This window comes from Spermophilus citellus (genome assembly GCF_964194105.1).
Source record: "Spermophilus citellus genome assembly, chromosome: 12".
Taxonomy (NCBI): domain Eukaryota; kingdom Metazoa; phylum Chordata; class Mammalia; order Rodentia; family Sciuridae; genus Spermophilus; species Spermophilus citellus.
In genome coordinates this window covers 107,243,191-107,387,369 of record NC_138198.1, presented here as the reverse complement: position 1 = coordinate 107,387,369, position 144,179 = coordinate 107,243,191, and the positions used below count along the sequence as shown (strand labels likewise).

The 144,179-nt window shown below is 45.6% G+C and overlaps 1 protein-coding gene across 1 annotated transcript; it reads right to left on the bottom strand.

Annotated features, from left to right (window-relative positions):
* Positions 1-47,026: 47,026 nt before the first annotated feature.
* On the bottom strand, positions 47,027-96,917 carry MAPK4 (mitogen-activated protein kinase 4). The gene is made up of 5 exons (XM_081263506.1): positions 96,308-96,917; positions 56,499-56,643; positions 54,249-54,410; positions 50,960-51,161; positions 47,027-47,820 (listed from the first exon to the last, which is right to left on the bottom strand). The coding sequence occupies exons 1-5, from the start codon at positions 96,851-96,853 to the stop codon at positions 47,124-47,126; spliced, it is 1,752 nt and encodes a 583-aa protein (XP_081119632.1). The 5' UTR covers positions 96,854-96,917; the 3' UTR covers positions 47,027-47,123.
* Positions 96,918-144,179: the final 47,262 nt, after the last annotated feature.

Here is a 144,179-nt window from a genome sequence, read left to right as displayed (position 1 = left end):
CATCTACTAGAAATAGATTTGAATCCTATTATATTTTGAGGAAACTTTATTGCCAGAGAAATTACAGAGCTAATAGACAACTCCTAGGCCAGTCCTTAAGTTGCTTACCCACAGGGGGCTATTAAACCTGCAGGATCCCTAGAAAAGCCCACTCTTCTCCATGTTCACCTGGGAAGTGGCTGTGGAAGTTGAAAGTAGTCTTAGTCATTTGTGCTGCTGTAACGAGGTGCCTGAGGCTACATGATTTATAAAGAACAGAAGCGATTTCTCACAGTTTCGGAGGCTAGGAAGTCAAGATCAATGTTCTAGCATCTGGTGTCTGGTAAGGGCCTTCTTGATGTCCTCACATGGCAATAGGTGGAAGGGCAAAAAGAACAGGCTTTGTGCCCTCAAATGGCAGAATAGCAGAAGAGAGTGAAACTGTTTCTGACAGCCCTTCTCACAGCAGCATTCATAAGGGCAGTCCCCGAACCCTCCCTGAAAGATGCCACCTCCCAACACTGTTGCACTGGGGAGGAAGTTTCCAACACATGAATTTGGGGAGACACTTTCAGACCATCCTCAGAAATAGTCCTTGCTATTTCTACCCCAGTGACCACCATGTGTGACTTCCCATTCTCCCTTTTTCCCAGTGGGGGTTTGTATTGTTATTCTCCTGTTTTCCCGCCACTGTATTTCAGGCTTGCTGGATGCATTCCTCATTCTTCAGTCTTCGATCACTGCCGACCTCTCTCAAGGCCCAGCAGGGTCTTGCTCATCTTGCGGAGATCCTGGATTTCATAATCGAATCAGCAACTGACTGAATGTTTAGGCACTCTTTTGGTGAGGGACAGATGAGCATACAGCATATGGCCAGAGTTTTTCTGCAAGGTGGACTTAAGGGAAGAAGGATACACGTGGATATCAAGTGGCCAATGGGTGGGCTATCTTAGATACTTCCTGGTTGTCTCCTCGGCCTCCATTTCCTCTTTTTCCATCTCCAATGGTGCTAACTTCCCCTGAGATCCAGGTGGGACTGTGCTGAGCTCTGGGCTTTCCTTCTCTCTGGTCAGAGGAGCTGGTTTTGAGTGGCCATGTGATCTAAGCCACTTTAATTAGAAGGCTCCACAGGACTTTCGTGGAGAATTGCTATAGAGTTTGGAGTTTGAATGTGGCCCTCAAAGCCACATGTTTAAGTATCAGTCCTCAGTGTGTGGTGCTATTGGGAGGGGGTAAAATCTTTAGGAGGTGAGGCCTAGAGGAAGGAAGTTAGGGAATCAAGGGTGTGTTCATGAAGGGGATGTTGGGACCCTAGCCTCTTTTTTTCTGTGTGTTCTTCCTGGCCACCCGGAGATGAGCATTTTTGTTCTGTGACACTCTCCCTCTTTGATGTATTGTCTTACTAGAGGCCAACAAACCATAGATGGAAACCTCTGAAACCATGAGCCATAATAAACCTTGCCTCCTTATATGTTAGCATCCAAGGTATTTGGTCACAATGATAGAAAGTGGAGTAACACAGGAACCCTAGACACAGGTTAACCTTATTACTTTAGAGAATGTGGTATACAACCATGAAGCCCAAAATAGTGGGCTTATTTCCAAGCGCCATCTTGTTTCCATGAAATAAGCCAGTCTCAGACCGAGACTGACACAGCAAGGGGAACACGGCTGAGAGAATCACAGATTACTGGAGGCTATCTGTGAAAACCATGTCTTAAATCCTTACACTTTGGCATTTTCCAGTTACATGAGCTTTTACATTTCCCCAGAGGCTAAGAGAGTTGGCATTGCATTTTCCATTATTCATAAAAGAAAATCTCTAAACTAATACAAGAAAAATAAAATCTAAGACAAGAAAACAAAACAAAACAAAAACTAAACTAATACAAGAGGCCTGACCAATACAACCAATCTGGAGGAAAGACCAAATTATAGAAGACCATAAGGCTGGAGGAGCAAGGCCTGTAGTTTTATTTTTTTAATTTAAAAAAATGTGTTTTTTTGGTACTAGGAATTGAACCAGAGTAGCTTTACCACTGAGACATATCCCCAGCTATTTTAATTTAATTTAATTTAATTTTTAAGACAGGGTCTTACTAAGTTACTTAGGGCCTGGTTGCTGAGGCTGGCCTTGAGGCTGATTCTTCTGCCTTAGCTTCCCGAGTTGCTGGGATTATAGACATGTGTCACCGAGCCTGGCTCAGGCATGTTTTATAAGAAAGCAGTCAAATTTGTGGGAGTCAGCTGAGGCAGGAAGGGCCTTGCAGGGGCCAAGAGGCCAGGGATTGGTCAGAACACCATTGGAGAGAATAAACTAAAGGTAGGATTTGCTACAGAGTGAGATAGCAGGTTCTACCTTCAATGGGAACAACCTGGAGGGGGTCTGAGTCCAGAATTGAGAGGTAATACCTTCCTCTTGGATTGTTGGAGATTGGTGACAAAAATGTGTCACTTGTCTCTACACCCCCCCCCCCCCCCCCCCAAATAGCATCACAGGCTTTAGGAGCACGGATTGTCAGTGTTTTTTTTTTTTTTTTTCCTTGCTGTATCTCAGAACCTTATCTTCACAGTGGGGCTTCAAGTTTCCTAAAACTTGAATCTTCATAAACTCGGGTCAAGGCCCTACCTTAAATCTCTCCTACTCTTCTGTCTCTCAGATCTGAGGTAATCTCTTTGGACTGACAGGTAGCTCAACAGATGTCACAAGAAAATATTTTGCACCATCACATTCATGATTATTGAGACTAGAACGGGATTCTTCACAGTGTCAGATAATTCCGAGTGGCTTTCCAGATGCTGGGCCTGTCGCGCTGCTTACAGACCCCCCATGTGCCTAGACTGCTTGCCACCCTCTGCCCCAGGCATTCTTTTCTTGCTGTCCTCTCAGCCTGGAATAATCTTCCCTCCCTATGCACAGGGCTTGCTTCTTTTCTTCCTCCAGAGACCTGGTCACACAGACCATCTTAAATGAAACATACTTCCCACCTCCAGGTGCCGGCACTGCTAGCCTAGCTGCCTTCTTTATTTTTGTCTAATATTCACTGCCTTCTGCCCGTGACACTCTGCACGTCTGACTCTCCTGACTGCAACAGAGAGCAGGGATCATCAGGATCTTTTTCCTTGCTGTGTCCTCAGTACCCCAAACTGGATTGGATGTCCAATAAACTCTTGTATGATTTAATTGAAAGTCAGGAACTTTGAATTTTTCCAACATAGGTGAGGAAAGAAAATGTGCATTTTAAAGAATTGTGTGGTTTTATTTTTGTCTTCTCACTTAGGCCGGTTTCCCCTTACGGTGATTATGGCTTTGGGCTTAGTGTGCCTCTTGTTCCAATTTTTTCTTGAATGTGGATCAGTCTGAAATACTGGGAAATGGAACACAGGAGATGTGAGAGATTTGGCTGCAACATCATCCTAATTGGGAAGAGCTGGGGTGGGGGTGTATAACAATTTAATATCCTGGTTTAACATCCAGGTGCTAAATCCTTAGGAACACAATGGAGAGACATGGCAAGATCACAAGTAGGCGTGCCCCTGGGAAGTGAGGTTCCAGACAGAAAAGAGTGGCCAAGGAAAGGTGCCCATGGGGAAAGGCACGGAGTGCAACAGGACAGGGAGAGTGACTTAGGAGAAAACTCCTGGAATTAAAAGTGAAACTACGTAAGCCATGTAAAATGATGGGATGATAAAATTTAAAAATGTCCCCCAAAGAACACTAAAAAAAAATAGTGGGAAGTAAAGATAAATGATTGTTCCAGGAGGCTGACATCTAAAAGCCACTCCAGAAAGAAGAGAGAAAACAGTAAGTAGGGGTTTATCAAGTAATACAAGAATGTTGAGCAGAATGGGAGTAAATAAGATTAAAAGCGCATTTTATAAGATGTATCAAAGTGCATTCTACTGTCATGTATAACTAACTAAAACAAATTGAAAAAATTTTTTAAAAAGTGCCCAGCACAATAAACAGGAAAAAATATCCATATCAAGGCTTGTCATTGCATAATATTATTACAGCAGGGATAAAAATATAATCCTGAGAGCTACAAGGGAGAGAAAGAGAAAATATGCATTGATAACAATGGAGGCAAAAAGTCAGTTGTGGAGCATCAGGAAATAGTGAGGTGTCTCAGCAACTCTGAAGCTAAAGGGCACAGGAGACTTTCTGCTCAAAATACTGGGAAAAAGTGGTTCCAATCTTGAATTTGATTCCCAGACTTCACTAAGTATGAGATGTGAGAAAGACATTCAAAGACATACAGATCGGTTTTTTTTTTTTTTTTAAGTTACCTACTTGCTATAGTTATTAATGCTACTCAACAAATACTTTCACTCTTCTTTTGGGAATTCTCTTTTCCTTTTGAGTTGGTGTAGCCAAATCAAACAAGGGGAAATGACAAATGTCACTTGGAAGCTTCAAATGGAAGCTTCACTGTGCAATTTCCTTCCATCGATCCCAGTGATCTACAATGCTTGTGATGGTGACTCTTCCAGTAGCTAGGATTCTGCAGTGAAGAGGTGTAAAACATTGGTGGTCCCCGATGATCATGTCATGGAGCAAGGAATACACCCATAGTGCTTAAGTCTCTAAGGTTTTTTTTTTTTTGTTTCTAAATCACTTTTTATTTCTAAGATATTAAAACCATTCAGCTGATTAATGAAAATTTTAGTAATAATTTTAGATAGCTGTATTAGTTCTCTACAGTGAAATGACTTTCAGAAACATTCAGTTTAAAATATCCTAAATAACTAATTTTATTTTCCTAGGTTTAGATTGCACTGATATTAAAGATACCTTTGGCTCTGTGACCAAAACACCAAGTAGTTTATATATAATCTACCCAGAAGGTTCTAGTTATCCATTTGAGGTAAAGTTTTTTTTTTTTTTAATTTTTATTGTTGGTTGTTCAAAACATTACATAGTTCTTGACATATCATATTTCACACTTTGATTCAAGTGGGTTATGAACTCCCATTTTTATCCCGTATACAGATTGCAGAATCACATCGGTTACACATCCACTGATTTACATATTGCCATACTAGTGTCTGTTGTATTCTGCTGCCTTTCCTATCCTCTACTATCCCCCCTTCCCTCCCCTTCCCTCCCAGCATAGCTCAGCCCATCCTGACTGATATACTTGCCCATGTTCTTTATCAGGAAACCACTGGAGAATGTGCTCAACAAAATGATCAAGTTAAACAAAGCACATGTAATCCAGTAAAACTGGGGTCCAACTCAAGAGACAAAGGCTGGAGCTGAGGGTATCAGCTGAGCAGCCAGTCTTGAGTGTCAGAAGCCTTGGCTCAGAGTGGAGCCAGAGAATAGGCAGCTCTGGGAGGAATCCCCCAGAGGAAAATGGAACTGACAGATTATCTGGCAGGGTGACAGTATACACATTTTGATGGAGAACTGTTTTATAGAGCTCTTAGAGGTTGTCAGAAGACTTAGAGCTATAAATTTAAGAAAATGATTGAATTTTAACAAGGGAATGATTAACTCCAGGAAAAACAAAATATAAGAAACGAGATGTAATGATAACACTACTTAGCTCATCAATAAACGTGGAGTAATGCATTCTAAATATGGACTTAATTCAAAATCATAATTTCCTTGGGCTAGAAGGAGCAGAAAGGGATTTGGTTTTATATAGTATAATATGTTAATAGGTGATGTCTAAAAATTGCTAAACCAGGCGAAAGTTTTGGAACTGTATTAACATCACAGATAACAAAATAAATGTGGTTATGTGAATTTATAGCTATTGTTAGGGTATTGTGAATGTATCAATCAAGTGGCTTATGATGCTACTATTGCACCTGGAAGCCTGTCTACCCCTTGTAGTCACCCTCGCAGCTGACTGGTGGTTAGGGTGTTGCTGATTTATTGGTTACTCTCCTGTTCACTAAATCTGCTGCACAAGAAGGGACCAGGGGCTCTGAGAGTCAGGAAAAGAACTGTGTGAGGTGCCCTCTACAGTGCAGCCCCACCACGAGTGGTTATGACTTTGTGGTATTTCCCAAGGTGAAAGAGATGAATATTTGGTCTCCTATTTCAAAAACTTGAGATGTTGTTTGAGCAGTGTAAAATTCCTTGGGGATGGTGTTTTGTGGGTAAAATTGAAACCGAAGGGTGAACTGAATGTCATCTTGTAGTGCCACATTCTGACTCTTGCAGCCCATAGGAATGTGTGTGAGTTATCCTAGACAGCAGAAGAGACGCCTCAGCAGTGAAAGAATTTGCAAAAATGTTCAACATCTCTAGCAATTAGAGAAATGCAAATCAAAACTACTCTAAAATTTCACCTCACTCCAGCCAGAACGGCAGCTATTATGAAGACAAACAACAATAAGAGTTGACAAGGATGTGGGGAAAAAGGTACACTCATACACTGCTGGTAGGACTGTAAATTGGTGCAGCCAATATGGAAAGCAGTATGGAGAGTCCTTGGAAAACCAGGAATGGAACCATCATTTGACCCAGCTATCCCTCTCCTCAGTCTATACCTAAAAAACTTAAAAACAGCATACTACAGGGACACAGCCACATCAGTGTTTATAGCAGCACAATTCACAATAGCTAAACTGTGGAACCAACCTAGATGCCCTTCAGTAGAGGAATGGATTAAAAAATGTGGCATATATACACAATGGAATATTACACAGCAATAAAAGAGAATAAAATCATGGCATTTACAGGTAAATGGATGGAGTTGGAGAAGATAATGCTAAGTTAGCCAATCCCCCCAAAACAAATGCCAAATGTTTTCTCTGATATAAGGTGACTGACTCATAGTGGGGTAAGGAGGGAGAGCATGGTAGGAGAACTCTAGATAGGGCAGAGGGGTGGGAGGGGAAGAGAGGGGGCAGAGGGCTAGCAATGATGGTGGAATAGACATCTTTATCCAAAGTACATGTGTAAAGACATGAATTGGTGTGAACATACTTTATATGCAACCAGAGATATGGAAAATTGTGCTGTATATGTGTAATAAGAATTGTAATGCATGCAGCTTTCATGCATTTTAAAAATAAAATCAATTAAAAAAAAAGAATTTGCAACAGCTCATAACCCCTGCAGAACCTAGTAAATACTGGGCTGAGTCCTACAAGCAGATAATGCTGTGTCTAGTGCATTTGGGATCCCAAACCAAATGAGCTTAGACGGGATAACTTCTAAGCAACAGGAATCAATCACTCTTAGTTCTAGAGTCTGAGAAGTCCAAGATCAAAGTGCAGGCATATTCAGTGTCTTCTGAGGATTGTGCTCCTCATAGGTGATGCCTTCTGGCTGTCTCCATCATATGGAAAGGGTGAACAAGCTCCCTTAGGCCTCTTTCATAAGAAGCATAAGTTCCACTTGTGACCTAATGATATCCCAAAGGACCCAGATCTTAATACACTGCTTTGGGGGCAGGTTCTAACATATGAATTTTGGGGGAACACCTTCAGACAACAGCAGCCTTGAGTCCATGTCCAGTTGTCAGCAGCGGCAGATCCAGGAGAGCAGGAGGAATGTGTAGTGCCAGTCTCAAGAATAGTGCTCCCACTTCCAACCCTGGAACCACACCACAGGGAGCTCCCAATGGAGACTCTGCCTCCCGTAGGACCTTTCCGGGAGGTGCTGTGGGCTCCATGCACTGGCAAAGCAAGTCAGAAAAAGATGAAGCAAGAGAATGAACCAGGGGGAAGAGAAACCCCCTAGAAAGAGGTGGAAGCTCCCCTCAACCTCACTGTTCTTTCCTTTATTTGTTTGTTCAACTATGTATTAATTTGTCCCTTCCATCCCAAATGCTTTATTGGCAAGTTTATTGCTCAGTTTCCACCCTCCTCCGCCTGGATATGGGCATCTCCATATGGTTGACCTGTCTGTGTCTTGGAAGTACCCACTTTTCCTCCACTTGATCTTTTGATCAGTTTGGATTCATATCAGAAAATAAGAGGCATTTTGCAGTTGAATAATAAAACAGAGGCTGAGGAGCTTCGTGGGTCAGCATAGAGTTCATACTAACTCAGCAAGCATTTGCACTGTTTCGTCAGACTGAGCTCACAGCCTGTCTCCTTCATTACTTCCCAGAGACCAGAGAGAGGAAGGAGCCTTTGGTGCAAAGTGTTCTGATGCATTTGTTAGCATTTATTTTGATATAATTTGTCTTCATTTTAATATAAATAAATCTGAAATGCACAATGTTTTCCAAAGAAATTCTGATTTTCTTTAAAGGGTTTTAACTGTTCATTGTAAGGATCAGTCTTCTGGTTCTTTACTTATTTTTCACCTAGAAGTTTCTTATGTCAACATAAGTGTAAGTGGGTGCTCATTAGATATTTCTTTGTGAAATTCCCCTCTCTCCTGTCATTTATATGACCTTGGATGTTATGACCATTAAGCTGGACAAAGTTAGGGATTTCCTGCCTCTGGTCTATGAAACAATCAAATGTCATTTTGGTGGATTCAAATGCATTCATAGATTGCAGGGAGAATATGGAAAAAAATTCATAGTAGAATCAAGTAAATAGCCCAATCCCACCAAGTGACTGGGGTTAGGCATGTGATCATTGGACTTAACAATGAGGTAGGGTTTAACTTGAATTCAAGCAACTTAATCAGCAGATCACCCTGTCAAATTGTGCTTAAGTTAATCTATTAGAACCACTTTACAAATCAATGAATATTTCAAGGAGAAATATTCCCTTTATCTATGTTCCTAATGTTTATAAAGCGGGTTCTATCCTTTTATAAGGGTGGAGTTAATTTGAGTCTGATAAGTGATGTCATAGCAAGTTAATTAGTCACTAAGATTGTTGAGAAAAATCAACTTCCTATGACAAATGTAGCATAGAACTTCAAGTGAACAAACACTATTTTCTACACTAAGCATTCTCTCCAATACAGTTACATAAAGCAAACATATTAGTCTTAAGATCACAAATCAAAATCCTTGGAACCATAAGAATAAATCTTTCAATATAACAGCAAAGCTCTTTTTACTTTTCTGCAAACTAGATAGGATTTCATCTCTGATGGCAAAAGAGATAGAAGATAGATAGAATGTGCTTATATTATTTGTTCATAGGTGCTGCAGTCTGGCTGGGCACAAATCATGAGCCACTGAAGCAGGAACAAACTTTATTTCTGAACTCCACCAGCACACTCCACACACACTCTTGGGAACTCCCCTGAACGCCACGTGGCTCCTTCAGGAACAGCAACCGGAAATATCCCTACTCCGGCACTTCCCCAACCAATGGGAACTCTCCGGGAATCCCCGCGAGAGCTCAAGCGGAACTCAACAGGAACTCCGCCAGAACTCAAAAGTCATCATCTTAATGACTCACTAGCGTCACCTCTCAACAATGGCAAAAATGCCATGCGTCAACCCGACTCGGCTGTGGCCCTCAACACATAGGTGTGTAAATATTCACCATTATTTTCCTTTTCTATCTCATAAGATTTAATGGCTCCCTCATGATTTATTATTTTTTTCCCAAAGCACCCTTATCAAAATTCTCATTTTTTTTTCAGTTTACCTCCTGAACAATTGCTAACTAGGACTTGGAGACTCTACATCCCGACATTTTCTAGCTAAAGTTGAATTCAAGAATATGCAGTTTGTGATCTGTTTCCACAATACCATCAAAAGGCAGGGACTTGGATTTCTTTTGGCATGATGACTGTGGAAGCCCAGAGATCCACAGTTTCTGATCTTATATACTGCCAGGATTTCTGGTCAATTTGCAAAGTTGGCCTGCCGACAGGAAACCCAAAAGTTTGCTTGGAAACCCTCTGTGTTAGTCAGCTTTGTGCTGCTGTGACCAAAATACCAGACAGGAACAAAGAAAAGTTTATTTTGTCTTAGGGTTTCAGAGAGATAGTTCACGGTCAGCAGACTTCATTGCTCTGGGCCTGTGGTGAGGCAGAGCATCATGGGGGAAGGGTGTGGCCAAAGGGAGTACTGTCACCTCATGGTAGTCAGGAAGCAGAGAGAGAAAGGGGAAGGGGCTGCAGAGAAGAGGAGCCCTTTTAGGAATTACCCCCAGTGACCCACCTCCTCTAGTCACACCCCATCTGCCTACAGTTACCATTGTTAGACTGGTCACAGCTCTCATAATCTAATAATCTCACCTCCGATTATTCCTGCCTCAACTCAGGAACTTTTGAAGGATACCTCTTATCCAAACTACAATGCCCTCGAATTGGTTAGAATTTTGTAATTATTTCTTAGGCTGGTGTTAGGGGTTGAATTATGTCCCACCAAAAGGGTAAATTGAAGTCCTAATTCCTATTACCTCAGCAAGTGACCTTAACTGGAAATAGGGTTTTTGAAGATAATCCAACCAGGAAGAGGTCATCAGGGCTCACCATAATCCAATATGAGTGATATTGGATTATGTAAACAGAAAGGAAATGTGGACACAGATGTCCAGAAGGAAGACGATGTGAAGATACATATGGGAAGAATGGCACATGACAATAGAGCAGACTGGAATGACACAGCTACAAGCCAAGGGACACTAAGGACCACCAGTCATCCAGAAGCCAGGAAGATGCAAGGAGCATCCACTGGGAATCCCACAGGGAGCATGACCATGCTGACACCTTGATTTCAGGCTCCTAAGCCTCTCAAACTGCAAGAGAATACATTTTAGTTGTTTTAAGCCACCCAGATGGTAGTGCTTTGTTATGGTAGCTCTGAAGGGTCTTTTAACCCTGGGAATATTTTAGAATTGAGAACAGATTATAAAGCAAATCAAACTGTGTAAAATCTGAGCATGAATTGTGCATATTTCTATTTGTCTTAGCCAAACAATTTGTGCAAATTAGAATTTGTCTGCATTCCCTCTAGAAAGCAGAGCTGGAACAAAATTTATAGGTAGGTAGTTTATTTTAATAAGGGATTGATGGGGAGAGAAGTGAAGCAATAGAACTGACAGCATAATTGAGTTGATCATGGGCAACTGAGGCTCCATCAGGCTGGACACCTGTTAGGAATCTTGTGGAATGTCTCAGATGTGTCTGTCCCAAGAACAGGATGGGGGGAGCCTTTATCCACTAGCTTCTATCTCTCACTGGATTTCTCTTCCAGGGTATATCAAGTCCCTTAACCTTCTGGGTCTGTGTGTGGATGAATGTAGTGTGGTTCCCAGGGGTCCTTTGTCATAGTGCCCCAAAAGAAAGACAGGTGAAAAGCAAAAAGACTGCTGACTGAAGCAAAAGGAGGGATGAGAGGATGGGCGGTGGGACATAAATGGGATACAGAAATACTTGGAGAATTAGGCTAATCAGAGTACAAAGCAATTAATTTAAAAATTTAAGCTGAACATTACAAAAGAATCTTACTCTGTAAACAGCACTGACACATTTAAAAGAACATCATCATTTTTATAAAATGAGTCTATTAGATTTGCAAAAATTATTTAAGTGCTTGGGAAAGTTGGTTAGCCAGGCCAATGAATTACTTTAAAAAGGATTTTGAATATATTGGACTGAAAATACATTTAAAATATTCAAAGGAATTTAGGTAAATTTAAAAAAATCTTTAAAATTATTGTGGAAATTGTGAAGATTTATAAGGGGAATATTATTTCTAAACTGAACTTAAAAACCTCAGGGAAGCCAGGTGTGGTGGCTCACACCTGTAATCCCAGCAGCTCAGGAGGCTGAGACAGGAGGATCGTGGGTTCAAAGCCAGCCTCAGCAATGGTGAGATGCTAAGCAACTCAGTGAGACTCTGTCTCTAAATAAAATACAAAATAGGGTTTGGGATGTGGCTCAGTGGCTGAGTGTCCCTGAGTTCAATCCCTGGAACCCCTTCACCCCTCCAAAACAAAACAAAACCTTAGGAGCTGGCACAGTGGCACACTCCTGCAATCCAGTGGCTAGGGAGGCGAAGGCAGGAGGATGGCAAGTTCAAAGCCACCCTCAGCAATTAAGTGAGGCATTAAGTAACTTAGCCAGATCCTGTCTCAAAATAAAAAATAAAAAAGGGCTGGGGATGTGTCTCAGTGATTAGTGTCCCTGGGTTCAATCTCTGATACCAAAAAACAAAACAAAACAAAACAAAAACAAACAAACAAACAAAAAACACAAACAAACACACAAAAAAACAAATACAAAACAAAAACCAAACATGACAACAAAAACACCTTAGGGAAAACTATCAATTTGTTTCTGTAATAAATACCAAAGTACCAAATACCAAATACCAAAGTGGTTCCTGAATATTATTATTATTTTTTCTTTGTGGTGCTAGGGATTGGCTCTCATGGAGCTGTAGCCCCAACTCAGCCCTCTTCTATTTTCTTTTTTATTTTGAGACAGGGTCTTACTAAATTACCCAGGTTGGCTTTGAATTTGGGATCCTCTTGCCTCAGCCTCCCGGGGACTGGGATTGCAGACGTGCACTAACATATTTGGTCTGAATATTATTTTCTGAACAAAAATCACCATTAAATTTTTTTTCAAGTCATAATTATATTTTCTGATCCAATGAAATCATCATTCTTTCCTATACTGTTTATCTGAAAAGTGGTTCTTCAAAAGGGAGCTAAATACAAGGTATCCATTTAGCTTGCAGTGGGACTTTTTTATCTGTTGGGATTCTTTGGTTACAATCAACACAATTCGTTTTGGCAGAGCAGAAAGTTTTACTGAAAGGATTCTGGGTAGCTCAGAGGAACGAGAAGGCTGAGATTTATACTCTGAAATGGTCAGGAATCAAGCGAGCTCCCGAAGTCTAAGCAGGGGTGTGGGCCTGGACCAGGCAGGTCAGGTGCATCCAGAAGCTGCTCTGGCTCTTGTCAGCAGAAAAGGATTTGATTGAGTAAATTGGCTGCTGAGAGAATGGGCTCCAGCCACCACCAGAGACTGCCCTGCCACTGTAGGAAATCCAAGGGTGAGGAAGCTGGTGCTCCACAAGCTATCCTTCACTCCCCTCACCTTTCCTAGCGTGGGGCATCTAATTCTGTCCCAGGTCTCTCCTGGAGCTGGAATGACGGGGTTCAAGCCACTTTCTCTGACATGCCTTGGAGGGTCTTCCTCACCCCTGGGGCCCTCACATCCTCAGCTAGACTCTGAATTTATTTGGATTATCGTATTGTTGAGCGACAGTCACCCCAATACTCAGTAACATAATGACGCACTCCTGTTATTATGTCACAGACTCTGAGGGCTAGGAAGTCAGACAAGGCACAATGGAAATGGCTTTCTCTGCTCTGAGGATCTGGGAAGACTTGTGTGGCTGGATGTCACTAGAAAGCTTCTTTGCTCATTTATCTGGCACATATGTATACACATTTTTTTTCTGGCACTGCCTGCAGGATGGGCTCAGGTGGGGCTATTGACATGCATACATGCAGGGGTCTCTCTGGGGTGGTGGTCTAGGGGTAGTGGAACTTCTCACACAGAGGCTCAGTTGTCCAAGTGCACAGGTTCCAGAGAACAAACGGGAAGTGGCCTGGTCTCTTACCACCCAGCCTCAGCAGTCACACAGAGTCATTTCTGTGGTGCTCAGTTGGTCAAAGCCATCACAAGCCCACTCAGATTCAGAAGGAGGGGACCCAGGCCCCATCTCTTCATTGAGGGAGTGTTAAGGATTTGCAGCCATGATTTAAAGCCACCACCATCTTGTTCTTCTGCGACCTCATACTGGTAGGTTACAGTGTCCTGATCATCCATCAACCTCAATTGCCCCAAGAGCTGGAAATCAGAAATCAACCTGTCACCCTGTAACTAGAGCTTCCTAGTCAGTGTGCTGCTGCAAATGGCTTACTATGCTGGTCCCCTCTCAGCCCTTGGGACCAGTGCAGTGGTTGGGGGAAAGTGGGGAGCCTGGGTCAGTCAGAAGATCTGGGCTGATTCCCTCTAGCCAGAATGCCCTCCTTCACCCTGATACTCGAGGGAAGCGCATATGTATACACATTTTTTTTTTCTGAGTATACCCTGAGACGAAAAATCTGGGATGCACTGCACCAGACAATAAGCTCCAGGTAGGAGCCTTCTTCGCCCTCTTCATCCCTGGATCCCCTAAGTAACTGACAAGGACCAGGTGCTTAACAAGGTAGCGAGTGAACGGCAAATGGAAGAACTTGCCTCTTGGAAGCGGCCGTAGTGGTCCTGCCCAGCCTCATCTGTCAGGGAAGGGACATTCATGGGAGATTACTGAGGGCCCTGAGGTGGTGGGGCTGCTCTTCCCCATCCTTGGTTCCAGGGAGAAGTTTCCCTTCACCCAAGGGCTCAGCATTCTCTTCGTCGTTTGGAATCCCACTAGCCCACTGGTGCCTCCTTAGTCTCCAACCAGCTGAGAAGCAGCTAAGTTTGAGACAGCAGAAGCCCAAGAGCAGAAAAATCATGGCCCACTTTCCCCCAAACCTCTTCCCTGGCTTCCCCGGAACCTCTAAGTCGTCTGGGCCTCAAGCTTGGGGTCTGGTTTACCATTTAGCCCAGCGATGGACCTGCTGTGAGGGTGTGGAGAGATATTGATCCACCTGCCCTCAGGGTTCTCATCTGGAACTTTCCTGCCTCCCTCATGTTTGTGGTCACCTGGGGGTGTCCACTCTGCCAATGCTAAAGTCCTTTTAACAGTAAAGGGCTGGGTTGCTCTAAGGCTGTTGAATTTCCCTCCTTTCCCCCAGGTCTCAGCCCAGTCTCTGGGGTAACATGGACTTTCCCTCCATATATGTTTATGGAGGAAATAATTGAAGAGATTTTTGATCCCTGGAGGCATAGGAGCTGAGTGATCTGACCTAAGCAGTTTCAGGCTGACACACTTGTTCAGTTGTCAGCTGTCTCCTGTCCTCATTTTTTTTTATCATCCATGGAACAGAGGCCTGAGGATCAAATTCATACTGGGGCCATAATGGCGGGAGACCTTTATGAACATGGCATCTCTTTCCTCCAAACTCAATCTGTTGTGGAGTCTCTTCTCTGATTGAGATGGAAGTTCTCTTCCACCATCCTGGTCTCCTGGAGGCAACATGGTCAAGGTGCTGGGGGCAAGGGTGGACATCTGTGACCTAAGGGCCCAGGGAAGAGCAGAGACCAAACTGCTGGAGAAAGTGCTGGGGAGGTGATGAGCACAGGCGTCTGCCTGGAGGTGGCTGATTCCAAGGTACAGAAGCTCACGTCTACCTTTCCTCTTCCTGAAACCTCTAGCTCTTCCATCTGATGGGTGTGTGGTCTGTTTTTGGTCTCCTGAAGGTCAGGCTGACCTTCAAAGGAGTGTACTGTTAGAGATACCTAAGACAATAGCTCGTGGGGTTAGCACACAAAACCGAATGGAGCCATGTTCCAAATAACAGGCCGAGGAGCCCCTGGGTGGCTTGTGCCAGACGAGGTCAGTGGGAAACGTGATACCATTGTTCGAGGGATATCTCCTTTCTGTGCCCCCTTCCCTCCTCTCTCCTCTACTCCTACTCTTCTGTCACCCTGCCTGCCTTCCTCTCCTCGCAGCTTTAACCTCTGCGTAAGCTCCCCTCCTCGCTCTCTCTCCATCCCTCTTGGGGACAGCTTCTCTCATTCCTCGGGGCCCTCCTTTAAGCTGAACTCATTAACACTGACTGCAACTAACAAGGCTGAACTCTGCTCGTTCCCAAGGGGACTCACTGTATTGTCCTTTGGCGCATCTCCAAGCCTCTCCAAGGGAGAGGTCCCCAGCAGCAGAGCTTCCTTCCCCCGCCCCGTGGGGGAGTGGGGTATTTTTACGTTTAAGCCCATTTTGTAACCCTCAGGTCATATCCTATAGACTCCACCTATAAGGCTGGGCATCTTCAAATTTGACTGGGTAGAAGTATTCAGGGAGGTGGGAAAGGAAGAGATGAGTTTAACTCATGCCAGAGGCAAGTCTGGCCTGTGCAGAGAGCCTGCAAGAGAGATGCTTCCATTTTCAGCAGGAACCAGGTGGTCAGCCACATGGGCAGGAGGCCGGCTGCTCTGCCTTGGCTCAGAGCAGTTGGATGTCATCCTGTGCTCCCGGCCTTGGCTGCTTTGCACCCAACTCTTACTCCCTCTCCACCAGCCCCTCCCCACCTACTACCCCTGGAATTCCTGCTGATTCCATCATCAGGCATTTGATACCCTGTGGGGTTCATGGCCTCCCAGAAGTGGCAGGTGGAAGGCATCAAAGTCCCCATGGGGAGACCTGGCATGGAAATTTGTCCACATCAGATTGGCGATGTTGGGAAGATGGGAGCCCCCACGTGGGTTAAGTTTCCACTCCCCTCACCTGGCCGCCTGTTCCTGGGGACAGGAGTGGGGCCACTTTGCCCACTGACATAGTCAATGGCGTCCTCAGCTCCAAGTGCTGGGCATAGCCCACAGGGGGTACTTCGTTTTCATTAGTGTTTGGCCCGCCTGGGGCTCTTCTTGCCATGGAGATGTGCCAAAGGAAAGCAATCCACCCAGTGCTTATCAACCTTAACTCCTCCTTCAGAAGGACTCCTTCGCACTGTGTAGTATGTTGTGCTTCTAGGTTCATCATCCAAAACAGTTTTTTTTTTGGGGGGGGGGGTAGTGCTGGGGATGGAACCCAGGGCCTTGTGGATGCTACGATGTGTGATCACTGAGCCACACTCCATCCCCATCTCATTAGATCATCTCAATTACAAGATGTAGACAAGGCAGGTTTCACTGCCTGTGATGCATGTGGGCAAGCGAAGGCTCTGAGAGATAAAAACCCCAGAACTCCTGTTGTTATCAAGGTTGAAAGTTCTGATGCTCACTGTTCAACCAAAGCTCAGGAGACAGAGGTTGGTGGAAAAAAACAGGTTTATCAAAGCCAGCCCTGAGGAAGATAGAGGAGACTTTTTCAGTCTCAAATGTCCCCATCTTTGGGGGGCTTAAGGGCTTAAGATTTAATGAGAGGGAAAGGGGTACAATTGGACAAGGGGCAGGAGAGATACATATATAGGTTTAGCTGCTGTGCGAGCCAGAGAATGTGTTAGAATTCCAGTTTTACAACCCTCCCTGGTGCTGCCCAGACTTTGGGGCCCGTTCCTCAGTTTCCATTCTCAGTATAAGAAATTTAGTTGCAGAAAAATAATTTATTAGGAAATAGGGATGATTGGAACTTTTCATTTCAAAGGGGCTTGCTATAATTTCCAGTCTTACTTGTCCCTCAGTCTTGGGGAGTTGGGGTGTCATATTGGGATGGATCAGTGTGTAAATGTCATTGAGGAGCTCTTGCTTATTTGTTGAAGGAGGCAAGATCCAAAATATTTAAAAACTCAGCCTAGGGCAGGACTATATAGAGCCCTTGTACCCCTTACCTAGTGCTCTGGGTTTGGGCATGGGCGAGAGCCCCCTTGGCCTCAGTTTGTAGGCTAGATGGTTTCAGAGTCTCCATGTGTGTCCCCTCCTGAGAATCAGCTGTCTCCTTTCCTCTCTCTCCCACCCTGACACTGGTTCAGTGGGTATTTCCAAGCATCCTCTTAGCTTCTCTAGGTACCCAATAATAAGATACCACCACCCACTATTGTGAACCATTGTCTCCTTGGCTCAGAGTGTTGACATTTGCATTTCAAATCTCTAATTAAAATGGCTTAACTTTTCTTCCTAGTTGACATTCCTTCCTCCCCTCCTCAAGGCTGGTTAGGAACAAACAACTGCCAAGGTAGAGGCTAGGGAATGGCACTCACTGTTCTTCTACTTTCCTCCCTGTTCCTGTCCCTGGGGTATAGGTGTGTGTGTGTGGGGGGGGGGGTAGAGAAAAGTCAGGGATGCCCTGGGCAGGTGATGGGTGGGAATCTAGAGTGACCTCTCTGGGGGTTGTTCTCCCTGGAGTGGCTTGCTGGAAACTTTCCTCTCTCAGTTGTATGTCACCATATGGAAAGTGACAGCAGCAGCCTGGACTCTGGTCCCAGTTGTCAGATGTTCTGTTCACAGCCAGAGTCCTCTCTCAGCCCCTCGCCTCCCTGTAGTGAACCCCTGCACCGCTATTGCTCAGCGTTCTACAGTTTTAACTTGAAGGAACACAATTTTCCTCTGTGCACTATCTCAACCCCTGAAGCAAATATGTTTCCCACTCCTCCCAGATGGTTCACAGAGGTGAATTTATAGGTAGCAAAGCTGTATAGTAAGTAAAGAACCTTTCTGCTTTGTAAGCTTCACATACAAAAAGCCATACTCAGTAACATATTATCAGAGGCCACCCCCTGCATCCTGAACCAGAAGGACAGCTATTAAAACCAAGGCCTCTGTCAAGTGAGGGTTTGTCACCAAAGCTCTTGCACTGAATGTTTTTGAATCCATCACATTTGGTTCTCATCACACCGCCTGTGCAGGAAGTCAGGAAACAGGCAGTTAAAGGTAGTGTCAGTCTTTCTGTAAGGTCAGAGGCTGGCTGCGCATGTGTAAAGCAGTGGCGGCCTTGGCCTTGGAGAGGGTAAGATGGGGGCAGTAGGCCATCTCTAGCTCCCAACTCTGTCCTCTGTCACCGACCCTCTTGCTTTGGTCCCGGGGCTGGTGTCCAGATTAGGCCCTTTGCAGTGTGACTCAGGGGTCAGGGAGGTGGAACAGCTTGGCCCTTGGCAGTGTGGTGCCCTCTTTACAGGATATTTCAGGGCACTCGAGGCACAACTGGTTACCTAAAAAATCCCCACACGTGGAAATTTCTGCAGTTCTGGATTCTGACCTTGATCTCCGCACACACAAACATATTGTTTGTGATCTTCCTTGGTCCTTTATCTTGTTAGTGACCTGTTACTAAATCAGTGGGAAGAAGCCTGGCCTTGGGCAAGTTGGCTGCATCTGGGCACTTCTCAGGACCGCGGGTGGCTAAGATCCATTTGATAGAAGGTGAGACAGAGCTGGCAACAAGAGTAGAGAATCCAGAGTTTGCTTCCGATGTCAGCCCAGCCTACATCCCCTCACCCAGGAGTCAATTCCTGGATCTCAGGCTCTGCATATTAATAGTTGATCTGTTATCCTCCTGGTTTGTGCAAGTGAAATGTCTCCCCTAGGCTGGGTTGAAGCAGGTGAGAGAACAAGTGTGTGTGTGTGTGTGTGTGTGTGTGTGTGTGTGTGTGTGTGAGAGAGAGAGAGAGAGAGAGAGAGAGAGAGAGAGAGAGAGAGAGAGAGAGATGTGATTGATTTTGGCCAGTGGCCTCCACAGAGAGGTGAAAAAAGAGAAGGGGGAACAAAAATTATACAAATCAACCTGGAAGTTTTCCCTACAAGCAACCAGAGGTGTTAACAGGAAGCATTCTCTGCTGGGACCCCTCTGGCCATGGAACCTCCTGCCTCTCCAAAACAGGGCAGCACCCAGGTTGGAAGGGGACAGCAGGTGGGCTGCAGGGTAATCACCCTCACATGTAAAGCTTTAACAGCAATTAATCCCATCACCCCAGCAAGCTTTCTCCCTCCTCTTAAGTCAATAGACTTTCTTTCTAGAGAAGCCAAGTGACCTGTGTCTCTCTTGCACAGCAGGGACTCAGGAAGACAGGTCTGAGCTTGCTTGGAGGCCTGGTAGGGAAGGCTCAGCAAGGAGTCCGTTTGCCTGAGAAGCTGGAGCACCCCTACCCCCTGCCCCATCTAGGGGAAGAGAGTCTTGAAGCATGAAATAGGAGAATGTGAGATGGCCGTATTTGTAAAATTCATGAGAGACCCTGTCAGCCATAGGAAGGGTCTCGGAGTATGGCCTGCAACCATCATGGCCACAGCAGCTGTCCCTTGGACACCAGGCCCCAGGGGCCTCCACAACAAACACGACCTTTCAGAGCTGAAGAGGGAGACACTCAGGTTGGTAAAATAGCTTCTTTGGCACAGTGAGGTGCCCTCCCAACCCCTGGTGACCTCAGGAATTATTGGAAAAACATTGGCTAATGCTGGAAGTCAGGTAGTGTGATAGAGTTTCCAGCAACAAATACCTGGGGTAATTAACTTATTAAGAGCAAAGGTTTATTTTGACTCACAGGTTTGGAGGTTTCAGTCCATGATTGGTTGGCCTCCTTGCCTTTGGGTCTGAGGTGAGGTGGTACATTATGGCAGAAGCACATGGTGGGGCTAAACTACTTACTTCATGGTGGAAGGGCAGATCCCCAAAGACCCCAAAGCCTCCCATGATGCTCTACCTCTTAAAGGCTCCTCCATATCTCAATAGCACCAAGCTGGAGAGTAAGCCTTCATCACATAAACCTTTGGGGGATGCTTAAGATTCAAACTGTAGCAGGTAATATCAGGTATTAAAAGAAGTATTATCAATAAATTAGCCTTAAGAAATTTATTTAGGCAAAGGACAATTTGTGAACCAGACAGCACTCAGAACAAAAGAGATTCAGAGAGCTTGGCTTCAGAGGATTCAGAGGATTCAGAGCCCAGGGATTTCATGGGCTGAATGTAGGAGCAAAACCAAGGAATTACTGGATTGGTTAGCCATATGTGGAAGCATCTGGTGGGAAATTTCTAGTTAGGGAGAGTTGGCAGATTCTGATTGTCATGTTGCAATTTTATTTCACCCTGTGGTTCCCTGGCTTGTGGGAAGCCATTCTGACACGTGATTGGGTGGCTCCCGTTAAGGGTCTGAGGCGCTCTGGCTGTGTCGGAGCTTTCCCGACCCTTTCCTGATGAGAGAGCCCATCCGTGTGGGGGTGTGCCTGACCACTGACCCCGGGGACCCAATCACTGACCCTGACCTTGGAATGCAGCCCCCCTCAACCTTCATTGGATGGAATTCTCCCCTGAATCTCTTGTTCCCCAATAAAAGGCTACTCCCCGGCGTGTTCGCTCTCTCTCCTGCTAGCCCTGAGTAATCCTTGCTGCCCTGCTGGGCGGTTAGAGGAGGGAACCAGAGAGGGGAGCCGTCTCGGACCTAGCAATAGAAATAAGGTAACTGAGTCTGTGTGTTTTATTTCCATCTCATCTAGCTAACTTTATGCCTAGAACCTCATTAATGAAACCACTGCGCAGGTTGCGTGGTAGACTGGCTGTCTTAGCCTAATGGCCTCACAATTAAAAATGGTTTGACCCAGGCTAAGAAGAACCAAAGACAGATATCCTCATTGCTCCTGGCACTCAAGGCTGGCCTCGCTCTCAGGCTAGTAGGCCTAGGAAATGTCACAAAATAGCTTTTTAAAAGAGAAATGATCAACTCGGCCTTACCCACCAGGGAAAGATCCACTAGAAGGCTTCTGTTGAGTAAGCAGGGAGGTAAGATCTGAGACTTCTGGAGGCAGTCATGGTCAAACACAGGGCCTCCTCCACCTCTGCAGCCATCCTTCTGCTCTGCCTCCTGCCCACTCTGGCCTCAGGGCAGGCTACCTCTGACCTGACCTGGGGGTGGGCTCTCCATTCTCTGTCCAGGGAAAACTTTTCCCAGAAGATCTTTTCCTGAAGAAATTTGCCCCTTCATTCCCAGTCAGGTTCGACCTCCAGCACCTTCCCCCAGTGTCCTTCACCTGGTCTTTATCTCTCATCCTGCAAGGAGAGACTGTCGCAGGCTTACATACGTCCTGTGTCTCATCAATCTGGGCTGATTGCTGTCACTTCTTCTCTGACCTGCTCTGAATCTGGCTGCACTGTTGAGAGATCTCATGCTAGCGAAGCATTGTCCCTTCCAGGAACACGGTTGCAATTTCAAGGAAAGGCTGTGGTGAGAAAAGATTGGTATCCAGGGACAGACCTGGGTGGAAGGGAGGGGTGGAGGTCTTTGAAGAGAGCTTTGATCACTCCATTTGGGGGTACATCTGTGTGGGGAGCAGGCTGTGTTCTGCTCCAGGCTGTAGTTATTCTATGATGTATGGAATAGTAGTTTTCAGACTATGCCTAAACCTATGTTGCTCCATTTTTATAAAGCAGTGGTTTGCGATGGGTTACTCTACTTTGAGTTTAAATGCTGAGACAGAATCACTCTACACCTTGTTTGTATAAGCACACAACCACCATTTGCCTAGCAAAACCATAAGGCACAAACTGATAAATAAATTAAATGCTAATAAAATGATAAACTGTGGACATATCAAATTCATTGGAAGCATATGGATGCCTGGGCATCTCAAACCCACAGTGGAAAAACCAGGCCCATGAGTTGTTTAAGCATCCCAGACCGTGAATGAATCAATCCCCATGTTCTAGCCCAGAAAAGGAGGTGCAGCAGCACACTGACCCTGTCACCTGGTCCCTTGGCAAAAAAAAAAAAAAAAAAGCCTTGCTCAGGAAAATCGTCACAGTGGGCTATCCTCGGGCCTCAGCAAACGGAGGTTTCTTCTGCCCGTGGTGACCTTTCAGTGGCCCACTCCAAACTGACATCTCAAATGGATGTCCAAGCCAACACTGCAAAACTGCTGTCCATCTGGGTCCTGGCCTAGAGAAGTTGCTGTGCTTTGACAGCTCTGGGCCCTGAATAAGTTCAGGGCTGGTCTTATCTGACCACCTACAGTGTCTCTTTGCATTCTGCTCCAGGCTTAACCCTTCTTAGCCTTTAGATTGGAATAAAAGAACTTGTGTTTGCCTGGCTTGTGACTATCAAGTGACCTACAAATATTTGGTGAACTGCCACCACTGAAAGTAGTTTCGCCTGTGAATTTATTATTATTTAATGAATTCTGACCTTGTGTGTTTGGTCTATGTTAATGACAGCTCACTCACAACAATCTGCCACTCTCCCAAAAAAATCTAGCCCTGTGTTCAACCCCAGGATTGCAAACACTCCAGTGTACTCTTTCCCAACTCCAAAGAAAGAACTTGGAGGACTCAGTGCAGAGGTTTTGGACATTTTATTGTTCACTCCTCTCTGGTGGCCGGCTGGGATGCAATAGAGGGCCGCACCACACCTATGAGCTGGGGGAATATGTCAGACAGGCTGCACACCTGCTGCACTGATCTCCTCAGGTGTTTTATGAGTACATTCCTTTACTTTTCCACCAAGGTCACTCTGTATAGACCCTCTTCTAAGCACTGGAGATAAGTGGCCTGCTCCCTCTCTGCATTTCCTCCTTTCCACATTCTTTTAAAGTCCGCCTTATCTCACTGAAAGCTGTCCTAGGCACTGACTAGGGTTCACCCCAACACCCTACCCTTCAGTGCCTCAGAAGCCCTTAACATCTCTCACAATCTCAAACCATCCCATGTTTTCCAAGGCCCTCAGGACAGGGCACTAGAGGCACATGGCATCCATATCTTGTAACAGCAACCCAAAGAGCAAGAACCTATCAGCTAGCAAGCTGAGATAATTAAGATAGCATTTGTTTGTTTAGACACTTGGGTTAAAGCATGAGAGATATTGTGTTTTAGTACAGTTCTGTTTTATCCAAGTCCATTTGGTCTCATTTGCCAGTTGGTATAACCAGAGATATCCTTGTGCTGCAGTCACAGTGAGTTCTGGGTAGATCCGATGGCTGGTCTGATTGGCAGGAATAGGTTACTTATTGCTAACCTATGGAGAGTATGATGAATGTTTCATAGGCACCAATAAGGGCAAATCAGCTCCATGAGGCAGTATACAGGGTATACAATCTGCATGGTAGGCTTGCCTAGGGAAGTGTACCAGACCATTTTATCAGTTTGTACTTCAGGTGTATAGAAAAAATAAGACACCTCTGTAATATATAACTGCCTTTAATTGGTACAAAATGCTCATCACCTGAGGGTACATCACCTATATTTGTGAGGTCCAGGTTCCCAACACAGCAGGCTTTATTTATTTATTTAAAACATTTTTGTAGATGTTGATGGACTTTTTTTTTAAATTAATTTTTAAATTTGTTTTAATTAGTTATACATGACAGTAGAATGCATTTATGCACTTTGATATATCATACATAGATGGGATAAAATTTCTCATTTTTCTGGGAGTACATGTTGCAGAATCATATTGGTCATGTAGTCCCATATATACATACAGTAATAATGTCTATTTCATTTTACTATCTTTCCTATCCCCACGTCCCCTCTCCTCCCCTCCCATCACTTCCCTCTACCTAATCTAAGGTAATGCTATTCTTCCTAAGTGTCCCCTGCCTTATTGTGAATTAGCATCCACATATTAGATAAAACATTCAGCCTTTGGTTTTGTGGGATTGGCTTATTTCGCTTAGCATGATATTCTCCAACTCCATGCATTTACTGGTGAATGTCATAATTTCACTCTTCTTTAAAGCTGAGTAATATTCCATTGAGTATATATATCACATTTTATTTATCCATTCATCTATTGAGGGACACCTAGGTTGGTTCCATAGTTTAGCTATTGTGATTTGAGCTGCTATAAACATTGATGTGGCTGCATTACTGTAGTATGCTGATTTTAAGTCCTTTGGGTATAAACCGAGGAATGGGATAGCTGGGTCAAATGGTCGTTTCACTCCCAGTTTTCTGAGGAATCCCCATACTGCTTTCCATGGTGGTTATACTAATTGCAGTCCCACCAGCAATGTATGAGTGTGCCTTTTCCCCCACATCCTCGCCAACATTTATTGTTTCCTGTAATCTTGATGATTGCCATTCTGATAGGAGTGAGATGAAATCTTAGTGTAGTTTTGATTCGTATTTCTTTAATTGCTAGAGATGTTGAATACTTTTTCATGTGTTTGTTGATCGATTGTATTTCTTCTTCTGTGAAGTGCCAGTTCAGTTCCTTAGCCCATTTATTGATGGGGTTATTTGTTTTTTTGGTGTTAAGTTTTTTGAGTTCTTTATATATCCTAGGGATTAATGCTTTAATAGAAGTGCATGTGGTAAAGATTTTATCCCAATCTGTAGGCTCTCTCCTCACAGTATTGTTTATTTTGCTGAGAAGAAGCTTTTTGATTTGAATCTATCCCATTTATTGATTCTTGATTTTATTTCTTATGCTTTAGAAGTCTTGTTAAGGAAGTCAGATCCCAGGCCAATGTGGTGATTTGGGCCTATTTTTCTTCTATTAGGTGCAGGGTCTCTGTTCTACTGCCTAAGTCTTTGATCTACTTTGAGTTGATTTTTTTTTTGTGCAGAGTGAGAGATAGAAGTTTAATTTCATTTGCTACATATGGGTTTCCAGTTTTTCCAGCACCATTTGTTGAGTAGGCTATCTTTTCTCCAGTGAGTGTTCTTGGCACCTTTGTCTAATATGACATAACCATATTTATGTGGATTTGTCTCTGTGTCCTCTATCCTGTACCATTGGTCTACCATTGATGCCTCTTTTATTACTATAGCTCTGTAGAATGGTTTAAGATCTGGTATTGTGATGCCTCCTACTTCACTTTTCTTGCTAAGGATTGCTTTAGCTATTCTGGGTCTCTTATTTTTCCAAATAAATTTTATGATTGCTTTTTATTTTTCTATGAAGAATGTCATTGGGATTTTAATAGGAATTGCATTAAATCTGTATAACATTTTTGGTAGTATGGCCATTTTGACAATATTAATTCTGCCTATCCAGGAGCATGGGAGATCTTTTCATCTTCTGAGGTTTTTTTTTCAATTTCTTTCTTCAGTGTTCTGTAGTTTTCATTGTTGAGGCTTTTCACCTCTTTTGATAGATTTATTCTCAGGGTTTTTTTTTTAGGCTATTGTGAATGAAGTAGTTTTCCTATTTTCTCTTTCAGTGGATTCATCACTGATGTATAGGAATGGATTTGATTTATGGGTGTTGATTTTATATGCTGCTACTTTGCTGAATTCATTTATTAGTTCTAGAAGTTTTCTGGTGGGATTTTTTGGATCTTCTAGATATAGAATCATGTCATCAGCAAATAGTGATAGTTTGAGTTCTTCTTTACCTATTTGTATCTCTTTAATTTCTTTCTTTTGCTAATTGCTCTGGCTAGAGTTTCAAGGATGATGTTGAATAGAAGTGGTGAAAGAGGACATCCTTGACTTGTTTCAGGTTTTAGAGGGATTGCTTTCAATTTTTCTCCATTTAAAATGATGCTGGCTTTGAGGTTAGCATATATAGCTTTTACAATTTTGAGGTATGTTCCTATTATCCCTAGTTTTTCTAGTGTTTTGAACATAAAGATGTGCTGTATTTTTGTCAAATTCTTTTTCTGAATCTATTGAGATGATCATATGATTCTTGTTTTTAAGTCTATTAATATGATGAATTATGTTTATTGATTTCCATATGTTAAACCAACCCTGCATCCCTGGGATGAATCCCACTTGATCATGGCACACTATCTTTTTAATATGTTTTTGTATGCCATTTGCCAGAATTTTGTTGAGAATTTTTGCATCTATGTTTATCAGGGTTATTAGTTTGAACTTTTCTTTCCTTAATGTGTCTTTGTCTGGTTTTGGTATTAGGGTGATATTAGCCTCATAGAATGAGTTTGGAATGGTTCCCTCCTTTTCTATTTCATAGAATACTTTGAGGAGTATTGGTGTTAATTCTTCTTTGAGAGTCTTGTAGAACTTTGGCTGGGAATTCATTCAGTTCTAGGCTTTTCTTTGTTGGTTGGCTTTTGATGGTGTTTTCTATTTCATTACTTGAAATTGATCTCCTTGAAATATTACCTCCTTATTCAGTTTAGGTAGGTCATATGTCTCAAGAAATTTGTTGATGTCTTCAATATTTTCTATTTTATTGCAGTATAAATTTTCAAAATAGTTTCTAATTATCTTCTGTATTTTAGATGTGTCCGTTATGTTATTTCCTTCTTCATCTTGTATTTAGTAATTTTTCTCTTCATTATCATAACCAGAGGGTTATCTATTTTATTTATTTTATCAAGAACCAACTTTCTGTTTTGTCAATTTTTTCAACTTTTTAATTTCAATTGTATTAATTTCAATTATTTCCTGTCTTCTACTGCTTTTGGTGTTGATTTGTTCTTCTTTTTATAGGGCTTTGAGATGTAGTGTTAGGTCATTTATTTGTTGACTTTTTATTCTTTCAATGAATGCACTGAATGCAATAAACTTTCCTCTTAGTACTGCCTTCATAGTGTCCCATTTTGATAAGCTGTATAAATGTTCTCATTTATCTCCAAGAATTTTTTATTTTCATCCTTGATTTCTTCTACTATCCATTCATCATTCAATAATATATTATTTAGTCTCCATTTGTTACCATAGCTTGAATTTTTTATTTTATCATTCATTTCTAATTTCAGTGCATTGTGTCTGATAGAATGTAAGGTATTATCTGTGTGTGTGTGTGTGTGTGTGTGTATGTGTGTGTGTGTGTGTGTTTTGTGTGTGTATTTACCAAGAGTTTCTTTGTGGCATAACATATGGTCTGTTTTAGAGAAGGAGCCATGTGCTGCTGAGAAGAAAGTATATTTGCTCATTGATAGATGAAATATTCTATATATGTTTGTTGAGTCTAAATTATTGATGGTATTATTTAGTTCTATAGTTTCCTTATTTAGTTTTTGTTTGGAAGATCTATCCAGTAATGAGAGAGGTGTGTTAAAGTCACCCAGTATTATTGTATTGTGGTCTATTTGACTCTTGAAATTGAGAAGGGTTTGTTTGATGTACATAGATGCTACATTGTTTGGAGCATAAATATTTATATTTGTTATGTCTTGTTTATATATACTTCCCTAAGAAGTATAAAATGTCCTTCTTTGTCTCTTCTGGTTAACTTTGGTTTGAAGTCTACTCTATCTGAGAATGAAAACCCATGCTTGTTTACGCAATCCATATGAGTGATAAGTTTTTTTCCATCCTTTTACCTTCAGCCTGTGATGTCTTTGTTCATGAAGTGAGTTTCTTGACGACAGCATATTGTTGGTCTTGCTTTTTAATCCAATCTGCCAATCTACTTTTGATTGATGAGTTTAAGCCATTAATATTCAAGGTTATGATTGAGATATGATTCCCTGTCATTTTGATTTATTTCTGGTTTTTGATTTGTCTTGGTTTCTCATTTGGTTGACTGTCCCTTTAGTGTAGATCTTCCCTTTGCTGGTTTTCATTTTTTTCCCCACTTCATCCTCATGGAGTATTTGTTGAGAATGCTCTGTAGTATAGGCTTTCTAGTTGCAAATTCTTTAAATCTTTGTTTATCATGGAAGGTTTTAATTTCATCTTTAAATCTGAAACTTAATTTTGCTGGATATAAAATTCTTGGTTAATGTCCATTTTCTTTCAAAGCTTGAAATATATTATTCCAGTTCCTCCTTGCTTTGAGGGTCTGGGTTGAAAAATCAGTTGAGATCTGAATTGGTTTCCCCCTATACATAATTTGATTTTTTTCTCTTATAGTCTTTAAGATTTTATCTTTATTCTGCGTGTTAGTCATTCTCATTATAATGTGTCTTGGTGTGGGTCTGCTGTAATTTTTGTACATTTGGGGTCCTATAAGCCACTTGTATTTGATTTTCCATTCCATTCTTTAGGTTTGGGAAATTTTCTGCTATTATATTATTGAGAAGATTGGGCATCCCTTTGGTTTGTATCCCTGCTCTTCATCTATTCTGACAATTCTTAAGTTTGGTCTTTTCATGTTATCCCATAATTCCACAGATAAGCCAGAGCCCTGTTCTGTTCATGGTTTCTTACCATCTTCTCTGCATGGTCAACTTTACTTTCAAGATTATATATTTTGTCTTCATTGTCTGAGGTTCCATCTTCCAAGTGGTCTAGTCTAGACACTTTCTATTGAATTTAAAATTTGGTTTACTGATTCCTTTATTTTGAGAATTTCTGCTTGTAATTTTTTCCCCACAATCTCTAACTCTTTTGTTCATTCATTCATTCATTCATTTATTTTTTCTAACTCTTTATTGAAGTGGTCTTTCACTTCCTGTATTTTTTTCTTTTATTTTACTCCTTATATTATACTTTACTTCACATATTAGCAATTTGAACTCTTTGTACAATTTGAACTCTTTCTTGGACATTTCTTCTACTGTCTTTTCAGTGGCTTCTGTTGTTGAAGCATCTTGGTTTGGGGTGCTCTATTCCCTTGTTTTTTTTTTCATGTTGTTAGTGTGTTTTCCTATCCAGAAGTATGGATCTAAGGCAGCATAAATGCTACCCTGTAGGTGCCTAGTGTCCCTGAAGATTTCTAGTGCTTCACCTTTAATAGTGAGACCAATATCAACAGCACCCAGTGTATACAATATATAGCCTTAAACCTAATAGCTCCCACTAAGGCAAATACTACTTTCTCGTATTAAACCAAAATGATGAGTTCAATAACTATCTATAAGTGCAAATAGAAAATTTGTTAAAATGGTTTACAATTCCAAATGCTGGAGGAATGAACAGAGTTAGTGTAGTATGTGATATTTGTGAGGGAGGTAAGAGAGAAGCTAAAAGTAAAAATTCACAGAAAGAGGGGTAGAGGAGCTGACAGAGATTGGCTGTTGGTTGGAGAAAAGCTGGAAAGAAAATCCAAGAAAATAGACAAGAGAGAGGAAGAATATGAACAGAGAAAAAATTAAAGACATAAGAATACAACAAAAATGCAAAACACCATTCATATATCATTGTCCTCCACACACTGATGCATAAAAAACATCCTGTTCCAAATATGGTAGAGAGATTACTGAATCAAAAAATAAAATAAAATCAATCTTGCTGGAAAATTGAACTGTCTCTGTCATTGTTCAACAGTTTCTCCGCCCTTTCTCTGACATATGTTGGGACGATCTCAGGTTTGGCCACACTGCAGTCCCAAGATCTCAGTGCCACTCCTACTTGCAGAGACACCATCAGGGATACACTCATGCAAAGGAGCAACCCCGAGGTTCAGCAGCAAGACAAGGGCCACCAGCACTCTCAGCAGGAAGACCCAGGCTCCTCTAAACCCGCAGTCACCCCCACACTGGACCTGCAGGTCCAGGCTGGAGTGTCCAGACAGAGGCTCTTGTGGTGGTAATCCTGCTGGCAATGAACCTTAATGCTGTAACCTTAATGCTGGTGGCCATGAGCAAGGTGACAAAGGAATGGCTGCAGGTCACTGATGTCTGTGTTTCTCACTTAGTGTCCTCAGTGCCTAAGGTAGATGAGTAGCCCACTCCTGCATGGGGTTACACTCAGTCCTTATGGCCTGTTTCAGCAGATCATTTGTTTTTTTAATGAAACAAGATTATGTTGCTTTGTATGGTGGGTAGAAAGTCCACAGTCTGTCCTGGTCTCTAGCCTGTTGCTGTAAGTCATGGCCTGTGCAATGGGTTCCTTGGTCACTTTCAATTACCGTGGAGCCACATATGGCACTCAACCAGATCAGTCCCTCAATAGCTGACTTCCGTGTGGCTTGCCTGCTGGGAAAGACTTGCGTCAAACCTGTAACTGTGTCCACACAAGTCAATGCCTATTTGGCCCCTTCTGATAGTGGAAGAGGGCCAAGGGGGTCTATCTGCCATCACTCAAGAGAGATGTAAACTCATCCAATATGCCCCTTGGTGGCATCCCGTCATCTTGGGTGGTGCTGAGAGCAGCAGGCAGTCTTTTCAAGCAGCAGCAGCACCGGACCTCTTTATGGGCATCCCTAGGCATCTCAGCTGCTCACGTAGCCTTTTGACCCACATGCTTTAATCTGTAGTGTAGCCAAATGGCAATTTTCTTTGCTGAGGATTTCTCCGGTCATCTTATCTTTGCAGCTTTCCAAACTTGACTGGTGCTTCTCTGATGATGGGCTCTGTGGCAAGAAGAATACCAGGGGTAGCTTACAAGTGTTTCCCAATAAACTATAACATTCCTCTGCCCCCTTCCATAACTATGACTGAAACCCGGGGAGGGGGTCTGATGTCCCCTAATCCATTGCCATAAACTCTATTGTCTGGAGTGACATGGACAGTAAGCTCAGCAGGATTTGATGTGCCTCATATCCCAGGGCCTGTGCTTGATTAATTGCCTCAGTATGTGCCCCAGTCCAGCCCCATACTGTGCCCCTCCAACACAAGTTGTATAGGGGTTTTAACAACTGAGCCAGACGATAGATGAAAGCCCTCCAACAACCCAGTAGATCCACAAATTTTGTATGTGTCTTTCTGTGCTGGGAAGTGAAACACCTGCACGGTCACAGCCTGAGGTACAACCTTTGTCTTACCCAACAGAGGACACCCAAGAATTTCACAGATAAGCCAGAGCCCTGACTGTCTTCCCGTCCTCCCCCTTGCAAAGGAGTCAAGAGCAGCGGGCAGCCTAGGTGAGAAAGGAAAGAGAATCTCATGTGATCATTATTGAACATTTTTACTAGCAGAGGTCAGCACCAGGATTTTTTTTTTTTAACCATAGCTGACCCAAGATGGGGCAAGGGAGATATCCTTGAGGTAACAACATAAACATCCACTCTTGGCCTCTCCCCATGGAGGCCAATGGGACTTGACTCTCAGAGACTTTAGGATAAGGAAGGCATTAGCAAGATCTAGTACACAAAGATGTGTTCCCAGTGGACAGCCAGGTTCTTCCAGCTTCGTGGCTATGTTAGGAATGGCTGCATAATGTGGAGGGTTCACCTTATTTAATTCTCTAAGATCCAATGTCACACATCAAGTTAAGTCTGGCTTTCTCACTGGCCACACAGGGGAGTTAAAAGGACTGAGTTGGGTGAAGTGTATACTTTAGCAGTTGACATATGGTCTCTGTTATCTCTTGATGGCCACTGGGGACTCAAAATTGTTTGGTGGCAATGATTTGACAGGGTGCAGGCAAAACAAGGGAGTGTTTTCCATACCTTCTTTAATTTTGGCTTCACATGGTTTAATTTTGGCACATGCTTAATCTCCCCAGAGTGAAAATGGAACTCCCCTATGATCATTTGTAGGCATTTACCCCACAAGAGAGCAACACTTATTATGTATTCAGGAATGGGGACTATGAACACCAGTAGGGGGTAGGTGGCAGGTGTCCAAGCCACAGTCAATGTTATGACTTGAGCTCTCACTGTCCTCCACCCCCACATCTATCAAAAGCAGCTAACCTGCCTGAGGATTTGACAGGATTAGCACACATCAGTGCATGCTCAGTTCCCATGTCCACCAAGGAATATTTTTTGAAGATCAATGTATCGTCACTTCTATATGTGGCCTGTAGTCCAGAGGCATGGCTCTGGTCCCTGGACCCTGGCTTCTCCCCTAGTCATCCCATATCCAAGGGCTCAAAGACCCTTGAGGGGAGCTGTGGTCCCTGCTTTCATTACATCTAATAAGAGACTTATCTCTCTTTCTGGAAGAGTCCATGCTTACCTTCCTGACAGTCTCCCCTTTTGCTTCTTTACTGAGAAGTAATGGCTGAAACCTCTTGTCCTGTGACCATCGCTTCCATAACTGTACCAGGGTGACCTTAGGTTGTTTATCTATTTCCTTTCGTCCATTCCTGCTGCTGTTAAGCTCACCCACATCTGTGTACAAGAGACTTGGCGAGGTTCTTCCAGTTTGGGCTGGGTTTTCTAGACTCCCATTTTCTGTCGAAATCTTTCGGTCTCCCCTAGATGTGCTATCAGCTGCATTGCTTGTTGGGGTGAGGGTGGGGGCTGGTCTACTAATGAGAATAGCATTGATATCTTGGTACCATAAATAAAAGAGGGACTGTGTGTTATACTGTACCCCTCATCCCAGAAGTAAAAGTCATACTATCCTGTCCCAGGAAAGGATGTACATACGCAGCATGTTTCATTCCCAGTTCCCGTGATTTGCTCTGTAATTTTTCCATGGGGTCCCAAGGGCCTCTGAGCATTGGAATGTCTCATGATTTGGCCACATACTGTGAGTAACAAGAAGCAACCAAGCTGGTAATGACCTTACACTTTGATCAGTGGCTCTGGTGTAAAGCTGCTGATGTAAAGCAGGGTGGGCAGTTACTGAAGCCACTTCAGAAAATTCCATATGGTTCATCTTATCCCATCTGCTCCAGTGTCTTACCAGAGGAGCCACCATGCTGCTACACTTTCTCTCTGTCTGAACTTGGACCTCAGTTCCACCGGCTTTGCAGGGTATATGGTCTCAGGGTGGTGTGTAAATATCTCTCTGGAGCAGGGAGCAGATCTGGATGTGTCCCTTCAGGGGGCTCCTGCTGGATCTTTAACTTTTGATCTATTACAGGCGTGGAGTCTAATTTCCATTATATCTTTATCCTCACCTTGACTGCTAATCACCAAAACTAGTGGACTCCCTGAGAGGATCTCACATCTGAGGGCCCCTGTCTGCACACCTTAATACAGGCTCTGATGATGTCCCCTCGGTTTAGCCTAATGGCATGCCATGACCTGCAGACACTCGGCTACAAGTTCAACAGCACATTAGTGCTGTCAGCCTGCGCTCAGCAGGCCTCTCTTTCTAGTTTTAACTCTTGCTGAACTCTATGGAGCTGATAGCAGGGGCCTCTCCACCACTGGTGACATTGGTGACATGGTGTGTTTCCTTTGGCTTCCCTGAGGCTCCCTTGATTCCTTTTGCTTCCAACACTTGCAGCCCCCCTCTTTGCATTTCAAGGTGGCCTCATGCTCATGTGGTGGTCCCTGCCCCTCCCCTCGGGAAACCATTTCCAACCATATGGCATGTGGCCAGCCTGGGATGTCCCTTGCATACTCTGTGACTCCAGAGTCCACCTGACAAGTTTCTCTCTGGGATCCACTGACTACACCAATTGTTCAACCCCAGGGCTAAGACCCCAAGCACATTATTTTCTAACCCCAAAGAAAGAACTTGGAGGACTCAGTGGAGATGCTCTGGACATTTTATTATTTGCTCCTTCTACTGAAGGGCCACATGGTGCCTACAAGCAGGGGGAGCACAGAGGATGGGTTGCATGCCCTCTGAGCAGGTGGCTTTCTTTAGATGTTTTATGAGTCCATTTCTTTACTTTGCAACCAGGGTCACTGTTTATACCCTCTCCTAAAGATTGGAGATAAGGGAAGTGGCCAGCTCCCCCCCCCACACCCCCAATCTCCCTCCTCACCACATTCTTTAGAGACTGCCTTACTCACTGCAAGCTTGCCTAGGAACTGATTAGTGTTTACCCCAACACCTTGGCTGCCTAACCAAGTCCCTAAGGTTTTTAAGGATTGGAGTTTTATATCCACAATCCTCTGTCTCTGCTGATCTTCATAATTATGAATCACTACAAGTTTGTTCCACGTCTTTTGACCTTTTTTGCAAGTCAGGAGAAGAGTTCTGTGAGCATGAACCGCGTCCCCCGCAACACACCCACCTATTGAATCAGGGACATCCTTGGCAGCTGCTCCTACCAGTTGAAGAATCAGGCTGAAATTTCCTCTGCATGCACAAGGCAGACTGATCTCATCGGCAAGTCTAATAAATAAATCACAGCCTCGAGCCAGAGAGTCAAATGTGAAATGCAACGTCTGGCGCACTGGAGATCAATTACCTGTAATCTGGTAAGCGGGTCATCTTGATTCTCCTCTCTGTTCTGGTGACTTCAGAGATTGATTTTGCTAAACTTGGATGAAGCAGAAAGAAGGACGCTCAGGTTCAGAAAGCAGTTGGATCCAGAGATGAGACGATAGGCCCCTCTGCCCAGGGACATGGAGAGGAGTTGTGGCTCCTGGCTTCCCAAAGGCATAAGGATGATGGCTTCTCAGGAGCCCCAGCTTCTTGCCCTCCAGTTGTGAGAGGCACAGCTGTATCTGTCTAATAAACACCACTCTTTAAATTTTTATTTATTTTTTATTTTTTTGTGGCACTGGGTATTGAATCCAGGGGTGCTTTACCACATTGCCAGGCCTTTTTATTTTACATTTTGAGACAAGGTCTCACTAAGTTGCCCAGGCTGGCCTTGAACTTGCAGTCCTTCTGCTGTAGCTTTCAGAATTGCCAGTGTGCACCACTGAGCTGGTCCTATCACTTTTTTTTAAGGCTATTTAAATGAGTTTGCAAATAATTTTTAAGACAAGGGGCCATACTCTTACGATTTATTTGAAAAGGATCTGCCCCACGAGGTTACCGGGGACCTGGTTCAACTATGAGAACCACAGTGTTAGTTCCAGAAGAGGAACTAGTTCATTACAGTAGAATGATCCAGGCTGCAGGCAGCCCGTAGCGTTCCAGAGCTGTGCTCTCCAACAGCACCGCGCTGCCAGCCGCAGGTGCAATTTGGAATTTTTGTTTTAGCCCACCATGTTAAAAAGAAACAGGTGACATTAGTGTTACTATGTTTTACTTAATACCGGATATCAAAAATATTATCATTCCAACCTGTAACCAGTATAAAACGTTACGAATGAGATAGCTTACCTTCCTGGTGGGGTGCTGAGTCTTGGAAATCAGATGTGTATTTTACATTTATAGAAGAAGGGGATCAGAATATGCCATGCCCAAGTATGCTGCTTTGGCATAGAGGCAATTTTGAGAAATGGCAGATGTTAGAGAAGAACATCTCTCTGCTGTCTCCCGAGAGAGAGTAGAGGAGAAGTTTTTCCCTTCCCTAATTAACACATCTCCATCCAGGCAGGCCACATTTCAAGCGCTCAGCAGACACAGGTGGCTTTGGAGGATGGTGCAGATCGGGAACTTTCACCAAGCAGCATTTCAGAGAGACAGGGCAGGCAGGCTGTGAGCAGGTGGAGGACGGCCTCCAAGTCGTCACCTTGTGCACCTTGTTCTCAGCCGTGACTGCCCTGCAGGGAGCTGGCTGGCTTAGAGCAGGAGGAACAGACAGCAGTGGTACCCTGGGTTCTCCTCTTCCACCTAAGCTATCCTGAGCCCTTATGTAAATGACTGGAAACCATGAGGATAAATATCTGGATCAATATTTATCATCTCCCTGCAAAAGTAAAGATGGGGGACCCAGTGGATGGTAAAGCCAAGGAGGAGGACTTGAAAATGGAGAAATTATTATTATTATTTTTCCCCCAGAGGGGATAAGTGGCCAATAAACATCTCACCAAACAGGCTGGAGAGATGGGATGGCTAGAGAATTCTAAGTTACAGACACAAGATGCAGAGCAAGGAGGTTACTCTGAGTGGCAGGAGGGGGTGAGAGGCACTGTATGGCTGTGGATAGAATCTACCAGAGCACAGACAGTGGTTTGAAACTTTTGCTCGTGTGTTTTAGAAAAGTTAGCTGCTTTGCACTGAAAGGAATAATGCTGGGCAGGAATATGCCCCTGGGGTCACAAGCAGGCAGCTAAGTTCATCAATAGCAGGTGTCAGAAAACAGGACAGCGAGATGCACCAGGAGCCTTCCAAGCTTCAGGGAGCCCAGGCTCCCACAATGGCAGGTATGAAGTACTGCGGGGAGGCCAGCACCCTGCCAGGGTAGTTTTCTGCTCAGAAGGTGTGAGCCACCGGAGAAAACGAAAGTCTGAAATAATTAGGAAGAAATAAGAGACAGAGCCAGAAAAAAGATTTAAAGGAGGTGGAGCGCCTGATAGGTTTTCTAGTCCTGTTAGGAGATGGAACTCAACAACTAAAAAATGGCTCAGTTCTTTATTTAAGGGATAAGGTTTCATCAGGAGGAGTCTTGCTTCTAGGTGTGGCAGGGGTCTTGCAGCAAACAGGTTGATTGGTATCTTGGCAAACCACATCCATTTCTAAGAGGCTGTGTGGTTCCAGTGGGTCACCCCATCTCTGGTGCTGTGCTGAACTTAGAGCTAGGTAGGAAGTCACATGTATTGGGCAGTGTTGAACCAGCAGGGTTGCCTCTGGGAGTTCCCAGATACCAGATTTTCCTACCCAATGGCTTCCATGTTAGCTTGGTTCACACACAGCTCACAGATGGCTCCCAGCAATGAAGCATCAAGACAGAAGAGGGATCAGGGACCTGAAAAAAAAAGCCCTCTATTCACTGGGCTGCTTTCAGCTACATGTGAAAGAAAACTGAAGACTGGCTTTATCATAAGGAAAGTTGTTGCTGTCTTAACTAAAATGTGAATGTAGGCAGTTCTAGGACTGGCTTAGCAGCTTAATGATGTCACCATGGACTCCTGCTGTTTCTTTTTTACTTCCTCAGTCTGTTTGTTTTTTCATTCTTTGGCTCCTTGCCTCATGATCTCAAAATGGTTGCTGCAGTTCCAACATTGCATTTGTCTAAAAGTTGGAGGGAGAGGGTAAAAAGTTTTCTTCTGATGAGGCTTTTTAAAAAAAAATTTTTTTAGGTGTAATTGGACGCAATACCTTTATTTAATTAATTTATTTTTCTGTGCTACTGAGGATCGCACTGAAGGCCAAGTGAATGCTCCACCACTGAGTCACAAAACCCCAGCCCCTTGATGAGGCTCTTTTAACTTGAGTGTTAAGTTTCTCAGAAAACATCCCTTTATATTTTACTGAACTAGGCTACCTGCTGTGAATTGCTCCCAGGAAAGCTGTGGAAGCGAATATTTCAGCTTCTAGGGAAGGAGAGAGAAGAAAGAAGGATACAGAAATGGTCTTTTGAATAGCCATCCACAGTGAATATCCCTATCCCCAGGATGAAGCATCATGCTACAGAAGGAAGAGCACAAGATTATGAGCCAGGAGTCACCATCTTGCTCTGTGACCTTGCCCTGGTCACTTAGCTTCCTGATGACCCTGTAACTTTATCTCTAGGGTGAAGGGTTGGACTTATTAGATGACCTTTTTTGCTTTCATATTCCTGTTTTATTAAAACTCTGTGACGGCACCGAAGGAGCTGTCCAGTGGCGATACAGTTAATTTAATGAGATCCAGTTGGTAAGAACAGCTGTGGCTCTTCTCCTCTCCATGGTCAGGGGACCTTTGCTGGCTGTTCAAGGACTCTGATGGAGGTTTCATTATATCAGCAGCCTCCTGTCTTTGGTCCCTGTGTGTTTCTTCCCAGGGAGACCATCGGGCTCCAGCGGTGTTGAAAAGCCGCTCTTTGTGCACTAAGCCAAAGGGACTGTCTGCCCTGCCCAGGGAGGGTCAGCTCCAGGCAGGACCTTGGCCCCAGGAGGCCCCACCACAGGCACCTGGCACTTGCTGCCCTCCCTGGGTGGGGCCAGGTGTAGCTCTTGTCTGAACACTTCCTAGGCCCTTGTCCTCCATTCAAGCTGCAGCAAAGCCCACCAGCCTGCATCTCTGCACCTCCAATCTGCATTCACAGGAGAGAGAAGGAGACTCCCCCCGACAGGCACCCTGGTCCTGTGACTCTGGTGGGGTGGAAGAGGAGTAAGAATGGTCACCATAGCACAGACCTGGGTGCGGGGCAGGGGGTACTGACCACTCAGGGAACGAGGCTGGGGCTGGGGCGGGGCAAATACTCCATAAACTGGTGTGTTGGTTGTTGATTTTTGTTTTTCACATTGTTTGATGTAACATGAAAAATATCAGAGAGTGTATAATAGTAAAGCATTATTAGGGTCAAATTCTGGACTCATCATTTATAATTGGTATACTCTTATATATTTTAATTATCTTTCAAACTCTCATATAATGTTTTCTCCAAACCAAATATTGTGCTGGTCTAAGTGCTTTTTAACCTATTTAATACTCATAATGGCACCAGTAGAGGCAAACTATCATCACCCTGTTTTACAGATGAGGAAACCGAGGCACAGAAAGGTCAAACAGCTTGTCCAGGTCACACAGGTAGTAGAAAGTCATGGAGCTGAATTTCAGGCCAGGCTGTCCTTGCCCTGAATTCTGTGTCTGCTGATGTTGGCTAAGTTATTTAACTTCTCTGTGCCTCAGTTTCCTCATCCATAAAATGAGCATAATAACACCAACCTCCCCAGTTGTTCTGGGGTTAAAATGGGATAGCACATGTAAAGCCCTGGCCCTCTGCCCTAGACAGGGTTCTCCAGAAAAGCACCATGAATAATTAATAAGGTAGGTGTAGGGGTGTGTGTGTGTGTGTAAGAAATTTGAGGAATTATGGAGGGGTGGGGCCAAGTCCAAAGACCAGCAGGCTGGGAATCCAGGGAAGAGTCAAGACTGCAGTTGAAGTAGGGAGACCACCTGCTGCCAAAATCCCTTTGTGCTTGGGGGGCCTACAACTGATTTGATATGGCCCACCTACATTACCGAGGGCAATCTGCTTGCCTAAAACCTCACCGATTGTAGCATTAATTACATCCAAACACTCTCACCAAAACATTCAGAATAAGGTTTGACCAAATGTCTGGGCACCGTGGTCCAGCCAAGTTACACATCCAGTTAGCCTCTAAACACACCTGGAACGGTATGTTGTGGGGAGTCTGACCTCCGTCTTTCTCCTCACTCCAGAGCCCCCAGGACTCTGGCTCCACAAGCCTGACATCTTCTGAGAGTTAGAGCTGGGATATGGCTCAGCCTGGCTGGTGACACCTTCATCCCTGACCTTGCCTCTTCTTCATGTGGCTGTCCTTCAGGCAGCTGTGCAGACAGGGCGACCCCTCAGCCTTGGAACTCCGAAGCCTTCAGCTCTGAGCCCCAGCAGCTCTGGGGCGGCTGGAACGCTCGTGTTCCAAAGCACTGCATCATGCACGTGGCGCAGTGGCCTTGGTGGAAATACCCAGGCTGACAGACGCAGCAGCAGCTGGCTTGCAAATTTGTTGACAGGCTCAACTTTCAAAAGCAGACCACTGTTTAATAAGAAAAGGAATCTCAGGTGCTCCACCTTCTCTGCCACTGCCTGCATGCTTTTTTATTATGATATTTTAATAATGCAACACATGTTTAAAAGTATATAGGCACATAGAACCAAATAGGATCTCCATTATAAATGACACCTTTGCTGTAATGTTCACATAAGATAAAACTCTCTCACGACTTTGGAATTGCAGGGGGCACAAATATATTTGGTGGCACTGTGCAGCAAAGGGTTAACTCAGCAGGCACTGGTTGTTAAAACCCTGCACTTCTTAACCTAGGTTTAGGAAGACTGCTCCTTCCTGGCTCCTGGGGGATAACCTCTGTCCACTGGGAATATCTGGCCTGGTCAGAGTGCTCTGGGAAGCCTGAGGCGCTGGGCCATGAAGCATCCATTTGAACTCCTAGGAGGGGGCAAATGAAGACCCATCATATGACAGTTCAGGCCTGTCCAGTTGGCACCGTGTGGTTATGTGACTGGTCAGCCCCCTAAAAATCCTGAGCTGCAGGATTTTTTTACTGCAAGTGAGATTCCCTGATACGCAATTCATGTGTCGTCCTGCAGTATTAACTGGAGAGTTAAGCAATCCTTGTGGGACTGCCCTGGGAAGGATCACCCAGAAGCTCAGGGTGAGCTGGTTTCTCCTGGACACCCCCATGTGCCCTTTCTCTGTGCAGATCCTGCATCTGGTCACTCTAATAAACTACAACCAGTTAATTCCAGCTCTTTTGAGTCCTGGGAATCCTTATAGCAAATCATTAAGCCCAAGGGTGGTTTCAGGGACCCCTACAAGGTCACTCAGCTGAAGTACTGTGCTGGGGAGCAGCAGCAGAGAGGTATCTTAGAGACTGTCAATGGCAGGAAATCAAGAATGACAGGCCTGGAAACAGACTTTGGACTAGGGTCATTGGAATCCCCACATCCGCATTTCAGGACAACATCAATGGAGGGAAGGCACCCACAGCATGGACCCCAGCATCCTTGTTTCTGAATTTCTCAGTCATTCAGAACTCTATTTAGAATTGAGCTTGTGAAGTAAAGCAGAGAAGACCTTGTTGTCTACCTGTTAGCTGCCCTGGGAGGCAGAGGATAGAAAATTGTTGAAAATGAGGTTTTACTCTTAGCCACAAACTCATATCATTCCTATGCTCCCTCTTTCCCACAACAGAGCTTCTTGCTTCATATCTGTCAATGAAGCCTGAGCTGGCCCAAGGGACAATATAAATAAACCTTCTGCAGGGACTTTGAGACCTTTCAGTGTCAAGATGTTTCTTCTTGGTTGTAGAGTGGAAACGGCTAATCTCTGCAAATGAAATGGCTTGGGGCCCAGAGTTTAGCTTTTTTATTATTATATTTTAATAATAAGCCAAACTTCAAGGAGACTTATGTCACAGGTTGAGACTTATGCCCTACCCTGGTGGGTTGTGTTTGGCTTCCTGACCACAGATTGTGTTCAGAATGCCCATGTATGCTAAAATACTTAGAGGTGCAGGAGTGTTCACACACCAGGTAGTTGGGAATGTGCAGAGCAAGAGAGACAACAGTGGACACTAAGTAACTTGAACTCCAAGATCTCGAGTGTCAAAATCTCGAGGGGTTTCTAGTGGTCCTAGTGAAGTTCTTGATGTAATTTCATGAGGCAAAACTCATATCTTAAGAATCAAAATGGCCCTAAAGTCCAGCAAGAACACACAGCTCTTTCACTTAAGCCAGAGGTCTGCTGGCAGGATTTGATACAAAGACCCCTTGGTTTGACACCAGCTCACATCAACAGGGGCCAGGCCAAGAGTGCTGATTCTAGAGTTGGATTATTGGGGCAGGCACTACCCCAGGGGAGCAGTTGTCCACCGAGGCCTGGCTGCATTAGGGAAACCCTGAGGCGGATGCCCCACTTTCTCCTGGTGTCTGTGGTCAGGAGGCAATGGCTGTTGGCCATGGCTTCTTCCCTTCATTGCTTCTCCACTGCCCTTTCATTGCCTCCTGCCCTCCAATCCTTATCTTATGGTTTGTTCCTGAAGGAAATCAAACTAACGCTTTCTTTTCTGACTACATAGCCAGGCCCCAAGCTAGGCACAAGATATCGGGAGGGGCAGAATACCATTTCTAAGGTCAGTCCTAGGGCTTCAGGCAGCCAGAGACCTCGGCTCCAGTTTCCAGGCAGATGCAATAAAGCATGTGGCCTCTGGTGGCTGGGCTGTGACCTTTGTGTTTTGCAGGTTCCCATGTTCTGGGCTGATCTCATTCCTCCAGTGTGAATCCCAGCATCTGTACCCCTGTTAGGATGAATAAGATGAGTTTGGTTCTGGAAAGATTATGTGGGTTCCAGTTCTGGTTCTGCCACTATGTGGCTTTAGGAAAATTACCATCCTCCCCTGGGTTTTAATCTACCCGTCTACCAAACAAGGGGATTGGGTTGGATGACCTGTCACTTCCCACCCACACTCCACATTTATATTTGTTGAATAAGTGAAGGCAGGACTAGTTCCTGGGGAGGTATTAGCTGGGTTAAATTCCTCTCAGTGATTTGGTCTCCATGGAGAAAGTACTGTCGGATACATGTTTCCTGGTCTCAACCACACAGGTAAGGACATCTGACATCCCCCTTCCATCTGGAGCTGTACCTGAGAGTTCACCTGAGAATCTCAACTTTCAAGTTGGCCTTTCCTTTTGCCTGTTTTAACCATCCTAGCTCAAAGCCTGGCTTCTGACCATGACCTCTGGTTAGCCTAAGCAGGAGGGTTCCCAGGCTGCCAGGGTAACTTCTCACCAGCAAATGAAGACATTTCCCTAAAGATGGAAAGTAAAGTAGGATGTGAAATAAGACAATCACCCATGAAAATCTGACATTTCTAAAGAGAAATGCTTGTGTCTGGAGAAGACCAGGCCAGCCACATGCTCATTCATAATGGTGTGGAGACCCTGTGGCCTCTTACACTGGGGATCAGCAAACCTTTTCTGCAAAAGGTCAGATGTTCAATATTTCAGCCTGGGAGCCATGAGGTCTCCATTGCAGCTAGTCAGCTTTGCCCCTCTGGGATGGAAGCTGCCACAGACCAGGGACGACAAGGGTCGAGGTGGGTGAGGCACCCATCTTGGATGCAGAATTTAAGGGTGCCCCATAATCTCAGTAATCAAGATAAAATTTTAATGCAGTATTTTTAAATTAAAAAAATTACTGCCAAAAATCCATGAACAACAAAATATCAAAATTTTAAATAAAGACAGGTTCACATAACATGTGAAAGAATGAATGTAGCTATGTTCCCGTTAAGCTCTTTGTCTTGGAGAATAGTTTGCTGAGTCCTCTGATGTGCACAGACTCTCCTGGGATCTTCTCAAGAGAAGTTTTAAGCCTAATATTGGTGGTGTATAGATGCAATTGTGACATATTTCCTTGGGGGACGGGGTTTCCACCCTCCTCATTCGTTTTCCTTCCTCTTTGGTGCTATTTGCTGTGTGGGTCTCTCAGTTCCCTTTGCCCCACCTCCCACTTCCTACATTCTGGTAGCCTAAGCCTAAAATTGAGCCTCAAGCTTTCTCCCATAGAAACTTCAACCAGGCCTCTGCCCTTGCTCTGAGCCTTTTTTTTTTTTTAACACTAGACATTTTAAAAATGCTTAATGTGTTAAATGTGTTAATAACAATAATTATCAGTTTCTGAGTGTCTGATTTATGGTAGGCACATACTTTATCCCTTATAAATAATTTCCTCAAAAGCCTTTTATCATATAGAGAAGATACCATCATTTCCCCGTATTTGAGAAGGACATCCTAATGCTTATGCAGGTAAAATAATTTGCCCAAATTCACTAGCTAATAAGTGACAGTCATGATTTGGACCCCAAACTATGTTCTTTCCATTATGCTGATTTAAACCTGGAATTCAAAATATCAAAAATACTTGCTATTTATCCTTCATATAGATGTTTTCTCACTGTAATTATATATTGAAGAAATGTTGCACTGTTATAATTCAACTGATTTCCACTAGATAGCCTAGATCCACTTTGCACCATCCTATGGATACAAGGTGAGATTTTATTCTTTTTAAGCATTACCTTCTGCTAGAGTAGATAACACTGCCTACACAGCATTTCTAAAGAATGAAATCCAGCCAAATCAATGCCATTGTTCCCACAGCTCCATTCATTCACACTGCAGCCATTTAAATTCAGCTCAGGGCTCACCTACTCCGATAAAACATTTTTACATCTTCCCCTCCACTGCACACCGTGTAATGGAACAGGTGTCCAGCGGAGTAGATTGTGTTTTCCAGCATTTGGTGACTATAGCCATCATCATGCTGGAAAATGTAGTTAGTTAGGTAGCAAGTGTTTGTTCTGTCTCTCTCTTCCGCATTAAAATAAGAATCCTTTAAAAGGAAGCATTGCATCTTATTCATCTTTATATCCCAGGCATCTGGAGTTAGGTGCAAAATGATTTCTTGGTTGAATAAATGAATAATGAAACAAATAAATGCAGGACCCAGGGCAAACATCATAATTTTACAGTTTGGCATTTCTATGTATGGCGGGAAATTTCATAATGTTACAAATGTATGACAGTAAATGCTTGGGTTTTATAGTGATATTGGGTTCAGTTTTTCTCTTTATGCTTCACTGGCTAAAAAAATATTTCCTCTTTTGAGTCCTCATTTTTTCTAATTGGCATATTCTTTTCTTTGATTCTCATCACAAGTTCAAAGTTCTCTAAATTTTCTTGCTTTGTTAAGGTGTTTAATGTAGAAATAGATTTTCAGAACTGTTTAAAGTGATATTACCATTTGTTTTGTTTTATCTGAAATGTCTGTACTTTTCTTCCTCTTATCAGGATGAGCTCAAGACTGAGGTCCTTCTTGTACTTTTGGAGACTTTTCCTGGAAGTTTCCATGTTTGAAAAATGAACATTCCAGAAGTAGATCCTGGGCCTCTATCTTTACTCTTCTCCCTTTATCCAAGGGGGGATGCCTTTCAAGATGCCCCAGTGGATACCTGAAACTATGGATAGTACCCAGCCCTGTTTATAAGCACTGGATACATTGACAGTTGATTTGATAACTGAGATGACAACTAAGTGACCAATGAGTGGGTAGTATATACAGAGTGGATACATGGGACAAAGGAACGATTCTTGTCCCAGGTAGGACAGAGTAGGACTTCATGAAATGTCATCATGGCGCAAAATGTTAAACTAGTGAATTATTTCTGGAATTTTTTATGTAATATTTTCAGACTGCAGTCGACTGTGGGTAACTCAGAAATTGAAATAGTGGACAAAGTGGGAATACTCTCAGTTGATGCTTTGAAGAGGATTTGAACAAACTGTTCCCTGGCCCAGATGCATTTCAATAGGAGTAAGTGTTTTAACCAAAAGGCCTTTCAGGAAAGTTACAAAGAACAAAAACAAAATTCTTAAACTCTATTGTCTATACATATTAATAATGAATGAAGGTAGAGCAAATGTTTTGACATAAGTATTATAGAGGGAGCAACTTCAGATGGGTGGTATCTTAGGCACCTGTGAGGTGTGGCTCAGGCAGGTGTTTCTGGGCAGCTGGGTTCCCTCACATTATGGTTTTTGCACCTTTTATGCCTAGAGGAAAGGACCAGCCCTCATCAGAAGGTTTGGCATTGACTCCAAGATGTGCCTAGAAACCCACAGCATGGATGCCATGAATCACCATAGGGTTCTGAAATCACTTCCTGGTTACCAGTTTGTGTAGATTCTCCTCTCCCAGATCCCGCATCTTCAACCCTTCAAAACACGGAGCTTCACGATGCAGGGAGAAGTTAGCTAGGCCCTAAGTGAATCAATCACTGTCAAAGACCGGGCAGATAAGACATAAATGAATGTAATCACACATGATGAATCTGTGTTCCAGTAAAACTTTATTTGGCCCATTCTGATCAAGTTCAATAATGTTTAACAGATTTTCTTAAAATATGAGTAGTTATAACAATTCCTCTGTAATAATAATTATATATGAACTCCTGGTCAAGGTCAGCAGCTTATTCCTTTTCCCAAAAAGTAAAGCTGCCCTCTGAGAACAAAATGGCACATGAGGAGAGGTGTACATTTCCTTTTCTTAAAAGAAAAAAAAAAAAGCAAAACCTAAATACTTCATATTTACATTTTTTCCATTTAAAAACTCATCAAACTCATCAGTGTGATTAATTTTATTTTTAAATATAATTTTCTAATGTGTTGCAAGTTTTAATTCACAAATCATAGTTTGCTGATTAGATTTAAGGTGCTGTGAAGGGAGGGGGAACACAGTCCAGGCCCAACACTGGGGGATCCTCTCCCTATAGACTGACTAGTCTTCCTGTAGGTTTCTTTGGGGTATTGTGGGGAAGGGAAGAGATGGACACCAGTGGTAGAAATGGTAGAGTATTCCAGGGACCGGACTGGAGTAACTGTCCCCACCACATGCTTCTGTAGAGGGCCTGTGTGGTCCATCTTAGGCTAAGAGGAGGTATGAGGGCATGGCAGTGTTGAGTCCCTTTCTTTATTGTGGAGTCTCCATCCATGCTGATACATACCCCTGAGGGCCCTTGAAGTTGGCACCCTTCCTTCTACATCTTCGTACCTTTCTGGGCTCCTTGCTCCAAGGTTGCTAGCCCTCCAGTGCACTTCTTCAGGGCTTGCTCTTAGCCAAAGCTAAATGGATGATCACAATCAAGACAGTATTAATGAAGGATGACAGGTCTCATGTGAACCTTCCATCCTAAACCCTCTGATCTATGGCAGGCACCTCACTGCTTTCCTCCAAAGGAGCAATTTGTGCCAAGAACATTTGGTCCCGAGGTAGGCTGGAGAGGGGCTGTGTGTATGTGGGCAGGGGTGGTGGGGGACTGTGGGGTGGATTAGAGGGATTCTTGGAATTGCTTTCTTCAAACTCACCCGTGTACGACATCCATTGGGGAATGAGGGCTGTGTCTTTGCGCATGTCAGGAAAGTGCATAGGGCTGCTGGAGGAGGCAGATGCACAGGCCTGGGAGAGTGACTGAGTCAGGCCTCAAACTGCTCTAATCTGAAACAAAGATTTCAGACCATGCAGGGAGGAGGCAAATGCAGCAGGGTGGCAGATGAGAACATTTAACTACTCGGAGAGCCAGAAAAAAAAATGCTTGGCGACTAGGAGAAAGAACTAGTTCCATTTCAAATTTCAGTATACAAGAAACAATGTTCTGAAAGAAAGAACATTGCATGGGTCAGATGGTGATGGACTGGGAAGAAACATCTTGGACTAAGTTTTCTTACCAAAAAGTCAGAGTGACCCCAGAAGAGGAAGACATGATATTGTGGACAGACACTGACCTGGGGGCCAGGAGACTGGGATTCAAGGCTCACCCTAAGACTGAGGAGGCCTGTGGTCCTAAGCAAGTAATTTTGCTTCTCTGGGCCTAAGTGTTGTCCTCAGTTATTGGTTGAGGCTAGGTGGACCAGATGGCTTCAAAACTAAGTCTGCAAGCTGCCTCTGCACCCTACCACCCATGTAGGGACTGCAGACTCCTGTCTAAGAGGTGCTTCTTCCCTGCCTCCACCACTTCTAAAACCAGGCCTCCCTCTCAGCCAGGCTCCTGATCAACCCTCTCCCAGAGGTTAAAGGCTAGTTATTAAGGCAGTTTAAGAAATAGACATTCCTCTCGCTCCTCGGATCCTTCATGTGTTCTGCTGACTCCAAGGCAGCAGAGAGGGGCGGAAAGGGTGGCAGAGGTGCCAGGGAGGTGGCCTCCTGCCATGCCGGCTTCTCTGGGGTGGCCTCCCTCTCCAGTGGCTGAGGCCTAGATCTTCCGCTCTGGCCTCACCACCTTTCTTTGGAGAAGGCCTCTGTCTGCACAAGGTCTCCTGGGTGCTCAGAGATGCATGCGCCGTTGAGATCGCCCAATTTATTGTCAGGCAGATCCTCGGGCTTGGTGCAGAGCTTCAGGGCGCGGGAGATAAACACGTCCAGGTCAAATTGAGGGCTGGCGCCCCGGTCTACCGGGGTCTGGCTCTCTGGGGGAGAGGAGGACAGGCGGCGCTCTGGCCCGTCTGGGGGAGGGCTGGCGCGATCCAGGCCGCCCTGCGTGCTCTTGACCCACTGCGCGATCTCCAGGAAGAGGCTGGCGGGCTCGTCCTCGTGTGCCACCGCGTCCGCTGCCACCCCGGCCATCGGGGGCGCGCCGGCTGCTTGCTTCCAGTGTGACAGGTCCAGGATGAGCTTGGGCTCCGAGTAGTGGTGCGGCTTGTTGTCGCGCCACAGCAGCTTGTCCAGGTAGGACGGCGACCCCACCTTGTAGTCGCAGGAACGCCCGTAGTCCGTCTCGAAGGCGCGCTCCATGGACGAGTGAGACTGCTCCAGGAAGCGCTCGGAACTGCTCTGGGAGTCCTTGCGCGGGTCCACCTGCACGTCCTCGGCCAGCGGCGCCGACCCAGCGCGCGGGTCGCGCTGCACCTCGCTGGAGTCCTGGCGTCGATCGGGCCGCCACTCCAGATCTGAGGACAGACTCACCGGGTACCTGCAAGGGTGCACACAAAGCGGTGATGGGACACCCAGGCGGGATGGCTTCCGGGAGGGAACCTAATCCCTGCCTGCCATTTGCAAGCCTGCTTTCCATCCGCTCAGCCCCCAGACCCTTCTGCTGGGCCCTTGCATCCCCCCTGGTGGGAAGGTGGTGGCGCAGGTACAGATGGGTCTAGAAGGGCTCAGCTAGGGGGAATGGTTGTTCAACTTAACCTTGAATTCATTCACAGCCCTACCAATATTCTTGAGCTCCCACTATAGATGCTGTTTCTGAGTATGGCTTATTTAATGATATTATCCATTTCTATCCACTTACTGGCTCCAGACATTACTGGATACTGCTGTAAACAAATCAAATCCCTGTCCTCATGGAACTTTCTAATGGATCCTTCTAAATAATGACCCTCACACTTTTTTTCTTTTTTATTAGAGCTTTATGGTTATGCATGCATGGAAATCAATTTCAGTTCATGATTCCCCCCCCCCCCCCCCCCCTTTTCTCTCCCCTCCTCCCCTCTCCCATTCTCCTTCCTCTACTTGACTCCCATTGGCTTGTTAATTTCTATTTGGTTGGTTCTTTATATTATCCTATCCTTCCCTCCCTGTTTCCCTTCTTTTACTCTAGCTTCTGCCTATGAGAGAAAACATTTGACCTTTGAGTTTCTGAGTATGGATTTCACTTAGAATGATGTTATCCATTTCCATCCACTTACTGGCTAATACCATAATTTTATTTTATTTTTTAATGGCAATCTTCAAACTTTAACATACATACAAATCACCTGGGGATCTTATTTAAATGTAGGCTTTGGTTCAACGGCTCCAAGGTGGGGCCTGGGATTCTGCATTTCTGACAGGCGCCCTCTTGTTGCTGCTGCTGCTGCTGCTTCTTAGATCACACTTTGAATAGCAAGGACTTAATGAGTCCTTGCTCACATCAGAATCAAACAGGGGAATTAATACGGTATCAGGCCTGCCTCATTGATCCAGTAGCTCTAGGGTGGGTCCTGCTTCAGCAAATTTGTAAAACTTTCTGAAATTTTACAGGGGTGTCTAAGCCATAGGGCTGAGAGCCCCTGGCATTGTGGATCTGGATGGGGGCCTTGCAGCTCGTGCATTGACTAGAGCAGATGTGACCTACAGAAAGATCACGACACTATCAGGAGAGGCCAAAATGATCCCTAGAATTCTGCCCTCTGCCAACTGCGCTGCAGCCATGGAATGGTCGAGAGCAAACCAAGGGCAGACGTGCAAGCAGACAGGTGTCAGCTCTCCCTCCTTTGGTCAGGTGCTCTGTACAGGGGTGAGGGGAGTCAGGAAGCACCCAGGAGGCAGCAGCCCCTGGCCAGCTGCTTCCTGAGCAGTTTATCTGGTACTCACACAGGACAATTAGATAAGCCAAGGACAAGAAGGGTGACTGTGTGAAGGGGCAGGCCAGGCAGCCGCAGTTCACAGAGAGTGGTTAGAGAGGCGTGGGAAGGACTTACTACTGCTCTCCTCCCCCTGACACACAGGGCAGTAATCACTCCTAGATCTTGGAACTGCCTCCTCCCTTGAGTGGTCTCGGAATTACAGAGATCTCTAGAAGGAAGAGCATACGAAGACCCGACCTTTGGCTGCTACACACCAAGTACCAAACATCCGTTATCTCTAGTCTTCACAGCAACCCTTCAGACTTAGTGTCACCGCTGCTTTATAGGAGAGGAAACTAGCAAGCCAAGAGGTGTAGCAGGGCCCACAGGAGCAGGCCTGGAGCAAGGCACTTGTCACAACCTTTGCCATCCTTTTCCTTCATGCAAGTGTGATGGGGAAGTTTGGGAGCATAGGTGTACCCAGTTTAGTGTTGGTCAGATGATGGACAGTGGCCTAGGATCCCTGCTACAGTTTTCTCTGACTTTGGCCCTGGCCATAGCCACCTTACAAGTAGCATGAGTCTTTACAAGCCACTGTTTATGCCCTCAAATTCTGTGGAGTGGAGGGGAGGGGCTGCAGGGAACATAGTCCAGGGCAGGCCCAGCTTGGGGGTGGCAGATGAGAGAACCTTCATTAATCTCTATTTTCTGGCAACACTTGAAAACAACAATTGACAACAACAACAAACCAGCAGACCTGTCCCAGAATAGCAGCATTGGCCTGGCCCTCCCTCTGTGCCTCCTTATTCTGAAACCCATCATCTGTCAAACGACTAAAAAGGAGGAATTGCTCATCTGTCACTTATATAACTAGCTGTCACATTCCCATGGCAGCGGGACTCCCAGTTAGGTCCCCTCGGAGCCCGAGCTGTTGAGCCTCCACTGCTGTTTCTAAACTGAGCAGCTATGGGCCCCGCCTCCTGGAGTTAGCAGATGGCAAAGCCCGAGCGTGTGGCTGTCTGATCTAAGAACGTCAGAACAGGGAAGGATCTATGAGATCATTATGTGCCCAGGCAGAAATTGTTTAGAAATGTTATCTTCTACCCAACACTGATTCATTGGTAGTGGCTTCAGGGGATACTTGTGAAGGATCCTGAGGCCAAGCCCAGTTTAGTAGGAAAGAGTTCTATGATTGCTTTGCAGTACACTGACAGGGAGGCAGACTGGGGAGGCCCCACACATATTACTTGTGTGACAGAACACCAGTCCCAACCTCTCTGAGCTGAGGCTTCCTTACGGGCAATGCAGCCTCCTTTAATGGCACTCTCAGGGGGTGTAGATGACAGAAAACATGAGCAAGCGTCTGCAGTTGTAAATTCTGAGTTGTCTTGTGTACTTCTTGTACTTCTTCGTGTACTTCTTTTACTGTTCCCTTTGGCTTCTCAAGGGTAAACTCCCAGCCTGCTAGGAGTGAGATCCTCCAGCGGGTACTCACTCAGGGCCCACTGTGCATACTGAACCCACGTTCAGTAGACTCAGGGTGCTGAGGAGCTCAGGGTGGCCGTGTTGCACAAAAGCATCCCCTGACCTACACAGGCAGCACACCTCTGGTCATTAACTAGGAGTGTCTGGGGACAAGAGAAAGGCAGGCTGTGGGCTGGGGGAAGCACACGATGGGCCAGAGACAGGGGAAAAGGTCATAGAGGATGAGAGACAAAATGGAAATGAGAGGACAGGGGAACATGGCTCTAGACAACAGGGCAAGAAGCCTCCGGAACCCACCTGTCCCAGTTGGAGAGCTGACTCTGATTGGCAGCCATCAGCACGATGTCATCAATCTCATCCTCAATGCGGAAGGGGTGTTGTGAGATGGGTTCGTCCTCAGGACAGGAGTACGGGCTCATGTAAGGGTGCTGCAGCCCCATCTCAGCCGTTAGGCGATCCATGGGGTTAAAGGTCAGGATCTTCTCTAGAAAGTCGATGGCTGTGGGGAGCAAAGAAGGACACAAAAGTCACACATTCCCCCTGCCAAGCTGAGAAGGAGACCCCTCAGCATGCGACTTTGCATATGAATGAAGAGAACCAGAGTGATGAGGTGGCTAGCCTGTCCTGCACTGGCTTCTCAGAGCCAGGGATGGGGGCCTGGCAGTTGCTCTGTGGGGGATTCCAGGAAGCACAGGTTGGGGCAGTGGGAGAGCATCCAGGATAAGGTATGCTGCTGAGCAGTCACTCCTGGGTCACCAGGGGCTCAGTGCCACTGGGATTCACCTGGAGAGAGTGTGGAACACACCTCACAAGTGGCCCTTGAGGGGCAGGGAAACTGGGGTAGTCACACGCACTCCTTCCGGGCTGAGGGCTGCTGGGGGAGGGCAGAGGTGCTGCAGGGGGTGGGGAGCCTTAGCAAGAAAGGGGAATGTGCCGGGCACAGTGGCACACGCCTGTAATCCCAGTGGCTCGGGAGGCTGATGCAGGAGGATCACAAGTTCAAAGCTGTCTTCAGCAAAGTGAGGTGCTAAGCAATTCAGTGAGGCCCTGTCTCTAAATAAAATACAAAATAAGGCTAGGGATGTGGCTCAGTGGTTGAGTGTCCCTGAGTGCAATCCCCAGCACCCCCCACCCCCTGGTCCCCCTAAAAAAGAAGAATGTGGAGGGGAAGGAGGGCCAGGGCCTCCTCTAAGGCCAGGGCTCTTTGCACCATATTTGGCCCCTGGAAGTTTGAGGAACAAAGGTAGGTAGGTGGCTTGATTGATGTTCAAAATATTGAACAACCAGGCTGCAGCTCCCCTCTGGGCCAGGCATTGACCTTTCAGTGGCTGATCAAGGGGAGTTCTAGGCTGTGGGAACCTGTCAACAGGACACTCAGAGGCCTTGGGCAGTGGTTGTTTGCCAACCGGTATGGCAGTGTGGCCAGAGTGCCCCAGCCCACGGGGTGTTAGGGTGCAGTCCTGCACATAGGCACAGCTGTCATGCTGAGAGGGGCAGTGGCCACTCTGTCCTGTGAGCTCTGCCCTGGTCATCTCAGGGCAAGGCCTGTTTTAGAGGTTTGTGGTCCTCCTCAGCGCTGGAGTCTCTGCAGGATCAGCTTAAACCATGACTTGGCCACTCCTGTTCTGAGGGGGAAATGGAGCTGAGCTCAAAGCCTGAGCTGTCAGTCCCTCCAAGGGATCCAGGGTGGGCTTCAGCCCGTTCCATTAACCTACCCTCATGCCCGCCCTGGATCTCTTTGCAGAAAAATTCATCAATGAATACATTCAGAAGGTGACTAGTCTCCCAGGAGGACAGAGAGTCACTGTGCACTCATTGGCAGAGAGATGAGGTAAGCAGCAGCAATTGATCGCTTCCTGGTACTCAGAGGGGGCTTCTGGGTCTGGGGCTGCAGACCTGGAATAGGATCCACCTAATACATTCTTAGGACTGGAAGGGTTAGGCAGGGCAGGGCCCAGCAGCAGGGCTGGGCAAGTCTTTCCCTCCTTGGGCCTCTGGCCCCTCTCTTGGGGCCCTGGACCTTTTGACAAGACAATAGAGAATTCAAGCTCTTAACACTGGTAGCAGCATTGCCATTGTCATCCTCACTGAGAAAGACAAGTGAACCCTGGAGCTGGAAAGTGCTGGCCCCCAAGGCTGCTCTACTCTCTGGGATGAAATTCTTCTCTTCCCTCTCCCTTCCAGTTGCTGCCCAGACACTTCTGGAAATCCTAAGATAGTAGAAAACTCTTCCTTCCATTGGACCTGGATCTGTCCCCTTTAACTTTCAGCCCTGGGCCCAGCTCTGCCTTCACTGGTTCCCCTGAACAAGCAAGTTCTGCCTGCCTTTCCCAGCTCCTCCTGCAGTGAGCGATGGCAGCAGGACCTGGGCCAAGGGGGTGTGGCAGCAGTGATGTACCCCACGTTAAGCCTGACCCTCCTGCAGAAGTCTTGGCTTTGGCTGCAGGTGGCCACCCAGGGAAACCTGGTATGCCATGTACTGACAGCTTGGTCCTTGGCAAAGCCAAGCTGAAATTAACCTCCCCCAGTGTTTTTAAGGCATTTCTTATATAATGAAGCTTGCGTACAATCTGTCACCTTCCTCTGGTCCAGTTATTCCAAGCTAGGTTCCTCAGACTATGTATTCTGGAAGGATTTCTAGGAGCACCTCTAGAGGTTGAGAGGCAAGATTGTAGGACCCTGAGCCTCTCCCCCTGCCTCATCCAGAGCACCCCTTTTACCTGTTCTGTATGCCAACTGTCTATATCAGTTTTGTCCCTTTTGGTATATTTACTTGTTTTAATTAGAGCTCAAAATTGGGCATCCTTGGTTTGGCCTTGGGCCTGTCTCTTTTGTCCAGCATCTGTCATTGATGGCCTTTTGGGCAGCTGAGGGATCCTGTCACCTAGACGGAGACCTGTGAGTCTCTGAGAGTACAGCCAGGCTGATCTTTGGCTTTGTCCCAGTTCTGTGGGGCCTCAGATGCGCAGCACAGGGAGCAATTTGCCCAAAGCCACACAGTCACTTGAGAACTGAGGACTGAACCTGGGTCTGGCCCTCCTGTTCTCTTCACCACAATCTGCCTTCCATGGGAAAAAGGTAAGGGGGACACAGGAAGAGAGGCAAGAAGGCAAACAAGAATGATGAGAGGGAACAGGAAGCAAAATCAGGGTGGAACACGGAGGCCACTAATAAGTGCCCCAATGCAGCTAGGGCTGAACTCCAGGGGTGGTAGCCCACGACCTGGAAGAACAGGACGCGCAGCTCTTGTCTGAAATGCTTGGAGCAGTAGAGCTTCAGATTGCAGATTTGTTCTGATTTTGGAATATCTGCATAGAAGTTACCAGTTGAAAATCCCTAATTTGAAGATCAGAAATCAGAAGTGCTCCACAGTCTGAAACTTTTGGGGCACCAACACGATGGATTTTGGGTTTTCAGACTAGGGATTCTCAACCCGTATTGAAGGCCAATGCCCACTGCCAAGGGAACCTTGACCCCATACCCAGGACTGTGCTTTGCTCTCTGGGAGACCCGTCTACACCCAGCCCCCAGGGTGAAGCCAGCACTCTGCCCCTTGGGGTGCCGGCCTGGGGTCAGGTGCAGGTACCTTCACTGTTCACTTCGGGGAGTAACTTGCGCAGGGGCCGCTTCACCTCCCAGGTGCTGTTGACAAAGGCGGGCATCACCCTGAGCAGCTCGTCCTTGTCTTCTTCCCGGATCACAGGGATGGTCTCCAGGATGAGCTGCATCTGCTCCAGCTCGTGAGCCCCTGGGGAGGCAAACACCAGATGGTTAGACGTGGCTGCATGTGTAGAAGCCCTGCAGCGGCTCCGGCTGGCCTGGGAGGGAGAACACAGGGCAGTGGGATGGCACTGGGCTGGGCGTTAGGGCACCTGGGTTCTTGTTTTCACTTTGCCACTAACTTCCTCTGTGACTGTTGCAGGTTGTTTGCCATCTTGGTTTTGTTAATATAGAAAGAATTGGTTGAATTTGGTAGTCCCCCAGGCCCCAGCCAGTCCCCTGTGATTCTGTGCCTGGAGCGGGCCAGTCTGATGTACACTGAGCTGGCCAGTGCTAATGATGACAGCAGCCTGGCCCTGGCTTCTCAAGTGTTCCTCCTCTTGCACACTTCCTATCAGGCTGGGGAAGGAAACAGTTTTAATGTAGTTTCTGATTAGGAGGATTCCACTCAGAAAATACTCAAGAGGAAGAACATCAGGAATAGTTTGGAATGCACCATGAGCACACCATCTCTGCTCCTTGGGCACAGGGAGGCCAACGAGTTACTCCGGTTCTGTGGGAGCAGTGAGGCAGGACAGGATGGAACCAAGTGTTCATTCTTAAGTGTGTGTTGAGTGCTTTGTCCTGTGGCCATGCTGGAATGAGCAAGAGAGTTCTGGTCCATCAGGAGCTTCAGTCTGTGTGTCTCAGCAACTCAGCTCATCTTCCAGGCGACCACTGAGTGCATCTGTGCTCCATTGCTGGTGCTGGTCAGGGCTGTCTCCCTGCTGTCCTTTTCTGACCCCAGACTGTTCTCACTTCCATTTTTTCTTTTTTAGCCCGAGTGGCCTTTCCACTCAGCTCTGCTGGATTCAGTCCTCAGTCTTGCCTCTCCTTTCTCAAGAAGCCTCGTTGACCAGCACCTATAGAGGGCCTCCCCTACCCACAGGTTACTATGGAAATCCCCATCTTCCGGAAGCTGGTGGTCTACAGTAGGGATTTTCTCATGTCCCTCAGGATGCCCTGTGTGGTACTAAGCATGTTCAAATACTGTGGCTGCATGCTGAGCAAGTGTCTGCAGCCTCAGGGTCCACCCCAAGCGGCCCTTTGGCCTCTCCCTGAAATGGGCTCATTCTTGGAAGGCCAGTTCAGGGACTCTGGGAGGCCTTTATGGGTCCCTTTTTCAAATGAACACTCCAGACTACTTGCCAAGGGACCACAAGGTCAAGGTGCTGACAGAGGATCCTGGTTCTTGCTCATAGAACCCAACCTGCTCCTCTGTGACACACAGACCAGGGATTGAAGCCTGGTGCTTGGGGTCACTTGTTCAACAACATGGTGAGAGGGCAGAGAACTAGTCCCTCAGTTGTCTCTTCCTGCCAGGGATCAATGGTGTCATGTTGGAGGCAGCCGGTGGAGTCCAGTAAGCTGCACGATGGGGCAGAAAGCAGGGGCTTTGGTGGCAGATGCCCAGAGGCAGACCCGGCCCTCACCTTCTCTGATTTCCTTCCTTTGTGGAATGAGGAGGAGTCCCCACACATGGACTGACCAATCTGACAGCATGGAGGCTCCCACTTATAGTGGGTGTTTAATCAATCTCGGCTTCCCTTGCCTTCTGGGAGCTGGGGGACAGGGACCCTCTCTGTGAGAAGCTGATGAAATAAGTCCATGTGGAGGTTTATGTCCTAATCATCCTGGGTGACCCTCTCTTGGATGGTGCCTTCTTGCTGCATCCTTATATGATAGAAGGCAGAGGGACATCTCTGGGGTCCCTTTTAGAAAGGCACTAATCCCATTCATGAGGGCTTTGCCTCCCTAAAGTCCCACCTCTTAATGCCACCACATCACGGCGGGAGATTAAGACAGGATTTTCACATAGGATGTTAGGGGGACTCACACATTCAGACCATAGTAAAATGGTTTCTTAACTGCCAAGGTTCTGTGCTCAAAAGGCTAATTTTAGTCTTTACAGTGTTGCCTGGAATTATAATAGGGTGCCTCCAAGAAGTGCCATAAAAGCCTAAGAAGTCGTTGCAGCAGAAAGGGAGCATGTTTGGGGATAAGCAAATGTTTGCACTCAGTTTCCCTTTTTAATGAAAGACATTAGAAGAGAAGCAGATGGCAGTTAGCAACTTACCAGCAAAGAGCATTCTCCCCGTGAGCATCTCGGCCAGGATGCAGCCGGCCGCCCACATGTCGATGGCTTTTGTGTAGTTGTTGGGGGACAGGAGCAGTCGTGGAGAGCGGTACCACTTCGTCACCAACCCCTCTGACAGATAACCCTGAAAGACAGAGTCCCCCTTCCATTGACCAGCTGTTTGCAGATGTCCTCCCATGCCCCTTCCATTTGCCCTCCCATGGAAACAGGGTCCTTTTGGGGATCCCCTTCATTCTTGCTCCTTTCCTATTGACCTTGAAGGAACATTAGTGAACAGAAGTCCAGTTAGAGTGGCTGGGCCTGCTTTGTGGGGCTCCAAGGCTTGAGTTTGGGAATCTTATGAGGCCATGTGGTTCTCCTGTGTGGAAAGGGATCCAGGTTATCACTATTTTGGAAGGAATGATTTCCCACCCTACTTGATGTAATTAAGCACAATACGTCTGCCCACATCTAGTAAGAAGATGGATGAATAGGAGTCATTCCCAAGTTCATTACTGCCATCAACAGAGTAATGATGAAACACTGAAATTTAATTTACCCAGAGGCTAAATCTCAGAAATTGTCACATATTTGAAATTGAGCAGTAGCTTTGGTGCTGATGTTTATAATTAATGCTGCCCAAAACCCAGACACCAGGCCCTCTGAGAATGGAACGGCCATCTTTGTAATGGATATAGGTAAATGGTATATGGAAACAGCCTGAGGGACGGAGTGGTCACAGCTCTGTTAGCCCAGGGGAATCTGGGGATCCTACATAGTATCTGTTAGGAACAGATTTCTTTGCTGGTATGGCCAATGCCTAGTGATTTGTGCATTGGGATGGAGTCTCTTCCTATTGCATATGGTGATGACATAGATGGATTGGCATAGATACAAAAATATGCCCAGACAATTTAGGAATTGTTTCCTATGCTGGTATGCTTGGTGCATTGGTGCATACCTGTCATCCCAGTGACTCAGAGGCTGAGGCAGGAGGATCTCAAGTTTGAGATCAGCTTCTGCAACTTAATGAGACCTTGACTCAAAATAAAAAATAAAAAGGGCTGAGGATATAGTTTAGTGGTAGAGTGTCCCTGGGTCAATTCCCAGTATTGTCTACCCCCCCCCCAAAAAAAAAAAAAGAAATTGTTTTCTATGTAATTTAGCAAGTTGACCCAACAGTGAAGTGTGAGAACATCCACTTGGATCCCCTGGAACAATCTCCCTGATGGAAGAACAGAGAACTCAGACCATATGGGAGCGAAAGTTAGGACTGACGGGATCTAACGGGAGACACTAGGGACAGTCACATCACTTGCTATTATAGTTCCCTGTTTGGCACCAGAATTTTCCTTTTCACTGATGTAAAAAGTATCAGAGACCCAGGTTAAAGCACCCAGGACCTTTTGTTCTTTTAATCAGAAATCTCTTCATTTGTTGATCAAAGGTTTATTAAATTCTAAAACCTTCTGAGGGCCCCAAATTATATCGGCTGTCCCCCCACTCTATGGCCTGTGTTTCTGCAGAGCAGGTCCTCAAACTGGCTGAAGGAAGGAAGCAAGCAGAAGAGTCTTGTGATATTAATACACACACACACACACACACACACACACACACACACATTTTGTTTGTTTGTTTGTTTTGTTTGGTCCATAGCTCCCTCCCAAGGCAGACTCAGAAACTTGAATTTCTCTCCCCCAAAGTGAGTCATAAAAAAACTAATCTACCCCACCTTTCTGCCTTTAGCTGGCCATGAGGAAATTCCTAGAGGGCACTGGAGGGCACCCAGAGAGGAACTCTTATGAGGCCATAGGGCATGGGAACTCTGTACCCTTTTCCATTCTGCCCTGTGAATCTCTTCATCTGTATTCTCTGTGATGTCCTTTATAATACACCTGTAAATAGATTTCCCTGAGTCCTGTAAGCCTCTTGAGCAGATTAATCAAACCCAAGGAAGTGTTCCTGGGAACCTGAATTGGTTGCTAGCTGGTCAGAAGGTCCAGAGCCCACAGCTTGCTACCGGTGTCTAAAGTGGGGACAGTCTGGTGGGACTAGCCTTCAAGCTGTGGGATCCAATACTCTCCAGGCAGAGAGTGTCAGAATTGAATTGAATTGGAGGCTGCCGAGCAGGTGGCCTCTACGGAATCCATTGCCTGTTCCTTCCCTCCCCACATCTTTTGGGGTCACAGAAGTGATGTGTGTTGGGAGCAGATAACAGGGGGGACTGGGTGGGAACTGGGTCTTATTCTCTACCCTCGGCGCCCCCCAGCCCTGGCCTCCATCACCCTACAGTCTTCCTCCTCCAGGAAGGTCCTCAGATTTCTCGCCCTCCCTGGTTGGCTGACACACTCAGGCCCGAGTCCTCTCCCTGCCCTGTTACTGTTTCTTTACATCTCTGCAGCAAGTCTGCCCCTTCCCAGGAGCACCAGAGGATGTGCCCTTCCTGGGCAGCAGCACCATCTTGCTCTACAGCAGCGTCCACCTGGCCCAGCTCGTGCCTGCCTCTGAGGAACAGCAAAGGAACACTGTTGAATCCCTGAAGGAAAGGCGGAGTGAGCCAGCTGCGGCTCCATGGTCGGACCCCCTTCCCCATGTGGCATCTTCTGCAAGAACCACTGGTCCTGTCTTTGACATATTTGCTTTATGGACATGGAGTTCCAATTGCCACCTTCAAAGGTTAGTGGAGAGTTCACGTAGGCTGATAGCTCCTCGAGGTTTGTCTTATTTATTTCAGAATAGGCTCGCTGATGTAATTATTATAGGAGTTTATTTTTTTTTAAAGCCAGGTTTAATCTGCGTGGAGGTAGAATTTGACCTATTAGGGCACAGTTCTGAGTATTGATGAAAGCAAAGAATCATGTCACTGGCATCATAAATGTGACATTTCATAAGTCCATCACCTCAAACAACTCCCTCATAGTCCCTCTGGACACCCCTGCCCCAGGCTCTAGCAACCACTGTTTCTGTCCCCCTACCCCACCCTACCCGGGTTTTACTTGGCATAGAATGTCATATAAATGGAACCACAGTAGGTAGCCTTTTGAGTATGAACCACTTCCCTTGCCTAATGCATTTGAGATTCACCCAGATTGGGTGTACAGTAGTTTGTTAGGAATTTAAGTGTGATTCTAAGAATTACAGAGACCAGCCAAACTGTCTGTACAATTTCTTCACTTTGGGATGGGTGAGTTGTAAATAAATAATGGCTTGATTTCATTTTACAGTCAGAGGGTGAGATTTTCAGGGGCACACTAAAGAAAAGAGGATCCAGAGGGGAAGTGGCTTAAAGGGGGTTTTCTCTGACAGGTCAATGAACAGTCTTTTATGGAATGGAATGTTCTGGAATTAATCTGTCTCTCTCTCTGCAGAGTCCAGGGCTGGAGAAAAGAGGGGACACAGGGCTTCCTTCTGAAATACCCTCCCTGAAAGATGTTCATATGACAAGCCTGCCCTTGGGCCAGAATCATGGACCAGGCTGTGGTACCAGCTAGGGACGTTCCTCCCTGGCTCTTCCTGACTTTTGAATGAAAGCCAAGCTTTCTGTTTCCCTAAGTCTACCTGTCCCTTAAGCTCTTCACCAAACACAAAGGGATCTTTCTTTTAAAATGAAGAAGCTGAATATTTTGTTTGGTTCTTATTTTACTGCAAAGCGGTTTCTTCATTGTGTAAAAATAGCACCAGCGAATGCAGCATATTGTACAATTAAGATAGTATTGTTCTTCATCTGACGCTGTACAACCAACATGTTTCTCCATTCATAAGTATTTCTAATCCGAAGATCATTAAGTATTTTGAACCAAATCCAGGGATGGATTTGAGCAAGTTGCAAAATTATATAAGGATAACAGGGTTATCTTTGAATCGCATGATTTTTAAAGGTAGTTTTGATTATGGATAATTTCATGAATTCTGAATACCAGAGCTTAGAGTTTGCTCTAAAAATCATAAGGTTTTTTTTTTAAAGGTATATATTTTGTTTATCTGAAATTATTAGGAAGGGAAGAATTTTCTTCCAGGAGCAGTGTTGAGAGTAGTTTCTTTCCCATTGATATTCCTGAAAACAGTTCCTATAACCCTTCTGTCCCCCACTAACTTAAGACAGCTATGCTGGAATAGGTGATTTCACTCCAGTTTATTTAGGCACCTGCTTACAGTAGGCTTACAGATTTTATGTATTTTTTTATGTATTTCTCATATTCTGCACTTACTAGGCATCTAGTTCTGAAAGGTTACTCAGTGTCATCGTTATCAGCTAGCAAGCTGATAAAGGGGTTTGTTGACAGCCCTGGATTTTCTGCAAGTGCTTCATTAATTTCTGTTATTTCTTGTGATGAAGGAACACAGAGTTCCCTGGCAGCTTGTACACTTTCCAAAGCACCAAACTCATCTTGCATTTTCAATTTTGTCCCAACTAATGGTGACCACAATAAATAACATCTCCCAAATCTTCCTGGGCAAAACTGCTGGTCCCTCTGTTCTGAGGCCATTTTCTGTTGCTGTTCGTTCACGTTTCTGTGTGAATGTGACCAAGGACAGAGCGGGTCTGGGGTGCAATGCTGGGACAGTGCCTGCCTTTGGCCACCAGGGCCACACTCCTTGAACTCCACGCCACTCTCCACAGGGGCATTGCCAAGGTGCTTTACTGAGGTGTTTCAGGAGCACAGGGCAGAGGAGAACTTGGGAAGTTGCAATGTCTTCTGCTGAGCTCTGAAACATGAGAAGCCTTGGAAAGGTGAGATGGGAGCCATAAGAGGCTCCATTCCTGGGTCTGAGGGGTGGTTACAGGGAGCAGGGAGTCCTGCCTGCAATTGAGATGATCAGAGGGGTCTCAGTGAGTGTTGTTTTGGGGCCCACGACACAAGACTGGTGATCAGAATTGAAAAAGGAGTTCCAGTTGAGTGAATGGGGTAAAAGAATTTTCTTTTTTTTTTTTTTGGTTATAATTGGACACAATACCTTCATTTTATTTATATGTGGTGCCGAGGACCCGAACCCAGGGCTTCACTCATTCAAGGCAAGCACTCTACCGCTAAGCCACAACCCCAGCCCAGTAAAAGAATTTTCTAGGGAGGAAAACAATACCCAGGTGATAAACTGAATTTTATCATCAGGGCTCATGAATCTGGAAGGGAGGGAAATGCCCCCATGGCCTCTCTGCCCTGCCTGCAGCTCCATCTGGGTGGTGAGGAATTCGTCCTCAGGGATCATAGGTGGTCCCCCCAGGCAGGGCATGCTCATGGCCCCTGGCCAGGGAGAGGTGGTGGGCACATGCAGGATGCACACGTGGGCACTGTCTAAATGTGGGTGTTGCAGGCCAGCTGGGGCGGGCCATGGAGTGAAGCTACAAGGATCACTGCTGTGCAAAGACAGAGCCCCCACTCCTGTCATTCATTCTCTCTCACGGCCACTTGGCGTGCAAGAGGCCAGGCTGGAGTGGCTCTTTCTAATGGTCTCTTTCCTTCTGCTACCTTGTCACTTTGTGTTCTTTGTTGAGAAGAACTCTGGAGGCACTACTGCAGTGGCGGCGGCGGGGGTGGTAGTGGTGGGCAGTTGTATATAGTTTCTTTTCTAGATCTTTCCATGGGGGCCTTTGGGCCTTCTGCAGCTGTTGTTCCTACCAGGCCATTTTGCTGTCCTTGTTGAATGGTGCAGAACCCACGGGATGCTTTGCCTTTGAAAGCTTCAAAGGTGTTTGGGAAATAACCTAGCAACAGCTGCTTGTGCAGAGCATAATTAGGGAGCCCCAACAGTTCTAGAAAGAAGGTATAATTTAAGCTCTGAGCACTCCCCTTGCAGAGGGTGCAGGGAACCAGCACTCAGTCCCAGTCGTCTGTGAGGGTGTTCGGAAGAGCCTGGATCCAAGTCACTCCAGCAGGATGGGCCCCAGTGCTGCCCCAGTGAGTCTGCATGGGCAGGTGGATACCACCCTTGCCTGCCCCTCCACGTCTCCTTCATCCCTGAGCCTGCTGTCTTATGTCTGGGAGCTGGAGCTGGGAGAGATGGCATGATTCAATAACTTTCTATTCCACCCTTTAGTGACATGTGCCTCCTAATCCCTTGCAGGTACAATGAATATAATAAATGGGACAACATTTTCCCCGAATAAAGCCTCAGTCAACTGTGGTTCAGTGTGGGGGTAGATGTGGGAGGGTTATTTCTCTCCTCCTTTTAAGTCAATATTTAGGGTGGCTCCTGTTTCCAGGCTAGGATGTGGAGGGTGGGAGGAATCTAACAGACTGACCTTCCCAACCAGAAGTCTCTAGAATGTGTCCTTAGAGTCTGACATATGTCAGTCCCTGTGTGGAGGATACAGAGATGGTTAACATCATCCCTGTCTTCAAAGAACATGTCATGTGATTAGAGAGAGGACACATTGATATGAAAAGTGATCTCAGGGCAGGAAGTAGCCATGCTCGGCATTTAGGTGGAACCTATTCTGTGCCCAGCCCTGTGTTAGCATTTTACAAGGAATTCATTCAGGAATTCTTCCATCCACCTTTGGATCTGGCTCTTTCCAGAGTGGGGAAACAACTTATCCCAGACCCAATAGCAGGGAAGTAGTGGAGGGTGCCCATGCACACTGTGGGACCTCCCCACTGTGACACGCCAGGACAGCCCTCCTCTTGTAGTGCAAATGTCCAGAGGAGATCCCTGGAGGAGGTCTGAGCTGGTCTTGAGGGATGGGGACCTCTGAGATGTGTGTGTGTGTGTGTGTGTGTGTGTGTGTGTGTGTGTATGTGGGGGGCAATGAGGTGGTGACAGGAGCCAGTGTGCATAAAGTGGGATAGGGGTGAGAAGACCTAGAATGTGCACAGAGGACAGAGAGACATCTAGATTCAGGGACAGATGGGCGATAGGGGGAGAAGGACCTTTGTTCTTAAAGTCAATGGTCCCCAAGGTTATCCTTGGTTTGAATCCAGGGAAGTGCTTGTGAACTTGTAATTTCTCAAAACTACTGACTTCTTGCCTTCTGATCTCGAATGAGCTCCCAGGAAAAGCTCCTACCTCTTCCCAGTTTGAGAACCCCAGCTGGAACAAAGGGTGCTGTGGAGGAGGAAGACAATGGGGGAGGAGGGATGGCAGTGGGGATGGGAGCCCTGTGCTGGGGTCCCTGCTGTTCTTCCTATAGGAAGGGCAGTGTTGGGGGGCGTAGGCTCTGTAGTCCTCCAGTACACCCAGCTGGGAGAGACGGCGAGGCCGGCTGGAAGCAGGGAAGTCGCTATCTGGAGAGAAGGGGATTGGTGGGTGCTGGAAGGCCTCGGGAAGCCCAGGGCACATGCTTCCTTGGAAGGGATTGAAGTGCATAGTGTCCCCCCACTGCCCCCCATCATCTAGGAGAAACTAGGTCAAGCCTCAAAGAAACCAGACCATGGAGAAGCAGAACTTTTGTCCTTGTAGGGGAAAGAGGCTGTCACATGGATACTGTGGTTCTTGCAGGGTTGGGGTCTCCAGAAGACCTCGTGGTGAACATGCAGCAGAAAGCATAGGTGAGACCTGAAGGAATGGGGGGACCCAGTATGTGTCGTCTGGAGAACATGGCAGCTGGTGAGAGAGCTTCATGACAAACCTTCAGACGTTTGTCATTGGGAAGAGCCAGTTAATCTTGTCTCTGAGGTTGTGGAAAGGGCAAGAGCCAAGGTGTATGACAGAAATCTATGATGTGATAATATCACTTATATCTAGGGCTGCTCCTGGGGGGACTGAGGGCAGAGGGTCCAATACAGAACTGACAGATTCATGGAGACACATGCCAATATTGTGCTCCTGATGGATGTCCTAAAGTTGGCTTCTCATACAAGATCACCCAGGGATCTTGATTGGTTAAACACAGATTCCATTTCTGTTGCACAAGGTGATGCTGATGCTGTCTTTTGGGGGGCCACTTAGCCAGTCCCTAGATGATCTTCCATATGCTGACCTGCCCAACAACTTATGACTCACCTTGCTTACAGATTTCTTTAAGCCCAGCACAGAAGGACATTCAATAGAGGTTAATTCTTTGTGTTCCAGATGCTCATCAAAAGATCATTTAGAAAAACAATACCCTGCCACAGGCAAATATGGCCTTCTTCTCCATAGTCTGTTCCCTGTGAAGGTATAAATCTTATTTGTGCCAATACATATATTAGGCATGTTACAAATCCTTTTAAAAAAAGATTTGCCAAATAGCCTTTATTATTGCTGACTTCAGACTCCTTCTATTTAACCCATTTCCATGAAAACACACAGCAGGAAATCTCTCCAACGGAAGGAGGAAACACACAATCTTTAAAGCTCAGTTCATAAACCATAATCATTGGTAAGTCATCTGGCACATTCTATTTATGAAGTTTATAGACATGGGAAAGAAACAGTTTCGTAAAATCAGCTGATTGGAGTTTGCATGAACTTCTAAGATGCCCTAAATGTTGATCTGCAGGCTCAGTAGTAAACCATTTGCCTGGCATGCCCGAGACCCCTGGATTTGATCCCCTGCATTGATAAATAAATAAACTAACTAACTAAATAAATAAACTAATACATGGTCTGAATATTGATCAGCTAACCCTCTTTCTCAGACTCCCTCTTCTGGACTCTGTGCTTCGGGGAATCCTGTCCATTGGAATTCATCATCTCTTCTCAGGTTTCCATGGAAATAAAATGAAAAACTTAGTGAAATTCCTTTAGGCTGGCAACCCTTGTTGGACAGACTTTTCAGACCATATGTGGTCACTTTACTTTTTAAAAAATTGCTTTTTAAAAAATTTATTTTTAATTGTGGTTAAAAAATGCATACCATAAATTCAACATCTTAATGATTTTTTAAATTTACTGTTCAGTGGTATTGAGTACATTCATAATGTACAATTATCACCACCATTCATCTCCAGAACTCTTTTCATCTTGCAAATTTGAAACTCTGTACCCATTAAACAATTCCCTATTTTCCTTTCCCTTTGTCCCTGTCAACCCCCATTCTATTTCCTGACTCTATGAGTTTGACGGGACTGGTCTTCCTAATAAGGGGAATCACATGGGATTGGTCCTGTTTCTGGCTTGTTTCACTTGGCGTAATGTTCTTCCCCTTACTCTTCAACAGCAGGACAGAGGGGCCAATGGAGATGGCCTTCTTTTAAAAAGCACTTTGTCACAATGCAGTTGTATTCTAATTCAACTAGAATTTCTTGTCACAGATATGAGCTGTGAACCTTATCATCATGGGGTCCAAACACGGACTCTGAATGCTATTTCAGTTCGAAGACATGATAAAAGGTTTTGTTTATCCAGAGAGGTACCAGGGACGGCATCCCTACCACCACCATCCTCACCAGTATCTGTGGCTGGGCTGATTAGAGACGTGGGTGGGGGGAATGCTTGGTCCAGCTGCTTCAGCCTCAGTGTCTGCACCTGTTGTGCTGCCGAGGCCTCTTCTCTGCGGGGTGTTAGCATCCTAGATGGCTGCATCATTATCAACAGCAATCTTTTTGTTTTGTTTTGTTGTTTTGTTTTAGACAGGGTATCTGTTGGCCAGGCTGGCCTCACACACAATCCTCCAGCCACACTCAGCCACTTGAGTAGTTGGAATCAAAGGCGTGTGCCATTGTACCAGTCTTCAGCAGCAATCTTTAAGTGAGGAGCCCTGCTGGGCCACAGTGATTAATTTTTAATGGATCTGTCTGTGAACAAATGGCTCCTTTTATTTAGGAAGATGCATTAACTGCCAGACCATAAAAAGACATTTGTCTTGCTGACTTTCAAGGGGAAATCTGGTGGCTCTCTGTGGCAGTGTGTCTCAGATCTGCTACAGGTTAAAAGCACCTGAGGAACTTAAAAAAATCCTGATATTTGGGCCACTCATCACACCAATTATATCAGAAGCTCAGGGTGGTATCCAGGCATCCATAATTATTAAAATTCCCAGGTGATTTCAAGGTGTAGACAAATTTGAGGACCAGAATCTTAAGAGTTCTACAGTTCACCTACTTTGAAAGGGTAAGTGGTATTTTCATGGTTTCCCAATTAATGCAATTCTCTACTATTTCTAGCTCCACCTAACACAAAATGACTCCGTGGATTGCTGCTGAGGTCTGATCTGGTGGAAGTAAGAATCTATTGGAAAAGGACTAATCAAACAATAACTAATATTTACTGAGAACTTGTGATGTGCTAGGCACTGTGCCAAGCGCTACTTTCTCATTAGTGCCTTCAATTATCAAAATGACCTGTGAAAAGGCATAGAGAGATGAGTCACTTGACCAAGGTTAAATTAGCTAATAATTGGCAGAGCTGAGATTTGATCCCAGCAGCGAAAAAAACAAAGTCCCTATAATCATGGAGCACACGACTTAGTGGGAAAGACAGCTGAACAAACAAATGTATGTGTCCAGTGGAGATAAATGTGAAGAATAAAAATAAAGCAGAGTAAGGATATAGGGAGAGATGGGGCGGGTGGTTCAGGAAGGCCTCTCTCATCAGAGGACATCTGAGTAGAAACAGAGCAAATCAAGGGAGGAAACCCGTGGCCTCCCAGGGAAGGGCACCCGAGAAAGTGAGCTCTGAGCTGCAAATCTACCCTTTCTGTCTTCCACCCCTGCACCCAAAGAAGAGCAGTACTCTCACTTCCCCTGCCACCTAGCAAACCTTTCTCTCCCATCTCTCATGAGCATGTAGGATACATCATTGAGAACATCCCAGAGGAGAGAGTGAAGCAGTACAGGTGGAGTGTCCATTATGCACAGGGATTTTGCCAACAGTAGATCAGCTCACCTCATGAGAACCCTGTTCGAGATTTGTATTTACTTTTAATTTCTATTTGGGGAAATTATTTCAGATTCATTCCATCTGACTGACAAAGCTGATAGAGTTGACAACTCTATGATAGGTGCTCATTTAAATGTTGAATGAATGGGATAAAAGACTTAATCTAAAGGATAATTGTTATGTCCACAATTGTGCACTTAAATTTATCATTTAATGATAAGTCTATGTTAGTAACTGAACATTAGTCAAGAGGAAAATTGTTTTTTATTTTTTTTAACATTTAACTGCCATGTTAAAAAACCATAGGGCAAAGTCAGTCTCTGTTCAAGACCAGCTCTCTGAAATCTAAGGGTTCCCCCAGGTGTGAGTATGGGCTTGGATTTCTATGTCACAGGATAGTGATGCTACAGGATAGTAACTGAGCCCTCTCATCTGCTAATTTTGTCCTTGAGGTCAGACTTAGGGCTGCCACTTCACCTCCCAAAAGGCAGGAAATATCAGTTCAAAAGCACTTCTGAGTAATGTGTGTAATGGTTGAGTATCTGGCAGGTGCTGGCCACGTGCTGGGTACTATCCTCAGCTCTGTCTTCTTTCAATTGATCATCAAGACAGTTGCACGAGGTGGGCAGTATTACATCCCTGCTCTGCAGAGGAGGAAGCTGAGGCAGGGAGCTTGATGGCACAGGAGGGACATCACAAAGTCCCTCATCAGACAGGTCCCTGCATGCCTCTCCTGCTGCAGCCTCCTGCTGTCTGTTCAGCTACTTACAGCTGCTCTTATGTCATCCCTCCCAGATGCTGGAATCTTCCTTCAGAGCATGTGCAGAAAAACATGAGGTTCAGGAACTTCCCTGAACTGCCCCTTGCCTGAGTTCTGGATTGAGACACAATCTTCCCTGAGGATAGCTCAGACGCAGTCAGTGGACTAAGAGAAGTACAAAGAGATATGTCATCATCTGGCTTTCTTTTATGGATGCAGGATCAGGGGAACTTAGGTCTGTGGAGTATGACAGATCTTAGAGCCCTGGGGTGGCTTAATTATACAGAGGCTGTGGGAGGGGACTGCCATGGGCCCCAGAGAATGTATCTGAAATGTGTGAGAGGTGCTTCTTTCATGGGCTGCAGAGGAAGGACAGGGTCTAGGGGAGGATGAGGCTCCCATTGCAGGGAGAGCCCTGAGCAGTGATCAGTATATTGGTAGTAAGTAGCTGCTTGAACCATGTGGTCCAAGGAGCCAGGGAGGCCCTGCCTGCCCAGGACTTGGCTACCTGGCGAATATCACTACAGATCACTGTTTTTAGGTAAGGCAGCATTTCCTGAATGGGTTCACATCCTAACAATACTAATAGGTATTAGGGGAGATAAGGGTGTATGTCCAAACACCCTTGGGACAAGCTGGCAACCACCAATATATTCATGAAATCTTAGGATCTCTTAGATGGGGCTTAGCATGTGACATTCATCAAACCTCTTTGACCACATATCCCATTTTTTGGAGGTGCATCTTAGGAACCAATTACTTTCAGGGGAGGCTATGGGAAACGCCAAGCAAGCCTGTTCACATGTCAATATGGTGGCTGGGAGAGGAACATTGACTATCTTCTATTAGCAAGACTTAACACTATGATGCCTGGTACCTGCTGAAGGTGGCTCTATGTGAATGGGAGACACACACTGCAAGTGAGTCAGGTAGTCACTGTATGAAGAAAGAGAAAGTGGGTCAGGATGGATCTGTGTTTGCGGGGGGATCTCTTAAAAAATAACGAATTATAAACATAAGGTTAGGTATGAAAGTGAATGATTATTTTGAATCAGAAAAGTAATGGAAGCAAATTACAACTTACAAAAAGCTGGCAAATACTATAACCATAATTCATAAAAATAATATTTTTGCTAATTATCTGCTTGGTAGCAAATATGAACATTATGCATAATTTTTAATCTTCTCTTCTATGACAATTTTGCAATATAATATTCTACAGAGAGAATTTTTAAGATAACAGGGCTTGAGAGATAATTGAAAAGATAACAGTGTTCTCTCTAATATAGTTGATATTTTAGGTGGTTGATAGTTTAGAAATTTCTCTCATGTTCAAAACTAGTTATGGTAATATCTTATGCATTTGCAGGATTATGATCACATTTGGGAAGAATCCTATTACATATTCTTTTGTAGATGAGCCGTAAGATTCGGGGGCCTTTCCAGTTTTCATATGTGGTGACTAAACTTCTGAGTTGATGACACAACCAGGTTTTTGATGATGTCCTAACATGCTCTGAGTTGTAGGATGGACCCTGTTGCTCTGAGCCATGACCCCTCTAAGGTGACTCAATGGGCCAGAGGAGGACTCCTAGAAGTTAATCTTACCCCAGGACTGCTGGCAAGAGAGGTAATTGCAAATCATGAAAACACATCCCACTAATGTCGAACTAAATGCTCAACCTCCCCTTGGTCAGATTCTCCCCCAAAATGCCTGGCCATGTGATCATCACCAAACATAAGGAAGCATGGTGGAGGGAAGGTCAGACTGTCAACAGACCACTTTATAACATATTGTGCTCAAAATAACTTTTTTTGTGAATATTATAAAAATACATGATCATGTGTTATAGTTTGGATCTGGAATGCTCCACTCATATGTTGAAGGCTTGGTTCCCAAAGCAGTGATGTTCACAGGTGAGATTCCTGGGAAATAATTGGATCATGAGGGCTCTGATTTCATCAATTGGTTAATCCATTGATGAGTTCATAACAGATGACATTACTGGGGAGTGGTGGAAATATTAGGAAGTTGGTCACTGGGGGTATGACCTAGAAGGATGAATCTTATCCCTGGCCCCTCCTCTCTCTCTCTCTGCTTCCTGCCATGAGGTAAGAAGCTTTCCTCTACCACACTCTTCCACCATGATGTTTCTGCCTCACCACCGGCCTAAAAGCAATGGAGCCAGCTGACCAGGGACTGAAACCGTGAGCCAGAATAAATCTTTCTTTCTTCAATTTGTTTTTCCCAGCAAAAAATCTGACTAACACATCGTATGCTTTGGGCAGAGTTGTGTAAGTGAGAGGCTTGAGGTTAAGCTTCATGAGATCTGTGATAAATCTAGCCCTGAATAGGAACAAAAAGGGTGAGAGAAGAGGATAATGATCAAGGAGAACAGGAAAGCCTCTTGTTAGAACTTCCAAACTAGGAAGCAAAGCAGGGAACCTTTCTTGAAGTCTCTGATGGGAGATCCCTTGTCCTCACAGGCTGAGGCCAATTATACAGAGCGGTCATCCTGGAGAACTGTGGGAAGGCCCTGGGTACTCTCCAGGAGAGGGATTGTGGACAGAAATGAAATTGATTTTTGTATATTGCTCTTATATTCAGCAACATTGCTAAATAAAGTCTTTAATTAAATCACTAATTTCTCTGTAGATTGAGGTTTCTCTAGACACTGCTATCATCTGTGGACAATAATAGCTTTGCCTCGTTTCCCTTGCCTGGCCCACTAATGCAGTATTCATGGGCAGACAAACTCCCGTCCTATGGCATCCACATGCTACCCTGGCAGATCAGGTATTCTGATTCCTATTTTACAGATTAATAAAGTAAGGTTTTGAAAAGACCTAGCTAAGTGTTAAATCTGGGTCCTGGGTCCTGTTTTGAACAGTGATGTGTACTCCACACTCTCAATTCTCAAACTCGAGCATGTGTCAGAACTACCTGGAGGATGTATTAAACCTCAGAGGGCTGGCTCCCTCCCAGAGCTTCTGACTCAGCAAGGCTCAGATGGGGCCAGAGAAATGCATGTCTTGCAAGTTCCCAGGTGCTCCTGCTGCTGGTTTGGGATCACACTTTGAGAGCCCCTCTGCTCTACAGAACGAAATGTCTGAGCCTTCCTGCTTTCATTCAGCCCACCTTCCTTCTCTGTTCAGGGCTCAAGTGCTACACCTCTCCTCCACGCATAAGCAAGGAGCCCCAGCCCAGGAAGACTTCTTTGTATCCTTGAGACCTTGACCCTACAGCCTTCAGCTAGCATTGGTGTTGGTTGCTGTCACCATCTGTCTATGTATATAATTGCCTTCATTAAACAGGCTCTTGCTTACAATCCAAGTAAACAAGCTATGCTGCTAAAAAGGGGCTGTCTCTGCACCTGACTTCTCAGGTTGTGTTATGGGCATCACACCAGCTGATGCTTTGGCCCTCACCCAGACCAGAGGAGGTTCTCTGGATTCCCTGCTGGATGAATGCTGCCCAGGCTCGTCCTCTCAGATCTGTGGGTTCTGCTGCCTTGTCACTTCCATGTTTCCAAGGAAGCCCATGTGGTTTGCTCCAACACCTATGATTTGAACCACAGGATTCAAGTTCACAGCTTGTTTCATACTGTTTTCTGTGCCTTAGGTGTCGGAGCCTTAGCCCACTCAGCTCAGTGGGTCCATAGGGCAGATGAAGCTCTTTAGGGGCTCTTAGGATTGATACTGGAATGGTGTACCTTTCTGTATGCAACTCAAATAGATAAATAAAAATAAAACCAACACAAATCATAAGTGTTTGGAAGTTCAATGTAGATCCAATTCCCCCCCCCACACACACAATTACTACTTTGATTTTTCTTTTATAGCAAAAAAATCAAAATTCTTTACAAATCTGTCTTGGGTGTTCCTGCTCTGCTGGGGCTCTGACTCTTGGGTGCTCTAGCACAGGGTTGCCCTCATATACTGTATGGTAAACATTTTGGGGTTTGTTTTCTTTGGCAGGACAACATGGCTCTCCTCTTACCTAGTGCATCCTGCATTCCTCTGTCAGAGATTCTTCAGAGGCTGTACATCTGTATTGAGAACATCAACTTTAGACCTGGTTCAAATCCTGCACCAGTAACTGACTTATGGGTGGCTTAAAGAAACTTCCTTAACTTCTCTGAACCTAAGGCGGTTCATGTGCATAATGGAGATAATACCTGTGGCATAGGATTGCTGTCAGGATGAAACAGAAAACATACAGAAAGCCCTCAGCTCTGCATGGCTGCCACCCTGTCTTCCCTTTCTTAGTCTCCCTTCTGTTACAGTGCTAAGTGCTAAAGAGATCTCATGGTTCCACTTTGCTTGCTATATTATGTCCAACTTCTCATTTCTCAGGTTCTTTCTGACCTGCCCCTCCATTCTATGCAGCCTCTTCTTCCCAGGTATCGTCTCCATGCCTGGGATGTCACCACCTTTGTCCTTGGCTCTTGCACTTGCCCTCATCTAGAATACCCTTCCTCTTTCCCCATTCCCTTCTTATCTAGATCTTGAAGGCTCCCTTCAAAGCCAAAAAGGTCCTCAGGGTGTCCTCCAGCTCCAAATGACTTCTTACTTAGAGGAAAAATGGGGCTAGAAAGGTTGGAAGGAAAAGACCCGTCTGTGTCATTCATTCCACACTAGCTAAGCCACCTCGTCTGACTCGCTAAGATTTTAATCTAGGCTTGTTTTTCTAGTTAACTTACCTGCTCCCGTCAGGCTTGGAGCAACAGAAATAATAATAAGCACTGCTGCTTAGCGAATGCTTACTATTTGGTATATTGGATTCTCAGAGTGGCCAGGTGAAGAAATAAAAGTATAATTTTCCCCTTACGATGCTCAGCACAGATGTTTCATCTTGGGTTAAGCTGGGTGATGACAGTAGCGGCATGTTATTGCCTAGCATTAGGATGCCACTTTATTTTTTCATTGGCTCCTGACAAGGGTGGCACAGATGCAGATATAAGGAGCCAGCAGAGCAAGAGGCTGGCCAAGAGTGAGCAGGGCCAGATCTTCCTGGATGAATTAGTGGCCACCTAGATGAACATCACCAAAGGCCTCTCTGTCCAAGTCCCTCTTCCTAGGGTCCTGATAGTCCCACATTAAGAATATATTACAGGGCTGGGGTTACAGCTCAGTAGTAGAGCACTTGCCTAGCATGTGTGAAGCACTGGGTTCGATTCTCAGCACCACATATAAATAAAACCCAAATTATAGGTCTATCAACAACTAAAAATAAAATTAAAAAAGTGACACCTGTCATTCATTTGATAAGTATTGATTGTTCAGAGTCGGAGAGGTTCCTCCATGAGCCTCTCAAAGAGCTGAACATGGGGCTGTGTTGGATGGAGAATTACAAACGTGAAATAAGTGTGCTCTGTGGTGGAGTGTCCTTTGGGAGTTTGCCCATTGTCCCTCAGCAGGACTTTGAGGAAATAGTGCTCCAGCTGGGGGACTTTTGAGGTGAGGAGGAGGGACATATTTGTCCCATTAGACAGGGGTTATAAAGGGTTCCAGTGGCTCTGGGTGGCCTGAGGACCCTGTTTGCATGGTAGAAAATGGAGGCCAAGGGCCTGCCTGGGGTGGTCCTCAGAGAACTAACTCCAGCAAGGCACAGTTAGGGAAGTCGTTTGAATGATGGAATTTTCCAGACAGCAGGTTTGTCCCCATCTGCTCACAGCCCACAACTTTCTTTGGGTTTAATCCTGTTAGAAAGAAATGCTCCCAAAATAGTAAGGGCAGCAGGACCTTCCTGATTTCCTCCATCCAGGTCTCTTGTGGATGAACACTGACCACTTCTCAATGAATCAGAGGTGGGAAGCCACAGCCTTGCTCACAGGCCACCTCTGCATCCTGTGCAGCTCCTGCCCCTGGGCAGAGACACCTGTGTTCCTCTTGAAACATCTGTGGGGGGAGGAGACAAGCTCAAATCCATCACTCCTAGTTTTAGAAGCTCAAATCCATCACTCCTAGTTTTATAAGCCTGGGCAGGCCTTGTAAGAGGATCTAGGCCTTGGTCTCCTCATCTTCAAGATGGGAGACAATAATACACTCCCTTCCTGTATCAAAGACTTGTTATGGGTCTGATGATACTCAAACACGTGAAAATCAAAGGCAAGGCAAGTTTGGAAAGTTCTACCCGCCCAGGGGTCCAGCATTCACACATCCACTCAATTGACTTCTTGAAATACAGCAAATGTAGCTGACCGTCCTTCCACGGGGTAAAGATTTGGAACATCAGCTCTCAGAAGCTGCTCTAAAAAGCCTGAGAGCCGTGACTGTGAATTCTTTCATCTGCTTTTATATTTTTCTGTCTCCTTACTTGTCAGACAATTAGCTGTCACTTCTCTCTGCTTGAAGTGTGCCTGTCTGGTCCCTAGTTTGTTGTCTCCACTCCACTGTGGATTTGACAACCAGATAATGAAGTTTGTTACAAGCATGTGTAAAGCAAAGATACATGGGCTCGGGGACAATGCATTCCCTTCGTGCGTGCGGTGTGTGCCATCCATGTAGCTGCCTCTTGCCTGTGGTTCAGATGGATGAGGCTGCCAAACAGGGGAGCTGCTGTCCCCACCCGTGAGTTCAAAACTCAACAGCACTTGGGAGTGATCAGCTGTCCTTACCCAGTACTCTCCCATGGGGACACTGGATCAAAGAAGAGGCCAGTGCAAGGGGAAAGGAAAGATGGTAGAATGAGATGGACATCATTACCCTAGGTACATGTCTGACTGCCCAAATGGTGTGACTCTACTTCATGTACAACCAGAGAAATGACAAGTTGGGCTCCATTTGTGTACAATGAATCGAAATGCATTCTGCTGTCATGTACGACTAGTTAGAACAAATTAAAAAATAAAGAAGAGGTCAATAGAAACAGATGTCTTGTCCCAAGTCCTCCAAGCCCAGCTTCTAGCCTACTTTGGTCCTTCAGTTTTCTTTCCTCCAAATAAGAATTGGAAAAAACTCCTGTTTGCTGAGGGTCCCCTCCCTGCTGGGCTCTGTGCTGAGCACTCTGCATTCTCTATCTCATTCAGTCTTTAGAATAACCCTAAAAAAATGATGCTGTCATATCCCTTTTATTGATAAGAAAACTGTTTAGAGAGGGTGCACAATGTGCCCAAGGTCCCACAATTCTTTAGGAACAGAACCAGGGCTGGTAGAAAGAGGGCTGGTACCCTTCCTTGTAAGGGGATAAATCAATGAGGATGGCGGGAGCTCAAGGTTAAGAGGATAATTCTATACTATAATGAGCCCACTGTACTGACTCCCCACATGTTTTCTTTGCCAAAAAGCAATGGCCTGCAGCCCGGCCTACCCTGAGGGACGGGAAATGTCACGTTGCTCAACACACTGAGGCAGGGGGCGGATGATGGGGGATGAGAAGATGAGGGCTGGTTATCAAAGAAAAGGAAAAGGGTTGCTAACAGCTAACACCTCCAGGATCCAGATGGCACTTTCGGACACAAGGAACCCAAGGGACATTCCTGTGCTCCTGTTCCTTCCTGCCCTTAGGCAAGAAATTTTTTAAAAGAGAAGAAAAGAGGAGATGGGGGGTTCTGAGGCCTATAAAAGAGCAAAACACACCCACTCCTTCTCTCTGGAGAAGTCTGCTGCTCTGTCTCTCTTAAATAAAACTTGCTCTCTCTCTCTGCTTGCCTGCCTTGGCGTTTTGGGATGTTTAATCTTCCACACCAGGGGAACAGGGACCCGTTCCTGATCTCCAACACCGGTATCATCCTCTCTGCTACTCTCTAGCGTGATTTCTCCTGGGCTTTCAACGGTGAATCCTACTCAATCCTGGCAGTCAAAATTCTCTGCTACAAAGGATGCAATGGCTTGCAATGGAGGTGACAAGTGTGTCATCTTGTTCATGGAGAAGAAGGGCAGATTTCTTCCAGAGGAGTGGAGGGGGCCCACTAGAAGTGGATGAACCTCAGCAAGGAGGCTCAGGGTGAGAATGCCTCACCTCAGCTTCAGGCAAGGACAGTCAGGTGGTGCGATTCCTGGAGAAATAACCAAAAGGTTGCTTGAAAAATATGACCTCCACCTGCTGGCTGACATCTGAAGAGTCCTTTCTTTGAGATCTAACGTTCCCTTTCCCAATCAAAAGTAAAACCTAGATGTTAACATGTCTGTGAGGCTCTGGGATCAAATTCATACTAAAGTGCAAATGGCTGACACTTGTTTCCTTTTAATGGTCTCTAGAGGGTTTTGAGAGAAGATGTCTTGAGGTAAAGCATGAAAATGATTGATTCCTATTTTGCAAAGGAATTATCTGGGCCAAGGGTGTTTTCTATATATGCCCTGGCTGGAGGGTGGTTGGTTCTTGAAAGCAGCCTCTACTTGAATGCCACGTGGGTACTTCAGTGACCGTGTGTGTGTAAAGAGCTCTGTATGTACGCAGCCAGGTGCTTATGCAGAATATGCCTGTGATTGAAGATGGCTGGCTTGGGCCCACATGATCTTCTTCCCATCAATAAATGCCAACTTTCAACTGACCTCAGCTCTTTTCTTTCTACATCTGGTGAGGTCAGACCCTTGCTCCCTCCCATGCCACTTTGTCCCAGGAGATTCATTTTACTGTCTTGCAGGGCAGGTTTCTATTTAAATTTGAGTTTTTAAATGACAAAGTGGTTTAAGCTCATTTTTAAAGATTCCATCATTAAAGAAGGAAGTTTTAGAGTGAATGCCATTCCTCAATTCTCAAGATTCCAACTCCATTCCTTAAGGGGCATCAAAACTGAGCGATTCCTGGGTTTTCTTCCTTCTCTCCACGTGTACTCTCTCTCTCTCTCTCTCTCTCTCTCTCTCTCTCTCAAAAGGAAATAATCTTACTTCATTTTACCTTACCCTAATTTTACACTTCGTTCATTACAGGTGACTTTTCATATAAGAAGAGCTTTTGTAACGGTTGCACATGGTATAGAATCCTTTTGTTGTTTAAAATCTCTGTCCGAAGGAAGCTCTTTACGTTTTTGTTCTATGTGGGTTGTTCTCAATAGGAGTCTGGCTCTTCTCAGACATTTCCACCTATGTTAACTCACTGTGTTGAACTGTTAGTAGCAAGATGCTTTTCTGAGAAGATTATCAGTAGAGTTTGCATATAAACTCACACCTGGACCTAAAAGAGTAGGTGTGGGAGGGGGTTAGAGGGGTTTAGAAATGCAAAAGTTCAACTTGAAAGTGTCACTGTAGAAAAGGGGGTACCGCTGCCACTTTCCTTATCTGTAGAGTCAAGGTCAGAGATCTGGCCAGGAGGGTCACATCCCTGACCTCATATAGACAAGGCAGTAGAGGCGAGCCCTCTGGGGATCTAGGTTAGGTGAAGGAGAAAAGACCAGGTGTCCTCCCCTTTTCCCGTCCTGCACACCTGTACTATCCAGATGGGAATCTGGAGCCCTAATTAGGGGCCTCAAGGATCCCATTCTGATAAGGAGGACCAGATTCCAGGGTCCGTGGTATTAATTCCTAAAACACCTTTTACAATAAGAACTTGGACTAACTTAGTCTTCCTAAGGTGTTATAAATTACTGTGAGATGTTATTTGCTGAGTAGTTTTATGTCAAATAAATTTGGATAACTCTAAAGTAAGCAAGTTCATTCATCATAGGACTTATCAGAGCCTTTATTCAGACTCTCATGTATTGAGAGTCTACAAAAATGAGAACCTCCTTTTAAACATAGAGACCCTTGAGAGAAAACTCAGGAAATTTGTGCAGTTCCAACAACCACTAGGTACATATCCAAGAGAAACGAAAACACAGGTCACAAAAATACTAGCCTATAGATGTGCACAGCAGAATTATTCACAATAGTCAAAAAGTGGACATAACCCACATATCCATCAACTGATGAGGGGATTGAGCAAAGCATGCATTCACACTTAGCCATAGAAACAAATGAAGTACTGACACGAGCTACAACATGGATGGTTCTTAAAACCATGATGCTAAATCAAAGAAGCCAGTCCCCAAAGGGCTAATATTACATGATTCAAGCTATATGAAATGTCCCAAATGGGTACATCCAGAGAGAAAGAAGACCAGTGGTTACTTAGGGCTGGGCTGGGGGAGGGTAGAGGTAAATAGGGGTGATTGTTAGTAGGTATGGAATTTTGGGGTGAAGAAAATGTCCTAAATTGATTGTGGTAATGGTACATGACTGTTAATACACTAGAAGCCATGGAACTGTACAGTTTTAGCGAGTGAACAGTCAGGCATGTGGTCGATATCTCACTTAAGTTGTTTTACATGTACATATGTGCTTAGCCATCCTCATCTGGGTTTTGGGGAAAGACCAGTGGCAGAGTTTAAGGTAGAGCATTGGTGAGGGAACTCAGGTCCCCCTGATCTTGTTCCTTGGTATCACTGCTCAGAATCGTTGGCCTCTGACCAATTTGTTCCCCTCTCCTCCGATCAGTCCAAGTAAAGCTGAAGGAACCAACACACTTTCTTGGATGGCCTTGGGTGCAAATAGGTAACTGACAGGTTTCAGGAATCTCACTTCATGCAGCAGACAAGACAGTCGGGCCACACTGGGTAGAGGAAAACTAAGATCCCTTCAAGGGTACAAGCTTAAGGGGAACTGCAGGAAGTCTATTTGCAAACTGAGTGGCAGTTTAATAAAGCGAACAAACATCCCTTATTGAGGGATCCCATAAGTACAAAGTCGGGTAGATTTGGTTTGCTTAATTGAGAGCCACATCTGAGAAGAAAATCCACTGTTCAAAAAGGAAGCAGAGTATCACAAGAATATAATGTAGACAAAGTTTCAGGGAGTAATGTGTGCTGTTCTGGCTGAGGGTTAAGCAGAACAGACTTTTCGTTTCAAACCCTGTTCCAGAAACATCTGTAAAATGTCCTGTTCAATGTCCTGACTTGGTGCATAGCACCCGGGGAACAGAATTTAATTTTCAATGATTGAATGACTTCCTTAGCTTCCAGGTCTTTCCGAATTTGAGTTTATTATGGTGCAAGACCACAGGTGGAAGTGTGGAAACACAGAATTACATTTTGCAGCTTGGTCTACAGAATGTTCTGACTAGAAACTAATTTGGAGTTAAAACCCCAAGAGCAACAGAATTCCTGAGGAGACTTGTTTCTGTTTTGCTATCCTCTGCTCTTCTCTGCAAAGTCAGATCCAGGCTGTGCCACCACGTCACCTGCCTCTCCTCTGCCTCCTGCTCTTGTCTTCTCTTCCCACTTGTGTCTTCCTGTTTCCTCTTCTGAGCCTCCTTTTCTGGAGGCTTCCCTGGTACGGGATGATTTCTGAGTTCTCATCTGGCTGTCACAGGTGAAGGTCTGAAAACCATGCTGCTCTACTTAGAGTCCCCATTCATTGCTATTTTGCTTTCTGCTGATGCCACTATCTTATTGAGAAACCTGACCTGCTGGCATCCTCAGGGGAATCACATGAAGGTGGCAGACCAATTCACTGAGACCCCAGCGTGCTCCAGGAGAGCTGAGTGTCATTTTCTGGAACCCCTCTGAGGAAGATGGCAGGCTTCACACCTGGCATAACCCTCCAAACACAATCTGAAGGTGTGAAGTAAACAGAACCGCCTCCCTTGAGAAGGTGGGGGAGGCAGGGAGACTCTCGCAGGGCCTGTCATATGCAGTTTGAAGTCTTGGCCCCCAGGTGGATGGCTGGGCAGGGAGTCCTTGCCTGGCCTGGAAGGCACCATCTGGCCAGCTTCCTGAGGTCACAGCGTCTCCTGAGCATGCCCACAGCTTCAAAATCTCTAAGGGGGCTCTTTTCTGTTGGCTGATGTTCCCATGGGTACGTGAGGGATGAAGACCTCTATTCTCTTTCATCCAAGCGTGAGTGAGGAAGCTAAGCCTCACAGAGCTGGGTGGCTTGCTCAAAGTCACATGGGTAACTAGGGTAACTAGGGCACAGGCCTGGAACCCAGGTCACTGACACCAGCCTGCTGGTCCTTCTGGCCAGTGGTATTAAGTCCTAACACTGCTTCTGGGCCCTCAGAGGGCAGATGGGGAAACCAAGGCATAGAGTGGGGGTATGTGCTCTTAGCTGCTTGCTGAGTTGGAAACAGAAAAGACTAGAAATCAGACTGTCTGAACCTCAGGCCAGGGTTTGTTCCCAAACGAGTACTGTGTGTTTCTGGTCCTCCATGAGTGCTTCAAGCAAAGAGACTCAGACAAGGAAACAAGAAGATGAGAAGAGAGGCAGGTGAGAAAATCCTGCTCCCGGCTGCTGCCCCACCGGCTCCCACACACTGCCGCCCACCTGGCTCCTCCAGGGCTGCCTGGAACCGCCTCCTCATCCCCTGAGCATCCATCCCACTCAGGTTCCTCCCAGGGCCTTCCCACTCCTGGCTTCCAGGAGCCCTGTGGTGTCACCAGGGCCGGCCTTCATTTGTCTTCAGTACGGGAGCTACCCAACCTCCTCCTCTCCCTCAGGGGACATTGTCTCTGCCCTCCGAGGGCCCTGGCCACTGCTCTGAAGACCTAAGTATGAGGCCAAAGATAATGAAGAGACTTCTGAAGACAGAGTCCTCCCAAGGGAGTGAAGGGGAGTCAAAACTCTCCTTGGTTGCAAGAATAGAGGCCACTCAAAGAAACTTAAGCCCCCAAAGGACACCACCTGGGGTATTTAATGGAGATTAGGGGCAGGGCTACAGTCAAGCCCCAAAGCACTGAAAACATCAACTGGACAGCTCTCCAGCAGCAGGGCTCCGAGTCTCCTCACCCTTGGCTTCCCCTCTCTCCTCAGCCCCTTCCATTTGTTCAACACAGTGTGGCCTTCTCTGCTCAACAGGTCTCTGTGGTGTCACTGTTCTGTTCACAGACAAGAGGGAACACTAGGTGTGGCCTCTCCCTGCTGGGCAGGGAGCTTGGATGGTGATAAGATGTCTAAAGGGGACATCCAGGGAGAAAGAGCCGATCCCTCCTGTGGTGGGCTCCTGCTCCGGGCAGCCCCGAGTCCAGCTGCATTGCCAGTTCTCCTGCACTTGGATGGGAGAAAACTCAGGGAGCTGCGTGCGCAAACCCTGGCGCTGTTAACCACCTGCCATCTACGCAAGCTCCCACCTAGATACTAACTCCACCACGGCAGGATCTTGCCGAGGGTCTTGTATTTCAACCTGTATTTCCAGTAGCCACCCTTAGCTGGCACTCAAGCATTTGGTGATTGAATATCTTTATTTTAAAACAACTTTATTGGGGTATAACTAAAAAAAAATCTGCACATATTTAATGCATATAATTTTGAAAAGTTTTGAGACATATACACATCTATGAAAACATCACCTATTAAAATAATGAATCTATCCATCACTCCCAAAGTTGCCTCATGTCTCTCTGTAATCCTGCCTCACCCCTAGGCAAACACTAATTTGTTTTCTGTTACTATAAATCAGTTTGTATACTTCTAGAATTTTATATAAATGGAAATTTACTGTATTTACTCTATTTATTTATTTCTGTCTGTCTTCTTTCACTCAGCATCATTATCTTGAGATTCAATCACATTGCTGAGTGGTTCACTCCCTCGTATTGTAGTAATTCTGTTGTCTGGATGCACTAGTTTGTTCATGTGAATGTTGATGGACATTTAGATAGCTTATAGGTTTGAGAAAGAAAGCTTCTGTGAGCATTTGTGTACAAATATTTGTATGGATATCTGCTTCCCTACATAGAAATAAAATGTTTGGATCATAGAGCAGAGGTAAGTTTAACTTCCAAAGAAGTTGTTGCTAGACCATTTTCCAAAACGGTAATAACATTGATCTTCAAATATTAGAACCAACTTGCATTCCAAACTTGCATATTGGTTAGTATGTATTATCTTTTTTGTATATTGTTGAATTTAATTTGCTAAAATTTTGTTCAGCATTTTTGCATCTATGTTAATGAGAGATATTGATTGATTTCTTTCTTATATAGTTTTTTTTTGTGCATGTGGGTTTTGTTATTCCAGGGATGGTTAGAATGAGTTAAGAATTACTCCCTTTAATTTTTGGAAAGAACTTGTAGAACTGGTTTTATTTCTCTTTAAATATGTGATAGAATTTACCTATAAAATAGGTCTGGAGTATTTTTTTTCTTTTGAGAAAGAGCTTGTACTATATACATTATTTCTTTATTAGATATAAGTATATTCAGATAACCTGTTTCTTAAAAAATTTTTTTAGATTCAATTTGTATGAAATAAAATTTGCTACTTTAGAGTATTTTGTTTAGTGGTTTTGGTACATTCTCAAGAATGTGCAACTATTATTACTAATTCCAGAACATTTTCATCAACCCCAAAAGGAATCTTATTCACATTAGTAGGCATGCCCCATTTTCTTCTGTTCCCCAGCCCTGGGCACCACTACTTTATTTTCTGTCTCCATGAATTTTCTTATTCTGAACATTTTAGATAAACAGGATAACACAATACATGACCTTTTGTGTCTGCCTTCTTTCACTTTGTATAATGGTTTCAAGATTCATCAATGTTATATCATGCATAAGTGCTTCTTCATTGCTTTTTATGTACTGACTCTCTAAAACAATCTTGAAAAAGAACAAAGTTGGAGGATTCATACACTCTGATTCCAAAACCTGCTTCAAAACTGCAGTGATGGAGATTGTGTAATACGGACGTAAGAGGGACACACAGGCCAACGGAATACAATGGAGAATCCAGAAATAATCCTGACCTTTATAGTTAATTGGTATGTTTAAAGATTCCAAGAAATTGAAAAGAGGAAAAAGAAAGTGTTTCCAATAAATGAGGCTGGGACAATTAGATATCCACCTGCAAGAGAATAAAGTTGGGGGCTGGGGTTGTGGCTCAGTGGTAGAGCACTGACCTAGTGTGTGTGAGGCACTGGGTTTGATTCTCAGTACCACATATAAATAAAATAAATAAGTAAAGGTCCAGCAACAACTAAAAAAATAAAAAGAGAATGAAGCTGGACCCTAATCTCACACTATAGACAAAGGTCAACTAAAAGTGGATCAAAGACCTAAATGAAGAACTAAGACTATAAAACTAAGAAATCATAGGCATAAATCTTTATTACTTTGGATTAGACAATGGTTTCTCAGATATGACGTCACAAACTAAAGCGACAAAAGAAAAAAATAAGCAAACTAGGTATCACGGAAATGAAAAAATTTGTGTTTCAAAGGACATGAGCCAGAAAGTGAAAAGCCAACCAACAGGATTTGAGCTGATTTGTTTTTTTTTTTTTTTTTTTGCAAATCATTCATCTGATAAGAAGCCTGTATTTAGGATGCATTTCTTTCTTTTTTTTTTTTTTTGGTACTGGTGATTGAACCAAGGGGCGCATAACTGCATTCCCAGCCCTTTTTTATATTTTATTTAGAGACAGGGACTTTGCTAAGTTGCTGAGGCTGGCTTTGAATTCGCAATCCTCCTACCTCAGTCTCCAGAGCCACTGGGATTATAGGTATGTGCCACTGCATCCGGCAGGAGCCTGCATTTAGAATACATAAAGAACCTTTCCAATTCAATAATAAAAAAATTAAAACGGGCAGGGTTCAGGTTGTGGCTCAGTGGTAGAGCGCTGGCCTAGCATGTGCAAGGCGCTGGGTTCGATCCTCAGCACCACATAAAAATAAACAAATAAAATAAAGGTATTTGTGCAACTACAACTAAAAAAAAATATTAAAAACAAATTAAAATGGGCAAAGGATCTGAAGATATACAATGAAGATATGCAAATGGCTATGATAAGATGCTCAACAGTATTTGCCATCAGGTGAACACAAACCAAAATCACAGTGAGCCAGGTATGGTGGCACACGACTGTAATCCCAGCAATTTGGGAGGCCAAGGTAGGAGGATCACAAGGTCCAGGCCAGCCTGGGCTACTTGGAGAGACCCTGTCTCAAAATTAAAAAAAATAAAAAGGGCTGGGGATGTAGCTCAGTGGTAGAGCATTCCTGGCTTCAATCCCCAATAAAAACATACACATGCACTCATGCGTACACACACACAGACACACAGCAAAACCAAAAAAACACCCATAATGAAATGCCACTCCACATTCACTATAATAAGTAGAATTTGAAACAAAAGAAATAGAAAAACAACAAGTGTTAGAATATAAAGAAAATGAACCTTCATACATTGTTGATGGGAACGCAAAATGGTGCAGCCACTTTGGAAAACAGTCAGGTAGCTCCTCAGACAGTACCTTAAGACCCAGTAATTCCACTTGTAGGCATATCCCAAGAGAAAGGAAAACATATGTCCACATAAAAGCTGTACAGGAATATTCATGGCAGCATTAGCCAAAGGGTAGAAACAATACCACATCCATAAGCAAAATGGAATGTGCATGCTGTGGAATATTATTTGGTAATAAAGGGGAACGAAGTACTTGCACCTGCTTCTGCCACGTGGATAATCTTGAGAACATCATGCAGAATGGAAGAAGCCAGCTAGAAAGGACTCTATGGTATATGAGTCTGTTTATAAAAACTACCCTGAACAGGAAAATCCATAAGAAAGATCAACGGTTACCAAGGGTTGGAGGGACAAGAGACTTTGGGAGGGAGGTGACAGGGGAGCCAGGTTACATTTGGGGGTGAGGAAATGTTCTACAATTAATTCTGCGGATGGATACACAACTCTAAATATAGTAAAAATCACTGAATTATACTCTCAATGCATGAGTTGTGGGGTATACTAATTATAGCTCAGTAGAGTTATTTTAAAAATAGAGTTTAAAAGAAAATATGAAGCATTGTTCTACTAAAGGGAATACTCTTCCTGGTGGCCTCTGCCATCTGGCTGCCTGCTGGGGCAAGGAGCTCTGGGCCCCATGGTGGGAACCTACACCTACGTTGCTAACAGAGACAGCAGTGCAGGAGCCCACAGGAGTCTGTGCAGGGAACTACAGAGAGAAGGACAGCCCAGGACACAGGCATGGCGATTTTCTGTCCTAGCTCCATCTCCGCTGAGTGAGGGCCAGGAGGGTCAGGGAACTGCTCTGTGCTCCAAGTTCCTTCACGGGAAAGGCAGAGGCCAATATTCCCAGTCTGTGACTCTGCTCTCCTTTCCTCACAGAGGGCACTAGGAGAGCTCCCAAGTTCTGCAGCCCAGGGGGTCCGTCGGCTGTTCTTCCTGGTCCCTGGAGCCCAGGTTCAGTCCCAGCTTAGCAGTGGGACCTTAGGTGTGCTCCCCAACATCAGGCTCAGGGGCCCCCTAGTCTTCATCTACGCAGGGAAGACAATCATTAACTTGACCTGCCTCCCAGAGGGTTGGTATGAGGATTTGCAGTTATCACCGGTGGGAAAGAACCCCCAGGGTGTAGTACTGTGAGTTCCAGAGTTCCAGGAACTAGTTCAGGGTCAAATGAAGATGCCCAACCCCAGCTACAGAAGCCAAGCTGCCCACACCCATACCAGCTTCAGACTCATGCAGTGATTGCAAGTTGGTCGGGGTCAGGGTTGGGAGGGCAGCTGGTTCCCATGGACGATTGCTCCTGCTTAGGGAGGCAGTCTGATCATGGATGAGTTTCTGGAAGGCATAGGACAGTGACCTAGGACACAGCTAGACAACAGGACATGCAGAAACAGATCTGTGACTCTGTTTTGGCTTTGGGCTCCTCTTAGCTCAGCTCAGGGGCTACTGAAAACCACCTTTGTACCACAGGTTTCTTAGGACTGTGAAGCCAGGTGAAGCAGGAGACCTCAGTTCGCAGCTTCCTTACTGGGGATGTACTGTCACAGGTGGTAGGAGTGGAAGAGAAGCTGCCTTTGCTCTAAGCACTGACTCTTCACTTAGGCCTGCAAATGCCCAGGGAGTAACTAAAAGCAGGATAAAGTTTGGCATCTCCACCTTTCTTCTGTATCTGTCTTCAGATTCCTTCTCAGCTCTGCATGTGTGTTAATCATGTATGGAAGGTTCATCTAAAAACTAGTAGCATAAGGCCTATTTTCCTGACTGCTCCTAAACAAGACAAGACTTGTAGAGATGTTGGATGATCAAGATTGGGAGCATCCTGTTTCAGATCCACAGAGTGGTGCCTAGAAGTCTTTGGTCGCTGTCCTGCATCTTCCAGGAACTCATCCATGATGAGACTGCCTCCCTAAGTAGGAGCAATCATCCATGGGAACGGAATTGCTTCCTCCCACCATCACAGGTCTGATAGATAAACATCCTGAGCAATGCATGGAAATTACCCCTCAAGTGATAAAGACTTCTCCGGAGTCACCACACAGGATCAGAACTGGACTAATGATCAAACACACCACAGTTTGATCAGGACTACTAATGGATACAGACCTCTCTCCCTGCTCCCATTCTTCCTCTCTTTAAACCTAAAGCTCCTGTTAGTAGCTGTACCTGGAAGACAGGGCTAAGATGGTGGATCTCACTCTGCCTTCCCAATATGGCCATTTTGATTAAAGTTAAGATTTTCACTTTACCTTTTGTTTGTTGTTTTTGACATGGGTAGGCCTCTGGCCTACAACTCTGATAACATTAATTGTGTATAGAAGATATATATTGTGTATAGAAGGTATATATTGCAAAAAAAAAAAAAAATCTTCACACATACCCTAGAGTGCCCCAGGTGCCAGCAAATCTACTGGCTGCGTCTTCTGAGAACCAGAGGAGGGGACGGCAAGGTGCAGGAGGGAGAGCAGGGAGTGGCTTGCTCTCTCTTGATGCCAAAACAAGGGGATCTGGTTAGGTGTGATGGAGAGGGCAAACATAATATCCTGGAAGAGGAGGAGGCAAGGATAAGAGTGTTGGGGCAGCTGTGGGACTAGTAGCTCTCTCCTCAGCAGCGGACTGTGAGGGCAGGCCTCTGGGCTGCTGTTCCATGTGCCTGGTGTGGACGTCACTGGTGGACCTCTGCAGGCTCACCCCTAGGAAGGCGGGCCCTACTTTCTAGTCTTTGAAGGGGTGACGGGTACTCACAGCTGTTATCTATTCTGACTGGTAACTGCCAATGTCTATTCTGTGGTCCCCAAACTTTCCAAATATTAGAAATATATATTTTTGGCACCAGGGATTGAACCCAGGGGTGCTTAATCACTGAGCCACATCCCCAGCCCTTTTTATATTTTATTTAGAGACAGCATCTTGCTTAGAGCCTTACTAAGTTGCTGAGGCTGGCTTTGAACTCATGATCCTCCTGCCTCAGTCTCCTGATCCACTGGAATTACAGGAGTGTGCCACTGTACCCAGCTAACTACTAGATATTTTGAATATCACACCTCGTGTATAACCTCAGCACTTGAAACAGCCTTTGGCCAAATTGAAAAAAGTGTCAACATTTAAAGGGGTTCCCTATGCTTTTGAGTTAGCCACCCGCCCCCACCCCATTCGAACTCAGAGCCTTCTCATCAACTTATTCTGACAAGTTGGTTCAAATAATGGTTTTCCCACTGGCTCCCACTCTTCTTCACTCCTTTAACTTGTATCTTAAAATATAAATTGAAGCATAGCTGACCATCCCAATTTACTGTTTGTGGTGGAACTTCAGTTATGTGAGAACCTATTAAGAATCAAGGTAAAAAATGGCTACTGTTTACTGAGGCCTCTCCAGATGCATGAAGCAGGCTGAGCATTGCACACATCATTTGATTTGTTCCACACAGACCCATGAAGAAGAGCCAGTTATTACGAGGGGACAGAGCCAGCCTGAGGCAGGTTGAGTGGCTTACTTGGGGCCACAGGGCATCTGCCCACTCAACCTTGAGGTAGGGTTGTCACAGTGCACCCAGACCAGCCCACTCGTAAGTTCCCTTGGAGGCAGCTGCAGAGGCAGGGCTGCCACTCTGGTGTGGAGGTGAGCCTTGCATACATGACACGGAGGGCACCAAACACAGGATGCATGTGAGGCTGCGTACCTGTGTTTTGGGGCCAGATGCCAGCATGCCTGACTCTCCTCTCTTGGTAACCAAATAACTCAGGTTCACTATTCTTTGTGCAAAGAACATGTGCTTGGTAAACTTGCTCTTGGGGCAAACTTCCTCACACTCTTGCCTGAAAAGTTTACTGTGATGACACCATGCACAATTTGGAGAATTATAGAGAAACAAGAGAATGAAAAACTCCATTCACTGTCCAACACTATTAATGTTTTAGAGTTTTTACTTCTAGTTTATTTCTTGTGTGTAGTTCTTTTCTTCTTATTTGAAGCTGTTATGATCATATCATTTATACAATTCTGCATCTTGCTTTTTAAATCCATCATTATTACATAAAACTTTTCCCTGTTATTGCAAACTCTTCAAAAATACCACTGAAGATAGTTGTATAACATTCTATTCAATGGGCAAACTACAGCTTATTGAACCATGCCCTAACCTTCAACATGATTCTGTAAGTTTAGATTTTCATGTATCAGGTTTTCTCTAAGTAAGGGGGTAGTGTTTGACAACCTCTGTGCTCTGCGTAACTAGGAATTAAGGTGTTACAGCTGGTCATGTGATTTGAATTTGGCTGTTTGAATCTTTAGGCTGAGTTTTAAAGTGTTTGAAGGTAGACTGAGAGGGTTCTGTAGACAGTGTCTCTGAATCTCCATAATGCATTTAGCTAAATCTCTTAGGACATCTTTGTGGACAATTAAAAAAACATGTAGACAACTACACAATTATGTAAATCCATAACTGGCTGGAGAAAGAAACCCAGAGAATGCTGCTTTTGGGTCAGTGTCACCCCGGGGGAAGTGTCTAGTGGTTTTGAGGCTAGGCCTTTGGCCTAATCTCTTCACACATATTTTAATTAAGATAAGAGTAAAGTTCTGGAAGGCAGGCTTGTAAATTATGAAGCTGTAAAGGGCAAGATTATGTGATGGAACAAAGATCCAAAAAGATCTCCTCTGGTTGGAAAATTTGTCTGATGCCAAGAAGATGAAATCTACCAGGGATAAGAGTGAAGAAAATCCTGTAAGTTGGGCTCAAAACCCAACTATATAAATGTAAAACAGAGAATATGGAATTAACAGAATTTAGTTGGCAACCAGCTTAACGTGAGCCCATCCACCGTGTGACCTGTTGCCCCAAAATGATGGGAATGTCTGTGAGAGGGAGAGATCACATTCAGGGACAGGAAGCCAGAGCGAAAGGACCAGCAAGGCTTACTTTTTTATAATGACCTCACAAAAACTGACCAGAGTCTTATGAGAACTACATCAATGTCTTGCAAAATCAGGGACTAAGGACCTCCCACGAGGCCTCTCATCTTAAAGGTCCCACCACCTCTTAACTTCACACCAGGGCCAAATCTCCAGTACATGAACCCTTGGGGGACACACCACATCTAAGCCATAGCCCTAGCAGACCTCAGGTGCAAAGGGAAGAGGAGCACATTATTCAACATTAAATCCCCCAGGCTTTCCCATTTAATCCCACTGAATAATATTCACTAAGCACACCACAGGAGATGCAGAGATGAGTGAGCCATCAATTCCTCCAAGGTGCTCGTAATCTGCTATCCAAAAATAATCCATTCCACAGAACATCACCATCATTAAATGTTAGGACTGAGTACCCCTGGTCACAACGGAGTACCTGGTACTGGATTTGTCCTCCAGTTGTAAGCAACTACAAGCCTGGACAAAACATATATAGCAGGTTTTTTCAGGACTGGACAACAGGCTCTGCAAATCCCCCAAAGAAAGGATGGAAACATGGGAGATGAGCTTCGTGAACCCTAGAGAGGAAGAGCGTCACAGGGTAGGGGTCCAGAAGTTTGTGCATGAGGGGTCCCCACAGATCTCTAACTGAAGACTGTGCTGCACACACACTTAACTCTGTCAAGGTCTAGCAAACAGCATCTACTTTGGAACTCAACAGAACAGGATAGGAGAGGCAGCAGAGTGTTGGGAAAGTGTTAGTGGAGTCCCTGCCCAGCCAGAGGGGCGACCTTGATAACACTGCAAGTGCCGAGATGAAACAGGAGCGAGACCAAGCCATTAGATTAAGGACCATGATCTTAGGTAAGGATTACGTAGACCTGGCCTATAAAAGCCCTGATAGGACCAGGGAAAGTTACTAATAAATTAACTGCCTACCAGAACAAAAATTGATATTCTTCAAAGAAAGAATATAATTTGGACTCCTTTCAGAGTATCAACTGCAGTGGCTGCAAACAATCAAAAACACTAAAAATGTGGAGGAGTAGAGAAACATGAACCAAATTTAAGGAAAAAAAAAAACCCAGTCAATAGAAAACAGATCCTGATGCATTCCAGAGGTTGGAATTAACAGAGTTTAGGCATTATCAGTATGTTTAAGAACTTAAAGAAAAATATGGTCTTAATGAATAAAAAGATAGGGAATCTAAGCACACAAATGAGAAATAAATATATATATAAACGAAAACTCTAGAACAGAAAAGCATAATATCCAAAATAAAAAATTCACCAAATGGGTTTAGCAGCAAATTAGAGATGTCAGAAGAAAAGGTCAGTAGAGTTGAAGACAGAAACATAAAAATTGTCCATTCTGAATAAAGAAGAGAAAAAAGACTAGGAAATCTTTGTGTCAACACTATGCTTACTAATATACAAATAACCAGAATCCAGAAGGTAAAGAGAGAAGTGGAGCGAAAAATCAATTTATAGATTCAAGAAGTTCACTAAACCTCATACAGGATAAATAAAACTATATCTGGGCACATCACAGTCAAGCTGCTGAAAGTTAAAGATTAAGAGAAAATCCTGAAAGTGGCCAGAGGGGGTGGGGATATTTCATAGAGGGAAATAATGATATGAATAAAAACCAACTTCTCTTTTAAAACAATAGGGATAGAAAATAAAACAATGATTTTTTTAATACTGAAAGAATAAAAAGTCATACATTCATAATATTATATACAGTTTGGAAATAAACTTCAAAAATAAAAGTAAAATAAAGATAATTTCTAAATGACAAAGAATTTGTCACCAACAAGCCTACGTGAAATACCAGCTCCACTTTAGCCTCCCTGGCCAGTTGAATGCTTCTTGAAGTCTAGAGCTTCGTCGCTTGCCATTGGAAGTGGCACCTCTGATTGACAGGTGAGTTCCAGGTGGGTGAGTAGGCTGGTTTTGAGAGTAAGAAGTTGTCAGGAGGAACATTTAATCAGCTGCTCACCCCCAGGGGAAAACCAGACCTACAGGCACATTTGAAAGAGTGAGTTTTGATTTAAGGGGCAGCCATAAGGCAGGCTAGAAAGCACAGGCACAGGTACACTAGATCTGTTGTCAAAGTGAGGCCCGTGAACAGGCCATCAAGGGCCAGTTTCTGGGAAGCAGAGAACCTCCAGGACCCTCCTCAGGACTCTGGCTGGTGCATCATGATTGTTTGGTGCCTGGGTCGTGCCAGTTGTGAAAGGTGTATAACATCATTCCTGGGGTTCAGTGGGTAGCTTTCCGTGGTAGGGCCTGTGTGGGGTGTTCTCCTGCTCCTGGGGCCTCTTCTTCAGGGGAAAGGGGGCTTTGAAAGCCAACAAAATGAGCTTTCTAACTCTTCCTGGGTGTTCAGGGACACTTGACTCTCCAGAACAACCTCTGTTCTAATCCTCTAGGCCATATTTTTCCCCTTCAAAAAGGGATATTTTATAGTCTTCTACATAAATCTTTACAGCTCCACTGATTTGGAATAACATGTTTAGCGGCTTAAGAAGAAAGTGACCTTCTAGCTAGCTGGTCCCTTGGCCAGGTGTCCTTCCATGAGCCTGTTTTCTCAGGGCCTCTGTGGGTGGCTGGGCCCCCCATGGTGCCAGCACTATGGACTCTGATCCTATTCTAGGGTCTGGACAAATCCTTCCCCTCCCTGAACCTTGGGGTTTGCCATCTGTCATGCGGAAGCCATCCAAGATATGAGCACATGGACAAGAGGGCGCTGGCACAGACCAGGGGGATGAGTTCTCCTCCTCTGAGGCTCAGTGTCAAGGGAATGTGTGCTTAAAAGGCCCTTTCTGTGCGTCTTCTCAGGAAAATGGGGAGGTGATCCTGGCCTCAGAAGTCTCCAAAGGCAGGTGAGTGGCCAGAGAGGGGGAAGTGAGGCCCATGAACAGAAGAGACCCACGTGGGAACTCTGCACCGTCCTTCTTTGCCTCCTGTGGGCCCTTGAATTGAACCATGGCCTCAATAAACTACAGTGATTTACTGAGCCCTCAAGCATTCAATCTTCCTGAGCTGTGAAACCAGTGTTTTTGTTTTAAAATAACATCTTTGTGAAGTAATTGACACCAGGATGAAAAGTATGTTTTCCAAAATCACTGCTCATACCACCTGACTAGTCGTTAAAACCAAACCTGTGCAGAACCCATACTCCTCTTGGTTTAGGTGCCTGGTTTGTTTAGCTCCCTGCCAAATCTGTGCCCCGGTGGAACAGGCTGTTTCCAAGGCGATGTGACAGGACCTGCAAAGCCATCCTGTGCTCTGAGCTGCTTCCTGGTGAAGGTGCCTGCCTCAACTTCCTCTCGCTAGCTGGGAGGAGCTGGTGTTGCCCACAGTGCCCTGGAAGCAACGAGCTCACGGGCAGCCTCTGCTGTCTGTCCACAGGCAGGCGGCCTGCTGCTTCAGAACACTGGGATCACTGGGAGGCCTGGGGACACAGATGGCCTGTTCCACCTCCTCTCGGATTCAGTGGGTCTGAGAAGGGACTCAGAATCTGCACCTCTAAGGAGTTCCCAAGAGAGCTGAGTCCGCAGCTCTGGGACCACAATTTGAGAAGCCCTGAGCTAGATGAGCTTTAAGGAATCCTAATGAGAAATGGAGGTGACTGTGAATGAGGTAAGAAGACAGGGTTTGGGGCTCAAAGGCAGGCCAGCCCAGCAGCAAGCTCAGACTTACTCGAATGATTCACTGAAAATACAAGCCTCCGGCTGACCAGATTCTGATGGACCCCTTTCCTCTTCTTTTCCTCCCTGGGTATTTTCCCCCTGCACCCCTGAGAGCAGGTCTGTTGGCAGCACAGCGAGGCTCTATGGCAGGATAAACAGTGGGCTTTCTCCAGGCCACAGGGATGAGTTCACACAGTCTGGGCCCTCTAACTGCTCTCTAAGGGTTTCCTGACATTTCTTAATTTGCATAGGGCTTAGTGAACTTTTAATTTTTTTTTTTTCTTTTGAGATCACCTACTTTCTAATAGGACCAATTTAAAGAAAAACATGCTTTGATCATTCAGCTGTCTCTTCTTGATAGAAATGACAAGAACTCATCAGTAGGCCTGCTGAGGGGGGCAGAAAGGGTCACAAACCAGGGCCTCATGACTTATCCCTGGGCCATGATGTCAAGAGTTGGGTCCACATCTCAGTGGAGGGTAAGCTGACCTGCGTGTGTCTGCCTGGTGTCACCAGGCCAATAGTTCTGTTAGGGATTCTATCCTTTGAACATCTGAAAGCAATCTGACCTCCACACTTTCATTGGACTCTAACAAGAATTCTAGGAGAGAAGAGGAATGGGAATGACTATCCACATTTGGCAACTAGAACAACTGAGAAGTGAGGCTCCGTGTGCACGGCGTGACCTTGAGCAGGGCTACATCCCCCGTCATCTTCTTATCTGCAAAGCTCTGGAAGAAGGCAATTCTTCCATCTTTTTAACACAATCCACAAGATCACAGGGAGCCATGCCACAGGCCCAGTGGTCAGACTCCATGGGGGAAACCAAGATGAACAAGAGACAGCCCTCAAGAATCAAGTGACTCTCCACCTGGGAGAGAACAAATACAGTCACAAATACCTGTAAGATGGACTCAAGAACCATTAGTGTAGAAGATAGAGGCTTCAGCATGGGGAAAAGATATAGGGCAGTTCAGAGGAAGGCGAGATTACTTCCAACTCAGAACCAGGAAGACTTCATTAAGAAGAGTATGCAGGGACAGTCCCCACAACAGGACCCGAGAAGACTCAGTTCTAGGGTCCCTCTGCCATAGCCAGCCGTGTAAACGCGAGAAAGTCATTTCTGTCCATTTTCCAACGGGCCCTTTGCCCTAAGTGCCTCACAGCATTATGAGGATTAAATGAGAACTGATTTAAATGAACATTGGATAAATAAAATCACCAACTACAAAGCCCTTTCATCATCCCTGGGGAAGAAGAGGGCAGGAAGTTAAAAGCAGAAAGCTTTTGAAGGAGAAGGGGTGGGGGCGGGTGGCACCTGCCAAACCCAGGGCGTGGGGAAGATCTGAGCTCCTCCTGGGTTAGTAACTGGTTCCAATTATTTTTTCTAACCTCCTACAGCTAATTTTCTTGAAGAGAGCCTGACAAGAGTTAAGTCAGAATATCTACATTCCTCTGCATTGGGAAAATGAAAGTCCCTGGGGGAAGTGGCAGTGAGAGGCAACAGTGCCAAGCATAACTCTTGTGGACAGTCACTGGAGCCTCGTCTGTCCCTGGCCCCAGCACTGGGCTTGCTGGGTGCTCAGCAAACAGCCATGACATGAATGGATGTGCTCCTTTACTGCTTCCCAAGGACTTCTACACTCTGGTCCATTCTGATTCTCAACCACAGCCCCAGAGGGGTAGACAGGGTGTGGACTGCTGTCTCTGTCAAAGATGGGGCAACTTCAGTTCCAGAGGATTCAATGGCCATCCATGTTCAACCTCTCAGGGTCAGAAGGGAGCCCAGAGTCCTGACTCTCATACAGTGGTTCTTTCTCACACTGGGCCAACTCCTAAGAATTATTACTACAGCAATCTTCACCACGACAAAACATCTTTCCTGACTTTACTGAAAGCCTACTATGTGCCATTGAAAGCTCTTTCCCTATAACACTACTAAATCAGCCTCTTGCATCATACTGTGATTCCCATATATACCGCTTGTTCCAATGTAGAAGTGATTTCTGTGCGTCCCAGATACAAATGTTGAGGATTCTGTTGTTGTTGTTGTTGTTTTTTAATCAAATAAAAACTGATTTGGTTGAACCTTTGGTTTGATAGTTTGGAAGGACCATGGAGAAGTGTTCAGACATTAGGAAGACAAGAGAGGATACGTTTTTGTTATTGTCTTATGTTTGTTTTTACCGTGGACGTTCCTACCTACAAAGTAGGTCTCAGCTGCCCAAGTTGGGGCAGGGGACACACTCAAGGTTAAGGTGACAAAATTATTTGTGGCACCACTGACCCAGAGGCATCTAGGTTGCTTTGGGTTCTGAAATCTGCGGGTAGCACAGGAAACCTGCCTGACTTGCTGGTGATGCCCTTCCTCTGTGGCTGCTGCAGGCAGATCGGAGCCTTTCTATGTAGGGAACAGAGCTCAGGGGTGGGCCTCAGAGGGACAGCTGCATGTTCAAGGTCAGAGCCACCTTCACTGCTCATGACCCACCCCCATCCTTTGGCTGTTAACAGATTATGGAGCAAGTGCTTCGTAAGGGGTGTTTTCAAGGTACAGGGCTGGGGGTGCAGCTCAGTATTAGGGTGCTCACCCAGCAAATGCAAGGCCCTGGATTCCATCTCCAGGACTGCAAATTTTTCTAAAAATGACAAATTTCAAGGTATAAAGGTTTCAGTCGGAGGCTGAAAACCAGCCTGTTCCTCCATGCTCTGTAGAGAGGTCCCTGGTGATATGCTAACCCCAAGGGGCTCAGAGGTGCCCCAGAGTGGCAGGAATCGGGGGTGGGGAAACAGATAAAATGTCAGAGAACCAGCAGCACCTGAAGAAAGAGCGGGTCAGGGAGGCTCAGAAGGTTTGGGCCATGGGAACAAAGGTCAGTGTGACATGTGTTCCCACCCGTGTGGCCAGGCCAACTCCACTCCCTGCAGCTGGGGACCATTTAGTTATCCAATGTAGGGGATATTAATAGAACCATCCTGACCCTCATGGCTTTCCTTTCACACTGAGGGATGAGGGTGTCACAGAACTTGGGAGGCCTGGAATTAGCTGGCTGATAATGTCTAATGAGCATTAGTTTATCACATTAGCTATATGGGCCCCTGATCCACAGACGGAGAGAAAGTGGCACAGAATTGGTCTGCTCTGATGAGACAAGTATAAGGCTCATAGGGTGGGAAGCCTCAGGGGGTGTCCTGAGCAGACACCAGGGAGATGAAGTGGTTATGGGGACAGAAGAGCTAAGGGGATGCTACAGACAAATTCACCAACCATATGATTTCAAAGCCATAGAATTTGGAGCTAGAAGAAACTTTAGAAATTGTCTAGTCCAACCTTCTACTGGTACAGCCCAGAGTTACTGGTCATGGCCACTTGGCAGAGTTAAGATGGGGAGCAACATCTCCACCAACAACTTTGCAGGCCTGGGAATCTTTCTAGAACCTTCCAGCCTCCCCTCCATACTGACCACAGTCAAGAATCTAAGGACACTCTATGGAACAATGTGTGCGTTCGAAGGGCCACAGGGAGCAGCCATTCAGCCAGACATACCTTGTGCGAATAATGCTGATCCACGATCCTCGCCAACCCGAAATCGCCTATCTTCAGCACGAGGTCCTCTGTGCTGATGAAGATGTTGGCGGGCTTCAGGTCCCTGTGCAGCACATTGGCGGAGTGGATGTACTTGAGCCCGCGGAGGAGCTGGTACATGAACAGCTTGGCGTGCTCCTCGGTCAGCGTGCCCTGCTCCAGCAGGCGCGCCAGGTCAGTCTCCATGTACTCCTGGACAATGTAGGCCATGCTGAACTTGAACAGCTCGCCCTGAAGGTCAGTGCCCTTGGGTCCCAACACCTCGTACACCTTCACGATGTTGTCGTGGTCCAGGCGCCGGATGATCTTGATCTCCCGGAGAGCGTGCTTCATGCTGCGGGCATCGCTCAGGGCGATCTTCTTCACAGCCACCTTCCGGCAGGTGTGGCTGTCTGTGGCTGACAGCACGAGCCCGTTGACCCCAAAACCCAGGGGTTGGAAGTCAACAAAGCGCCCGCCCAGGTCATACCCGTAGACGCTGGCAATGCAGTCTCCTCTCTCGGCCATTGTTGGCTCAGTGGTCTGGAGCTGCCCGTGTGAGGAAGGGGCAGTCAGGTAAAGGCCAAGTCCCAGCTGGTGGCCTCCCCAGCACTCCTCATTCTGCCAAGTCCCACAGCTGAGGGACGCTTTTGCTCCTGGTGAGGTCACTGCCACCAGCCGTCTGGAGGCAAGTGCCGTGCAGGTCCTTGCTCACAGAGATGGACAGCAACGGGCTCAGGCTGCTTTCCTTGCTGGCTCTGGGAGGACTGTCCACCAACTGTTATGCTTCCCAAACCCTCCTTGATGCTTAGAGTGGTTCATGCTTCTTTCAAATCTAGCATCTTCGAAGGAAAATCTAGTATGATTATCTGGAGGGAGGTGATGTTTTTCTGTCACCATGGATCTCAGTAAAATGTGCAGCAACTCTCCTCTTTGAATCCTTCTCTGTTACGAGCAGCTCTTTCTGGCTGACGTAGGAGAGTCATGAGCTGAGCTGCGTTCCTTCACCTGAGGGTCCCAAGCTCAGCCTCCTTCTGTGTTCTGAGCAGTAGGAAGGGATCCCGTCAATGGGTTCTGGAGGCTTCTAGGGGCTTCCTTCTACTTCTGCCAGCTCCCCTTAGATTCCCAAACCCAAAGTAGCCTAAGGAGTCCTGAGAAAAAAAAAAGCTAGAGAAAGCCAAATGCCTCTGGTGAGCTCTACGCCAGTTTATACCGACGTCCCAAGTTCAAGGAGAGCTCAGCTGCCAGGCTGGATCCTCCGAAGACTTGGGTGGGCTGCATCCTCTTTCACCCACTCAGCCATGCCACCTTGACCAAGACGATTGTCCTGCATACAGAGGGGCTGCAGGAACGGGGCATCTTTCAGAGCGAGTCGCCTTCCCTGTCAAAGAAACAAGGTTGGGTAAATTTCCACACTCCAGCTTCCAACACCTTCCCACTTGCGTCTTTTGTTAAGCAGCCCAAGTGTTATTTGATCTGTCCAGCCAGCTGAAACACTGCTTGCTCAGGGGATTCCGGCCTTGCACAGCTCAGCCGCTCCTCCTGCTGCGTGTACTGTGCTTCCCGACAGAGAGGGAAGACGGGCTGATTTGATAAGACCATCAGATGGCATGCCTTTTATGTCAACACCTGCTCCCCCAAGGTTAGCACACGCAGACCGTGGGCGGCAGTCATCCCTCCTGACCTTTGCGAAATTAATTTGTGACGCTCTCCAAACATATTCCTCAGTGCTAGTTAGGAAGTGGGAGAGTCAAAAGGAACCAGTTGCAGACCGCAAATAAAGGATTGAATCAATAATCTTGTTTTTCTACATGGGTCCCTTTTCTTCCTTCTTTTGCAAATATCTGAATACTTTTAAGAGCGAATTGGGTGTGGACTGAGATATAATGACATTTGTATTGCTTGCTTTCCATGTAGGTGGCAGAAGCACGTATACCAAATTACAAGAAAACTATATTCCCACCCACAAAAAGGAACTCAGCCCAGAAACTAGGGCACAGATTTTCCTGTGTTGTATCAGGTTGACACCGTGAGCTATATATTCTTTTAGATGATGGGAACCTAGCTCTTCAGTGATGGGTTAAATCCAAGCTTGACTGCCCCCCTCTGGTGGTCACTGACTCAAATTACAGGCATAGGAACTAAGTGGGGAGAAAAAAACAAAAAACAAAAACCCTGCAAACCTAGCAATGTCAATTCAGGACTCTGAACAAAGGCAACATGGTAGGATTCCAAGAGAGTGGCAGGTTTTCTAAGTTCATAAAGTCAATGGACACAGAAAGAACACTGTGTCCAGCTCCAAGGACTGAACGTGGCTGGACTGTTTCTTCTTCATTCTCACGACACTGCAGTCCCGGCTCCCTATCCCCACTATGGGGATACTTCTCCATCTGAACTCTGGGTAACTCTGCAAATGATAAACGAAGCAAAACAACTGTGCACTCAATTGAGGGGCCAAACTCAGGGACACAGATTACTAGAAAAAGTAAATAATCAGAGCCTTCCCCCACCCAGGAGTTCTAATGAAGGGAATTTGCCAAGAGTCTAGAACTTGGTGAGCACTCAACAGATGCCACCTGTGACTGCTGTTGTCAAACATTCCCTTACATCTAATAAAGCGTCCTGACTCTTCTGATGACTCAACTGTTCAGTTTTTGTTGGGCAAAGCAGCAAAATAATCACAGACTTATAGAATTCGACTGGGAAGCAATCCTGGTGAACAAGTCCCATATCCTTCACAGGGAATGGTATTCCCTTCCTTGGCTTATTTGAGTAGGAGTCACTACTGGCTTTTAGTGGGTAGTATTTGTTGACCATCCTACTGAGCAACCCCATTAATGAAAAACTGACATCTCCAAGTGCTAAGAACATCTCTTCCCAGAAACATCAATTCTGGTCCAACTTCTTACTTTGCAGGTGAGGACACTGAGACTCAGTGTGCCTCAGCCTGTGTTTCCAGCTTAGAGACAGCCAATAAACATGTGATGCATAGATTGATGTTCTCTCTTTTGAGGGTACCTAGCCATTGTGGGCTAGGACCGCCCACTGGGCCACAGTCTCCGACAATGCTGGTGAAGTCCTCCTGGCTGCCTAACTCAGGGGAACCAGAGAGCACCCCCATCCCCTGTTCTACCCCTTTGATTCCTGCAGCCCAAGCCAGGGAAGTAAGACTCAATTGCAGCTTCTACCATGTGCCTGGTCTCGTTCCCAAGGGCACAGCAAGGAGAGACAATTCCACATTTTGTTTTATGAGGAGAGACGCCTGAGCCCTCTTGCCTCCCGGCTCCCACTGGGTTGTAAACAGAGAAGGGACCGGGCACCCATGACATCACAAGCCAGCTGGAAGGAGGATTTGTTGGAGATTCGCTGCAATGCAGATAATCTGTGAATAATGAAGAGAGGCTCTGTGTATTTTTAAACTCTCCTTTTCCTCCCCTGTGTGGGAGGAACTGTCCTTCTGTGTGTATGTGTCTCTGCATGACCATGAGAATATGCTCTCCCAATATGCTGTCAGCTTGAGTGGGCAGAGAGCATGTCACCTTGGGCTCCATACAGCCCGCCACCCTCCTCCTTAGACTCCTGCCTGGCTTCATTGCCTGTGCCTTCCCAGCTCCTGAAATGCTCTCCTGCTTTGCCCCCACTTGTTGAAATCCTACCCATGACTCAGAATCCAAATGAAGTCTCCCTTCCTCTCTGAAGTGTCCATCCCACTTCTCAGTGACATCTCCTCCTTTTCTCAGCCCTGGTAATGCTCATGTCAATCCCGTATTTGACATTTACTGTATACTAACCTGGGCTGTTATTTAGCTTTTTATACCTGTTCATAAACTAAACTTTCAGCTTCACAAATCTAGTGCACAGAGTTGTGCACAGAGAACAACTGTGGATTAGAAAGGCCTGCGTACCACGTTTATTGTTATCTCTTCTCAAACCTCTTCATTTTCTCTTTCCTTCTCCAATTCTTCCGTAATGCCTACTGTACTGTAAACCCTTTGCTTTGCTCCACAGGAGAGACGATAGACAAAATATCTTGTCTCTAAGTCCCGTATTAGTGATTCACTTCTGGCATGGTATACCTAGAGTCAGGGGCCATCAATACCCACAGGAGCAGGCTTGCATCTGGATGTGCCCCCGGGGCAGGGGAGCCGGCTCAGCAGCTCTTGGGGCAATGCAGCTGCTCAGAGCAAGACCCAGTCATTCTCCTTTTAGAGGTGGTGGCTCAGAGCTGCCTTGAGTCACAGGTGTGATTTCAAACCCAAGCAGCTGGCATTCACTGTGGAGAAAGAAAGGTCACCTGTTCAGCTATGATTGAAAGACACCAAGCAAGAAGAATGCAAGTGTCTATTGCAAGGGATCCCAGGACTCCACGGCAAGCATCCGTATAAAACACAGGAATAGAAATTTCTACCCCCAGACTCCTAACGATGGAGCTTCAGCCCTCAACTGATTTCTCACTGATTTAGCAACAGCTTATTTGATTAATTATTCTCTCACTCATCCAGCCTTTTAACATGTGGAGGCAAATCAGAGACAAGATGATGTGTGCCAACTGTCCCTTTCTGGAATTCCTGGGGTTCTGGTTTACAAATCAGCTTTGGAAAGTCTAAATTTAGACTCACCTCTCTGCCTGCTCAGATCCTCCCAAAGCTCATGCTGTCAACTTTCAGTAGGAAATACGGTCCCCTGTGAGGTGCTGACATTTCACAGACTCTGCTTTCTTTCCTCTCCTGAACACCCAAAAACCAGCAGTAAATTCTCAGGCAGGGCTGATGTTTACAGTTGAATGTGCTGTGCACTGCATAATTCTAGGTGGCGCCATTCACATCACAGTTGGGTCTGACTGACTCCAAGGCTCATGATGCAAATCACTGTAGTCTATGTGAATGAAGTCCTCTGGACTAGGGATTGGTAAACTTTTTTATAAAGGGATTTTTTTCCTATAAACTAAATATTTTAATCTTTGTAGGACAGGTAGCCTTTGTTACAACTACTCAAAATTGCCTTTGTAACACAAAAGCAGTCATAGAGAATTCCTAAATTAATAGGCACAGATGTGTTTCAATAAAACTTTATTTACAAATATAGGTGATGGGCCGGATTTGGCATGGGGGCCTAGTTTGTCAATTCCTGCCCTAAGTTCTATGGGAATATCCTCTATTCTACAGGAACGAGGAGGAGCTGATGGCTCATGGGGAGAAAGATCTCCTATAAGTTCACAAATGTGATCACACAATGATTCTTGCCTCGGAATCAGCAGTTCTCCCTTTGTTTTGTGGGTCCATACTGTGCTGTGTTGCCAAAAGTTGAACAGGAGAGGTCTTGACCTACTAAATACCAGTAGCACTCCCTAGTCCCTGCATCACACATTTTCAAAAGTCCTAGAGGGCACTGGCGCCTCTCAAACCCATCTCCATAGAAGAATCTAAACCAGTTGAAATAATGCAATTCCCCTTTGGTAGGGACCGGCTCAGGGGTGGCCATGTGATCCAGTTCTTGATAATATGCCTTAAGGGAAAGTCTGTTGGGCAGGAAGGGTTCAGGGAAAACCTTCCTTCTCTGAAGAACAGAAAACCCTCCTTTCTGTCTGTGGATGCAGTTGTAAAGGAAGTGATGTTGGTGCCACAGCAGCCATGTTGAGACCATGTAGGGAAAGGCCTGGGGACCAAAGCCGGGACACCAGAGTTGACAGATGAGTAAGCAACCTGTTGACAACCCTGGGGAGCTGGTCCATGCCTGCAACTACCTACCTCCAGCTTTCTTGCCAAGAGAAATAGTCAGGTCTCTGTGAGTCAGCAGTGAGTGCAAATGCTCAATGAAATTAGTGATGCCACCCACCCTGGGCTGCATTTCCCTTACACCAGTTTCCTTGAGAACATGCCTGCAGGGAAGTCACCAAGAGAGAAACAGGAGGACCCTGTTGTCTTTATCTCCCTGGGTGAAGGCTAAAGGAGAGCAGAAGGAAGAGCAGATCCTGGGGGTGGGGTGGGGGGTTCTTCTTGCAGAAGACTCGACTCTCTCAGGCTTTGTGCTGATTTTTCTTTCCAACATTACGTAACCAGCCAGGGAGAACAAAGACTTCCCAGGGCTCCCAACACTAAAATAGCAGGGAGAGAAATTCTGGCTGTTTCATCGGAGCTCCAGCCCCTACATGGGCAAAGCTGGGGAAGGGGAGCAGTCTGGTCCCCGCATGTGAAGTCTGGGAGCTGGTCATCACAGGGACAACACCAGCTGCCCAGGGGGACCTGCAGAGCCCACAGGCTGGGAATCCAGCTTCTGGCCCATGTGTTGAGAAGGCACGGGGAGGTGGGGTGCATGAGAGGGCTTCAGTCCTGCTAATCTGAAATGACATCTACCTTTGACCTTTGCAGATTCAAGGTGAAACTTCTCATTCCCTCTCTTGAAAGGCAGGAAACTTGGGATAGCCGAAGATGGCCGTTTCTTTTAAAATCTAATTCAGAGCAATTCTGACTTCAGCAGCTAATCAGGCTGGGCCCCTTGTGGGGCTGGCTTTGTTGGGCTGCTCTGAAGAGAGGCTTCCCAGAGGTCCAGCCTGCATCTTTAATCCTTAGCACTTGCTTCAGCACCTGCAGAGCAGAGCCCACAGGCCACTGTGAGCCCACGTTGACATGCCACTGTGGGAAAGCAAAGGGTCCCTGCCCTGGAGGAGCTCAGCATTCGGACCTGATCTTTCCCGCCAAACTTTGGAGCCCCTCAGTAGGACCCCTGACTCCCTACCTGGAGGGTGAGCCCATGGCAGGGACACTAAAGAGTCTTGTCTGTGGCCACAGGAGTCAGTATTATGTCCTATTTATTTATTAATTTATTTAAGGTGCTGAGTATTTAACTCAGTGAACTACATATCTTGCCCTTTTTATTTTAACACAGGGCCTTGCTAAGTTGTTGAGACTGGCCTCCAACTTTCGATCCTCTTGTCTCAGCCTCCCTAGCTGCTGGGGTTATAGGCATGCATCCTCACATCCAGTCCAGCACTGTGTTACTTTTAGACCAAAAATGGCAAATGTGTGTCATATGTACTACTGCCAGCCCATCTGTGCCTATGGCAGACATTGAGAACCATCACTCTCTCTATCCTGATGAGCCAGGAAAATCAGAATCCTTCTCAAACTGCACTCCCTAGAGAAGGCCGATGCTGGTCACCGGGGCTGGCTGCATTCCTACCTTGACTCTGACCTCTGCTCTGTTGCTGCTGCTCTTTCCTTTTTTTCTGGCACTGTGCCACCCTTGCTCCCCCTGCACACGGTCCGAGTCAGACAGCACCAACCAGGGCCTACTAGGTACCCGCGTAGTCACATGCATTTAAGGATGGCTGACCTGGCCCTTCACAGAAGCACGGTAAGGAGGTCACTGTTCCCACCCCATGAACACACGCAGCACAGAGCCTGGTCACAGAGCTGCTCCAATCCCCTCCTCCTCTTCCTCTGCAAACAGTCAGAGTGACCGTTCAAGGTCACACACTGTGAAGAGGCGGAGCCCGGTCCTGATCCAGGCTCGGTTCCAGCACCAGTGCACCCTCTCAGGGAGGTGCCTCTTACCCCCAGCCTGGCCACCTGTGAGAGCTGACATTTGTTTCCTAGTTTCCCCAGTTCCTTGGAGAAGGAACTTAGTTCACTTCAGGGAGTGACTTCCTTCCCGGGTGGCCCCAGCCTCTGGACCCAGAGTCACACAAGATGCATTTCAGTCCATTGCAAATGACCTGCCCTCCCCCGCCTCTGCACCTTCACATATCTGTTCCTTTTGTCAAAAGCTTCCCCTCCTCTTTACCTGGCTGCTTCTTACCCACCCCTTAGGTCTTAGCTTAATGTCCCTTCCTCTTGGAAGCCTCCCCAGACTAGCTTACTGGTTTGGGCTGAGTTCCCCTGTCCCTCTCTATTATAGCCTCCGTTGCTAGTGTTCAATGTTCCCAGAAACTTGGGACTCCTTCATCTTGTGCCTCATCTATTCCCAGTGCCTAATCCCTAATGGACTCACTAATAAATAAAAACACCATGCACAAGGCCCTGGGTTCAATCGCCAGCACCACTAATAAATAAATAATCATAATAATAACAACAACTGAGCAGAGAAAACGCATCCTGAGCAGCCCCACGCTGCAGGCAACCATCCATTCAAATATGGAATACTTTTTTCCTCCCTACAAGGGAAGCCAAGAAACATGAGAATTTCACAAATCTTATCTGATTCAAATCCTGGATTCTTCAATCCTTTAAGGTTCATACAGTTCTCGACTTCCCACTGGGCACGCCAGACCATTATCCAGTGAATGTGTGCACCGAGTGATCTCCTGCTATTCCCAGGGAGGCTGATCACGTACACAGGTTGTGCTCACAGACCAAAGCATCATTCCTAGAGCAGAAAAAAGCTTTCCCTCTCCTGGCGATGGCATCTCCCTGTTCACAAGCTGCAGAAGAGGTGCTTTGACAGCTTGAGTGACAGCAGCAATCCCTGGCCCACATGGGGCTGTCACAGCAGAGGAGAGCTGGAGCCAGGAGGCCTGGGTTTGCCCTGCTGCTGCTGTGAGCTCTCCAGCCAAGAGCTCATCTCTGTGAAGTGGGAATAGCCCCTTCCTCACCAGGACAAGGAAATGGGCTGCTGGTATGAATGCACCACCCAAAGTAGACACATAAGTTGGAGGTGACAGGACTACAGCTCAACTTTATCAACATTGACAACTTGCCTAGCAACAGCCACTGACCCTGGAGATCAGAAGGGTTCCCCTTTCTCGAGGGCATGGCTTGACACTCCAACAGGAAGTAGGCTTCTCACAGTGAGCAGTATTGACCCCCCAATCACTGTGTGTGTGTGTGTGTTGAGCCTCATTTGGAGGGAAGTGACCAGGTTTTAGATGAGGCAGTCCCCAGGGGCAGAAGGACAAGAGGCAGGCACAGGCGGCTCTGCTGCCTGGGAGGGGAGTGGAGGCAGGAGCCTGGAGGGAACTTTGGGTTAATTACCTCGACCTTCTCTTCCAGAACATGCTGAGACATGTGACCTAGAACGTTGTGTCTAGGAAGAAATCCACCAAGAATCACCACCTGGCTAAGCAAGTCCATTCTGGCAATGCCACTTGCTCTGTTCTAACTCACGAACTCTGTCGCCACGTGTCCGGTGCCCCGGGCCTGCTGTCCTCTGGGAGCATCTCCTGCACTGGTAGGTTATTACCCAGAGTCAGAACCATGTGCCAGAGAAGCACATCCTGGGGCATGACCTACTGGAAGGAGACCTGGGGCTCTGTGCTTGCATTAACCTTGGCTCCTTTGCTGGAGCAGGAGGGCTACCAGGGAACACCACTAGCCTCTTGGGAACAGTGCGTCCCCTGAAAGCCTGGGAGGCATTCTACACACACACACACACACACACACACACACACACACACAGGCCTCTCCATCTGGATGGTCAAGGCCCCATGGGAAGTCATCAGACTCTACTGCATACGGAATAGGAGGAGGAAGTGACCAGCTGTCAGATAAGGTCCTCGGTGGGAGGAAAACACAAGGCAGGCACAGGAGGCTCTGCTGCCTGGGAGGGGGTGGAGGGGGGGCGGAAGAGAAAGCAAGAGAGCAAGCAGACCAGGGAGGTGGGCTGAGGCCTCAACCTATTGCAGGTTCTTAGGTAAAGGAAACCGAAAATCAGCTTAATGTGACACTGGGTTTCCTGCCCTGGGCATGTGCATTCTTAGCTGGTTTTGGAGAAAGGTGACTGTCCTGGTCCTCAGGTGTCTGATCAGTGCAGGTGAGTGCCCCGTAATCACACAGGAGCGGAGGCCCCCTCCACTGCCAAGTGAGGAAAGGGAGGCCGTCAGAAGGAAAGGACTCCTCCCCGGTCACTAGAATAGAGGGGGCCAGGTTCGGCAGAGGTACCTCTTTTTGGAGCAGGCTCATCAAGGCATTTTCTGGATCTCAGGATGACCTCCTGGATCCGTAAGTGAGGAAGGGAACCCTGAGTCCGTGGGCTAAGAGCTATGAATGGCAAGAACTGGCCAGTATAAAAGGGCCAGGGCAGTGAGTCTCCTGAAATCATTGCATAATTCTTTGTTATCATGGAAAAGTCACTATGGACAATAAGGCATCAACTGCCACCATTCCAGACTGGAGAGCCGAGCTGGACCCCAGGACTGCTCCAGGAGGGGGTGGCAAACAGGACCTGCCCCAGTGGAGGAGGTGCAGGGCTGGTGGGTAAGGCCAGGGTCTGCTGGGTAAGGCAAGTTCTGCTTCATTTTAGTCTGAGCAGAGCCAGGTGCAAAAGATGCCTCTGTCTGTTCAGGGGTAACCAAGGCAGTAAGGGGCTCACGGCACGTGCACAGTCATGCTTACTCGTATCTACAGGAAACCAGACGCTCGAAATCCCACAGATACGAGCCAGGGTGTGGACCCAGGATGGAATAGAGAGCAAGGAGATCAGGGAGGGGGACTGAGGAGAGAAAAGGAGAGCGGGGAGGGGATGGCAGAGTAATGGGAAGAAAACAAGCAGGAGAGGGGACCATGGGAAGCTTTACTCCATCCCAGAGGCAGCAGCCTACCTCTGTCACCAGCACTAGGCACACGCTGACTATCCTCACTGTTTGGAAACCTCAGACATTGATAGTCTTCACTGCAGAAAATGCTGGAACCTCGACACAGCAGCAGCAGGACACACACACACACAGCACGCTAGCCCAACAAATGCGATTCTCTGGGCAGCTGCAAACTGCACAGCTCCCCCAGGACAGGGAGTCCTGGGGTAGGAACCGGATTTCCCCTGCATGGTGTAGGCATTCAGCTGGGAGTCCAAGGCAGCAGCAGGCAGGTTGGAAATGCAGTAAACCATGGCTTTGTCTCTCCCTCTGTCTACACTCGCCAGATAAATGATGCTCAGGATTAAAGGAGTTCTCAAAAACCAGCACTGGCTAGGCTCCCTCTCCTTGTTATAACCTGGAGTTCTCTAGTGCCAGGAACAATAGAGGAGTCAGCCAGCAGGGCCACCCCCAGAAAGGCGTGCAGACCCTGCCTCCAAGCCCTCCTCATCCCATCCTCATCTTTTCTGTTACCAATGCTATGGGGACAGGGCACCATGATGCTCACAGGAGAAGGCAAAACCCTGTGCTTCCTGTGCTTCAGGGCCAGAGCTTTCCTAATGAGCAGGGAGCAGGGAGGCAAAGGCAGGAGAGGGGCAGGGGGCTAAGACCAGGTCAAGGCAACCTGCGGGGACCTGCCTCTCCCAGCACCTGTCACTTCTCACCTGAGTAAGATGAGTGACATGACTGCTCACCAGGTAAGGTTAGAGGGGACAGAACCCCCACCATCTAGGGGGAATCTTCTGGGTGGGAAGAGGGTTGCTTTTAGAACTAGGTCTTTTCTGTTACCAATGACAAAACAGTTTTCTTTCTGTAAGAACTGATGGAAATTGTTCTTAGTTCTGAGTCTGTTTTTTTACACTTAAATTGCAAATTAGAATCCTCAGTGGGGGCAGACATAGAGTCTGGGGGCAACTCTAGAGCCTAGCTGGGAAAGGCAGAGAGGAAATCCAGCGCAGCCGGGTGTTCCTGGAAGAGTCGAGCCAGCCGGAACCTCAACAGGAGATGGGGACCCCGCGCCTGCCCCCTCCCTCTGTTCAGTTATGTAAGTTGAGCACTTCTTTGAAATAAAACAAAAGGCCAAATGGAACACAGATTTGAGTGAGCTCTCTTCACCCTGGGCATCATTCTGTTCTGACTTTGACATAAGGGATGGAAGAAAGGGATGGAGTACTGGCTTCACCTCATGTCCCCCCAGGCTCCTGGGGCCAAAACGCCCCTGCTCTGCTTTTTTTCCCCACTGAGTTGTCAAAAAAAGGTGAATGAGTGTAAGTCTGTAAAATGTCTATTGACTTTCCAAGCTCTGGGCCAGTGCCCAGGACATCCACTTAAGTTGGACTTTCTCTTCCTACCTCCTTCCAAGGACTGGCCAGTACAAAGGGGCTGGGGCACATTCCTCAATAGGACACCCATAGCGCAAGAGTTAATAACAAGAATCAACAAATGGGACTTACTTAAACTAAAAAGTTTTTTTCTCAGCAAGAGAAACAATAAGAGAGGTAAATAGGGAGCCTACGTCCTGGGAACAGATTTTTACTCCTCACACTTCAGATAGAGCCCTAATATCCAGAGTATACAAAGAACTCAAAAAATTAGACAATAAGATAACAAATAACCCAATCAACAAATGGGCCAAGGACCTGAACAGACACTTCTCAGAGGAGGATATACAATCAATCACAAGTACATGAAAAAATGCTCTCCATCTCTAGCAGTCAGAGAAATGCAAATCAAAACCACCCTAAGATACCATCTCACTCCAGTAAGATTGGCAGCCACTATGAAGTCAAACAACAATAAGTGCTGGTGAGGATGTGGAGAAAAGGGTACACTTGTACCTTACTGGTGGGACTGCAAATTGGTGCGGCCAATTTGGAAAGCAGTTTGGAGATTCCTGGGAAAGCTGGGAATGGAATCACCATTTGACCCTGCTATTGCCCTTCTCGGACTATTCCCTGAAGACCTTAAAAGAGCATGCTACAGGGATACTGCCACATCAATGTTCATAGCAGCACAATTCACAATAGCTAGACTGTGGAACCAACCCAGATGCCCTTCAATAGATGAATGGATAAAAAAAATGTGGCATTTATACACCATGGAATATTACGCAGCACTAAAAAATGACAAAATCATGGAATTTGCAGGGAAATGGATGGCACTAGAGCAGATTATGCTTAGTGAAGCTAGCCAATCCCTAAAAAACAAATACCAAATGTCTTCTTTGATATAATGAGAGCAACTATGAACAGAGTAGGGAGGAAGAGCAGGAAGAAAAGATTAACTTTAAACAGAGACATGAGATGGGAGGGAAAGGGAGAGAAAAGGGAAATTGCATGGAAATGAAGGGAGACCCTCATTGCTATACAAAATTACATATAAGAGGTTGTGAGGGGAATGGGAAAATAAACAAGGAGAGAAATGAATTACAGTAGATGGGGTAGAGAGAGAAGATGTGAGGGAAGGGGAGGGGGGATAGTAGGGGATAGGAAAGGTAGCAGAATACAACAGTTACTAATATGGCATTATGTAAAATTGTGGATGTGTAACCGACGTGATTCTGCAATCTGCATTTGGGGTAAAATTGGGAGTTCATAACCCACTTCAATCTAATGTATGAATATGATATGTCAAGAGCTTTGTAATGTTGTGAACAACCAATAAAAAAAAGAAAAAAAGAAAACAAAGGGGCTGGGGCAGTGAAACTCCTGAAATCATTGCATAATTCTTTGGTATCATGGAAAAGTCGCTATGGACAATATGGCATCAACTGCCACCATTCCATACTGCAGAGCTGAGCTGGAGGCCAGGACTGCCCCAGGAAGGGGTTGCAAATAGGACCTGTCCCAATGGAGGACGTGCAGGGCGTGTGTCCTGAACTGCTGTGACCCAAGAGAAAGGGTTAAGGGGAGGTAAAATGCTCTCCTGGAGGGATCACGCTGCTGCCCTTCCTTCATCCACACTACGCAGATTAAGTGGCAAACACTTCAACGTCTACCTCTTGCCCCAAGTGCCAGCAGGTACAAGAACCGTTCACCTTTGCTTCCCTGTGGCAAGAACACTGTAGGATCGGTGGCATCCCTTAGAATGAGCCCCCAAAGTCTCCCTCTGCTGCCACCCGACTCCACTTCCATCCATCCTTTTTTCGGTTTATTTCTAAATCATATCTATTCATTTCATTCTCTATTTGCAAATTTGTGAGCAGCTCTCCAAGCCCAGAGGCTCAAGCCCCAGGTTCTCTCACAGCCTGGCATCTTCCCGCCTCATCTCCAACCCCTCCACAAACTGCAACCTGCATCACAGCCACACAGGCTGGGGTGATCTTCTCTGATTTGTCACATTCCTGGCTCCTGCAAGTCCATCTGCTGCGTATGATGCTGTCCTCTTTGAACTTGAGAGGCCTTACCCATGCTGTGTCCCAAAGTCACCCTCCCTGGGGAAATGACATCTTCTGAGTTAACCTTTCCTTCTAGCTCACAGCATACAAGGCACATGCCTGTGGAGGTTAGCCCAGGGAATTCTGTCTCTCGTGGAGCTTTTTTCCCATAGATTGGGAGCCCCAAGAGCAAAATCATGGTGGTTGGTTTACCCTTATGCCCACAGGCATGTACTGTTCCTGACACATAGTAGACACTCAGCAAAAAGTTGATGAATAAATGAAGACTCAGGGATGGGAGTGACTTACAGTAGAAAATGTTTGGAAGAGGGGCTTAGGGAAGTGGTTCCCTCTGGAGGGTGTGACTTCCTGGGGGAACTGTGATCAATTCTGTAGGACGAGAGCAGGAGGTCAAAGGGGATCAACATGAAGGAGCAAGCTGGGCGCAGCGGCATACACCTGCAATCCCAGTGCTTGGGAGGCTGAGGCAGGAGGATTTTGAGTTCAAAGCCAGCCTCAGCAATGGTGAGGTGCTAAGCAACTCAGTGAGACCCTGTCTCTAAGTAAAATACAAAATAGGGCTGAGGATGTGGCTTAGTGGTTGAGCGCCCCTGAATTCAATCCTCGGTGACTCCCCCCCCAAAAAAAAAGGGAGCATCAAAGGTGAGGGTGGGTTTACAGACTGCAGTGAAATAGCACCCAGGAACTGGGACAAAGGAGAGGCCAGTGGTGAAGTCACACGGGAGCTGATCAGAGGGAGCAGGAGGGGAAGGCTGCAGAAGAGTGTGCGAGAGAGTTCCAGAAAACAGAATGAGACCGCGCTGAGGGGAGGGAATGTCTGGCAAATCCCAGGTAACGGCACACTCTCCTGGGCATCCTGCAGGGCAGGGCTTCAAACAACATGGAAGGAAGACGGCCCAAACCTGGAAGGACCTCAAATGAGCTCCCTGGCCCTCACTTCTGTTTCCATCTCTGGCTTTCAGATCACCACACTGACAAACAGACAAACACAGGGGGTTGTTCCCCAAGACTGAGTGCAAGCTGTCTCCCCGCCTCGCTTCTCCACCTCCCTTCCTCAGGAGCAGCCACTGCGCAAGACATCATGGAACTCATGGAACACTTGAGTAAACCCTCCTTGTGAATCGTTGTGCCTGACTCTTCTGGAAGGCTCAGCTGTGGTAGACACCTCTTTTACTGTTTGGTAGCTCCATGGATGGCAATAAAGTTAAGATAAAACACATTTGCAAAGCAACTTTCCACTGTTCTAAGCACTTGCCTGTAGTATTATTAAATATTCAATACTTTCATGTAATATTTATTAAGTATCACTATGTACCAGGCAGTGGGGGATCTAAGGGCAAATAAAACAGACACAGTCCTTGGCCCCATGGATCTTCTGGTCTGGGGGAGGAGGGACTGATAGAACACAAATAATGGTACAAAGAGTAGGTCTGGATGATCACAGTGGTGATAAATGTCTGATGGAAAAGTGCAGTATGCTAAGGGACAAGGGGACAATTACTTTGGGGGTGAAATGGCAGGTTCCTTAAAAAATTTAAAATTGAGATCTGGGATTGGTAGAGAACTCGTCTGCATGTGTGAGACCCTGGGTTTGATCCTCAGCACCACATAAAAATAAATAAATAAAATAAAGGTATTGTGTCCATCTCCAACTTAAAAAAAATATTTAAAAGAAAAATTTAAATTGAGACTTGAAGAGTGAGTTGAGACTATCCAAGAGGTGGATACCTTCTCAAGGTCAATGTCATGACCTTGAGAAGTCTGACACTGAGAGAATAGAGAGACGGCTATTGGGATGAATCCTGCTGGGCCACAGGTGGAGAATGAGGCCAGGGAGGAAGGTGAGGCCAGCTCAGAAGGACCCATTTCATTCCCCACTGAGATGGCCTGAGCAAGAAAGAAGCTTCCTAGTCTCATGCATCTGGATGCCCTGGGGACAGTCCTTGCAGAAATCCACCCTCTGTGGTTTCACCTCCATCTTACAAACGTGGAAACTGAGCCACAAACTGTTTAAACAACTTGCCCAAGTCTACACAGCTGGAAAGAGGCAGAGCTGAGCTTCAAACCCCAGCAGTCAAACTCCAGATTCTATGCCCTTACCAGAAGGCTCTACAGCCCGAGGGAATTAAATGTCCCAAGAAGGGCTGTCCTATGAACATCGATATAGCAGTGTCCCTGTAGCACTGCTATATCGATGTTCATAGCAGCACAATTCACAATAGCAAGATTGTGGAACCAACCTAGAAGCCCTTCAATAGATGAATGGATTAAAAAATGTGGCATTTATACACAATGGAGTATTACTCTGCAATAAGAAATGACAAAATCATAGAATTTGGAGGGAAATGGATGGCATTAGAGCAGATTATGCTAAGTGAAGCTAGCCAATCCTTAAAAAACAAATGTCAAATGTCTTCTTTGATATAAGGGGAGTAACCAAGGACAGGGTAGAGACGAAGAGCTGGAGAAGAAGAATAACATGAAACAGGGATGATAGGCGGGAGGGAAAGTGAAAGTTAAGGGAAATTGCATGGAATTGGAAGGTGAGCCTCAGGGTTATACACAATTACATATAAGAGGAAAGGAGGGGTAGGAGAAAAATTATATAAGTGGAAGAAACGATTTATAGTAGAGGGGATGGAGAGAGAGAAGGGGAGGGGAGGGGAGGGGAGGGGTGAGGGGACAGTGGAGAATGGGATAGACAGCAGAATACATCAGTCACTAGAAAGGCAATTTGTAAATCAATGGAAATGTAACTGATGTGACACAGCAATCTGTATACCAGGTAAAAATGGGAGTTCATAACCCACTTGAATCAATCTGTGAAATATGGTATATTAAGAACTATGTAATGTTTTGAACAACCAACAATAAAATTAAAATAAAAAAAAAAAAAGAAGAAGGGCTGTCCTGCCAATCAAACTAGGGGGCTGATGGGACCCAATCACCATTTGCTTGCCATGTGCCCAAGTCTTCAACCAGGGACTGCCCCTTCTCCTCTGTTTTCTTTTGTGAGACAGGGATGGCAATCAGATTAAAAACCAAGGAAGACAACTGTGGCTCCCATTGCCAGTATCAAATGGCACAAAATCACATGCAGATTCTCACGTGTCCATCTCTTTTCTGCTCTGCACAGCAAAATATTCTCTGCCAATTTGTAGAGCGTGTGGTGCTCTGCCAATTTCTAGGGCCATTTTGCACAGAATGCTGGCATTCATTGCTCATCTTTAGTTCCATAACTTTAAATGTCCAGCAGAAAACACCCTCAGCCTCTCAGTGTTCCATAGGACCCTGGAGGGCCCTTCCCACTCCTCTGCACGGAGGAAAGCAGCCAGTTCCTTCTCCCTCTGCCCCATCCCGTTCCTTAAACCCTCTGAGGAAGCCAGAGACATACTATTCAGATTGCAGTGGGAAATGAGGGGTGGGATGAGATGAGCCAGGAGGGGCTTTTTTCAAAAACTAAATTCATGATGTAAATGCTACTTATTGCCTTTCAACTTTCAGAATCAATCTGTAAATAAGTATGTCACAAGCAAGACGTTATCAACTTTGACAATGTAAAAGAAAAGATTCAGTAGAAAACAATATTGGAGAGATGAAAGGGAAGAAGGAAGGAAATATATTATTCTTGTAGTGAGTTGGGAGCTGCTGCTAAGTCTTCTGCCGTCTCCCTTCTTCCCTCATTTCTCCTCCCACTCCTTCCCAGCCACCCAGGAGCATCCTTTCCCAGACTCGATTCTCCTCCTCTCCCACTCCACCATCTTCCTTCTCTAGATGGTTCTCCTCTACTCATCCTCATCCAAGTCCTAATTTCCCACTACAACTCTGCACAGGGTCCCTTCAAAAGGGTCCCTTGGGAATTTAGAGACCAGGAGTGAGTCGGAGGATGGGGAACAGCCAGACCTATACCAATGGGAAGATAAATCTATCTGCCTGGTTCCAAGTTGATTTCTGATCCTTTTCTGCAGTTTGTCTCTTCCTCCTTTTCAAACACCCCATCACCTTGCACACCTGGGTAAAGATTTGTGTTCTGCCATCTCTACTGGGTGACCTCTCCCAGGAGACCTGTAGTTTAAATTTTAACTATTGCGATATATACCCTGGTTATCAAAGGTTAGGTGTCACCTTGGATATTTGGGGAGGATGGTTTCTGGCACCTTAAAAATTTCCCTGCTGGCTGGGGCTGTGGCTCAGCGGTAGAGCACTCGCCTAGCACATGCGAGGCCCGGGTTCGATCCTCAGCACCACATAAAAATAAATAAATAAAATAAAGGTATTTTTAAAATTATATATATATATATATTTAAAGTTTCTCTGGGCTGAAAGAGAAAGGAAAAGGGAGATGTGGGAGTCTTCATGGCAGTTAGGGGAAAGGATAATATCACTAAGCAGAGTCCCAGCCCCCAAAGCACTGCTATCTGTTCTCCTCTCCAGGCTGCAGGCAACTTGTGAGGCTTTTGTTTGCATGACTGAACAGGTTTGGGGCCCTCCTGATACCAATGATAAGCAGGACTTTGTCCCCAGACATTTAGCCTGATCTTTGCTGCTCAGCAGTTTCAAACTGGTAACTACTGTCCCTCCTCCCATCCTCATTCAAACGCCTGCCAGATCGGCTGACATGGGCTCTCCTGTTTCCCCCAATCTCCCAGGTGTTGTTTCCAAAGGGAGGCTGTTACCAAGGCAACCCAATGAGTACAATATATAACACTATCATGTCTGTCTTTCCCTTGTTTCTCCCCGCCGCGTGGAAAGTTATCCAAGGAAAGTCCTATCTCCAATGTGGACTTTCCAAATCTTCAAGTCCCTCTGGGAAGCAGCTGTGGAGGGAACAACAGATTAGATGTTGTACTGAGCGTGGACCAAGCAGGCACTGATCTCCCCTTCCAGATGATAGTAGGGGTATACTCAATGTAAGCCCACATAACCAACAGAACAGGAAATGATCAGAGGCCAAGGGATCTCAGCACTTTTGGGAAAGCTGAAGAATTCCCAAGTTTCAGTCCAGAATGCATGGTGAGATGGAGCAGCTAAAGAGGATGCTGTCAGTCCCCCTGACACATGGAGAGGCCCCAGACCAGGTCAGAGAGAGCAAAGGCCAGCAGGTGGGAGGGGCTGAGCCTGTGGGATTACATTTGTATGGAAACACTGAAGGGCCCTTCCCATCACCAGCCTCTGCCTAGTGGAAAGCAGACAGTTCCTCCCTCCCTGCCCCATCCCTTTCCTTCAATCCTCCTTGGCAGCCAGAGGCAAACTGTTCAGATTGCAGTAGGTAGTAAGGGGTGGGATGAGATGAACCAGGGGGGGCTTTTTTTTTCAAAAACTAAATTCATAATGTAAATGCTACTTACTGGCTTTCAACTTTCAGAATCAATCTGTAGATATAAATGTCACAAACAGGATGTAAAGGCTATCAACTCTGACAATGTGAAAGAAAAAATTCAGTAGAAAAAGTGTTGGAAAGGTGAAAGGGAAGGAGGAAGGAAGGAAAAGGAATATATTATTCTTGCAGTAAGTTGAAAACTACTGCTAAAAATTGATGGACGGGAAATGGAAACTAAAGATAATGAATGTGACTACTTAAAGCTAAAGGACAAGAAACATCAGCTCTTAAAAATGTGATATTTATCAAAGTCAAAGATGCTGACCACAGTGTGTATTTTCTAGCAAAGGAGGTAAAAGGATTCACCCAAAGATAAATCTATTACAAAATATCGACTTATTTAATAGAGAGGCAAACAGATTTGCCCACTCCTATTTAAATTCTTTCTCTGTCCGTTTTTTTCTTAAACAACATCAACAAACAAGAACTTCTACAAAAAACAAGCAAAGAAAAAAGGCAGAGAAAGCATATTATTTTGAGATATGGGATAACCAGCAAAACAACTTCATAAAGAAATGCTTGAAAGTTTGGGGAGAGGGGACAGCAAGTTTTCCTCATTAGCCCTTTTTGAGCTAAAAATAAAATAAAATAAAGTCATAGCTTGCACTGATTAAAGTTAGAAAGTTCTAAAAGTCACCTACTAGTATTCTCATGTTCATCAGGGGGACACAGAATGCTCCTAGGATGGGAGGCTCTCTGTCCAAGGGGACGAGATGTGGGAAGGACCCAGGCCCAAGTCTTGCCTGGGGCTAAGCTTTGGGGAAACCACACCTCTTGTCAGCAACTGAGCTTTGTCCCATCCTCCTCCTTTCCTCCTATAGGTGCCTTTGATGTTTTAACCCAATGACTCTCAAACTCAGCTGCGCCTAGAACCGCCTAGGAAGCTTTTGGCACTCTGCCGCACCCTGATCAGCAAATCAGAATTTTTACCCAGTGGGACCCCAGGGGACTCCCATGTGCAGCCAAGTTTGGGGACCACAGGGAGAAGATGAAGGCAGGCTTCAAATCGGCAACTCAGAAAGAGCGCACAGCTGAGAGGAGCTGTTTCGATGTTCTACACAACTGTGGAGATCGGTTGGTGTGTGTCTGTGCTGAGGCCAGTGGAAGACACAAAAGCAGCTGCCATTCTCACTCCAGCTGCCCGGTCACCATAGCATGTTTTGAAGCAAGAAGAGAATATTTGGAACCAGAACCAAATAAAGTTAGGCTAAGCCCAAGCTTCAACACAGGTCAGTTGCAGTTGACGTGACATGAGAAGGACCCAGACTCAACCCTGGAATGGACAATCTGCCCAAGTGAACTATTGCCTAGAGGAATGGGTCTCCAACTTGGAGACCTGGAGGACTTGTTAACGTACAGATGGCTGGGCTGCAGCCAGACTGCCTGGTTCAGTGTGTCCTGAACTAAGAGAACTAAGAATCTGCATTCCTAGTAAGTTCCCAGGGAATGCTGATGCTAGTGGTCCAGGGACCCGACTTTAAGCTACACTGACGAGCTGGGGATGTAGCTCAGTGGTAGAGGGTTTGCCTAGCATGCTCGAGGCCCTGGGTTCCACCCACAGCACAGGACAGCGAAGGCAAGATCCAGTGACTGAAGGGGCTTAGAGGAAGGAGGATGGGGGTCACGGTTTTTGCAGACAGCCCCTTTCCCAAAGCATAAAGAACATAAGGGCAGCATCAAGAGGGTGATGGGCACAGTAGCCCCTCTAGTCTCTCTGTGAAAGTTCAAGACCAAGGCTGGTACCAACAGCCCCAGCAGGGTGTTAACCACAGAGAGACCTTCTGGGCTTTGGCTGAACTTGACCACCTTCCCTGCTCAGCCACGCCACAGGTCCAATTCCATGGCCTTGACCTCACTGACCTCCTGAAACACCAAGGCAATCAAATGAGGGGCATGCATTCTACCCGTGGACGCCAGAGCCAAAAGGGGGCTCTACTAGGCTTCCCTGAGTTTATATTTTAGGGCAAAGTTGCTCATGAAGACAACTTCCTAGTAGTCCTCAGAGGCTTGCGTTGAGGCAATTTCTTGGAGTTTTTCTTCACTAAATCTATTGGGGTGGTCATTTTATAAAATAAGATGAGGAAGGAAGGCAAAATGAATACACCAGCCAAGTTTTTCTAATTCAAATTTCGAGTCAGTACTTTGTAATTTAATTTAGAATGATCAATTGAACAATCACCCAAACCCATTCCCTAAAACCCCCTCAGGTGAAATTCTTCAGCTCTGGCACAGGCAAGCTTTCTGAGGCTTCAAGTAAATTTCCTCTTCCCAAATATACAACCGTGTGTTTCAGCTGACGACCAAACAACACACGGCAGGGGAAATAATTAGAAATTTCATTAATTAGGACACTGCTTGCCCTTCTTCTACATGGTTACCATTTGCTTATTTTAATTACAATCCCCTGCCTCTTACTAAAATCACTGATGGTCATTAGTATATACTAATTATGTTTGCAAGGCCACAAGCATATTTTGTTTTACATGTGAAGATATAATTTATATAGAATGCCACATCTGAGACTCTCAGAGGTAATGTCCCAGTGGAAAGCTTTTTGAAAACACAAAATCTTATAGGAAATCAAGTATATATAAAAGAGAAAGGCTCATAGTCACTGAACAGGATAGACACCAGGCTATTACAGTTACACGACAGACACTAGCATAAGCTCACTCTATTTTTAGTTTGTTTTAACCATTTAATTACTAAGACAATGAGAAAGAACACTGAACCTGATTGTTATGTAATACTAACCCAGCTTCTTTCTTAATTCTGTTTACTTTCGAGTAATTGAGAAAATCTTGATCCACAGATATTAAGTTATGACAAATGTTGTAACATCTTAAGAAAAACAAAAAAACAAAACTAAAAACAGTTCACATTGAGAATCTCAAGTTTTTTTAAGCTAAAAGGAGATGTCAGAATATAACTGATTAGAGCATATTTTTAAAAAGGAGATGACAGAATAAACTTTAAAAATCAAATTGACATATTGAGGGTTTCAGATAAAAAATGATAACACATTTGAGTGTGATATATATTTCGGGTATAAATTTTAAAAGAAATAAAAAATCAATTTTTACAAACTCAAATCTAGTATCTGTGGAACACCAAAGTTCCTTTTAAACAAAAGCTAAAAACTACAAACTTATGTAAACCCCTTTATAGATGAAAAAAAAGACCCAAGAAAAATAGAGAGACCTGTCCAAATCCCACTGACTGGGAACTGAGTGACAGAAGCAGGATTAGAACTAACTTCTCCTGATAATACCCCCAGCCCACTCTCTATGTTCCATGTTTCAGATGGGGGGGGGGGTGGTGGGGGGAGAATGCTGCATGGAGATTGTCATATGGAAAGGGGCTCCTTTAGTGAACCAGTGGAAAGACAAATTATGGAGCCTCATTTTATGTGTCATAAACAGAACTTCTTGCTCAACCTTTATTTTTTTTTTCCAGGTAACAAGTTTATATGGCTCTCCAAAAATTGACAGATAATTCTGTTTGGCATTAACAAATTTAAGATAACACTGACTTGCGCATTTGTGAATAATTTGTTACAGGACATTAGCCTTTTTTCTTATTTCTCTAGATATGGAGAGCTTTCACAGAAGCTTTCCATCAGTCTTTAAGTCACCCCTTCCTCACTTCCTCGTTTCTCTGACAGATGTCCACTGGATGAAATAAAAGTAGCCATGATTCCTGATAAGGTCATCTCTCTCCTTTCCTCCCTCCCTCGTTCCTTCCCTCCCTCCTTCTTTCCTTCCTAGGAATATCCTGGGGACCACAGCCAATGCAGATTGGGATATAAACCCAAGTTTTCTTGGTGACAGAGCATGGCCCCTGAACAGCCACACTACCCAAGTGCTAAAAGGCTCATTTTGCAATACATGTCTGATTGTCAATTTTCTTCCAAAAAATTCATGGCTATAGGGACTTTTCTACTCCCAGTGTGGATGTTTTTGCCACTTGCCCCCTCTGCACCCACATACGTGTATACAGAAAGAACATGTATGTGTGTTTGTGTATAGAAATGACATGGGGGCTCTGCCTGAAGTTCCCAAGGTGAATCATCTGTCTCTAATGTTCACTTCTAGAATAAAAGGTCAGAGGTCTATTTGAACTTATTCTATTAGAGGGACAAAAGAATGCAAGATGTCCACAAATACCAGTTGCTGACACTAAAATTCAGACCTCTGGCTAGTTAATATTAGAGATAATTATTAACAGAGTGGACAATATATAAATAACATAGATTTTCCAAGATAGACACTTGGCCTGCTGTTCTGAGGTTCCTAATGAGGTACCCCACCACGTGAACTAATCAAGGGAACAACTATCCCAAAACCCAACAACAAAGGAATTAAGTTATGGCACATCACTGATGGGGGAGAAGAAGTCATGTTTAAGGAGTATATTTGGAGATATTGGAACTGCACATGTTACAGCATTAAATGATGAGAGGTTGCTAGGTGATATTTAGTATGTTTCCTTTTGTTTGTTTTAAAATTGTGTAGGAAAAGGACTGGAAGGGTAGCCTTAACATTTTTGTGATGTTCATCACAATGGAATTTGTATCCTTTGTAATTGATTTTCTAGATTTTTCTCTCAAATTTTCTGCAATGACCATTTATAATTTTATATCCAGAAAAAAAATTGATAAAAGGGGCTTGACATTGATGATTGCTTTCCCCCAGCCCCCACCTTCCTTGATAAACACCAAGCTCTCAGAGTCCACTCAATGAACAACCTTGGAAAAAGAGTCCATGTGGGATGTAAACTACAAGAGCAAAGGTGACAGATTCCTGTCTCTGAACCTAGCTAATGTGGCTCAGGTGTTCACGTTTCTGCTTTGCAAGCTCACTCTGGTTCCCAGCCTGGCACCATCCCTCAGGGAACGACTTCCTGTCCTTCAGGACCGCTTGCTTCAACCACAGACCCAGGTACCGCTGTGTTTTTCTCCATCCCTTGGATTTCTGAAGTAGACAGGGGTGGGGTTCAGTGCCTGAGCACTGGGGCACTCCCTCCTGAGTTAGGATGCAGCTAACTCCCCTGTCCCCCTGGTCAGCTCATGAGGGTCCCACGATGTGCCCTGGATCCTTCCTCCACTGTGAGGTCTGCAGATAAGCAGAAGAGGCTCCAATCCTGGCTGTAGGATGCAAGGGTGGCACCTGGGTGAGCTGCAGAGGTAACAGACCTCAGTACCATGCTCAGCACCTGGCATGTACCAGGCACCTGGGCAACAGCAGCCGCTGTTAGCATCATGACACGGCTGTGCTTCTTTCTCTGAAAAGATCCCATGTTTCTTTTCGTGTTTACATCAACACAGTATAGCATCTTCATGAACCAAACAGCCCTGGCTTATGTTTGGACTCTCCTGAATCCTCCTGTGTGATTCATTTCTATCCTGCCATGACTGGAGAGGGGGCTCTCCAGGGGGGAAAGTGAGGCCCAGCAGTAAATGTGGGAGCCTGCAGGGGACAGCACCACTTGACATCTCTCAGAGCCTGTTGCTATTTTATTAAATGTGCAGCTGCTTCAGCTGGTCAGCTGCAAGGGGAAGGAGAGACTGCCCTGCTCGGACAGAAGGGTAAACCTCCCTTTGAAAGGCAAGCTAATGAGCTTGGGTTAGCCATGCAAGTCTGAAGGGCTGTGATTTATCATATTTTTCCTAAGACTTCAAGCTTCCAGTGTTAACTCGGGGACTATAACCATGCCATAAGTGATCTAAAATGAGGGAGAGGTTTTTTCCACTCTAGAAATAGCTGCCAAACAGATTCTATCCAGTGCTCACTGAGATGTTGCCTGCAGAGCGTCCAAACAATGACTATCCCAGAATAGAGGGCCGGCATGGAGTTAGAACTGGCAGAGAGCAAGCGCCCAGCATTAACTGAGTCGGGCACTTTACACACATGAATTCCTTGAAGGAGCACAAAATCCACTTGTTATGAATTGAATTGTGCCCTCCAAGTTCATATGTTGAAGCCCTAAGCTTCCATACTTCAGAATGTGATTGCTATTAGAGACAGGGCCTTTAAAGAGGTAATTACAGTAAACGTAATCCAATTGACAGATGTCCTTAAAAGAAAAGATTAGGACACAGAGAGAAGACAGTCATCTGTAAGCCGAGGAGACATGCCGCAGAAGAAACAGCCCTGCTGACACCTTGATCTTGCCCTTCTAGCCTCCAGAGCTGTGAGGAAATAAAGGTCTGTGGCATTTTGCTGTGATGTCCCTAGCAGACTCATGCAGCCCTGATGTAGGTCTTATACCCATCTCACATCAGGGAGACAGATGCACAGAAGTAACCTGGCTGGGGCTGCACAGTCGGTAAGTGGCAATCAGTCCTCCAGCCAGATCTGACTCCAAAGCTTGTTCTCTGTCCTCTACAGGAGCTGGTTACAAGTGGAGGTTTTGGAACCAGGGTTCCTAGATTCAAATCCTGGCTCTGCCACGTCCTGACTCTGTGGCTTTGGGCAAGTTTCTTAACTCCACTGTGCCTGAGTTTCAACATTTATAAAATGTTTCAACATTTATAAAATTTTATAAAAATCTCTACTTTGCTTGTAGAGGGGACAAAATGACTTAAAAATGAATTACTACTGCACCGTATATAAAATTCTTAGTGCCTGTCGCATGGGTGTCCTCAATGGATGTTAGCTAACATCATTACTATTCTTGTTATTGCTATCATCATTATTACTACTGAGGGATCCTCAATAATCTGGTCCAAACGTCTCATTTTACATAATCAGTAAAGTGAGGCCCAGGGACAGGATGCGTCTTATAAAGTCACAAAACCAGGTAATTGAAGTCTGTTCTAATTTCTCTCTGTTGTTTTAGGAAGGCTCAAAAAAACAAATATTGGGATGCAGGTTTGTTTCTGGTGGTTTTAAGATTAGGAGGTGAGCAGGGGGGTAGAGGCAATCAGGAAGATAAGACAGGAGTTGAGAGACTCATCCTGGCCTGATGTTCTCATCTGTGAGCAGAGATCATCCTCCATACTCCACCCAGTGCCCCAGGGTTACAGGGAGGCCAGTAACACTAACATGTGGAAGCAGCTGTGTGGCATAAGACACTGTGATATGAGAGCTCAAATGAAGCAGAACTACTGAAAACCCTTCTGGGCCCAGAGGACACATGTCAAGACCCCCACAACTCAGCTTCACGGAAGTTCTAGGGAGATGAAGAAACATCAGAAGATTCCCATAGAAAAGCAATTGATGGATGTGGATATTAATAGGTCTTAGGAGGCTGCTGAAAATAGGGCAAAGCAGACACATCATGTGGCATGTTTTATTTAAGCGGGCTGTTGGGAAGCCCATGGGTCACAGGCAGGAGAAGCAGCTCCTGCCTGAGAGAAGATGGAGCCAGAGAAATCAGCTGGCCACACAGCAACAAAACCAATGCAGTCTGGAGGCATTCTGCAAAAACACTCAGGCATTCAGTCAGAGGATTTGCTGAGCACCTTCATGGTGGCCACACCCACGGCTCAGCCCTGAAGGGAAAATGAGTCAAGTCAGCCACAGCCCCTGGCCTCATGGGGAGTCATCCAGAGGGACAGAGAGACATGGGTCCACACTCAATCACATGGAAGGAAACCTACAGGTTAGGGGAAGTGCTTACAGAGAGGTGAGCCTGATGCTACAAGAGCAAGTGATAAAGGAACATTCATCTGGGGCCTGAGAAGACTTCTCTGAGTTAGGAGTCCTTAAGCTGAGAAATGAAAGATTGGCAGTAATTAACTAGGCAGAGAGGAAGAGGAAGATGGGGGCAGTGTTCCAGATTGGGGGGGGGGGAGGCTCCAAGGGTGAAGGGGATGGAACTCAGGAAGTGTGAGAAAGCTAAAGAGGATGGGGTACAAAGAATGAGGTAGAGTAGAGGGAATGGAGCCTGAGACAGTAGATCATCCCCCAGGACCATGTGGAGCAGTCCACAGGGTCTTATGGGTAAACCATGGGGCCTTGTGGACAAGGTCATGGACCCTGGTAGACCAGTCACAGGGGTATTCAGACCAGGCCACAGGGGCCTGTGAACCAAACCACAGAGGTGCATAGACCAGACCATAAGGCCTATTGAACCAGCCCACAGGGGCCTGTGGGCCAGACCATGGAGTCCGGTGAGTCAGATTAAGAGGTATGGGTCTCCTAACAGCAGCAGCAAGTCATTTTAATCAGTAGGTCACAAAATCACATTTGCATTTTGAAGGAATGGTTCTGATTATAGTGTGGAGAATGGCTTGGTGGGTCTGGGCAATACGCTGGTGGCCCAGCTCAGGAATGTTTAAGCTAGTTTAGGGGATGGATGAAAGAATCTTGGATTTGATGGTGCTGGTGGGTATAGAAATAAATGCACAGATATAAACGAGAGATATTTATTATATTAAAATCACCAAGCATAGTGAAGGACTTTGTTGGGGAGGGGGAGAGAAGGGTGATCAGAGATAAATCCTAAATTTCTGGCTCATACGACTACCTGAGTGGGGATATAAATACTAAGACAGGGAAGCCTGGAAGAGGGACAGCCTCTGGGCTTGTTTAAGAGCCTGGCTGTTTGCAGTTATTCGTCATCCATCAGGAGAGGCTGATAGAAGTTACTGAGAACCCACTCTGTGCCAAGCATTACATGAGGATCTGGAGATAAAGTGATTAATAAAGTAGATTCCCTGCCCTCAAATAGCTCATGCTCAGCCCTGGCTGCACACTGGAGTCTCCTGAGGAGTTTGACAACTACTGAAGCCTGGATTCCAGCCCCAGAGAGGTTCAGTTAATTGGTCAGGAGAGCCGACGGGGCATCAAGATGTCTAAGTGCTCCCCTGGTGATTCTAATATGCAGTTGATGCTGAGAACCACCGCAAGACCTAGTGCGGCCCGCGTCTAATCACACAGAAAGGAGAAGCAGTGGAGTGACTCATGCTGTTAGGCCTCGAGAATTTAGAGCAGAAATACCAAAGCACATGGGTATAATGGGAATAATATTATTTGGATATTAAACCAATATATTTTCATCCTTAGTAATCCCTAGTCCTTAGGTGTCCCCTGGCTCCTTCCTTAAGAATGGAACCTGGCTGTCTCAGGTCACAGAACATCTTCTGTGACATATAGACACACCTCTTATGCCTCTGGGGGAATTAAAAATGGATGACCAATGACCCTACTCTATAAGAGCTGATGTTCTAATAAAAAATATAAGTCAAATATAACACAAGGCAGGATGTGATCCCCACCATTGAGAGAGGAACAAAAGAAATGCCAAGGAATTTCAGAGAAGCCAGAGACTACCTTTCCAGGTCACTGCAATGAACCACTCAGATTTCTCCCTCCTAGAACTGAGCTCACCTTGTCCTTTAACCCAGTCTAAGCACACACATGCCTTAATTCTCCTAGAGAATGAAAACAAAACCAAGTGCACAGCCATGCTGAAAAAAAAGGTGTACAAGTCAAGCAACTGACACTTGAACCATTAGCCAGGTGTTTGCTTCATGCTTTAGGAAGCAGGGCCAACCACCAATCAGAATGCCCTTGCTCATCTTTGCTGCAGACTAATAGGAAAGCATTTACTGGTTCTCACAAAAGTGTTTAGAAAGGAGAGAAATGGTGCACCCATCTGCCTGAGAATGGCAGGAACCTGGAGAAAACTGAACTTCAACTGCCAAAAAAACTACTGTTCCCCTGCCTTGCCCCCACCCCAAATTCAAACTAATTCATGATGTCTGGAATTCTTCCTAATGCCCCTACCTAATTATAAGCAAAGCCACATCCCATGGTGAAACTGATCATGGTGGATTGTGCTTTCTACCTTAGGATATAGAACTGAGTGACTGAAAGTAAAGTCTACAGTCTCACATTTCCCCAGAAGGGATCATAGATAAAATCCACCTGCTGCCTCTGCCATAACATTTCATCACTGCCATCCCCACCCTTCTGAGGAGACTACAGAGGAGTATCAGATGGAATCTATGCCCTCAAGGACTTCAGAGCCAGATGTAAGGAGTTTAGATTTTATCCCTTAGTGTGAAGCCACTTCGGGCTCCTGTGGTCAAGGTGTTTCAGAAGGTTAATCTGGCAGCAGTGTGCCCAGGAGGCTTGTGCTGGGAGGCCACTAAGCAATCGAGGCCCCTACAAGAACCAAGTCCTCAGAGCCCATGGTGTTATCAAATGTCCTAGATGCATTTGCCACTCTTTGAGCCAGTAGTTGTTATGGTATTTAAGTCAGCTGGGTGAAGTGCTCACTGCTGTAGGACAGAAGTGCTCAGACCCTTCCACCTCAGCAGCTCAGCCACCAGACTGTACTGACAGGGCCAGTGACCACTGGATCAGAACAGCTATCCATCTCAGTGGCACTGTTTCCAGGCAACCTTGCCAGAAAGAGAGATGCCACTGTTTCCTAAAGGTTTCCAGGGACAGGGATTCCTCAGTACCTTTGCAGATATCTAGATATCTAGAAGGATATCTTGTTTCTTTCTCATCTCTCTCATGCCTTCAAGCAGCCTCTTTTCCTCATGAAGTAGAGAAGGGCTGATCTGATTTCTCCCTGCCACATGGAGACATCTAGGACAGGAGTGTGACTTGGGCATACTCACATCCTAATTGCTTCAGGAACCCAGACATAAAACCATAGCCTTTGTCAAGGCTTTCATTAAGTTACTCCTTCAGTCCAATAGATAATAATCATTACAACAATCCTAAAAATTATGACAGCCTTGGTATTGTACTAGACACGATGGCACATATAAACTGATCAAACCAGACTCAGTCTCTGTCCTCAAGGAATGATTAAACTCCAGAGGTGTTGAATTGAACTCACAAACACCCATAATGAAAGACAGAATAGAACAGAACCTGAAAGAATGTGAGAGAAGAGTTCAAGGGAAATCCTACAGGCAGAGGGGATATTGAAGTGACTCATTTGGAAGGGAAAGTTTGGGAACGGCATCTAGATAGAGATAACATTTGGGTTGAGCCCAGAATGATAGAGTCTTTGCAAAGGAAAACCTTGCAACTCTAATTATTTGGCAATCAACAAAAAGAAAACTGGCTTCTCCCAACTGAAGAGAAGAAACACAGGTGCCTATACCCTGCAACCCATAGACAGTCACCTGGATTCCAGAAATGCCACAGTTCTTGGGCCACGGACTCCACCCCCCCCCCCCCCAGCCCATATCCCTTTCGCCTTGTGAAGCTGACAGGAAAACACTCAGGCTCTGCAGCAAGAAAGCAGCCACCTGAGGGCACCTGACCCAGGGCCATCTGAAACATGCTGTCTTCTCAGAAACATGAAACACTTGGCAGATTTGACTTTCTGGGGCCCCTCTGGAAATTTCCATGGAGGGCTGCAGATCCCCCTGGCAGCCAGTGGTGATGCTTTCCTCAAAGCCACACACAGATGTCAACAGCAACCCACATCTCACACAGGGCACTTTCCAAAGTTCAAGTTGTGCTTTCCCAAAATCTCTGATTCTCATGATTCCAAATTCCTCTGATTCTTGCAAGCACCCAGAGGGGGTGACTGTTCTGAGGGTTCCTTGCTGTCACAGGTTCTGTCATTATTTCCACGGAGCCTCGTGTCCATCAGCATGCACATTCTACCCAATCGGTTTCTCCAGGTTTGGCCTCAGCACCTCGTGACTCTTCACCAACTCAGGGAGGACACGGTGAAGGCCAGTGGTTTTCTGCCCTTAAAGGACTTCCTGTCCATCTGGGGGCCACACTTGGAGAGTTAAAAACCAATCCAAGGAGAATCAGAAGGCAGAACCTGAGTGAGTATCATGATCAAAACGAGTTCATGGAACAGGGGAAGCAGGAGGCTTCCTGGACCCAGCAGGAAGTCTCAAAGTACCAGAAGGGTTTGAATGACGAGTGGCACTTTGTAGAAGCTCAGCCTGTTTTAAAAAATAAAATTCATTTATACACTTCATTCTTATCTGCAGCATCTATGTTCTACAAAGCCGTGGTGAACTCTGAATGAGTGAGCAACAGACCACTGCTCCCAGGGGAAACACAGGTTAGGTTCCTAGGCACCTCTGGCCACGTCAGTGCAAGCAACCTCACAGCCATTTGAGGGAATTTCCTCTTCCTCCTCTTGATGATAGTGTTGGCTCATTAACACCGAACTCACAGCCCACAGCACTGGCTCATGCCTACCAGGAGCGTATGTGATACATATGTCCTTTGTAGGGCACAACACAGCCTTCCTGCACTTAGACACACGAGACCTCACTTCAGCACTACGATTAGGGGCCATGTTATATTGCAAAACAACAAAAATCACAAAAACGTGGCATTAAATGGGCTAGAAGAAGAAGAAGACAGAGTATTGCCCTGTCTGTCCTCAGCTGGGAATATACTAGTCAGGCCAAGAAAAATTTTCACCATCCTGTGCCTGCCCATAAATAACTAAAAGTACCATGAATACTTGGTATTTATGGGTGTGTGTGTGTGGGGGGGTCCAAATAAATTTTAGTGAGTAGGCAAACTGTTAAATATGGAATCCGTGAATTATGAGGATTGACTGTACTCGTTCCAGAAAGGATGGAGGAGAGGCACTCAGCACTGTCTGTGGAACTGAGCAGAAGCCTCAAAGCCAGGTGAGATTCCCAGGTGGGAAAAGCCACAGTGCAGGCTGCTGAGGGGTGAGTGGGAAGCTGGCTCTGCATGATGGAGAGATGGTGGGCACAGTGAGAAGTGGCTGTGGGCACATGGAGGAGGGCTGCAAATGCTTCAATGAGGAGCTTCAACACTAAGAACCTGGCTCGTGCTGGACCAGAACGGAGCAGAATTTCAGGACGCCCAGGATGGACCAGCAGCTGAAATGCTGTGGACAGAGGAGCTGGTCTTCACCACCTCCTGGTGCCTCCAGATCCCCAAAATGGAGAGAGGCTGGTCTAGAGACAGAAAGGGGCTTTGTGGCATTAAGATCCTGAGTCTCAGCATCCATGCACAAAGGACTGAGCCAGGACCCAGCAGGATGAAGCCCTAAAGGTAGGCCTGCCCCACAGGTTCTCCAACGCTGGAGCCCTGGCTCCCCATCTCACACTATTATTTACTGCCTGCTTGCTAATGTTCAGTAAAGCCCTTAATGAGTCTAGACACCGGCACAGGCCTAATAATGTGCTGAGTCCTCAGCAGCAATGGGTATTATTATTATGAAGGCCGTTTGCAGATTGTCAAATATGGAATCTGTGAATTATGAGGAGGCAGAGCGCTTCAACCCCTCAGGGTTAATGCCAAAATTCTTGGCATTGCTTGCTCACTACTCTGGGAACACGCACTGGGCATTCAAGCAAGTCTGTATATGGTCTCCACCTCTATCATGCTGAGCTGTGTTTGAATCATTCAGGGCCACTCAGCCCTGGGCTCATACCCTCACGTCTCCTGTGGCTTCCAGCCTGGGCCAGCTTCATGTTGTATGACTGTGCTGTCACACATGCCCCACTCACACTCAGAAGGGCTGCACACTTCATTTGATGCACGACTGTCACTGTCTTGGAATTCTTAATCTCCTTTTGCACTAGTGCCCCACAGCCAGGTCCCTCTGACTCCCAGGACACTTCTTCCACAGGCTGTTTTGCTATTGGCCGAACTTTAGAACAGGGACAAGTCTGTGCAAGTAGCAAGTGCTTAGCTGAAAACTTTCCATCCCAAACGAACAAGTACATTTCTATTCTGGTTATGGAGCCAACTAATGCATGTAACTTGATCACACTGTTTGCTCAGTCTGGCCGTAAAGCATGTAAACTCCATCCTCCCCGGAGCTTTCCGCTACCGGCTAGGGAATTAACGACACACGTCAATACATGATTCTCTCAGGGCTCTGCCCTCAGCATTTCAAACCCTGGCACACTGCATTTCAGCCCTAAGTGATGCTCTTCTGCCCTCAGGAGCACTTACCCCTGAGAAAGCCCCACAGGACTGAAGGAACAAAGCCAAACAATGAAACTCTAACCACATGTTGTTCCTAGCCTTTTCCTCCAGGTATATGATGAGACTTAGGTCCTGAAACTTCTTTTCGGAACAAGTTTCCAGAAGGATAAAGAAGGCTTTTTTTTTTTTTTTTTTGCTTCAGGCCAATATGAATATAAAATGATGTCAAAATTAGCAAATAATATGACCCTGATTCTACATTCTAGCCCTGCTTCTGCTACTGATTAGTTCTTGGAGTTGGGTTTATATCACTTCACTTTCTGGGCCTTCGTTTCCACCTCTGAAATGCACTGATAAAAAATATTTGGATATAGTGAGATTAAATAAGACCGTGGATCCAAAAAGCACTTGGAGAAATCTTACAGCTTCATCCTAAAACGTACGAAGCTACTGGGACAAAGGCGTTGCCTGTACTTAGCAGGTTCCCTGGAAGGCCCACATTTGATTCTAGCAGGTCACATGGAAACTGCAAGAACCTCTGAAAAGATTTCCAGGGAACCCAGACCCCCAGGGAGGCAAAATCAGAAAGCAGTGGAAAGAATGTCTACTCCCCGTGGCCTCCAGCCCTTGGCTCCCTAAAGTGATCAGATGCTGGATTTGGAAGCAGCCGACCCCATAGAATTCTTCACACTTCTAATTACTTCATGATTTGTACACATTTTGGCGGTTGCTTTAAGGCTGTTTTATTAATTCACAGATTTTCACTATTTTTGCTTTTCTTTTTCTTGCCAATTAGCTGAGCTTGCTGCAACTTGGCACCTGGGGAGAGCTACAGTGGGAACCAAGCCTCCCTCCCACCCAGCCCCCAGTCCTTGGGAACCTTACCCCAGAGGGAGTGCCAGAAGTCACCAAGTGGGACAGATGGGTGGGGGTGGCCTGGTGGGAGCTGATCCCTGACTCAGTCTCTGCTTCCTCTGCTTTGAGCAAACCCCCTGGATCACCTTTCCCAGTCAGTGTAACATTGACTCCCCCCACTCCAGGCCCCAGGGGCTCCCGCTAGACATGAACATGGCCACATGTAGCCACTTACCCCATGGAAAATCTTTCATCTGGCTCCAAGTAATTAGAAGAGGACCCTATGCAGCCAGGTCTCCAGTGTGGCCTGTAAATACCATCCGAACTCATGGCCAACCCCTGTGCTCTGTGTGTTCTGTTGGGCAGCCAGTCCCAGGTGAGGGGTCTGCTTCATGTCCTGGCACTGACCTGAACCAACCTGGGGCCCTGGGCCTCTCTCACCTCTCTAACATGAGATGATAGCATATGCGGCACCCTCCAGGTTTCTGTGAGGAAGAGCATGGAGCCCTATAAGTGCTAGATGTAGGTTAGGGACCATTGTACCACTCAACTTTGGTCTGAAGCCGACATAGTGGCAGAGTGCTGAGGCTCTGCTTTCAAACCAGAAGGATCTCAGCACTGGGTCCTGGCATGGGAAGCATGGCCAAGGCTTCTCCTCCCCCAGAGTCCAGGCCAACCTGAGGCTGGTGGTGGCCAGCAGGAAGGAATGTCCTGAAGGCAGAGTTTGCAGCCTCACTGGCCTTTGCCCTTCCCTGTACCCTCCTCAGGTGGTTGTGTCAGCTTGCTTTCAGCACCCACTGCAGAGGGAAGTCCCAGCAGAATCCAGCTGAAGAAACAGCAGGAGCTGAGATGGAGGCCCCTGCAGCAAAATGAGCTGTGTGCATGTGTGTGGGGGTGGGGGGACACAAAATGCAGAGCTGGACTGGTCCCTGCTCCCTTCCCTCCCTCAGTTACAAGGTGTAATGAAATCGCCCATTTGACTTACAGATGGATGGGGACTGGACAGCCAGGAGTGGTTTCCCTGTGTAGGCCGCACAGAGGGCTCCCTTAATCAATCACACCTGCCTGATGAATGGCACTGTGCACCACCACATCAGCAAAGGGCCACAGGCTAGGGGAACACATGACCAAGCCTCTTGCCGAACATCGGGCGGTGGGGACGCAGGTGGGATCACAGGGCCTGCTGAGAGGCTGTGGTTCATTCTGAGGATTTGGAAATGAAGGTCTTTCCCTAGAGTCTCCCTGTGACTTCTTCTGAGCCTTGTCTGATTTAACCTGAGGCAGAAGCTTAAAGACAGGAGGAAGAGAAAAGAGAAAGGACAGAGGGGACAAACAAAAGGAAAAAAGCAGGTTCCCATGGGGGACATGTGGGGGTAGGTGGGCGCCAAATTATAATGCTGATGACTACTTGAGTCAAAGGCTGCTGATCCTTTAACTATCCCAGGATCCTTCCAGCCTGTGGTGAGGCATTTGTCAGGGCCATGGGACACACCCTCACCAGTCCCTCCTTCTGCTCAATAAGCAAGGACAGCAGGTACCATGATGCCAGATCCACCCACTGAGGCTGGGTCAAGTCCGCCCCTCCCAAGAAGCCTTCTCTGACCATTTTGGTTCAGAGCACTCCTTTCAGCTGCTGACCTCACCTTCAGAGGTGGATTTTCCAGGTGTGAAGGTTAATTTTATGTGTCAACTTGGTTGGGTTATTTTGGGTGTTTCTGTAAGGGTATTTTTGGATGAGACTTACATTGAAATTGGTGGACTTTGAACAAAACAGATCTCCCCTTATAAAGTGGGCAGGCTTTGTCTAATCAATGGAAGGCCTGAACAGAAAACACTGACCTCCCCTGAGCAAGAGGCCCTTCTCCAGTGGATGGCCACCAGACTCCAACGTAATATCAACTCTTCTTGTGGCCCACCTTGCAGAATTTGGACTTGCCCACCTCCACAAGCATGTGAACCTATTTCTTAAAAGAAATCCCACCCCCAGTCTGTCTGTCTGTCTGTCTGTCTCTCTCTTTCTACACACACACACACACACACACACACACACACACTCACTGGAGAATTGACTAATACAATAATAATAATTAGGAACTAATGGAACCTAAGCTGACAGCTCCCCACTTGCAAGGGAGCTCTCAAGGGAGCTCCAAGTCCTGGGAAGAGCCCTAACAATTTCAAATCTCTTTGAGGGCCCCTGCCCCTATATTACTTAAGCTTCATACCCCTTCAATCCTGGATCCAGCCTTTTTTTGATATTTAATTTTTAGTTTTTTAGGTGGACAATATCTTTGTTTTACATTTATATGGTGCTGAGGGTCAAACCCAGTGCTTTGTGCATGCCAGGCAAGCACTCTACCAATGAGCCACAACCGCAGCCTTTGGAGGCTAGTATTTAGCATCTTGGGTCCACTCTGACATTCATGCCTTACACTTGGTCTGGTCCACAAAAGTATGTCTGTCTTAATTCACAGGAAGTTCTCTGATGGATGGGACTGTGATTCTATTCCCCAGTCTCTGCTATGGTCTGTGCCAAAGGCCTTGTTGCACGAGCTAAGCACCTGGTACACATTTGTTCACAGAGTGATGCTTCTCATGTCCCATGGAGGCAGGAAGCTAGGAAAGGCTTTCAAAGAACAATGCTGAGGGCCCAGGAAGGGATACAGACAGAAAGTAAGGGTGAAGGGAGGAAAAAGACCATCTCAACACAATTCATGCCCAATACTTTCTCTGTCCCTTCACATCCCAAGTCACCAGGACTTGGTCTCCTGGGGTGACGAAGGCCAGCCATCCCCAGTGCAGACTGCATTTTCCAGGGCTAACTCTGAGTCCTCTTGACTTGCCCCCTCTCCAGCACCTTCCCCTGTACCTGCAGTCAGCCCAGGAAAGCACAGCACTGTCTGAGTTCTCTGGCAGCCTGGGCTTCAGCCTCTCCATGCTGGTGTGTGGAATGAGCACACGCAGCCAGGATGTCAGTTTCATGTTCCAGGTACTCCAGAGAGTGAATGGGCATGGAATTCAGTGCCCCAGGCTTGGGGGGGGGGGGCAGGGAACAGGCTCTCTGGCCAGGCAGGCCCTGCGCTTTGACAAAACTTACAGCTGACTCGGCACTCTTCAAGCATGCCACGGGTGCTCTCAAGTGTCCCATTCTGAATATAAGATTTTTAAAGACCTCAGGCGGCCAGAATTTCCCAAGCTGCTACCCCAGGAAAGCAGATCAGGTGGGGCCCTCTAGCAAGGGCACCTGCACAGCTTAGGACTGTCTCAAAACAATATAATCACCAATGACACCACCCCACCCCACAGAACTGCTGACTCTGAACTTCTTTATAAAAATCATGCAAACAAAAGTAGAGACATTTGGACTTGGGCAAAAACGAATACAATAATCATTCTTTCACCCTCAAAAGGATTTGCCATTGATATTGTTTTAAAAAGTAAAACAACAAAAACTGCTGCTTTTTAAAAAGTCACAGATCCATCATAAAAACACTAGATAATAAAATAAGAAAGGCAAAACAGAAAGAATAACTATAATACCAAGGATAACCCCAACTCCAACATTTTGCAAATACCCTTCCAGTCTTTTCTGCATATGGAATAATAGTTTGTTTGCTTGCTTTTTAAAAGAAAATAGGATCCTTTAGAATATACTGTTCTGAAGGGCTGGAGATATGGTTCAGCAGTAGGGTGCTTGTCTAGCATGCTCAAGGCCATGGGTTCAATCCTCAGCAACACCCTCCTCATCATAAAAGAATATACTGTTGAAGTGATACACTGTATCAACATTCTGTGAACAGAAGACCACTTCTCCCATAATAACTCCACAGTGTCATCATGTAATACTACAATTTACGATGTGCTGATCTTCTTTAAATAGTGCAATCTTCTAGAATTTTAAGTAAAACATTCTCAAATTATAAGTCACCGTACAAATCTCTAGGAATGTAATCGGGAAATCATAATCTGGCAGGTGCTTTTGTATTCTGCTTCCGTTTGCACAACAGGCCACACAAAGCCGTCATTCATTTTCTCACCAAATGCTGATTCGTGCAATTATGGTTTAGCTAGAGTTTGAATTTGTTTTCCCCAAAGGTCTAGGTGTTGGAAGCTGGGTCCAAGGTGTCCAGGAGGTGGAGCCTTTAAGAGGGCCCCTTAGAGAGGTTCTTAAGTGTGAAGGGGTTTCTCTTGCATCTGCTTGATGGTTCTTGCCAGAGGGCTCTTATAGAAACCTGAGCTTGGCCTCCCCAGTCTCTCTGGCTTCCTGTTTGGAGATGTGATGTCTCCCTCTCACATGTGACCCCGCCATTACTATTCACCACAAGGTGATGCTGTCAAGAAGCAGGCCCTTGCCACAGTCTATGCCATGCTGTTTAGATTTTCAGTCTCCAAAACTGTGAATTAAATCAACTTCTTGTCTTCATAAGCAGCCTGCATCAGGTGTTTCATTATAATGATGAAGAGTTGACAAATACAAAGGCCTGCTCCGTCTTCATTATTGTGTTAGCACTGGAGATATAGGAGTAAACAAGTAAACAGGTTTTTGTGGTGGAACTTATGCCGGAGTAAGAAAAGACAAACAATCCAAAGAAGACAATTAAACAAACAGAGACAAAATAAAATCAGTTTGCACTTATGGTCATGAAGGTTAAAAAAAAAAAACAGGAACATAGATGTGGTAGCATATCTCAGGGGATGAATTCTTTGGGCTTAGAAGACTATCTGAAAAGATATCATTTGGCCTAAGACATGAAAGGTAAGAGGAAACCACTGGTGGATCAAGTAGGGCTTCGTTTGTCACAGTGAAGATTTTCAATTTTATCCCAAGGGTACTGGGAAGCCATTGAAGTATTCCAAGCAAGGATGTAATGTGATCTGATCTGTAGGTCTAAAAGTTCCCTCTGGCCAATTCCTGAAATGTGACAAATGTACTGGGGGGAATGAACATGGGGGGAAAATGAATACAGGGAAAGCCGTCAGGCAGCCACTAAGGTGATCCAGGTATGTGACAAAAGTGTTTTGGACTTCAGTGTCAGGGTGGCGGAGGGGGGTGGAGAGATGTGAGATGTATTCTGGAAGCCATGCTAAGGAGATTTGCTAATGGAGTTGCTTTAAGACGGAGGCCAGGGAGAATTAAAGGCAGACTCCTCACTGTGCGCCTGGCTGGGTACCTTACTGGTACTGTTGACACAGACTGGAGAGTCTGGAGATAAACCGACTTGGGATAAGTCTAAAGGAGTTTCTAGAAGATGCTACACTGCTGTACAGTGTTTACTGCAGCCCTTGTTGAGCCCCGCCTCCCCCAGCCCCAGGGAGCTTAGTGCTTCACACACTGAGCCTGGCTGGCCCAGGTTCTGGCTCTGGATTTGCGGCTCCCCACCTAGACTTGAGGGAACATCTAACTCTCGTAGGGTTCCCCCCACCTCTGACAAGCTCAGGTGGAATAAACGCATCCTTCTGAACCCGACAGCTCTCTTAAAGACTGACACATGGACTTTAGCAGGATACAAGGGGCAGAGCCGCCCCCCAGCGCCTGCAAGGTAGGCGGAACTGCGACCACCGACAGAACAAGCCCAGCGGCCCGCAGAGGGGCAGAGCCACCAACCGCGCCTGCAAGATAGGCGGACCTGCAACCCACCAGCAGAACAGGCCCAGCGGCCCGCCAGCGTGGTAGACACATTGCCCCGGTTGGGGGAGGGGCAGAGCCGCCACCCGCACCTGCAAGGTAGACAGACCTGCAACTGACAGACAGAACAGGCCCAGTGGCCTGCGGAGGGGCAGAGCCGCCCCACGCGCCTGCAAGGTATGCGGAACTGCGGCCACCAACAGAACAGGCCCAGCGGCCCACAGAGGGGCAGAGCTGCCGCCCAGGCCTGCAAGGTAGGTGGACCTGCTACCGACCAGCAGAACAGGCCCAGCGGCCTGCTGGCGTGGTAGGCACATTGCCCCAATTGGAGGAGGGGCAGAGCCACTGCCCGCGCCTGTAAGGGAGACTTTGCAACTATACAAGAGCAATATAAATATATAGGGGGAAAATTCAATAACACAACAGTTTCACCAAGCAGAAAAAAATGCGAACAGTATGAAAAGACAAGGAAAGAAAGGACCACAAGCAATGCAGGTCAACTCAACGTTAGAAGAGGTAATATCTGCAGCAGATGGAATGTCAGATAAAGAATTCAGGATATACATGCTTCACATGATCTGGAGTCTCAAGGAAGACATTAGACAGCAAAATCAGACAATGAAAGATCACTTCAACAATGAATTACATAAACAAATCCAAGAAGCAAAAGATCAACTATACAGGGAGATAGAGGTTATAAAAAACAAACAGAAATCCTAGAAATGCAGGAAGCAATAAACCAACTTAAAAACTCAATTGAGAATACTACCAGGGCTGGAGATGTGGCTCAAGTGGTAGCGCCCTCGCCTGGCATGCGTGCGGCCCAGGTACGATCCTCAGCACCACATACCAACAAAGATGTTGTGTCCGCCGAAAACTAAAAAATAAATATTAAAAATTCTCTCTCTCTCTCTCTCTCTCTCTCTCTCTCTCTCTCTCTCCCTCCCTCCCTCCCTCCCTCCCTCCTCTCTCACTCTCTCTTTAAAAAAAAAAAAGAGAATACTACCAGCAGAGTAGAACACTTAGAAGATAGAACATCAGACAATGAAGACAAAGTATTTCAATATGAAAAGAACATAGACAGCTCAGCAAGTCTGCTAAGAAACCATGAGCAGAACACCCAAGAAATATGGGATAACATAAAGAGACCAAACTTAAGAGTCATTGGGATACAGGAAGGTATAGAGGTCCAAACCAAAGGAATGAGCAATCTATTCAATGAAATAATACGAGAAAACTTCCCAGACTTGAAGAATGAGACAGAATCCCAAATCCTAGAAGCCTACAGGACGCTGAATGTGCAAAATCATAAGAGATCCACACCTAGACACATTATAATGAAGATGCCCAGCATACAGAATAAGGAGAGAATTTTAAAAGCTACAAGAGAAAGGAAGCAGATTACATTTAGGGGTAAACCAATCAGGATAACAGCTGATCTTTCAACACAGACTCTGAAAGCTAGAAGATCCTGGAATAACATATTTCAAACACTGAAAAAAAATGGGTTCCAACCAAGAATAGTGTAACCAGTGAAATTAAGCTTCAGGATGGAAGATGAAATTAAAACCTTCCACGATAAACAAAAGTTAAAAAAATTTGCAGCTAGAAAACCATGTCTCCAAAAAATCCTCAGCAAAACATTACAGGAAGTGGAAATTGAAAATAACAATGAAAACCAATAGTGGGAGGTAGTACAGTAAAGGGGGGAAAATAATCAAAGAGGAAAACAAACCATGTTTAGTAACATAAATAAACAAATATGGCTGGAAGAGCAACCCATATCTCAATAATAACCCTAAATGTTAATGGCTTAAACTCACCAATTAAGAGACACAAAACAAGATCCATCAATATGCTGCCTACAGGAGACACATTTGATAGGAAAAGACATACATAGACTGAAGGTGAAAGTTGGGAAAAATCATATCACTCATATGGACTTCGGAAACAAGCAAGAGTGTCCATACTCATATCAAATAAAATAGATTTCAAGCCAAAGTTAATCAAAAGGGATAAAGAGGGACACTACATACTGCTCAAGGGAACCATACACCAACAAGACATAACAATCATAAATTTATATGCCCCAAACAATGGTGCAGCTATGTTCATCAAACAAACTCTTCTCAAGTTCAAGAGTCTAATAGAACACCATACAATAATCATGAGAGACTTCAACACACCTCTCTCACCACTGGACAGATCTTCCAAACAAAAGTTGAATAAGGAAACTATAGAACTCAATAACACAATTAGTAACCTAGACTTAATTGACATATATAGAATATACCACCCAACATCAAGCAGTTACACTTTTTTCTCAGCAGCACATGGATCCTTCTCAAAAATAGATCATGTATTATGTCACAGGGCAACTCTTAGACAATATAAAGGAGTAGTGATAATACCATGCATCTTATCTGATCATAATGGAATGAAACTGAAAATCAACGATAAAAGAAGGAAGAAAAAATCATGCATCACTTGGAGAATGAACAATAGGTTACTGAATGATCAATGGGTTATAGAAGACATCAGGGAGAAAATTAAAAAATTCTTAGAGATAAATGAAAACACAGACACAACATATCGGAATCTATGGGACACATTGAAAGCAGTTCTAAGGGGAAAATTCATTGCTTGGAGTTCATTCCTTAAAAAAAGTAAAAACCAACAAATAAATGATCTCACACTTCATCTCAAAATCCTAGAAAAAGAAGAGCAAAACAACAGCAAAAGAAGTAGAAGGCAAGAAATAATTAAAATCAGAGCTGAAATTAATGAAATTGAAACAAAACAAACAATTGAAAAAATTGACAAAACTAAAAGTTGGTTCTTTGAAAAAAATAAATAAAATCAACAGACACTTAGCCATGCTAACGAAGAGAAGAAGAGAGAGAACTCGAATTACTAGCATACGGGATGAAAAAGGAAATATCACAACAGACACTTCAGAAATACAGAAGATAATCAGAAATTATTTTGAATCCTTATACTCCAATAAAACAGATGATAGTGAAGGCATCGATAAATTTCTTAAGTCATATGATCTGCCCAGATTGAGTCAGGAGGATATAGACAACCTAAACAGACCAATATCAATTGAGGAAATAGAAGAAACCATCAAAAGACTACCAACTAAGAAAAGCCCAGGACCGGATGGGTATACAGCAGAGTTTTACAAAACCTTTAAAGAGGAACTAATACCAATATTTTTCAAGCTATTTAAGGAAATAGAAAAAGAGGGAGAACTTCCAAATTCATTCTACAAGGCCAACATCACCCTGATTCCTAAACCAGACAAAGACACTTCAAAGAAAGAAAACTACAGACCAATATCTCTAATGAACCTAGATGCAAAAATCCTCAATAAAATTCTGGCGAATCGGATACAAAAACATATCAAAAAAATCGTGCACCATGATCAAGTAGGATTCATCCCTGGGATGCAAGGATGGTTCAATATACGGAAATCAATAAATGTTATTCACCACATCAATAGACTTAAAAATAAGAACCATATTATCATCTCGATAGATGCAGAAAAAGCATTCGACAAAGTACAGCATCCCTTTATGTTCAAAACATTAGAAAAACTAGGGATAACAGGAACTTACCTTGACATTGTAAAAGCAATCTATGCTAAGCCTCAGGCTAGCATCATTCTGAATGGAGAAAAATTGAAAGCATTCCCTCTAAAATCTGGAACAAGACAGGGATGCCCTCTCTCACCACTTCTGTTCAACATAGTTCTCGAAACACTGGCCAGAGCAATTAGACAGACGAAAGAAATTAAAGGCATAAAAATAGGAAAAGAAGAACTTAAATTATCACTATTTCCAGGTGACATGATTCTATACCTAGCAGACCCAAAAGGGTCTACAAAGAAACTATTAGAGCTAATAAATGAATTCAGCAAAGTGGCAGGATATAAAATCAACAAGCATAAATCAAAGGCATTTCTGTATATCATCGACAAATCCTCTGAAATGGAAATGAGGACAACCACTCCATTCACAATATCCTCAAAAAGAATAAAATACTTGGGAATCAACCTAACAAAAGAGGTGAAAGACTTATACAATGAAAACTACAGAACCCTAAAGAGAGAAATAGAAGAAGATCTTAGAAGATGGAAAAATATACCCTGTTCATGGATAGGCAGAACTAACATCATCAAAATGGCGATATTACCAAAAGTTCTCTATAGGTTTAATGCAATGCCAATCAAAATCCCAACGGCATTTCTTGTAGAAATAGATAAAGCAATTATGAAATTCATATGGAAAAATAAAAGTCCCAGAATAGCAAAAGCAATTCTAAGCAGGAAGTGTGAATCAGGCAGTATAGCGATACCAGACCTCAAACTATACTACAGAGCAATAGTAACAAAAACAGCATGGTACTGGTACCAAAACAGGCGGGTGGACCAACAGTACAGAAGAGAGGACACAGAAACCAATCCACAAAACTACAACTATCTTATATTTGATAAAGGGGCTAAAAGCATGAAATGGAGGAAGGATAGCATCTTCAACAAATGGTGCTGGGAAAACTGGAAATCCATATGCAACAAAATGAAACTGAATCCCTTTCTCTCGCCATGCACAAAAGTTAACTCAAAATGGATCAAGGAGCTTGATATCAAATCAGAGACACGGCGTCTGATACAAGAAAAAGTTGGCTACTATCTACATACTCTGGGGTTGGGCTCCAAATTCCTCAATAGGACACCCATAGCACAAGAGTTAATAACTAGAATCAACAAATGGGACTTACTCAAACTAAAAAGTTTGTTCTCAGCAAAAGAAAAAATAAGAGAGGTAAATAGGGAGCCTACATCCTGGGAACAAATCTTTACTCCTCACACTTCAGATAGAGCCCTAATATTCAGAGTATACAAAGAACTCAAAAAAATTAAACAATAAGAAAACGAATAACCCAATCAACAAATGGGCCAAGGACCTGAACAGACACTTCTCAGAGGAGGACATACAATCAATCAATAAGTACATGAAAAAATGCTCACCATCTCTGGCAGTCAGAGAAATGCAAATCAAAACCACCCTAAGATACCATCTCACTCCAGTAAGATTGGCAGCCATTATGAAGTCAAACAACAACAAGTGGTGGCGAGGATGTGGGGAAAAGGGTACACTTGTACACTGTTGGTGGGAATGCAAATTGGTGCAGCCAATTTGGAAAGCAGTATGGAGATTTCTTGGAAAGCTGGGAATGGAACCACCATTTGACCCAGCTATTCCCCTTCTTGGTCTATTCCCTAAAGACCTAAAAAGAGCATGCTACAGGGATACTGCCACATCGATGTTCATAGCAGCACAATTCACAATAGCAAGATTGTGGAACCAACCTAGATGCCCTTCAATAGACGAATGGATAAAAAAAAATGTGGCATTTATACACAATGGAGTATTACTCTGCATTAAAAATGACAAAATCATAGAATTTGCAGGGAAATGGATGGCATTAGAACAGATCATGCTAAGTGAAGCTAGCCAATCCCTAAAAAACAAATGCCAAATGTTTTCTTTGATATAAGGAGAGTAACTAAGAACAGAGTGGGGAGGAAGAGCATGAGAAGAAGATTAACATTAAACAGGGGTGAGAGGTGGGGGGGAAAAGGAAAGAGAAGGGAAATTGCATGGAAATGGAAGGAGACCCTCATGGTTATACAAAATTACATACAAGAGGATGTGAGGGGAAAGGGGAAAAAAAAACAAGGGGGAGAAATGAATTACAGTAGATGGGGTAGAGAGAGAATATGGGAGGGGAGGGGATGGGGGATAGTAGAGGATAGGAAAGGCAGCAGAATACAACAGACACTAGTATGGCAATATGTAAAACAGTGAATGTGTAACCGATGTGATGCTGCAATCTGTATATGGGGTAAAAATGGGAGTTCATAGCCCACTTGAGTCAAAGAGTGAAATATGATATGTCAAGAGCTTTGTAATGTTTTGAACAACCAACAATAAAAATTAAAGAAAAAAAAAGATTTAATCCATGTTAAATCTAAAAAAAAAAAAAAGACTGACACATGGTCTCTTGAATTAATGAACACCTGTGTCTGCAGGTGGACACAGGGGTAATTATCTTACTCCAAGGGCTCTGTTCCCCCCAAATGAAAATCCTTTGGGGACACTATCTGAGTTGATGCCATCTGTCTCACTGGACCGGTCACTAATTCCACCCCAACAATCAGTACTGGGCTCAGGAACACTGGTGCTCCTCACACTGTGAACGGTGCTCCTGCCTGGGCCCCGCAGTCCCCTTCCAGAATGAGGCCTTCCTGCCCAGCTACTGGGGGTGCTGCCAGCAGCGGCCGTCTCCCCTGAGTGCAGCCTCCTCCACCAGGATCACCTTTCTTCCCCGGGGGCAGCCCATGTCCAAAGACAAGGTGACCTGAGAGTACAAAGGCCCTCCAACTTGGACAACTCTGAAAGACGGTTTGGCTGGGGAAGTCCCCAGAGTGTTGAGCGGGTGAGGCTCTCTTTGGGACCGCGTCGCTCCCCAATGACCTCTGGATCCCACTTCCCTCTTCCTCTCCCCTCTTTGGAGCCTCAATTCCAGGAGTGCTCCCTAATAAACGCCCTCTCCACGAACCTTGTTGCAGAGGTTGCTCCCCATGGTGTCACCCACAAGGGCCTCGATGTGGAATGCTGAGCCAGCGCCAGGGAGTCAGCTGGATCCGGCACCCCTCCCAGAGGCTATGGTCTAGCCAGGGAAACCTTCAGGAAGCACCTAGCTCTAGCTTCCATGTGACTCCAGCCCCTGCACAGCCTCCTTTACAGGCTCTTTGCTGGGTCCCTGGTGCCCCAGGCCACACCCAGGCCTCCTGGCCTCTCCCTCCCCTGTCTGGCCTACTTTCCCTCTGGCCTCTCAATTGTTGGCCTAGATCCTGCCTTACCTGAAGTCCACTGAGATTGCAACGAACTCAAGAAGGCTCTAGCTGGATCGCAGATGAACGCTGTCTTCCCAGACAGTAAATGCCCAAGGGCAGGCAATCCCCGTCCATGCCTTCCACAGTGCAGGGCCCAGAGAGCAAATGCCAGCAGACATTGTCAAATGACAGCATTTGTTAATTCTCATTGCAAATGGAGAAGGACTGAGAAAATGCCAGGGAAATCATAAGAAAAGCGTTCATAATACTCTCCAACTCTCTGGTGACAATGGAGACTTCCTTTCTGGGAAACATGCTGTTCCTAGTAACACCTGCCCTCTTGGTTATTAAGAACAAGATTATCCAGCTTGTCACCCATCTTTCCCACCATTGGGAGTCTTGTCTCAGCTCTGAAGAGAAACAAGAGTTAAATCTCAAATCCTTAGTGGCTCCCGTGAAGGAGCTACATGAAGCAGCCAAAATTGATGGCTGCGTGGAAGACTGGGGCTCTCTGTGACTTGTCATTTCACTGAGTCATCCTTTCCCCAAACCTATGACAGGCTTTGCCATTAGGGTAATGTCCCATTCTCCTCCCTTGCATCGAAGGCTTGCAGCTCACACAGGTGTTTGCCGACTTCCTGCAACACTGTGTCTTAGCACTAGGTATACTTGTGATTCCTTTCCCCTGGTTGATTCCTGCTTTCCTCATGGGCAGGGGGCCTGAAAGTCACCACCTTCTGCCTTTTGCCTGCAGCTCTGGAATGCAACAGGGGAGAAAGAGCATGAGCTTTGGAGTCAGAAGGTTTTACTTTCAGCTTATAATGAGGTACAAGCTACTTATCCTTCCCAAGCCTCAGTTTCCTCATCTGGAAGACGGAGATAATAATCGGGATGTGATGAAAAGAGTGCATGGATGTGAAGCACTGTGCACGGTGCTCAGTAATGCAGCAAATGCTGATAAGGTGAAACGCTACTTTTCCTCTTTAACAGCTTTCAAGGGTCCTGTTTGCTAGAAAGTCACACAATGAAGAGACTTCTTGGCCCAAATGAAGTAAAAATAAAACAAAATAATTATTAGACTGATAGCTACTTAAATGCGTGGACAATGCCTCCAAAGCTGGAAAGTCGAAAGATGGTTTGATGGAGGACTAGTTTATGTTTTTTTTTCCTTTCTGTAAAGCTATTTTAATGAATAATATTCTTTATGCTATAATTTTTATATTAAATGTGTGTGTATGTGTGAGTGTGTGTGCGTATGGTACTGGA

Bases quoted from the DNA above. Each gene is read 5' to 3' on its own strand.
- MAPK4 (XM_081263506.1), bottom strand. From the start codon at position 96,853: ATGGCCGAGAGAGGAGACTGCATTGCCAGCGTCTACGGGTATGACCTG. The intron at 54,411-56,498 runs GTAAGTTGCTAA...TTGCCTCCCCAG, and splicing joins GGGGAGAATGCTCTTTGCTG to GGGCTCACGAGCTGGAGCAG. The intron at 47,821-50,959 runs GTGGGTTCCGGA...GCACCCTTGCAG, and splicing joins CAGCTCTCCAACTGGGACAG to GTACCCGGTGAGTCTGTCCT.